General features: G+C 46.0%; 5 protein-coding genes across 5 annotated transcripts; 2 read left to right on the forward strand and 3 right to left on the reverse strand.

Annotated features, from left to right (window-relative positions):
• The first annotated feature begins 20,664 nt into the window (after positions 1 to 20,664).
• ALAS1 (5'-aminolevulinate synthase 1) lies at positions 20,665 to 34,338 on the forward strand. The gene is made up of 11 exons (XM_081301353.1): positions 20,665 to 20,803; positions 21,766 to 21,985; positions 23,803 to 24,030; positions 25,238 to 25,387; positions 25,788 to 26,010; positions 27,326 to 27,510; positions 28,120 to 28,299; positions 28,838 to 29,002; positions 30,228 to 30,496; positions 31,677 to 31,839; positions 34,032 to 34,338. Exons 2-11 carry the CDS (start codon positions 21,787 to 21,789, stop codon positions 34,190 to 34,192), a joined length of 1,923 nt encoding a protein of 640 aa, XP_081157479.1. The 5' UTR covers positions 20,665 to 20,803; positions 21,766 to 21,786; the 3' UTR covers positions 34,193 to 34,338.
• Positions 34,339 to 41,979: 7,641 nt separating this feature from the next.
• TLR9 (toll like receptor 9) lies at positions 41,980 to 46,938 on the reverse strand. Its single transcript, XM_081302036.1, has 2 exons — positions 46,150 to 46,938; positions 41,980 to 45,298 (listed from the first exon to the last, which is right to left on the reverse strand). Exons 1-2 carry the CDS (start codon positions 46,150 to 46,152, stop codon positions 42,218 to 42,220), a joined length of 3,084 nt encoding a protein of 1,027 aa, XP_081158162.1. The 5' UTR covers positions 46,153 to 46,938; the 3' UTR covers positions 41,980 to 42,217.
• Positions 46,939 to 48,980: 2,042 nt separating this feature from the next.
• Positions 48,981 to 58,717, reverse strand: TWF2 (twinfilin actin binding protein 2). Its single transcript, XM_081301184.1, has 9 exons — positions 58,577 to 58,717; positions 54,736 to 54,813; positions 52,067 to 52,245; positions 51,571 to 51,666; positions 51,304 to 51,408; positions 51,070 to 51,195; positions 50,243 to 50,393; positions 49,986 to 50,107; positions 48,981 to 49,577 (listed from the first exon to the last, which is right to left on the reverse strand). Exons 1-9 carry the CDS (start codon positions 58,599 to 58,601, stop codon positions 49,410 to 49,412), a joined length of 1,050 nt encoding a protein of 349 aa, XP_081157310.1. The 5' UTR covers positions 58,602 to 58,717; the 3' UTR covers positions 48,981 to 49,409.
• A 6,207-nt stretch (positions 58,718 to 64,924) lies between these two features.
• PPM1M (protein phosphatase, Mg2+/Mn2+ dependent 1M) lies at positions 64,925 to 70,162 on the forward strand. Its single transcript, XM_081302684.1, has 10 exons — positions 64,925 to 65,495; positions 66,241 to 66,364; positions 66,504 to 66,758; positions 67,264 to 67,376; positions 67,735 to 67,819; positions 67,925 to 68,043; positions 68,207 to 68,270; positions 68,484 to 68,591; positions 68,703 to 68,851; positions 69,271 to 70,162. Exons 1-10 carry the CDS (start codon positions 65,272 to 65,274, stop codon positions 69,413 to 69,415), a joined length of 1,386 nt encoding a protein of 461 aa, XP_081158810.1. The 5' UTR covers positions 64,925 to 65,271; the 3' UTR covers positions 69,416 to 70,162.
• Positions 70,163 to 73,355: 3,193 nt separating this feature from the next.
• Positions 73,356 to 95,886, reverse strand: WDR82 (WD repeat domain 82). Its single transcript, XM_081300892.1, has 9 exons — positions 95,414 to 95,886; positions 87,740 to 87,837; positions 84,259 to 84,325; positions 79,617 to 79,716; positions 79,136 to 79,252; positions 78,650 to 78,805; positions 77,518 to 77,587; positions 76,705 to 76,847; positions 73,356 to 74,715 (listed from the first exon to the last, which is right to left on the reverse strand). Exons 1-9 carry the CDS (start codon positions 95,572 to 95,574, stop codon positions 74,686 to 74,688), a joined length of 942 nt encoding a protein of 313 aa, XP_081157018.1. The 5' UTR covers positions 95,575 to 95,886; the 3' UTR covers positions 73,356 to 74,685.
• Between the last annotated feature and the right edge of the window lie 46,547 nt (positions 95,887 to 142,433).

Here is a 142,433-nt window from a genome sequence, read left to right on the forward strand (position 1 = left end):
AGAAGTGGGAAAGACTAGGATCACTCCCTATCCTAAAACTTAGCCCAGCCAAGCCGGCATCTGGAAAGCCCCATGAGTGCTATCAGTCTGCCTAGTATCTGATGATAGACTAGGTTTGAAATTCTAAGGAGGGCAGCACAGTGCTTGAACCAAGGTTGGGCAGGTCTGGGGATGAGTTCAAGCCCTGCCACCTCCAGGCTTGGTGAGCTAGCAGGAGTGACAACACCTCTCCCAGCCTCTGTGTTCTCAATAACTACAATAATATATCCGCCATGGTGGGGGAGGGAGATCCTGTGAACTATTTTTCATGTCACAACTTGATGTTGAGTTGTAATTGAATATGAAGGGTATGATTTCATACTTCTCTGCTCCAAAGACCTGGCCAACCCCTCTCTGTCTCTACTCCTGCTGGTCTCCTCCAGCTCCCTCTGCTCCAGTGATATTGGTCTTCTTGCTATTCCTTGAACAAGAATTGTGTCAGCCATGCTCTGTTTTCATGACTTTGCCCTGCTGTTGGCCCAGTGTCTGCTCAGTTTGACCCATCACATCCAGCAGGACTTTGTTCAAATATCACCTTCTGGGTATAGCCTTTCCTGACCACTGTACTTCCTCCCCTTCCCTTTCTCTGCTTTATTTTCCTCCAATACCTTATCATCATCTGACGCTGAACTTGTTTGGTTATTGTCTTCTACCTATGAATGTCAGCTCCAGGGGACAGACGTGACTGTGTTGCAACACCCAGCACAAGACCCACACAAAGTGAGGGTGAATAAATAAATAAATATTTGCTGAATAAATAGACAAATCATTACAATATTTCTGATGAATTGTAATGGGGTCTGTGATGGGCAGGACTGGTTCTCAACTGGAGAAAAGGGCAGGGATTAGGTTTATCAGGTCCTGCTCTCAGGACTATGAGCTTGGGACCATGAGTGGGGCACAGATAGAAAAGGAAGAACACTTTGTGTGTAGGTTACACACTTCACAGAGGGCTTGTAATATACAGAACAGAAGTGTGAGGAATAGGGGCAAGCTGGTGCAGTCTGGAGTAAGGCTGTCTTATTAGGCCACCAATGAAGGGAATATCCCTGAGGATTGGTGTCAAGGAGCCATATTGTTCCATCCTAGGGTTGAAATGAGCCAAGAGATTCTGGGGGTATGACCCATGGTACAGCTGTTGTGAAAGTGACCTCTGCATGGTGCCCTCCCTGGGAGTCCACAGCAGTTCATTTGTACATTCTATGAAATTGGTGTGGTTGGCTTTCTCTAAAGGCAGACAACATCCCAGAGTGAGGAGAGGTCCAATGGGGCCATAAACCTTCAGTCTCACTCAGCTCTCCTCCATCCAATAGTAGTGGCCATTTTGATAAAATAAAAGTCCTTGCTGATAGGGACATTGGGGAGTCTCTCTGGATAGCATCTAGCTTAGGCCTGTCCTTCCACATGGTAAAGAGTGGGTGGCTTGACTGGAGCTGCCTGCAACTCCTGGACCAGTTTTTAGGAACTGTGTGAACACAGAGCTCGTCAGTAGCCACTCAAGTCAGATGGGGAAGCCTCAGGTTGCCTAGTCCTTCTACCACATCTTATGAGTCTGGCCCATGTTCTCCTTCCTGTACCTCTGAGGAGTCCAGCTAGAGATGCCAGGTCTCTTTCACAATGCCCTGGAGAGGGGAGGGAGTGAGGGCAGCCCATCTGGGATATGAGAACAAATTCCACAAAACTCAAGCCTCCTCCCTTACCTTGGCCCTGCGCACATGGGTTGAGAGCAGAGTGTAAAAATATATAAACTCAAAGCTAAGGACTTGCAGGAAATAAGCAGATGGAGCTTCAAAGCAGTAGTCTGCAGCCCTGGATGCTATTCAGAACCTTTGCAGGGGGAGACAGTACATTGCTGTTTTTAAAAACTTTTCCAGGCGAATCCAGTGGACAGCCAAAGCAGAGAACCATGACTCTAGACCAAAACAACCCTCTGGGATAATATAAATATTTATTTGCACTGTCCAATATGGTTGCCACTGGTCACATGTGATTATAGGACACTTGAAATGTGTCTAGTATAGCTGAGGAATTGAATTTTTCATTTTGTTTCATTTTAATTCATTTAAATGTAGGTATGGCTAATGGATACTGTATTGGCTAGTATAGTTCAGAATCCGGTCTGGCTCTGTGGTGTTTGGCAAGTCACTGAGCCTCTTAAATTTCAGTCTTTTGGTGAAGACACAAGGGGCTACAGCAACTTTTTATTCCTGTACCCACTGCCCCGCTGAGGGGAGTTTGGAGACACTAGCTTAGCCCCAGGGACCTCGGGCAAGACACAAGGATACCAGCCACAGCTCCTTGGGGCCATCAGGGCTTTGCTGGCTGTCCCCAGAACATTTGGGGTGGGACGATAAGGCCAGAAAAGTTCCTTCCTACATGGAACCTTGAATTGTAATGCAGAGAACAATCCTGAAGCCAGGCTGTGAGCAGTAAACTAACTGACAGCTTCCATTAACTGCAGTTAGTGTACACCAAGTGTGCATGAAGTCTTAATCACAACCCAGGAGTGGTGTAGCGTTATGCCCATTTTAAAGATGGAGAAACTGAGGCACAGAATTAGTAAGTGAGGAACCAGGATTAGAATCCATCTGTCTGCAAGCCTGAACCCCTTAATCCTAATGCATCCAGGGAGAAGGACTAAGAAGCCGGAAGCCATTCAGGCCCTCAAGACTTGACCCTGCAGCAGAGATGGAGGCCAAGACTGGACCAAAGTAGCTAATCCCACATTAGAAAATCCTTTGTTTTCTGTTGAGAGCCACAGTTTAGTTGGATTGACGCCTGGCATTTTGCTAGAGGGAATGGTTGACCGGTGACCCTGCTCCGGGACTAGGGCGGCTCTGGGATTAGGGAGGATCCTGCTGCCTTGGGAGCCCCCTACTATGGAGTTCCTGTTGAGTTCTCGCGCAGCGTTCTGGGAGAATTGGCATGCAGAGGCCAGTGGAGGGAGTGTGTTCCCGGGAAGTGTGTGTAGAGTGCTGGTGAGAGTTCGGGAATAAAGAGTTACTGTTTGAACCTACAAGACTTTGTGGTGGCTCGGTTATTTTGTGCCCAGCCAGACTGTGGCAGTTTTCTCACATTTTATCATGAACAATCAAAAAGTTTAGCATATATTCCACATTTTAGTATTCTCTTTAAATATCAAATTGATGTTTAAATGATGGGCCAGTTAACTCCAAGTTGAGCTGATACCTAGAACGTTGCCCCAATTTATGCTCTTGTGGTGTCGCGTCCTCCTTACCACCGTCTATCTGATAAGAAGCAGAGCCATAGAAGAGTCACTCAGCAGGTCACTAAATGGGATGAGTCTGCTGGTCCCAGGCCCACAGCAGGTCTAGGGTGCAGGGTTTCCCGAGTCCATAGAGGAGCTGATTTAAATCCCAATTTCAAGGCCTGAGTCTAATTCTGTGGTGGGGGTGACCAGGAACCTGCATTTGTAAGAAGCCCTCAGCATTATTATGATGTGGTCGGCCCAGTATTTTACTCAGAAAGGACAGCCCTGGGCCAGGCGTGGTGGCACATGCCTGTAATCCCAGCAGCTCAGGAGACTGAGGTAGGAGAATTAGGAGTTCAAAGCCAGCCTCAGCAATTTAGTGAGGCTCTGAGCAATTTAGCAAGACCCTGTCTCTATATAAAATATAAAACGGGCTGGGGATATAGCTCAGGGGTTAAGCACCCCTGGGTTCAATCCCTGTTACCTGAATAAATAAATGGACAACCCCAAGGAGCAAGGGTACTCTCACCAGACACACAGATTAGATGAGTCCCAGCTCTGTCCCTCCCTTGCTCTTAGATCCCATCTCAGGCCTCAGTTTTCTTATCTGTAAAATAAGGATACTAAGCTTTCTACAGTGACCCTGATGAGCTTACATAGTGTCCTGTGTCAGAAACCAGAGACTTTAAGTCAGGAAGGAATGGGAGTGAAGCAGGTCCTCCCCAACCTACCCTTTACTGGCCCTGAGCAGTAGAGGGCAGTAGAGTGACCCTAGTGGGCAGCTGAGAGGAAGGAGGTTTAGCTTGGTCCTGTCTGATTGCCAGATATGTAGGGGATTTTCTGTCTCCTTGGATGAGTGTAGTCAGGGGAAAAGCATATGCTAGCTTCCTTTGTCCACCTCTTCCACACACACTGGCCTTCTTACTGTCCCTCTGATAAGCCACATTTAGGCCTTCCTTAGGGCCTTCGTGCTGGCTGTTCCCCCGTTCTCTTTGCCAGATCTTTGCAATGATCTGGCCAGCTTACCCCCGATCATTGCTTTGCAGGTTTATGGTCTTTCAGGCCACGGCCTGAACACCACCTCCTCAGAGACACCTCCTCTGACCCTACTCCAGTGCATCTACAGGCCTGCATCCATCTCACTGCTTATATGTGCGGGGTTTTCCTCCATTTCTCCCTTTGACTATAAGCTCCCTAAGAGTAAGTACCATACCCTGCTGGTCACCAGTGGGTACTGGAGCACATCTCTGGCCTGGCGTGGAAGAAGTCCACTCAGACTTGTCCGAAAAATCAATCCCTGGAATCACGGGGCCTAAGGAGCATACAGAATTCCTTCCCACCATCTCCAATTATACTTGTACTCTGGGTGTGGCTTCCTATGGGGTCCAGAGTGGGCAGTTCAATTCCACAGATGTTTGTGGGATGCAGCCACGTCCCTAAACCTGTCCTGGAATCCATACACTTATAGAGCAGCAGGTGTGTGCCAGCCCCTGTGTCTGAGAAAGTCAGTGACTTAGACTTAACTCGATGTCTGCTCCAGGGAAGGCAGACAGGGAAAGGGCTGCCAAACAGGTTGAGTTCAGTAAGTGTCCTCACAGGGTTCAAGCTCAGCATGGTGGCAAGGAGGCCTCTGTTGCCAGGATGGGGGACCTGAGCAAGATGAGAAGCATTGAAGGGTGTTGAAGGGCAACAGGTATTCCATAGAAACATGGGCACCCCAGACCCATGTGTATGATCAGGAGCACATCTGTGTGCTCAGGAGTATGTACATGGGTGCATACATGTGTCTGTGAGTATGTCTGCACGTGCATGTGTGTCTGGAGACGTGGCCATGTCTGTGTTTCCGTGGCTGAGCTTCTGTGTTTGTGTATGTGTTTGGTTTTATCTGTGTGTACACCTGCAGCTCTGTGCGTCATGGTTGTGTCTGAGTGCTTGCGTGTATTTGCATGTGTCCATGTGGGTGCATGTGCCTATGTGAGACATTGCATTGGCCCAAGCCTATGTATCCTCCAGATTCTGATTTCCTCCAGAATCTGACCTGGAGAAGAATTCAAGGGTCAATTCATTTATTTGGGGGGTTATTTTAGGAAATACCAGGAGGAAGTAGGAAAGTGATATAGGGAAGAGAAAGAAGTAATACGTGTGTTACCAAGAAACCACTTGGTAACACATGTATTATTACCACTGTGGGTGATCAGGGGCATTCTACCCGAGGAGTGAAGGAATCAAGTTTATTCACCCATTCTCAGCAGTCATGGTTGGAGCCTGACATTTCCAACTTGCCCTACACCCCGAACTTAGGGCTCCTGGGGCAAAGAAAGGACTCAGGCACAGGGTATCCAGTAGTGACAGCTGGAATTCAGGCTTGTGTAAGCAAAAATAGCAAGTGGAAGGGAACCAGGAAAAGCAGGTACACTGTGCATCCATATTTATGTGTACTGGTGTCCTGTCATGCCTCGGGAACAAAAAGACTCCAGTGACTCTGGAGAGTCATAGGAACTCTGTGTAAACTTCTACTAATTCAAGGAAAGGTCAGCCCAACATTGGACAAACTCTGGCCTTGCCCTTTCTTCCTCCCTAACCAGGCTGGCTCAGGATCAGTCAAATTATGTCAGCCCTTAGTTACATTTCACCAAATTGATCTGTACCTGTTTTGGGCAGTGGCATCTCCTGCCCTGGGGCTAGAATGGATGCTAGGAGTCAAAGTCCCTTGAATTCGGGGAGATAAGGAAGGCCCTACTATGGAGAAGGCGCAAGGCTTAGAATCTGGGCCTCCTCTATCTCCACCTTGTGGCCCTCAGGAGCCTGAACAGTAGTCAAGGTGGCCCCCGATGCCATGCAGGAGAGTCTGACCTCTGCCTTATAGGCAGTAGGGGGTGTTGGGAGTTGAGTGTGCCAGTGAAGGGCACAGTCCCCACCCCCATCTAGAGGATGGCTCTATGAGCAGGGCTTGTTGCCAAGCTGTTGGGGCAAAGGGGGAAGGTACTGGCCAGAGCCCTCAGAGGTTATTAAGATGTGTAGAACTGAGTAGTTTGTGTAAAACCTCCAAGGTGGCAAGTGACTAGCCTAGGGCTAAGAGCAATGTGCTGGGGTAACACTGGCCAGGGGCTACCCCTCTTTGGGTAGGGTTGGCATCCAGTTACTATTTTCAGCAAGGTTCAGGAACTATGGAACTGGGCTGAGGACAAGGGACTAAGGGGAGAGAAGGGGAACTTCCAGATCTTGTTGTCAGGGTCTAATGGCCACCAAGTAAACAGGAGTGGAGGAAGCTATGGAGAAAGTATGAGAATAAATTGGGCACAAGGAGCAGATAAGGCAATGTTACAGGGCTGGGGTAATACAGGAGGAGTCCAAGTGCCTCGGGGAAGTATCCTGAAGTTCAGCAGGTGGGAGGGGAGAGGTGGGTGCGAGGCTTGGGCCAGGGAATGAGGAGTGGCAAAAGAAGAGGGCAAGCCACAGGGAGATTGTGACAGCACATAAATGTGGAAAGGGCAGTGCCAGGCCATAGAGAACCAGAATTCCCAAATGGATAATTGGGAGTGGCATCAAGTACTGAAGTCACTGTGAGGTCTTAATGGATGGTGGGGGTACTCCTGAATCCTGCTGGAGAAGACAAGGAGAGAGATGGAATTGGGGAAGCCAGGAACATGAGGATGTCTAGAGGAACTAACAAGGAAAGAATGGGGTGCCCTTTGGGGTAAGGGGGTAGGTCAAGGAATGGAACCAACAGAGAAGGTGACAGGCCATGGGTGTCTGTCTATAGGGGAAAGGCTGAGCCCACAGGCTTGGAGTTATGCCATGCTGGGCTCCAGTCCCATGTGTAATGTCAACCTACCTCTGTGGGCAAGGGTTTAAGCTCCTAAGCCTCATATAAGATAGAGAACCTAACAGAAGCCAGGCACATTAGTTCCTACAGCTACTATAATAAAGACTACAAATTATATGGCTTAAAACAATATAAATTCATTCTCTCACAGTTTTGGAGGCTAGAGGTCAAAGAGCAAGGTGTCAGCAGGGCCATTCTCAAATGACCCTGTGTTGTCCCTTCCTGCTTTGAGTAGCTCTAGGAGCTCTGGAGCTTGTGATGGTATCACTCCAACCTCATAAATAAGAAGAGCAAGTTGGGTATGGTGGTGCATGCCTGTAATCCCAGTGGCTCTGGAGGCTGAGGCAGGAGGATTATGAACTCAAAGCCAGCCTCAGCAAAAGCAAGGTGCTAAGCAACTCAGTGAAATTCTGTCTCTAAATAAAATATAAAATAGGACTGGGATGTGGCTCAGTGGTCGAGTGCCCCTGAGTTCAATCCCTAATACCAAAACCAAAACAAACAAAAACCAACAACAAAAATATGAGCAGATGAGAGAGCTCAGGGTGGCCAAATTTCCATGTATGTGCTTACATATTTACACGTACACACATATGAGTGCCCAGGCAGATACACGTGCATGGGAAGCAAAGAACCACTCATGAAGTTACACCCAAGAGGGCTGGGACAGGTGACTCAGGGACCTCAGCCTGCAGCCTCTTGCCTGGCACAACCAGGTTCAGAATATAATGTCAGCTTCCTGGGCAGAAGGGCCAGCAAAATCAAAGCTTTGCTCATTGGAAAATTCCTTGGGAATCTTAAGCAAGGCCAACACTGACATCATGTGCAAATTCAAAGACAGCCCTCCACACCCAAGGCTATTCAACTCCACACCCAAGGCTATTCAACTCCACATCTTTGGCACGATGGGGGAAGACTGTGGAGTGTAGCCAACACAGCCACTTGGGGGCCAGGGATCAGACACAGAATCATATAGTTCCTGGGACCCTAGTCATGGTTATGGGCAGCCATTCCCACAGACAGAGAAACACTGAATCTCTCACTTCTGTCTCAGTAACTCCTATACATCTGGCAATCAGAAAGACCTCCTTCTCAGCTTCCCACTGGGGTCACCCCCAGGCCAGGCCAGGCTAGCAAAGGGAAGGTTTGAGAGGACAGGCCTGGCCCCAGTTTCTCCCCTATTCAGAACTTTCTGGTTTTTGCCATAGGATACCCTGTGAACTCCTCAGTGTCACTGTGGGAAGCTGGGTGAAGTGAGTTTATCAGTACTGCCATGACCTCTGAGCATGCATTAGGAACATGAAGTGCTAGAACACAAGTCAATACTGATAAGATTCATGGAGTGGTGAGACAGAGCCCAGAGGGCCAATCTCCACTACCCCAAACTAGTCATCTTGCTCCCTCCTCATATGCTCCTAGGCCACAGGACCTGGTGTGAGACCAGGAAGCCCATAATTGCTTCCTTATGTGTGATGGCCCCACATGTTCAGGCCAGGTTGGACTGAGAGGACTGAGCTTCAGCCCTGCTGAACCCCTCTGAGCTGCTCCAGGCTCCACCCATCTAATAGAACCCCAGCAACTCCCCAAGTGAGGTGCCAAGCCCTGCATTCGGATGGTGCTGTCAACACCATGGCACAGCCCTGGGCTCCTGGAGTTGACAGAGATTAAGAGAGGTAATAGGATTCAGGTATGCAGAAAGAGATTGGGAGCAAGCTAGGGAGAAGGAGGGGGCAACTTGGAAGAAGTTTCCAAGAAGAGCCTCTTGGAAGAGCAAAGGGACAAGAATGGGGGACAGGGGATGGGAAGGGAAAGATTGCCCACCAAGATGTGGGGTGCAAACATTATAGACAGAAGGGACAGCAATAGCAAAGCCTGAAGTAGGGTTTTGCTGGGTGAATTTAATGGAAAGAAAAATGGATTTTGGAGCTGTCCATGAGAGATGTGGGCCTTGCAGACTCCTGTGAGGACTTGGCTTCTAGAAAGGAGCCACAGGAGTTCTTTGAGCAAAGGAGGAACTCCATGCAGTTTGAGGTCTTAGAAAGATCACTGTGGCTACTCTGAGATAAGATTAATGGTTTCTCAAGTGTGCTCTGGACAGCAGCATCTGAGAAGTTGTTCAAACATAGGTCCTCAGTTGCCTTCTGATTCAGGAATCATGGCAGGGGGTGGGTAGCACACAGAGATTGTATCATAAAGAGCCCTCCAGGGAGGGCAAGGGTGGCTCAAGCAGTTTGGCTCAAGTTCATCCATTTCTTAGTTTTTTTTTTTAAATTTTTTCCTTTTGTGGTATTGGGGATGGAAGCCAAGGTCTCTGAATGCTAGGCAAGTGCTCTGCCACTGAGTTACATCACTAGCCCTCAAGTGCTTCTGGAAAACTCTGAACCTACCAGAGGCTCTGAGGAGAACAGGTCATACGGTCAACTGTGTGTGGAAACAAGGCACACTTGGTTAGCTCGCCAACCCACAACTCTGAATGCTTCTGGCACACAGCCTGTTAAAGGCTCCTGCCAAAATCCACAAAAATGAAACCACTTAACCTATGTTCAGTCCAGGTAAATTATATAATACATTTTCTTAACTTTTTTTAATTTTTTTTTTTTTAATCACAGAACACCCTAGAACACTGTATAAACATCTGGCCACATTGAAAAATGCCGATTCAGTGTGTTTGGTTTATTGGTTTATTTTCTCAAGCTCCCATGCTGCATCTAGCGTAGAGTGACCACTCAACAACTGCCCTTTGAAAAATGCACAAATCTCTCCATGATGACCCTAATCAGACCAATTGACCTTTCCCCGAGATCTGGGAGGGTCTTGGCTACAGTTTTTCATGCATTGACTCTCTGGGCTGCCCTGGGAGCCTGGAGGCTTGGGAGAATCCAAGAACAAGAAGGGGAAGATGAAAGGCCACCAACTTGGCCTTTCCAAAACAATGACCATCTGTGGTGCTCAGATTGCCCTCTTGGCCTGAGCTCATGGCCAAGTCACAAGGCATCTTCTCAGAAGATTTTTTTGGCCAAGAACCATCCTCTGGGCCTAAATGATGTGTTATTTATAGAAGGATTCTGTGGATCCCAGGTCATCAGTTCAGGCCAGCCCCCCTGCCTTCAAGTTGGGCAGCCATTCTTCTGGCCCTTGCAGACAGCCAAGCATCAGACCTGCCTCAGGGCCCTTTGGGGCCTTAAGGATGGCCTGGCTTTCCTTTGCTCTCAAGGAAACCTCACCAGGGCCCATTCATTAACAAGAGGCTTCTAACCAAGAGGTTTGAGTAGAGACTGAGGTGCAAAATAGTCCAAGAAATGCCAGAGTCTCCATGGGCACTAGAGACCCCTGAAAAACCAAGTCCATGTTCCCATTGACAGGCAGAGAAATTAAGGCCCAGAAAGGAGAAGGAGTTGTTATGGTCACATAGCTTGACTGTAATGTCACTGAGTTCATACTTTGGTCAGTTTAGAAATTTTCAGGGGTGTACAGGGACGTCAAGATGGCACTGAGCAGGATGACCACAGAGGAGGCAAACAGAGAAAGGGACAGTCATTGAGAAGGACGCAGAGGGGTGTTGGGTTCTGAGATAAAGATTTGCTACCTGCTCTGTAGTCTATCCCACAACCTCTACCCCTGACTTCAACATGAGTGCAGGTACAGCTAGGGCATGGTGCCACGTCCTAGGGTGCTAGGCAACCCTTGACAGGTGACATAGTAGGGCTGAGGGGTTAACAGTATAATCCTGTGACCATGCATGTCTCGCTCACGTGTGTGTGATACCATATATGGTATCCCAATCATGGCACACTGTGACTGTCCTCGTGTGATGGTATCACAGCCCTGGGGGCACACTGTGGCTATACTTGTGTGTCACCTGTAGCAATGCGGCTTTGCAGCTACCTGTGGCTGTTGGTATCTGTGTTGCTGTCCTTATGACCAGAGAGTTGGGCATGTAGTTATGTGTGAGGTGGTGTTTGTGACTCTGCACACCTGTGGCCCTGGGACTATGTATGTATTTAAAAGGGACCAAAACAGCTCTTGGTATTTTTGTGTACCTACAAATCCAACAAGTAAGCTGCAGTGCAGAAACTTAGTCCTGAGAACTTTCAGATGCAAATTGTCACTTAAGTCTTCTTAAGATGCAGGCAAGCTTTAGAAAAGTGATCCCTTCTACCACATAACTATGGGCATCTTCTGATGTGCTGGCCAAAAGAAGGTGCAAGAGAAGGACGAAGAGGGGTGTTGGGTTCCAAGATAAAGATTTGCTACCTGCTCTGTAGTCTATCCCACAACCTCTACCCCAGCTCAGCTCCAAGGGGTTTCAGTTGACTCCTGGCCACTACACACAGTATCCTGACCAGGTTTGGGATAAGAAATGGACTTTCCCAGGGCAAGTGCAGAGAGAGATGTTGAGGATGATGGTGGGGATACCTCGGAGGGCCCAAGTCAGCTTATATGTATGTGTATGGGTGGTGATATGGTGGCAGGGTGGCAGGACCTGGCCACTCACACATCTTTCCCAGGGCAGACTCCCAAAGGTGCCCAAGCAATGGTGTGCCCAGTAAACAACCTTGCTCAGGTTCCCCTCTCCAGGCCCCTTGGTGAACTGTCATCAGCTTCTAGCTTCCCACACTTGCATCTGTGCTGACACAACCTACCCACAAACTGCCCCATCTCTGGGGCCCAAAAGACTCATCCATAGACACTCATTCACACACAGTCCACCACTAATCCTCATTTATCCTCCCACTCCACTCATTCATGCATTCACTCATTCAGTCAACAAATACCCATTGAGCACCTGTAATGGGCCAGCAACCTGTTGACCTCCTCCAGTTTTTCCAAGTTAGAGCAAAGAAGGCACAGTCCCAAGGGACCCTTAGTGCGGGCAGTTCAGCAAAGAGGAACCTGGGGCTGAGTGGGCTGGTGGCCGTTAGCTGAGGGGAAGCAAAGAGCTGGTGTCATAACCAGGCCAGTGCATTAAGCCAGACGGGTTCTGGAAATTGGGTAAACATGTGGCTCCCCACCCTCCCATGTATTCCAGGCTGGGTCTGGCACAGTCACCCTGTTTGGGGCCCAGGGTCTGCTTCATGTGAAGTTGAGTCCCAAGGCTTTAAAGCTGTCCTCTCATTCCAAATCCCCTACTACAAAGTTCATCTCTCAGTTGGCTCTCAGGTTTGCCTAGGTTGGGCCCAAATTGCCTTTTTATGAGAGGCACCTCATGTCCCCTTCCCACCACCCACCTATACCAGACTTCATGACTTCCAAGGGCAAGGGGGGCTATGGCCTTCCAGCTCCTCCTCACTCTGCCTCACAAGTGTCCCCCAGAGGATCTATGGGTCCCAGGGAAAATGCTGCCCTCACCTATATGGGCCCTGCAGACCTCTTCACTGCTGATCCTGGCTGCATCCAAAGGCTTACTTGCTAGGATGCAGGGTGGGAGTGGGTTGAGCAGGCTTCCCCTACCAGGTGGCCATCACTCCTCTGCTGATTTTGCTCATAACTCCAAAGCCTATATCAGGACCACAACAACTCTAGAGCTGGTGAATGTCAGCAGGTCACAATTTGGTTAGTCTTATGCAAGAATCTATTAACTCAGTACCTATGGAGGCCCGATAATGCCTGTAGTCTTACCGCTCCCAGAAGAGTCTGAGGTTTTGTTTATTATTTTTTTAATTATTTTTTAGTTGTTGATGGACACAATACCTTTATTTTATTTATTTTTATGTGGTGCTTCACATGTGCTTAGGCAAGCTCTCTACTACTGAGCTACAACCCAGCCCGAGTCTGAGGGTTTAATTAAACCCAAAAGGAACTTCTGTAAAGAGAGCCACCAGTGGCCCCTTGGATACCTTGCAAGGGTCTTGACAAGGAGGTAAGTGAGAAGGTAAGGACACTTTACGGTGTGGCCACAGGAAGGCAGGCCTGGCTTGAATCCCAATCCCAGCTCTGAAACTCTGGAAAAGTCACTCATTCCAAGGCTCAGTTCCCTCGTCTGTAGCCAGCAGATAACACTGCCTGCATGCCATTTCCAGGTGCTGGTGGCTCCAGAGAGGCTGCATCTCATTGAGGCAGCACTCTGAGGATGGGGCTACAGGGAGCCAGTTCATAGGGTGTTTGTGTGAAACACACACGGTGTCTGGATCTACTGTGCCTATGACAGAGACAACATTCAGTAGGACAAAGGCTCTTACCCTTTCTGTTAGCACTGAGAAGGATGACGCAGTGGCTGCTGGAACTGGGAATAGAGGTAAGGAAGAAAGGACCAGGTCTTCCTCCCTGCCTTTGGAGACAAGTTCTAGAGGATAGGAGAGAAAATCTTTCTCTTACCAGGGGCTCCCAAGGAGAAATAAGAGGAGGGCAGAGAGGTGGCCTCTGCTAGGCTGTAGGCCCTGGTACTGTTCAGGCTCGGAGCCACTGACCAGGCACAGGGGATAGAGGGTAGGCAGCATCCCCAAGCATGTGGGAGTCCTTCCCAAGGTTGTGGCTGGCTTCCCAGGCATTCCTAGAAGTCTCCTCAGAGTCAGGCTGGCTGGTAGCAGAACCAACGCCCTGGCCAGCCTCCTTAGCTAAGCACTCCCATCTGCCTGGACCTGTCACCTAGACCAGAGAAATCTCCACAGAGACCTAAGAACTCAAAGCAGCCTCAGCCTCATTATTCCTCACTTCCTCCACTACCCAGGGTGGAGGACCAAGCCAGAAGGCAGAGGTCAGCAGGTCAGCCATGCTCCCTCCTGGCTGGCTATGTGACTTTGGGCAAGTTACTTAACCATTCTGAGCTTCTGTCCCATTCTGGGCTTATCATTGCACTGGCTCATATAGTTGCTTCAAAGGAGACTTGAGTTGTACACAAGCACAGCCCCAGGCCAGACACTTATAAAGAGCTGCTGCTGCTGCTGCTGTACCTGTTAAAGCACTGTTGTCCACCTTGGCCTTCATATTGGCCCTAGTCACTCAGCACCATTTCTCTGAATTGCTCACTCACTCCTTCCTCCCCTGCTTCCCTTCCAGCTCCCCATAATATGAGCCAAAGGAGCAGGTTTTTAAATGTCTACAGGGCCAGAGTGGAATGAAAGCCCCTGTACTGGGTGATAATCACATTGATGGTGGAATGTGTTGGGACTCTGACCACCCACCTGCTCTGCTATTCAGCCCTCCTTCTCCCCTGGCTCTCTTGGCTCTGGCCTCCCTGGCCTCCTCCATGTAAGTCTCCTTCCCTAGCCTTCACTGGGGCCCTCTTGGCCAGGCTCTCTGTCCTAGGTGTCATCTCCTTGACATCAGGTCCGAGCTCCAGCATGGGTGCTCCTCTCTCCATTCTCTATACAAGTGCCCTCACCCATACCATCCCCAGACTTTAGTGACTCCTTTCCTGACATCTCCCCAGCAAGGAGGGAAGGTGTGGGAGGAAGGCTCCTTTACACTGTGCATTTAGCATCTGGCCAGAAGAAGGGGCTCAGCCTGCTCCTGTCACCTGCCTCTACTCCATCACCTCAAGGGGGGCCCTGTTCTGGCCTGATCCACATGTAGGGCTGAAGGAATGAGACCAGGAAGTGGGGACCCCACCTCTGAGCCAGTCCTTTCCAGAGAGCCCCTCTAAACTGTCGTAATCAACACTGGGTGTAGTGGCACACATGCCTATAATCCCAGGGGAATCCTCCTCAGGAGGCTGAGGCAGGAGGGTCACAAGTTCAAAGCCAGCCTCAGCAACTTAGCAAGGCCATAAGCAACTTAGCAAGACCCTGTCTCAAAAAATAAAATGGGCTGGGGATGTGGCTTGATGGTTAAGTGCCCCTAGTGCCCCTGGCATCCCTGGGTTCAATCCTCGGTAATGTCCCCCTCCAAAAAAACCCCCCAAAACCCAAACCATTCTAATCAGGGCTGGGGAGATAACCCAGAGGTAGAACACTTGCCTAGCATGTCCAAAGCCCTGAATTCAATCTCCAGTATTACAATTAAAAAAATATCTACTCCAAGTGTTGTGGTACATACCTAGAATTCTAGTAAATTGGGAGGGTAGCAAGTTCAAGGGCAACCTAAGCAATTTAGTGAGGCCCTAAGCAACTTAGCCAGAACCCTATTTCAAAATAAAAAGAGCTAGGGATGTGAAGCTCAGTGGTAAAGTATCCCTGAGTTTAATCCCCAGTACCAACAAAATAAATAAAATAAAACTACACTAATCTTTCCCCTAGCTCCCCAACCTAAGCACTCCTCCATTATAAACCCAGAGGTTGTGTGACTAGAAAGCAGGACACCTGGGTCCCACCACAGCCCAAACATCTTACTGTGTGAGCTTGAGTGAGCCCTCTCCCCTTGCAGGGACTTGGTCTTTTAGCTCTAAATGGCTTAGGACTCTGGATACATGCCCCGTATATAAGGCCAGGCAGGTATTGTTGCTTGGACACCACATGTCCTCAGGGTCCCTCAGATACCCTGAAGGAAGGACTGGTAAAAAACTGGAGAAAAATGTCCTGCCTGGGCCAGATGAGAAATCTCCTCATTGTTAACCGTGAATAACTAATTCACATGCTCCCACCCTTGGCCCTACTCCAGTGCTGCTGTCATCTCCCTTCAGTCATGATTGCCTACTAAGACCTCATCAGTCACAATGTTCTCTGACATTTACAAGATTGGGAATCACAGACGGGCTATGCTTGGATGTGGAGGGGAAGGAGGTCAGTAAGACTGAGGATAACACTGACAACTCGCTCATTGGTGGCAATGCCTCTATGAAAGGCCCCCAGGGGGAAGGTATGAAAGCTCAGTGATCACTGAGATTGATGCTTTCATGAACCATTACCTGCAGGAAAGCACCGTCACAAAAGAAGCTACAAAAAGGACATCTGGGCTGAGAGTATAGCTCAGAGCTAGAGTACATACAAAGCATAAAAAAAAAAAAGGACATTGAAGATACATAATAGATTCACAGATTGCATGAAGTTGCTGAGCACAGTAGTGCATGCCTGTAATCCCAGGGAATTAGGAGGCTGAGACAGGAGGAGTGCATATTCAAGGCCAGCCTTGGCAATTTATTAAGACCCTGTTCCAAAATAAAAATGTAACAAGAGCTGGGGATGTAGCTCCGTGGTTGAGTGGTTGAGCACCCCTAGGTTCAATCCCCAGTATCACACACATGCATATACACAAAGATCATATAAAATCAATAAAAGGCAACATTGAGAGGCAAACCAGAGAGAGTAAAACTGTTCAGGATAGGTACTGTAGAACAAACCAAACATATCCTTGCTAATTTCAAAAATTACTAGTTCTTTACTGGTGAAAACAAGAATCTAGATGACATGGTTGCTCTGATGGATTGCCATGAGGATGGTGTGACCCTCCATATATGATTTTTCTATCAGGATGATTTAAAAATGGGAAAATGTTCAAAAAGTTGGAAATTTCTTTGATCTGTCACCTGTCATTATTACTGTTATCCACATAACATCAGGATAAATGAGATTGATGCTCTTTATTTATTTTAACCATGATTTCTTAGGAGTGGAGCATTATTTTTTAAGAAAAAAGTAATTGGGCCAGACACAGTGGAGTACAACTGTGATCCCAGAAACTCTGAGGCTGAGGCAGGAGGATTACAAATTCAAGGTCAGCCTGGGCAACCTAGGAAGATCTGTCTCAAAAAAAAAAAAATAAAATAAAAAGAGGTTGGGGAGCTAGCTAAATAGTAGAGCACCCCTAGGTTAGGTCTCCAGTACCATCAAAAAGGAAAAAAAAAGAAGAAGAAGGAAACTGGTTGGTGGTATAGCTCAGTGGTACATTCCTTGCTTAACATGAGAGAGGCCATGTTTGATTCCTTAGCACCACAAAAAAATAAATAAGTAAAAGAAAAAGAAGGGAAGAAAATACCATGTAGGCACTTAAACCAAAACAAAATAAAAATAAAAAAATAAAACAAACAAGAACAATTTGAGTGAGCCAAATAGAACACATCTGGGCCACAGTTTTTGGGTGCTGGGCTAGAGGGCTAGGTTCAGGAGTCCTCTAGGGCTCTCTGGACATTTCCTGCTCTCTAGGCTGGGGTAATATTCTCTATGAACTTCACTCCAGACCTGCCTCCCCTTTAAGCAACCACCCACCCTTGCCCCAAAGCTGGCTTCACAAATGGAGGCCCAGGCCTGGGCTGCCCCTTCCAGGATGTCACAAAGCCTGAGGGGGTTCTAAAGTCAGGATCAGGCCAAGGCATGTTCTGGGGGCCTCAGAACCTTCTGTCCTGGCTTTTCCCAAAATTCTGTCTCACATGATGGCTCCTGGGTCCTGTTACTAGAAATCCTAGAGCTCATATCTCCAATCCTTCTGGGCAGAGCTGAGCTGTTTCTGAAACCTCTGGTCACTCTGTATAGGCTACCTCTATACAAAAAAGGCACCAACTTCCCAAACAGAACTACATCAGCAGCACAGGCTAGAGAGGCTTTGTTTAATTGGGGGTGGGGGGGCAGGATTAGTAGAGGGAAAGGGTATGCTGGGGATTGAACCCAGGGCCTCACACATGCTAGTTAAGAGCTATACTCTCAACCCCTGTTGGAGGTTTTGTCTGTCTTCAAAGTTGCCCCATGTCCACAGGGTCTCCTTGAGGAGAAGGCTGGGAGAATTTCTTGCCTGGCTGCCAGATGTGGAAACCAAGGCCCAGTCAAAAACAACAAGCTCCAGGATGAGCTATTTGATCCTCTCACAGGGGTGCTGCTAAAAATAACTCCTGGGACCCAGAGTAGGAAGGGGGAATTCTGGGGCAAGCATTGACATTTTCCTTCTTCCTTGACCGCTGGGTGGGTGTTATGTGCAGCAGCCCTTGACAGCATGACGCAGATTGGGTGAGAGGGAGGAAAGGCATCAGTGTCAGGCCTAGAATGAGGGCTGACCTTGCCTGAAATTTAGTGGTTTGGCTCTCCCTGCCCAGGGCCAAGGCAGGAGATAAGATAAGTTTGTAAAGCAGATGGATGAAGGAAGAAGGGAAAGGGAAGATGGGGGGAAGGAAAAGGACCAGAAAAAGGAGAGGGGAAGATGAAGGAAGGAGGCAGAGGGAAAGAAGCTGTCCAGGAAAGGGATTGCAACTGGCTCAGCATGGGTCAGACGCATCTCAAAGACAAGAGAGGCAATTCCCACTTCTGATATAAAACCTGAGGCTTGTTCAAGAACTCAGAGTCAGAATGTGGCAGATCTAGGATTAGAATGCATTAGCATCTTGACCTTCAAGGTCTCAAACCTTGACAGAGTAAGGCAGAGCATCCCAACATGAGGTTCCAAGACACTCTAACCCCACAGAACCAAAGGAAAATGGCCCAGGAACCTGCATTTTGTGCAGTACTCTGGTTGTGGTTCTTCGGGTCCTGACACTGCGAAGTTCTGTGGCTCATGTAGGGCCTCTCTGGTTTAACCTCCTATCCCATTTCCTGGTTTAACCCCTGTAACAACTATCAGGCTGACTCACATCCCCTATTCCCATAGGCCTGGGCTTTTCCTACTCCAGGCTTCACCCAGCAGTCTCTCAGTGCTCTGTGGATCCACCCTTCCAGCCAGCACCTACTTCTCTTCTGGATGACTTCCTGGTAGCTGGGATCCCCCTCCTTCTTGTTGAAGTAATAGCCTCCTCCATCTGGAATTGTTTACAACATTCTATTTCACTTTCCTTATGAGTCTGCCTGTTTCCCACCCTTTCTATTAAACAGGAAACTCCCAAAGGGCTGGAGTCTGTTGGTTTAAACAATAAGGCTGTGCAATCTATGACTTCACCTAGCCCTCCTGCCAACCACAAGTGGTAGGGCTGGGAGAGCGTTACAAATGAGGAAACCTAGCCTGAGTGAGGCTGTGTGGCCTGCCCACGGTCACAATCATGTAAGATTCAGAGCTGATTTTGGAAATCATGTGTTGCTCCAATGTTCAGTTCTTTCAGCTTCTGCTTTGCCACTGATTACCCAAACAGCCCTGAGGGGCAACCAGAACAGGAGACCTGTTGCCCAGATAAGGAAAATGAGGCTCAGAGAAGAGTAAAGAACCCAACACTAGCTACCCTGTGTTTGAGTCCAAGGGTTGATCTTTCTCTCTGGTTGATGGGTACTGCCTAGGACTCCCTTAGCAGAATGGAGCCCCGAGCAGGGTCTTGGACTCCCTGATCAGAGCCCTCATTATGGATTGGTCCCTGTGCCACTCTGGTGCTCCTCTGCTGACGGAAACTCATCTTGCCAGCCTTGTGGCTGGCTGGGGCTTAGAGGGAGGGAATTGGGAAGTACCTGGACACACCTTGGTCGTCATCACTCTGAACTTTGTCCTTGTTATTAATGCTTAGCTGGGGAAGGTGCAACCTGAATGGTCCTTTCCCCAAGTGGAGGAGGACAGCTCTGAGCTTGGCACAGGCCCAGCCTAGCCCAAGCTGGGAAGGGTGTGAAGCAATAAGGTTAAGCCGGTGTTCCTGAGAGGTTTGGTCTTGGGAAGCCTCCTTTTGAGGTATGGCCCAGCTCTGAACTCTGGGATGGAATCCTAAACCATCCAGCTGGTACCCAGGATGGCCAGCAAGGACTTTGGACAACAATCAATGGAAAATAAAAATAATAACAAATAATGTGTTAACCTCTAACCGCATGTCATACCCTGTGCAGCTCTCTCCATCACCTGGGTGCTCCAGACTATGAAGTGAGGGTTGAATCCAGCCATGTTCCTCTGTAACCTACTCGGCATCCTCTCATCATCTTTGACCAGAAAGTACCATTCTGATTCTGCTTCTTACTCTTCAATTTGCTGCAGCCCCTTGAACCCCCACCAAGACCACTCCATCCTTGGACGGTTCAGAAGCACTTCCTCTGGGAAGTCCTCTCTCGCTGTCACTAAAACAAGTCCCCAGCGGTGCGGGTTCAGCTTAAGATCCAGTCTCAGAAACCCTTCCATGTTTTTTTGTTTTGTTTTGTTTTTGTACTGATGATTGAACCTTGGGGACACTTTACCACTGATCTACATCCCCAGGTTGTTTCTTTCTTTCTTTTTTTTTTTAAGGGAGAGGGGGAGGGGGAGGGGGAGGGGAGGGGGAGGGGAGGGGAGGGGAGGGGGAGGGGGAGGGGAGGGGAAGGGGAGGGGGAAGGAGGGGGAGAGGGAGAGGGAGAGAGAATTTAATATTTATTTTTTAGTTTTCGGCGGACACAACATCTTTGTATGTGGTGCTGAGGATCGAACCGGGCCGCATGCATGCCAGGCAAAGCGCGCTACCGGTTGTGCCACATCCCCAGCCCCCCAGGTTTTTTGTTGTTGTTTGTTTGTTTGTTTTTGTTTAATTTTGAGACAGGATCTCTCTAAATTGCTCAGACTGGCCTCGAACTTGCAATCCTCCTGCCCTGACATCCGGAGTTGCTGGGATTACACGCATGAGCCATCACGCCCGGCTAAGAAATCCGTTTTTACTAAATAGGGCCCCCCAGTTGGACCTAGTGGCACTTCGCCTCCGCCTTTGCCTTTCTATGCCCCACAGTAGCAGCTTTGGGTTCTCAGGTACAGGGTAACCAGACGGAAGCTGGAACCCAGCGGCAGGGCCTGCCCATTCAGATCCACCGACTACCCGGGCGCGATGCAGCGCGCCTGCGCGGAGAAAGGCCGCGCCCGGGGCGCATGCGCAGCAGTCAGTCCCGCCGTATATTAGGGCGACAGCGGTCGCGGCCTCTGGTTGCTCGCGGACAAGGACAACGGTTCGTTTGGACTTCTCCGCTTGAGTGCCTGCCGCCGTCGCCGTCGAGGGTTCAGCGCAGGTGAGGGTCCGCGCTCGGATTCGGCGCCGGCCGCAGGGAGCTGCCGCGAGTCCTGCCAGCCCGGACCCCGCTCCCCCGGCCCCTAGACCCCCTCCCCCATCGTCCCAGTCACCCGCCGCTCTGGGTCAGCGTTCATCCCCCAGATCTTTTGCCTGTTCAGCCGCCTCAGCGTTCCCTTTCGGCTCCCCTCGCGACATTCCGCCTTTGGCCGCTTTCGAATTCCCTTCTAATACCCTTCCCGTTATTCTTGTCCCCGGGTAACCTTTGACCTCACTCCCCAGGACCACCTCCTCACACCAGACCCAAGTCCCACGATTTTATCGCCCCAGTTTCTGTCCAGTCAGCCCCAGCGCGCTTCCCTTCATTCTCCAGCCTTTCTCTATGCCCCCTTTCTCCTCAGTTCTCCCAGCTCAGGCGGCAGGATCTCCAGGAAATTATTGCTTCAGGGACCCAGGGCTCCGCTGAACTCCTTCCTCGGGTTAGGGGACATGGGAATCAGGAGAAAGTCAGGATCGCAGAGTCCTACCTGTCTCAGTGGATGACAGTGGCTTCTTTCTTAGCTTCACTTCACCTGGGTGTGAGCTAAGGTGTCTTATCTTCACTGTGCATCTCCTTCAAGGAGCTCTGGCCTCCCAAACCTGTTTCTAACTTGTCCCTTTATTTTTCCACCCCCTTGATTATTAATTGTCCTTTTTACTCTATTTGCTCAAGTTAATTTGCAGGTGCTTTTCTGTAGAGCTGGAAAATTAAGAAGTTGTTGAACTGGGTAGATGTGGTCACCACTTCTTTGTTGAGTCCTATGTCAGTGCTGTCCTTGGATATTTTTGAGTGAGATGTGTTAGTATCCCAGGGTACTCTTGGCAAACTACAGGTGACACCTGAACCCAGTATTGCCTCTTATTTTTTTTTATTGCCTGCTTATTAACAAGCGTTGATGTCACTCATCATCAATCTTTCTACAGGAGCCAGTATACTTGCCAGACATGGAAACTGTTGTTCGCCGATGCCCATTCTTATCTCGAGTCCCTCAGGCCTTTCTGCAAAAGGCAGGAAAATCTCTGTTGTTTTATGCTCAAAACTGCCCCAAGATGATGGAAGTTGGGTCCAAGCCAGTCCCTCGGGCTGTATCCACTTCAGCAGTACACTGCCAACAGATCAAAGAAACCCCTCCAGCCAGTGAGAGTAAGTATCATAGGCAATGAAGGAGCAGGTGGGCATGTTTGCTCTCATTGCTAGACTAGAAGCAGTCCTAGTCCTCAGTGAGGGCTCTCTCAATGTGAGGCTCAGCTCTGCGTATGGATTATCTCATATAATTGTTGCCCTAATCCCACAGGTAGGCACTTTTAATGTTCCTGGCTTTAAAGGTGAAATAGTGACCAGTGTTCCATGTGATAGGTTTCTGGATTACATGTCAGTGTCTGTGAGATTTTAGTGTTTCCCTAGTGCCTCATGTAAATATTCAGTTGGAATGTTCCACTTCAGCCTTTCTCTCAATAAATGTTTGGGGTTTGGCCTTTGGCTTTTAAAGTAGTGATTTTTTTTTTCCTCTTTTTATTTTCTTTTATTATGGCAAAATGCACTTTACGTAAAGTTTATCATTTTAACAACTTTAAGTGTACAGTCCAGTGGTGTTCAGTATATTCATATTGTTGTGCAACCACCACCACCATCCATCTTTAGAACTTTCTTCATCTTGCCAAACTAAAACTCTGTACCTGTTAAACATTAACTCCCATTCCTCTACCCCCAGACCCTGGCAACCATCATTCTACTTTCTGTCAATTTGATTGCTCTGGGTACCTCATATAAGTGGAAGCCTACAGTCTCTGTTAATGATTTTTTTTTAAAATATGTGGATCTGTTTTGTAAATGATTTGTTTTGTTATTAATAGAGGCCAGAGTTGAATTTGGTCTTGGTCTTGGTCTGGTTCTGCCAGGAGAGGAGGAAGCTTTTCAGATTGCACTTAATCCTAGAGAACATTTCACCTAACAGCTTTTCTTAGGTGTGTTCTCTAGGTGTGGACCAATAAGAAATGAATGTTCTTTTCTTTAAGAGGGAAGAATTTAATCCATTGTAGGATTTGTTTTCAGGAGTTGCTTGTTTGCATAATGTTTGCAGTAATGATGTTTTGAATCCTAAGGCTCTTTGTTTTCCTTTCCCTAGACTTTCTGTAATGAATATGTATTGATTTTATAATGAATAAAAATAACTGAATTTTCTTTTTAGAAAAAGTTAATGAGAACTGTAGTGAGACACCTTATCCAAGTTATAGGAAAGCTTAGCCAGTGACTCTCACATGAGTATTCCAAAATGATAAAGACAGACTTTTTTAGAAGGAAGGTGAATTAATATTTCAAGGGGGAAGGGAAGTCATTGTAACCAGAAGCATAATTATCAGTGAGCTGTGTTAAGTCAGCAGCATCCTTTGATGGATTTAAATGAAAAAGTAGGTGAGGTATGTGAGTGTGATTTGCCCATGTTTTTTTTTTTTTTCTTAGCATACTAATAGTTTGAACTCTGTTTGACAACAATCCTATTTCTTTTGTTTAGAAGAACATCAGTAATTATGTTAAGCAACCACAAGCTTCTTTATCAAGAATATATTTAGAAAATATTAGAGAAAAAAATTATATGAATACTTTCATTTACCTTAGAGTATGTTCCTGTCCTGAAATGCATTAAGTGGATATAGGATAGAAATTACTGGCAGTTATACAAATCAAGAACTCTGGAAAAATGGTACTTTTTGGATTTATAGGGAGAAATACTATAGTTCAAGAGATAACTGGAATATGCCAGTGAACCCTTCAAGAAGCATTATTTTCAGTGGGGAAGATGGGAAAATAGAGATATTAGCAGAACCTAATAAAAATAAGCTTGTGTCTGGCTTTTAAAGTAGAGTTAATTGTAAAGTTTATCTTTGAGGCAATAAAGAGAAAAAATCTTGTGTACTGTATAAGCAGATTCAATGCCTCACTTTTTCCATTTTCTCTCTCAGAAGACAAAACTGCCAAAGCCAAGGTCCAGCAGGCTCCTGACAGATCCCAGCAGACTCCAAATGGCACACAGCTTCCGTCTGGACACCACTCACCTGCCATGAGCCAGGGCACTGCAAGCAAATGCCCTTTCCTGGCAGCACAAATGAGCCAGACGGGCAGCAACGTCTTCTGCAAAGCCAGTCTGGAGCTTCAGGAGGATGTGCAGGAAATGCATGCCGTGAGGAAAGGTAACAGAGGAGATGCAAACCATGAGGAAGAGTGCAAAGGTCCTTTGACTCCTGAGACAGATTTGTGTGTGAGCTGTTATTAGCGTGACATTTGTGTAAACACCTTCCCCTTTTAGGACAAAGGAGGAAGGTCCTTAAGATAGAGGACTGTGTTGCAAAATGTGGGACTTTCTAGTGAGTAATGTGTAGGATGTGGCTATCTTTACAATAACTGCTTGATTTCTTAAAATAACCTGCAATCTTTAGCTACTATCAACTGTCCTTTGTCCCTTTAGTTTTTCCCTCTGTAGTCATTTGGTAGGATAAAAGATAGAAAACAAATAGGGGAATGCTTATCCTAGGACTCCTGATCTCTGTGTCCTACAGATGGTCATTGAGTGGCAACCTTAATTCCAGCTGAGTATCCACAGCCCCCTGAAAACCTCACTGACAGCAATTGTGCATATGGCCAAAATTCTTTTCTGTGAACTATATAGAGATTGGGGTGGGCAGTGGAATGGGTGGAGTGGAAAAGGCATGACCATCAGCAAGAAAGCTTTGGACTTTAATGTTTATTAAAGCAGGCTAGTAGCTTTGAAAACAAAATAGCACCAAAAGTCAGCTATTACAATACATAAACTAGAAGAAGAGATCTGCGTTATATACTCAGTTACAACTATTACAACTAACTTTGGTTGTGATCCGCTTTTTTGTGAACTAAGCAGTAGCCATCTTTTTTTTTTTTTTTTTTTTAAGGGGGGCACTGGAGATTGAACTCAGGGACTCTTTACCATTGAGGTACATCCCCAGTCCTTTTCTCATGTGGAAATTGGTCTCAAATTTGCAATCCACTATTCACCTGCCTCATTCCCTTGAGTCACTGGGATTACAGATGTGTGTGTGCCACCACACCCAGCAGTAAGCCCTTTTTTTTTTTTTTTAAAGTACTGAGGATTGAACCCAGGGGTGCATAACCACTGAGCCACATCCCCAGCCCTTTTTAAATTTTATTTAGAGACAGGGTCTCACTGAGTTGCTAAATGCCTTACCAAGTTGCTGAGGCTGGCTTTGAACTCATGATCCTCCTGCCTCAGCCTCCTTAGCCACTGGGTTTACAGGTGTGCACCACTGAGCCTTACAGTAAGCTATTTTTGATGGTGTGTCTGGAAAGTATTGTGAACTTGAAATCAAATGTTGATCCCATTTGCCTCTTGTTCTTGTGTTATAGAGGTTGCCCAAACCTCAGTGAACCCCAATGTGATCAATGTGAAGACTGATGGAGAGGATCCAAGTGAATTGCTTAAGAACTTCCAGGATATCATGCGAAAGCAAAGGCCGGAAAGAGTGTCTCACCTTCTTCAAGATAACTTGCCAAAATGTAAGTCTCATTGTCATTTGCCTGATGCAGGAAAGAATTTGCAACTTAAATGTACCTCAGATTAGAATAAAATTGAATGGCGAGTTAAGGATTAAAAGCCATGATCCTTGCTTGAGTGAGTAGATACTCAGTCTTGGTGATTATTGGTGACTACTAAGTGCTGTTGGTAGCTCACCTTCTCTCTTTTAATACTCATCACCTACCTACTGGGGACTGGGCCAAACACTTCATACACATAAGTCTTGTTTACCCCTCACAAGATGAGGACATGAAGTAACTTGCCCAGAACCTCCCTGCTATAAAATGGCTATTCTGGGATTTGAACTCAGGACTTACCTTCCCCCAAACACAGATATGCTTCTGAATCATCAGACTCTACTGTCTTTTGTTTGTTTTTTAGCTGTTTCTACTTTTCAATATGATCGTTTCTTTGAGAAGAAAATTGATGAGAAAAAAAGTGACCACACCTACCGAGTTTTTAAAACTGTTAACCGGAAAGCACACATCTTCCCCATGGCAGATGACTATTCGGATTCCCTCATTACCAAAAAGCAGGTGTCGGTCTGGTGCAGTAATGACTACCTAGGGATGAGTCGTCACCCACGGGTGTGTGGGGCAGTTGTGTAAGTAGCCCTCAGCTTTCAAATGCTGCTGTCATTATTTGGCAAGACATTGAAAAATTTTATAGGTTGGATCTTTTGTAGGGAGGATGTTCAGCAACTGGAAGTGTGCCATAGCAAAATATTATTCTTAGTCTTCAAAAATACCTACAGGTTACTTTTAGAGAAATAATTTGCAGGTAGTGGTAGAGCTTCATAGCATATGAGGGTTTAAACTTACTGGCTCATTAACTATGTACATTAGTTCACTTCCTACCATTCCACAAGCGAGTATGCTTTTAACACCAAACAGCATTGCTTTTACAGAAACATCCTTGATTGTGGCCACAGGTGGAGAAATATAAATGTAGCTGCACTAGAGGAAAAGCTACTTAAGAAGAATGATAGATTCCATCATTCATGTCCTTCAGGAGGATTGCCATGGCTAGAGATGCTTGAGAGAGTTGCTGGCCAAATTCTTCAAGAGGCTTTATAAAGGGCTGGGGATAGAGTTTTGTGGTAGAGTGCTTGGCTTGGCATGTGCCAGGCCCTGGGTTCAATCCCTAGTACAACCAAAAACACAAGCAAAAAAAAAAAAAAAGAGAAGGTTTGCTAAAGAGCATATCTCTCCCACCCAAGGTTCAGCAGTAAATGTATATCTTGATATAATATGACTGGTTTATAGTCCCTCTAGAGTTTGCTTTCTTTTTTTAAATATAGTATTATTAAATATAGTATTTCTTAGAGGAAGGAGACCTTAATATAAATTAACTTAGCTAATACTAAGTATTAAGTTACTGGTACATGAACACTGTACTTGATGATCCATAGAAATATCCATCATTCCAGTGAGATACCTTCCCTACTTATCTGAAGATGAAGTCACTTGAACCTTCCATCCCAAAGATTTCACAGTGAGGGGGAGTTTCTAGATCAACACAAGTTTCTGTCTTCTGAATCCTGGAAAGAGGACTATTTACATAGTATTTAGAACTATGAGCTTAGGAACTGGGGTTGTAGCTCCGTGGTAGAGCACTTGTCTAGCACTTGTGAGGCACTGGATTCAATCTTCAGCTCCACATAAAAATAAATTACAAGGGCTGGGGATGTGGCTCAAGCGGTAGCGTGCTCGCCTCGCATGCGTGCGGCCCGGGTTCGATCCTCAGCACCACATACCAACAAAGATGTTGTGTCCGCCGAGAACTAAAAATAAATATTAAAAATTCTCTCTCTCTCTCTCTCTCTCTCTCTCTCTCTCTCTCTCTCCTCTCTCTCTTAAAAAAAATAAATTACAAAAAAAGAACAATGAGCTTTATTATTATTATTTTCTTTTAAATAGGGAGACTTTGAAACAACATGGTGCTGGGGCAGGCGGTACTAGGAATATTTCTGGAACTAGTAAATTCCATGTGGATCTGGAACGGGAGCTGGCTGACCTCCATGGGAAAGATGCAGCACTCTTGTTTTCCTCATGTTTTGTGGCCAATGACTCAACCCTCTTCACTCTGGCTAAGATGATGCCAGGTAAGGAAGGGGGTACTCTTGAGTGAGAAACTTGATACCAATGAAGATTAATGAAAGGTCATGTCCTTAAGCTAACCATCTCAGATGTGCTTTGTATTCTAAGAAGTTCCTTTGGGAGAATCTCTTAATTTTTAGTTATCTGTTGATTGAGTTTGGAGTGAGGCACACAGATTTAAAAACATATTAATTACTCACAACAAGAGTATTCTATACCTCTGGACCTTCTCAAAGAAGCACTAGCCAAGCGTGGTAACACACTCTTGTAATCCCAGCTACCTAAGAGGAGCCATGTCAGGAGGATTGTAAGTTTGAGGCCAGCCTCAGCAATTTAGTGAGACCCTGTATCCAAATAAAAAATAAAAAGGACTGGAGATGTAGCTCAGTGGTAGAGCACCTCTGGGTTCGGTCCCCAACTGCCACCCCTTGCCCACATACATACACAAAGAAAGAAACAGTAGTATTATATCAGGAAAAAAAAAATGGCACTTTTTTTTTTCCTAATGAGCATTTAAAGTGATTTTCAGGAAAAGTCTGTGGTTCTCTGTCTAGGAAATAATTTGTCTTTGATGCAGATGGCAATAAACAGCATTTTTTTTGTTTTCATGGTAGGTTGTGAGATATACTCTGATTCTGGGAACCATGCCTCCATGATCCAAGGGATTCGGAACAGCCGGGTGCCAAAGTATATCTTCCGCCACAATGACGTCAGCCATCTTAGAGAACTGCTGCAAAGATCTGACCCCTCAATCCCTAAGATTGTTGCATTTGAAACTGTTCATTCAATGGATGGTAAGTTTAAATTGAGGCTAATCTAAAACTTAAGATGAAAAACTGAGGCTGAATTCTTTAGAGCTAGTTTTTAGAGTGTGTGCTTAGTATGCACAGGGTCTTAGATGTGATCTCCAAAACCAAAAAAAAGGTACCTTTTGCATTGCATTTATTCTCCTTTCACTCTCTGTTGAGATTACAGAATTGGTGGACATTGTATAGATTTAGGTGAATGTATATTTTCTACTCTGGTTTTTATCAAGCTCTAAAACCCCAAGGTAAATTACAAATAGGAAGAAGTTCATTTTCTTCCCCAAATTAAAAATGGTATCTGAGGGTTGGGGTTATAGCTCAGTGGTAGAGTGCTTGCCTAGCACATGTGAGGCACTGAGTTTGATCCTTAGCACCACATAAAAATAAAATAAATAAAATGAAATATTGGGTTCATTTGCAACTTAAAAAAAAATCTGAGAATGTAAGTTACTCAGTTCTGACTCTAAACAAAACGGAAATTTCTGAAATGTCAAGCTCTTTAGAGTGGTCTCTGATCTTTCCTCAGGGGCAGTGTGCCCACTGGAAGAGCTATGTGATGTAGCCCATGAGTTTGGAGCAATCACCTTTGTGGATGAGGTCCATGCAGTGGGGCTGTATGGGGCTCGAGGTGGAGGGATTGGTGATCGGGATGGAGTCATGCCAAAAATGGACATCATTTCTGGAACACTTGGTATGTGTACTTTGTATGTTCTGTCATCTGCACTAAAATTACATTATCTTAACAGTGCCAAGGACTGGCTTGACTAACTGGGATCAGGCGAGAAGATGGTGTGAGAGCGTGCAAAGCTTGCCTTTGCTTGTAAGAAGCCTAAAGAGATAAAAATGTAGGTTGTATACATTTGAGGGTGTTTTTAAGCCTTCAGTAGTTGGCAAGGCAGTTGGAAACACATGTATCAGTCAGGCAAAGTGCCAAGTTAAAGCCTACACTTAGTAAAGGATGGGCAGGCAACAAAGAGTGTCCTTCAGCCCTGTCAAGAGGTCTGAGAGCTTCCTGCAGGCTCAGAGAACTTGGGGCTCTCAGGGGAGCCCTTCCAGGGGAAAGAGGCTTGCTCACCTGGCTCAATTCCGTCTATTCTTTCCTTTTAATGCATTCTTAGGACATAGTGTTTTTGAAGGTTTGATTATTGAGAGATGGCAAAACCTGGAGGGAGAAATTTTCCACTCTAGGAGTTTAAACCCTCCCAGCCCTCCCTCCTGTGGTTCAGCAAGAAATGTTAATTGCAGAACATCATGTTAAGATCTCTGAGAATTCTTCTGGAGTCCTAATCCTGAAACTTGAGATCCATGTTATGTAAAGGACTTGAGAATTGAAAAACAAGTCTGGCCCTCAATCAGACCTAACAGGTTCTGAGTTTTTGTATTCATCTGGCAAATTCTAATTGTTCAGAGTTTTGTTTGCTTAAGTGGGAAGCAACAGGGGTCACACCATAACAGCTAATGCCTTAGCTGGGTAATGATGTTGCAGGGTAATGCTTACAGGGTGCTGTGAGCACTGCAACTCAAATCCCATTCCAGAGAGCATGGAGTGCAGAAGAGGAGAAATGGAGCTTTGCTGGCTTGCAGAGTAGGAAGCCTGAGTGGGAGAAGCAGGTGAGAATAAAAGGGTGGGAGGAGAGGCAGCTTCCTGATCCCTGGGCACACTGGGACCAGTCACAAGGCTCCCAGCCTGCTCTGGAGACCGGCTTTCTGAGCTTTGCCATGTGACTTTGGACAGGATTCTTACATAATCTTTTTCAGTTGTTCTCTCATAAACATGAGTGGACATCCCTTTACTTCTGTCAGTCTAGATTCAAAGAAAGAAGATAAGGAGAAAAGTAAATGTGTTGAGGCTCTGCAACACTTTGCTGTGTACATTTTGAAGCTGTTGCTGATATAATGAGACTCTCTCTTCCTAGGCAAAGCCTTTGGCTGCGTTGGTGGGTATATTGCAAGCACCAGTTCTCTGATAGACACCGTACGGTCCTATGCGGCTGGCTTCATCTTCACTACTTCCCTGCCACCCATGCTGCTAGCTGGAGCCCTGGAGTCTGTGCGAATCCTGAAAAGTGCAGAGGGTCGGGCCCTTCGCCGCCAGCACCAGCGCAATGTTAAACTCATGAGGCAGATGCTAATGGATGCTGGCCTTCCGGTCGTCCACTGCCCCAGTCACATCATCCCTGTGCGGGTAATGGCCTGACTGTGATTGGAAACCTTGGGGGCTGCACCTCCATACATGATATGCGGATGTTCTGGTTTCCTCTTCCTGAAATTGGTCTTAGGCAGGGTGACTTCTGAGGCTAAGGGTTGCAGCTAGTGGCCCACTGTAATATATCTGCCTTTGGCTGCCTTACACTGAGAATGAAGCCAGCCTTTCGACCCAGCAGGCTGAAGCAGAGCTTCCCTCTCCAGATCACTGAACTTAATAGGGTAAACACAGCTCATATCTGGAAAGCTGCAGAAGCCTATAGAGAACATAGTTGTGTAAAATAAGCAGGTTTATACATCCTGGGAATGAAGACTAGCTGGTTTGAAAAACACTGGCTTGGGCTGGGATTGTGGCTCAGTGGTAGAGCGCTTGCCTAGCATGTGTGAGGCCCTGGATTGGATCCCTGGCACCACATATAAATAAACAAATAAAATAAAAGGTATTGTGTCCATCTACAACGAAAGAAAAAATATTAAAGAAAAAGAAAAGTGCTGGCTTCCCCATGTGAGGCCTGGGAGGGGAGCCTTGTGAGGTTTACTGCTTATGTGCTTAGGTTCTCTAGTTGTCCCTGAATCAGCTTCTTTAAATTGTAGGTGTTGGACCAAGCAGGGTGGCCCACCTGTAATCCCAGTACTTCAGGAGGCTGAGGCAAGAGGATTAAAAGCTTGAGGCCAGCCAGGCGGGGTTGCACACACCTGTAATCCCAGCAGCTTGGGAGGCTGAGGCAGGAGGATTGTGAGTTCAAAGCTAGCCTCAGCAATGGCGAGGCACTAAGCAACTCAGTGAGAGGCTGTCTCTAAATAAAATACAAAATAGGGCTGGGGATGTGGCTCAGTGGCGAGTGCTCCTGAGTTCAATCCTCTGTACCCACCCGCCCCCCCAAAAAAAGAAAGCTGGGGGCCAGCCTGGGCAATTTAGCAAGACCCTGTCTCATAAAGGGCTAGAAATGTGACTCAGTGACCCTGGTTCAATCCCCAGTACTGAAAATAAATAAATAGATAGATAGATAGGTGTTTGGGCAGTTGTCCCTCTCCACCAAGCTTGTACATACTACCACAGTATGACCTTAAGCCTGAACCTCACAGGCACTCTGTGGTTGTCTTCTCTAAGAGATAGCCAGTCCTATTCTGACCCTACTTTATGCTTTCTTGGAACTTAGGTTGCTGATGCTGCTAAAAACACAGAAGTCTGTGATGAAATGATGAGCCGACATAACATCTATGTCCAAGCCATCAATTACCCCACAGTGCCACGCGGGGAGGAGCTCCTACGGATTGCTCCCACTCCTCACCACACGCCACAGATGATGAACTACTTCCTTGGTGAGTATCTGCAGAATTAGTGGAGCCTCCCTGAAACCTTGTGTCTGTCTGTGCAGTGTTTATCACTGAAGCCTTTCAGAGGCAGGCAGATTTGTTTCTTCATGTTTCATGTAATTAAGAATGCACTCAGATTGGGGAGTGAAGGGAGGGGAGGGGACATGGGGTAGGAATGATAGTAGAATGAATCAGACATTATTACCCTGTGTGTATATATGATTACATGACCCATGTAACTCTACATCATGTACAACCAGACAAATGAGAAATTGTACTCTATTTATGTATGATGTGTCAAATTGCGTTCTATTGTTATGTATAACTAATTAGAACAAATTTTTAAAAAAGAATGCTCTCAGATGGTATAAGACTCTAAAAGTCATTTAATTGTTTGACTCAACTTTAAGAGCATGCAGTGTCCTTCTGGAAATTCTGAGGGAGCCTGTAAGTCCACTCTGTATATTCTTAGGACTGCCTGCTTAAGGGTACATCAATGGCTGTCACTGGGGAGGAGAGGTCTCTAAAGGCATGGATCTGCCCTTGGACCCCAGAGTCTAGCTTACATGCTCTCCACATGTGGTCTTGAACCAACCCTACACCTTACCCCTTCTGGTAAAAAAAAAAAAAAATTTTCTCAACATTTTATACAGCTCAATACTGCTGCTCCCTAGCCCCTGTGTCCAACCCAAAGGCAGAGACTGCCACAGATTGCCATTGCCTCAAAAGGGTATTACTCCTGGGCCTTCCCAAGATGGGAGACTTTAGACAGACTCTGTTCTGTTAGAAGTGCTGTTTTCACAGGTCTATAATTGCAGCTACTTGGATGGGTGAGGCAGGAGGAGCACAAGTATAGGACAGCCTGGGCAACTTTAGTGAGATCCTGTCTCAAAAGAAAAATTTAAAAGGACTGGGAATTTAGCTTAGTGTTAGAGTACTTACCTAACAAGTATGAAGCCCTGGGCTCAATCCCTAGTACTGGAGGAAAAATAAAAAGCTCAGCTTTTTTACTTTGTTTTGTTTTTGGTTGTAGGTGTCAGGGATTGTACCTAGTGCCTTGTGCATGCTAAGCACACACTTTACTACTGAACCATGCCCCCAACTCCCAAAATGCTCAAGTATGGTGATAGAGCAACTTCTGACCTGAAGGCTTGGGAAATAAGGCCCAACTCTTTTTAAAAATTGTTACAGTAGCTTTTTTGAGATATAATTCACATGCCATAAAATTCACCTATACAGTTCTGGGCTGGGGTTGTAGCTCAGTGGTAGACCACTTCCTAGCACATGTGAGGCACTGGGTTTGATCGCCAGCACCACATAAAAATAAATAAACAGAATAAAGGTATTGTGTCCATTAAACAAACAAATAAACTATACAGCTCAGTGGGTTTTAGTCTCATTTGCATTGTTGTGCATCCATCACCTCTGACTCAAGAACATTTTCACCACTCCAGAGAGAAAAACCCCATATCCATTAGCAATCACTTCCCTTTGCCAGGTCCTGTCCACCACTGATCTACTTTCTGTCTGGATTTGCCTATTCTAGACATTTCATGTAAGTAGAACCATATGGTATGTGGTGCTTGATGCCAGAACTCTTCACAGCACAATGTTTTCAAGGTTCATCGATGTTATAGCATTGATCAGCACTACATTTCTTTCTTTTCTTTTTCTTTCTCCCCAGTACTAGAAATTCAACCCAAGGCCTCACATATGTTAGACAAGTGCTCTACCACTGAGCTACATCCCCAACCCTTTATTTTTAATTTTTATTTTATATTAAGACAGGGTCTTGATAAGTTGTCCACGCTGACTTAGAACTTCTAATCCTCCTGCCTCAGCCTCCAAAGTTGTTGACATTACATGTGTGCACCACCATGCCTGGCTCCACTTTCACATTTTGTTTTTCCATCAGTTGACTTTTAAAATATATATATATATATATATATAATTTTAGTTGTAGTTGGACACAATATCATTATTTTATTTATTTATTTTTATATGGTGCTGTGGATCCAACCCAGGGCCTCACACGTGCTAAATGAGCGCTCTACCCCTGAGCCACAACCCCAGCCCCAGTTGACCGTTTTTGAATAATGCTGCTGTGAATGTTCATGTACAAGTTTTTGTGTGGGTATGTCTTCATTTCTCTTGGACAGATACTCTCTATAATATTTAAAAATTATTTCTCCTCACAGAGAATCTGCTTGCCACATGGAAGCGAGTGGGGTTGGAACTGAAGCCACATTCTTCAGCAGAGTGCAACTTCTGCAGGAGGCCACTGCATTTTGAAGTGATGAGTGAAAGAGAAAAATCTTATTTCTCAGGCATGAGCAAATTGTTGTCTGCTCAGGCCTGAGTGTGACCTCAGTTACTCCATATAACTCAGCCATTATCATATCCAGATAGTCTTCAGAATTGTCTTTATATGTGCATTAAATTATATTAAATCTTAATCTATAGTTAAAATATAGTCCTGAAAATAAATTCTTGTTTAAGTGATAAGTGTTTCTGCTCTTGGCTACTGAAGCAAAAAATAATTTGAATTCAGTTTGTATTATAGAGATATATAAACCATAATGGCTGCAGACCCTTCTGGAGTGTCAGAAACTCCTCCTCTGCTTGAACCTTATCACCTCTTTAACACCCTCTGCACCCATGGAGGACCCAGCAGCACCCAACAACCAAAGAGTTCTGAAAGCAGTGACACCACTGTGCAGCTGATTTCTCTTTTTATTTTTGCTCTCACAATCTGGACTAGGCAGTCCATGCATATCAGCAGTCTTGCTGCAGCTCTTTCCCCGCAATTTCCCTCTCCACCTCTGCCTTGACCTCATACTTGCCACTAAAAGTTGAACTATCAGGAGGGACAGGCTTGCCCTTGCCCGCCATATCCCCCAGGCTGATGGCTTCCTGACGTGTAGTCAGGTCTTCCTTGGCAAAACTCGAGGGGTTTGTGTGCCTCACCCTGAACCTCTGGGCTTGTATTTTGGGTCTTCCTGCTTCTTGCACATTCCTACAGCTATCCCTTGTTTTTACTGTCGTGAATTTCTCCCCTTCCACTGGCCCATTCCCATGGGCATGCAGTAGGCTTCTTCACCCATCTTAGCAATAAGCAAGCTCTCCTTCAGGATAGACCCCCTTGTAGCTGTTGCCTCTCTATTCTGCACTTTCTGCATCACCTTCCCCATCAGTCTTGTCATCCCTGTTCCTATAGAGGCTGTTCTTTTCTCACCACATCTTCTGTGTCTTGCAAAATCCAGTGACCTATCCTATCTTCTTTTCATTGGATCCCTCAGTGGTATTGGAGGTGGCTGACCTGGGCCTTTAAAAAAAAAAAAAAAACAGATTCCTCACCTAAGCTTCTATTCCACTAACCTCTTGATTGTCTTCCTCCTTCATGAGCTGGTTCTCCTTGGTCTGTTTGGATCCTCTTGTGAATGTTGATGACCCCAATGGGCTCATTTCTGATGCATGCAACACTTCCCACCCCATGTGATCTGTCGTGGGCTATCAGTTCCATCTGCATGCAACCACCTACCACCCCTGGGTATCAAGCAAGAACCATCTAGGCCCACACTGGTTTAGGCAGCACCCCGAGTCTGCCCACCCCTGCTGCTCATGTGGTCTTAAAGACATCTACCCAGGTGCTCAGGCCTCTCATTTGGAAGTCAGCTCTGTCCTTCCATCACATGTACACTGTTAGCAAGTCCTCTGAGTTCTTACTCTAAACACATCTCAGGCCAGGCCACTCTTACCTCCTCCACTGCTGCCAAATACACCTGCCTCTACTCCAACAGTGGCCTGAGAGGTCTTATTAAAAAAAAAAAAAAAGTCAAATCATGTTCCTCCTCTGAAGAAAACATTCCTGAGTCTTCCAGTTGGAGTGAGATTAAATTCACAGGCTGGCCATGTTGGGGTTGGGCTCCCATCCAGCTTCCAGCCTCATCTTTCATCCATCCTTATTTACCCACTCTCTGTTTATATTAATGTTGGGGCTCACTTCTGGGTCCCAAATACTAAAGTTCTTTCAGCCATTCTTTGTCTGGATTTTCTTGCCCTGGATCATGGTGTTTTAGTCAGCTTTTTTGTTGCTATGACTAAAAATCCTGACAAGAACAATTAGAGAATGTAAAGTTTCTTTGGGTGCTCATGATTTCTGAAGTCTCAGTCCATTGACAGCCAGTTCCATTCCTAGGGGCTTGAGATGAGGCAGAACATCATGGAGGAAGAGTGTGGCAGAGGAAAGCAGCTGGGAACATGGTGCCAGGAAGCAGAGAGAGCTAAACTCAGCTCACAAGATACATACCCCAGGGGCTAGAGTGATAGCTCAGTGGTAGAGCACTTACTCACATAAGTGAGGCACCACATAAAAGTAAATAAATAAAATACAAATATTGTATCCATCTACAACTAAAAAAAAAAAATACCCCAAAGGCAGGCCCTCCAATTACCCACCTCCTCCAACTGCACCTTGCCTTCCTTCAGTAACCACTCAGTTAATCCTTATCAAGGGATTAAGTCACTACTTGGGTTGAAATAACCCAGTTATTTCATGTCTAAGCCTCCTTGCATTGTTTCACACATGAGCTTTAGCAGAACACCTAATATCTAAATCATAACACATGGTGTGACCACCTCTCTTCACTCAGGATAAGGGTGAGACCTCCCCAGACACATGAGCTAACTGTCTTTATTTATTTAGGTATTTGGAATTGAGCCCAGGGGTGCTCTACCACTGAGCTACATTTCTAATACATTGTATTTTTTATTTTGAGACAAAGTCTCACAAAGTTTCTTAGGGCCTCACCAAATTGCTGTGGCTAGTTTTGAACTTGTGATTCTCCTGCCCCAGCCCTTTGAGTTGCTGAGATTATAGGTGCATGCTCCTGCACCCAGCTCACTCACTGATCCTTGCATTTTTTTTTTTTTTTAACTGGGGATTGAACCCAGGGGCTCTTTACCACTGAGCTATATCCTCAGCCCTTTTTATTTTTTATTTTGAGACAATCTTGCTAGTTGCTTATGAAAGAAAAGTGGTGCAGGACTGATCACTCTCTCTCTCTCACACACACACACACACACACACCTGGGATAAGAGGCGGGTTTACTGTCAGGAGCCTGACAAGGCTGCTCTGCAAAAAGAGAGGGACAGCAGCAGCAACTCCCCTTGAATGTTACCTTTTATAAGCTAGAATCATGGCTGCAGGTGAGGGGCGGGTTTAGTCTTGACTGAAATAGTAAGCATCTCCTGATCTTATGGAAGCCAAGTTTGTTTCTTGGGAACAGAGACAGGCAGTTTTACTATCTCTCAAAGGGGGAACAGGGAAACCGGCATGTCCCTGTATCTTCTCAAGGAGAGAACAGGCAAACCAGTACGTCCCCATCTCAGGGCGGGTAAGTTGTCTCCTATCTCTCAATGAGAGAACAGGGAGAGACCAGCATGTCTCCAGGCCAGTAGGTTTTATCTTGGGCTACTTTCTATTTCTTGGGAATAAGAACAGTATTCATAAAGTGGGGGTGGGGAAAAGGAAGATGGCTGCAATTATGCTAACAGCTTAGGGCCTCACCAAATAGCTGAGGCTGGCCTTGAACTTCTGATCTTTGAGCTTCAGTCTCCTGAGTTGCTGGAATAACAGACACGTGCCACTGTGCCCAGTTGGGCGCACCCCTTTTTGAATTCCTCCCATTGCTGGGCCTTTAGCCTTGCTGCTCTTAAACAGTCGCCACACAGTGACCCCCCCCCCCTTTGTAATGTTATCCCTATGAAGAAAGGTGCCCTTTCTTCTCACTTCTGTACCCTCTGAATCCAGCATAGAATCTGATACACGGCTGATGATGAGCAAAAATGTTGAATGAATGAAAGGGCACCCCAGTGACAACATCTTAGTCTACTAAAAAGAACAAGTGTGCTGAAGAAGAACCAACCTGCTGGAGGTGAGGAGCATCTTTGGGCTTGACTCCCCCTCTTAGCTCTAGAAAGGCAGCTGTGCTTTCTCCCCTGGGGAAGAGTTGTGCTGGTAGTTGGCCTGGGCTTGTTGAGGCACATGGGAGGGCTCCACTGAGTTATGGTCCCATCAGATAAAACTGTCTCGGCAGGCCTCTGAGTGTGATGGAAGTCACGTCCGTCACTTCGGAATCATAATATGGTTTCTTCCTGCTTTGGTAACAACTCACTTTCCCAGCTCTGCTCCTTCAAATAGGCTTTCAGGACTCTCCATTGTCTCTCACATTCCCACGCCTGGACAGCGCTCCACCTCCTTTCCTTCAAGTAGAATTGCTTGCCTCTAATGGGGGCCTGAACACTTAGGACCCACTCTTCCTCCATAAGAACAAGGAGAGTCAAAAAGGCTCGGAGTGGGGCTGTATAGCTCAGTGGCAAAGCACTTGCCTCACATGTGTGAGCCATTGTATTCAATCCTCAGCACCACATAAAAAATAAAGATACTGTGTCCATATACAACTAAAAAAAATATTTTTAAAAAAAGAAGAAGAAGGGCTGGGGATGTGGCTCAAGCGGTAGCGCGCTCACCTGGCATGTGTGCGGCCCAGGTTCGATCCTCAGCACCACATACAAACAAAGATGTTGTGTCCACCAAAAACTGAAAAATAAACATCAAAAGTTCCCTCCCTCCCTCCCTCCCTCCCTCCCTCCCTCCCTCCCTCTCTCTCTCTCTCTCTCTCTCTCTCTCTCTCTCTCTCTCCTCTCTTTAAAAAAATAAAAATAAAACAATAAAACCAAAGTTTGTATTAAAAAAAAGAAGAAGAAGAAGAAGAAGGCTCGGAGGTACACTTCCCTCTCCCTCCTTTTTGGGGTTATGAGAAAAAGACGGAAGGATCTACAGGAAGTAGAACGATTTAAAAATGAGATGTTTGGCTTTTATGAGCAAGTCTAGTATAAAACTACAATAGAGTGGGAAGTTTGCCAAGAGTATTTAGAAGTCTGGACACCAAATAAAGTGCCAAGGGAGGGCAGGGTGAGTTGTGTATTAAAATCTTAGTAGCCTTTCCCCATCATGACATTTTCTGGTGCTCCTTACTCCCCAACAAGGAAACCACCCAAGGTCTGCAGACTCTACCAAGGAGAGCTTTGGTCCCCAGCATCATATGCTACTGATTCAGTCACATCTGCCTCTGAACATGGTGCTCTGGGAGCCATCCCTGCCCCAGGAGGATCATTGTCAGGGTAGAGAGAGAAACTTTGATGCCATATCATCTCATGGTCCTGAGTAAAAGTCTCAATACTTAATAATGACAACTGAGGCCCTGCTAGGTTTTTCAAACCTTTATATTCATTGTTAGGTTAGTTTGAGGTGGCTAAGGCAACCTGCGCGCGCAAAATTACAACACATCAGGCACTGACAGACAAGCATTGATAACCACCTGTCAATCATCAGGGTCTCCTGACCAACCCCAGGAGGACAAGGGACTCTAAAAACCTCCCTTTCCTGTCCCAAGCCCTCCCTTCCTGCCCTAAGCCCAATAAAATTCCAATCCGTCTGAGCCTGAGTGGATTCTCTCTGGACCCGCTCTGTTCCACTGGAGGGTCTTGCCCAGGAGCGAATCTCAATAAAGCCTTGTTCAGCAGCATTTAGTCTGCCTCCTTTTGGTCACCGTGCCTGACCTTACACACATTACCATTCATTCTTACAATAGCTTTCAGAATAGCCCTGGACAACCCCCTTGATAAATGAACAAGCTGAGACTCCAAAGGGAAGTTTGCCTGCCCAAGATTACCTAAATGCCAGAGCTGGGATTTAGCCCCTTGAAATCTGAACTGAATTTTCTCTTTCCTGGTCTGGCAGAATCAATGTCAATGTCAGTGGGTGAGGATGGCCAGAAGAGAGGACCTGGAGCCATCCCTGAGTACCCTTCCCGACAGTGCAGTGGGAGCCACCTTCTACACAGCCCACAGTGGCCCAGCTCAGACTGCCTCCTGCGGGATCTGAAACAGTGGAACTCTGCCCTTTCTGATCCCATAGATAGCACAGAGCCAAGTACCTCAGACCCCAAAACTTATTTGAGTCAAGCCAAGATCCTATCACAACACCCATGCTTCATCTCTAAAATGGTCCTAGCCTCCAGAACACCAAGTCTGTGTGAGAGCACAAGCAGGGGTAAGGGGAGATTAAGGTCTACCTGGAATTGCCAGAGAGCTCTGCTGTCCAAGTTGTGCTTCCTATAAGTAAAATATGGGACTCCTCTGAATGGAGCCTTCGCAGCCATGGAAGAGATTGAATTAGAGGTCGCTGTCCTGGAAGAGATGGAAAGAGAGATCGCTGCCTGGGATGAGGTAGAAGCAGACATTGCTGCCGCGTATGAGTTGGAAATATGGATTGATGCCTGGGATGAGATGAAAACAAGAAATGGAGGCCATGGATGAGATCGAAAGAATTCACCATATGCTGGGCCCAGAGGACTTGAGTGGGACTGTTTTGATCCTCACAAAGCAGCAGATGGAGGAGCTGAAGAAGCACTACTGGATGGACCCCTTTCCATCTCACAGTACCCTGGTGGCCCTGGCCTCCCGCCTCGGCCTAGAGGAGCAACAAGTACAGGATTGGTTTCTGATTAAGCAGTGGTTTAGAAGCCATCCCCCTGAGGTCTCAAGGTGCTGCTCTGTACACTCAACCTTGGAAGACAGCGATCCCCCCACCTGGTCTGGCTTGTTCGGTGCATGCCCATCTGCCAAAGGTGACCAGCAGAGTGTCCCGAAAGAAGCCCTTCCCAAGCTCCCCTGGACCCTGGTGGTACATGGCAAGTCAAGAAGCCACCTTGAAGAGCCTTGCACATGACCTTCCAGACGTCCTTGAAGAGGAAGACAAATGAGATCCAAGAGATTTCTGAGTGGGTGGGGGTTCTGCACCTGCCCCATCCCACAGGTCCTCCCTCTGGCCACTCTCCATCTCTTGTTACCCTCTTGAGTCACCGGGAGTGTGTCTGGGTCTCTAGGAGTGGAATGGGTGTTCCTGGGTGTACCTCCTTCCTTTCATGCTTCCCTGCACCCTGCAGGAGGTGAGGCTGTGACCACCTGCTGGCTTGTGTCCCTCTTGAAGAAAGTCCCATAATAAAGGTTTTCCCCATTTAAAAAAAATAAGTAAAATATGGTATCCTAAACAAGGCCTTGCTTCCTCTCCTGCTCCTGCTTCTGCCTGTGCCCAGAAGAATCTCGGAACTACTCAGTAGGGGACTTCCCCAAGACTCCACCCTGGCTGGGGGAAATGACTGCTTTTATTTTCTCCCTGTCCCAGGAAGGCTCAGGAAGTAGGACACGTCAGAGCCCACACAAGGCTCCCAACCCATAAATAAAATATCCTCCTCTGTGTTTGATTTGAGTGAATAGCAGGGAACACCAAGGCCTGAGCACCTGTACCCAAGTCACAAAAATTTTGCTGTTATGTCTTTGAAGCCAGCATAGGCATGGCCACTAGATGGCGCAATCACCAGCTGAACTGACCATAAATCCATTATTTACTAAAAACTTTGGAATGAACATCTCCTGAGCTGGCCTCTCAGCAGGACTTTGCTGAGAGACAGAAATATACCAGACTTGCAGGTTCTTTGCCCTCAAACCATTTTCAGTCTAGTAGGGGAGAGAGGCAAATACCCGAGATTAATACCCAAGACGGGTGCTGACCCAAGCCTAGCAAAAGGTTCCTGGCTCTGCCTGGAATGGGTCAGGCAGGGCATTGAGGGAAGGGTTGAAAAGGGCAGAAATCCTTCCCTTGCTCTCCGTGAAGGTCCAAGACCACATTCGCCGAATATCTTCAGACTCCCCTAAAAAGATGCCCATGAACAAAATTGCCCTTAGCAGCCAACCTTAGTCCTATGGGTCCCTGTTTTTCTCTTTTCTCCAAAGTGCCTCTTTTCCCTATTCACTTTATAGAGTCCTACAGAATTTTCCTTTCTTTTCTCCCACCCACACCTCTGGGAAGCTCAGGGTTAGCTGTTTAGTAATATGCATGCATGCATTTTATTTTTAAATTTATTTGTTGCATTTATTTATTTATACTATTTATTATTAATTGGTTGCTTTTTGCAGTACTGGTGATTGAACCCGGGAGTGCTCTACCGGGGATGAACTACACCCCACCCCCGTTTCTTTTTAAAATTATATTTATTTGCTTTTTTTTTTTTTTTTTTGAGACAAGGTCTCACTATGCTGCTCAGGTTGGCCTCAACTTGCAATCCTCCTGCCTCAACCCTCCGCGGAGCTGGGATTACAGGTACGGGCTAGATCACTCTGCTTGGTAGCATATTGATTGCCTGCCCTGGGTCTCACGTGCGGGTGGGGAGCAAAGCAGTGGAGGTGCCCAGAGAGGCAGCTTGGGCTTCCCGGGCAGCGAGGTCTAGAGGTGAGGCCCCACCCCACTGAAGCTCCACGCTATTCGGCAGTGGGTCCCTGGCAGAAATTCCGGTTATAGAAATGGCGGTTGTCCCTGGTCAGGGCCGTGCTCAACTGGGCCCAGAAGCTGCCCTGACCACTGGGCTGGTGGGGCCAAAAGAGGACGCTCTGGCGGCAGAGGCGCTGGCGCAGCCGCACGTAGCGGGAGCGGCGGGCGTCCGGGCGCAGGATCACCAACACCACGATATCCTTGCGGTCCTCCAGGAGGCGCTGCTGGGCTAGCAGGAAGCTGGTGCGCAAGAGGCCACTGACCCGATCCGTGTGGTCCAGCACAAAGAGAGTCTTTCGGCTGCCATAGACGGAGGCCCACAGGTTCTCGAAGAGTGATTTGCCCGGCAGCCAATCCCGCTCCTCCAGGCAAAGACGGAGCGCGCGGCGTCCGCGACGCTCCTCTAGCCTCACCCGCAGCTCATTGTACACCCAGTCAGCCACCGCGTTCTGCGCCTTGTCGAAGACCACGAAGGCATCGTAGGGCAGGGCGCGGGTGCCGCGCCGCAGGGGAAGCCAGGCCAGGCCCAGGTGGAAGCAGTACCAGAGGTCCCAGCCACAGAGGTGCTGTAGCACAGGCACAGTCAGACCCAGAGCCACAGCCAGCAGCGAGAAGCCGAAGCAAGTCCAGGAGAGCCTGTCATCCAAACAGAGGCGCAGGTCCTGCGCGAAGATGCTCTTTCCCTGCAGCTGTCCCGGGCTGCCACACTTCACAAGGTTGGGCAGACCTGGCACAGCGTTCTGTACCTCCAGCAGGAAGTCCACGAAGGCCGCCCCACAGGCGCAGTGCAAAGGGTTGGCACTCACATCTAATGTTTTCAGGGAATAGGTCAGTGGCCCAAACCAGGAAGACTCAATCGTCTTGAGGGCATTGTGGCTGAGGTTGACCTCTTTCAGCTCCACTGCCAGGGCAAAGAAGCCTGGGTCCACAGAGCTTATCCTGTTGCTGCTGAGGTCTAGCCTCTGGAGCTGTGTTCCATTGGGCAGGCTGCCATTGCTCAGGGCCTTCAGCTGGTTTCCTGCCAGGTCCAGGGCTTTCAGATTGGGCAGGAGGGCCAGGCAGCTCCAGTTGAAGAAGGCCAGATAATTGTGACTGAGACGCAGCAGCTGCAGACTCTTGGGGAGGTTGTCCAGGTAGCGGGGCAAGAGGGTATGCAGGAGATTCTGGGACAGGTCCAGCCGAAGCAAGCCTCTCAGACCTTGGAAGAAGTGGAGATAGAGGTCTCCCTCACCCCACATATGGCTCACAGCGTTGCCACTGAAGTCCAGGGCCTGCAGTGAGGTGCTGCTGAGCTTCTGTGACACCCGACTGTGGATGTTATTGTGTGCCAGGCTGAGGAATTGCAGGGTGTGCAGCTGGGCCACAAAGCTAAGGTTGTGGCCTACACCCTGCATGCTGAAGGCCTGGCTGTTGTAGCTGAGATCCAGAGCCTTCAGGTTCGGCAGCTCTGTGAACGAGCGCCCATGGTACAGGTCCAGTTTGTTATGGGAAAGATCCAGCACCTGAAGACTAGTCAGCAGCCGGAACTCTGAGCCATTGACTGCCTGGTCAATGTTATTGTGGCTCAGGATGAGGCACTGGAGGTGTGAGAGGTTGGAAAACATCTCTGGCTGGATTGTCACCAGGTTGTTCCTAGACAGGTCCAAAATGAATTTGAGGGACCTGCAACTAGGCATGAAATCTTCAGAGCTGGAGCTGTCCAGTGGGGCTGGAGCGAGATCCCTAGACCACATTTGGACTTGCTTCCAATCATTTGCCTCCCCAGTGGTGATTGTCAGCTTTGAAGCTCCACTAATGCGGTTGTTTGAAAGATCGACAAAGTGCAGGCCAGGGAAGGCCCCGAAGATGCTGAGCTGGGCCTGGTTGATGAAGTTCATTTGTAGATGCAGAGTGTGGAGAAGGGGCAGATGGGTCAGCGGCTTAAGTGTGTTCTCATTGAGTGATCGGAAGAAGATGCCGTTCATGTTCAGCTCCTGCAGTGAGATCAGGTTCTCAAAGGAGTCTTCCAGATGCAGGTGGGCAAAGGACACCCTCTTGCAGTAATTGAAGGACAGGTTGAGCTTGCTCAACTGTGTCAGGTTCCGGAAGGCCGAGGTATTGGTGATGCATTCGTAGAGAAAGTTTTCACTCAGGTCTAACACAGTGAGGTTTCTGAGACCTTGGAACAATGAACTATCAAGTGTGTGGAGAGAACTGTCCTTCAACACCAGGCCTTCAAGGTGACTTAGTTTGCTGAAGGTGTCAGGATCCAGTTGGAGAGAGTCGTTAGGGCACTCCACACAGGGGTTGCGGGCATGGTCACAGCGGCGGCAGTTCCCGCCTACATCAAGCACTTGAAGGGCAGTCAGATTGGCCAGGTCCCCACTTGTCAGTTTGACAATGTGGTTGTAGGATAGCAGCAGGTACTCCAGACTGGGAGGCAGGTTGCGGGGGACTGCTGTGAGATTGTTATACTTAAGCGACAGGTGGGTGAGTTTGCGCAGGCTAAGAAATGCATCTGGAGCCACCTCCACTGCTCCGCTGCATGGGTTACTGTAGTAGCAGTTGCCATCCATGTATAGAAAGCGCAGGGCATGCAGGCCAGCAAAGCTAGTATGGTCTAGTGTCAGAATGTTGGTGTGGCTGAGGGTCAGGTTTACTAGGGATTTGGGCAGGGCGGGCACAGTGGTGATGCTGTTGTAGCTCAGGTTCAGGTCTTCCAGTTTGGTCGCATGCAGGAAGGTTTGGGACTCGATGGTCATGTGGCAGGGAAAGTGCATGGGGCTGAAGCTGATCGGGGGGCAATTCCACTTGAGGTTGAGACGCCGCAGGTTAGGCAGGTGGGCAAGGTCAAAGTTATGGAGGTGGTGAATGCGGTTGGAGATCAAGGAAAGGCTGGTGACATTACCACGGGGTGCTGCTGCAGAGAAGCGGGGCACGGACTTCAGGAACAGCCAGTTGCAGTTCACCAGACTACCCTGCTGGAACTCACAGGGCAGGAAGGCAGGCAGAGCACCCAGGGCCAAGGCCACAGCCAGCATTGCAGCCTGCACCAAGAGAGACAGGGGGTGCAGGACCCTGGGGCAGGGACCCTGTGGGGGACCAGGGACTACATAAGTGTCCAGCCCTAGCTCCACCTCCACCCATTCCACTTCATAAGGTCTTGGAGCAGAACTTCCAATTCCCCTCTCTCCAAGCCTTCCCAGTGAGGCTCCTCCCTGGCTGTTGAACCCCCTTCTCACCCTCTAAGGCTCATAGGGAACCTTAATTTGATTTCAAACTCAGCCTTTGACTCAGAATGTGGACTTAGAACCAGGACTGAGCCTGAAATCTAGATTCCTAAGATTTGGAACTTTCCTACATGACTGAGCCCAGCCAGACATGAGGGTCAGGAGAGGTGGTCAAAAGACCCATTTGTCCTTCCTCCCTTTGGGAACCATTGCTCTTTCCTCCTGAACAAAGTGGCAGCCACTTTCTTCCCTCCAGCCACCCTGAAATCCCCTCTCCATCAGCCTTCTCCCAAGCTCTCCCTCAACACCCTGTCTGGCTCAGTCTGTCTTCCACACAGGCCCCTGGCAAGGTGAGCAGCCCAGCTCCCCCACCCTCTGCCTGCCTCCCACACTGGCCTGGGAGCCCTCAACCATTAGGGGTTATGGGCCAGAACAAATCAGAGGGAGCTATAGGAAGCAAAGCATCAGCTAGAGCCCTTCCTTGGGTGTCACACAGCCCCAATCCCACCACGGACTGAGGTTCCAAACATCAGCTTCTTCATCCACCCCATAGAGAAGACCTTTTGCTTGGATGTTTTCAGGGTGCAGTGAGTGTCCCCAGGGCCATGAGCTAACAGTCCCTTTTACTATTGCCTGCAACTGACAAGCACACCTCCCTCCTCACCCCTTCTCCGCCCATCTACCTCCCCCAGACCTAAGAACTGTTGTCCTACCATGTTGGAGAGTGAGAGCTTCTCCAGAGGGTCTGGCCGGCTGACTGGGAAGTAACTGCAGATGAGGGTGCTTCTCACACTTAGGGTACGGAAAGGAGAGGAAGTGAGAATTTCACTACAGCCTAGTAGCTCCCCTCCTTACCCCCAGCTTGGGGAGGGCAGATGGTGTGTAATGAGTCAGAGTCCATTTGCATAGTCAGGTGGCAGACAGAATCTCACCCCTTCCTCTTTCCACTCCCCTCTCAGATTGCCTATATCCCACACTGGCCTCACATCTGTCCTGTGGTTGATCCTGGGAGGAATGAAGCTCAAAGCCCAGCCTAAGGTCAGTGAGAGATCAGAATTTAAGGTAGCTCCATGCCAGGTCCTCTCATCCTCATGCCTTAAGACCCTGACCCCGTTGATACTCAGGACCCCACCTGCCCCCACCTAGAGAGCTCTGAGGGGCCTCTCATGCCCAGAGGAAGCCCTTACCACAGCCTTGGGACATCCTGCATTTCCTACTCCCTTGATGCCCCATCAGAACAGAGACCACAGCAGTCCTCCCGGGGGTCCTGAGGCTGGCTGCATTGCTGGCCCAGCTGGGACCCTAGGTGATCCTCTGCTCTCTCACTCCTTCCCATGCCGCCTCTGACCCAGGTCAGAACTCAGACTTGTCCGGCTCAAGTCCTCATAGGACCCTGGGAGCCCTTCTCAAGTCCTACTGGCTCACCTTCAGAATCTGCCCGCTACCCACCACCTCACACCCACCTGCCTATCTGCATCCCTAGCGTCTCTCCATCTGGCTGCCCTGCCCCTGCTCTCAAGCCCCCATGTCCCCTGGAGCGGCCTGTTCAGACCTGTTGTGTTGGGTCCCTCCTTTGCTCAGGTTCCCTCCATAGCTGTCTCTGGAATCAAAGTAGTACATGTCACAGTCCATATAGTAGCCAAAGTTCTGAGACCTGCCCTTCCACTCCTTCCCTGATCTCTCTCCACCCCTACTGGCCTTCTTGTTGCTTCAGACACACTTGTGCACTCTCCTGACTCAGGCCTTTGACTGTGCTATTCCACCTGCCTGGAATCTCTTTTCCCAGATTCTCATATGCCCACCCCCCCTTCACCTCCTTTAAATCTCTGTGAGAATTCCCCTCTCCTTTTTTTTTTTTTTTTTTTTGGTACTGGTGATTGAAACTGGGGCAAGCACTCTACCCTCTGAACCACATCCCCAGCCCTTTTTATTTATTTATTTTGAAACAGGGTCTCTCTCCATTGTCCAGGCTGGCTGAACTTGTGATCCTCCTGCCTCAGCCTCCCATTCTCTGACCTAAATTTTCCGGTCCTGATCTGACTCTCCTGAGCTCCTCTGCCTGATTTTCCTCTTTGCTTAATGTGTTTTCAACTGTTGAGACACCCTACTGTTAACTTTCAACCATTTAGTGGATATTGGCTAATTCCCCTGCTGGAATGTCCACTTCTTGAGTGAAAGATCTTTTGTATCCCCAGCACAGTTGAATGCCTGGTAGACAGTAAACGCTCAATGTCTGCTGAAGCGATAGATCCCCTGCACTCAGCTTTGGGCAGGCACAGACAAGATATCTCTGAATGAATGAATAAACAAATGGGGTTTACTTCTGGGGAAGGCAAGGCTACACATCTGCTTTCCCACTCCTCCCAGAACCACCTTTGGGGAGGTGTCATGGCGTGTGGGGCCCAAGGTCCAGTCATCCAGCTGACTCAGCAGCTTAAGGGTGTTAGCACTGTCTTTCTCTTCACCAGTGTTTGGGACGGGCCTGAACAAACCTCTTCTAGATCCTTGCTATGGTCCCAGCTAGATATGGTCCCCTAGATAATCCTAGGGGCTTTAGCAGGGGCTGGGAAGAGGCCCCAGGGATGGGAAACAGCCCTGAGTCAGGAAAAGGTGAATCACAGTCATCAATGCCACTTCTCTAGCCCTGCCCCACTTGTGACAGGAGTCTCCATCCATGTCTCAGAGACACAGGCTAAAGGCCTGGCTCCTGCTGAACTCCAAGTCCAGGAGAGACTTTACAATCCCTGGGTTATGGCTTGGACATGAGGTATCTTCCAAAAGCTCCTGTGTTAATGCAGGAATATTCCGAGGTGGAGTGAGTAGATCATGAGCACTGTAACCTAATGAGCCCGTCCTGGTTTGAATGAGGCTGACTGGGTGGTAACTAAAGGTAGATGGGGCATGGCTAGAGGAGGCAGTCACTAGGTTGCACCTGGAAGAGTGCATCTTCCTTGCGGCCACTTCCATTTTCTTCTCTCTGCTTCCCAACCCAACTGAGCTGTGAGCTGAACAACTGTCCTCTGTAAGGTCCTTCCCCCATGATGTTCTGCTTCATCGCTGACCCGGAGCAACGAAGTCAGTCATCTGTGAACCAAGACCTCTGAAACTGTGAGTCAAAATAAACACTTCCTCTGTGAAGTTGTTCTTATTGGGTATTTTGTCACAGCAACACAAAAGCTGATGAAAACATCTGGTTAGGACCAGGGAGCCAGCCTCCCATCTCTGGTAGCCATCCTACCTCCCTTAGGGGCAGAAAACCCACCAAGTATGTGGTGATTTGTTATAGCAACTACGGGAGACAAAGACACCTAGATCCCCCTGTCGTGGTGGAGAGGTGCCTGCCTCTCAGGTGGGGATCCCATCAACCTCAGGACTTGTGCCCTCACACACACAGCCTCTCCCACACCCTGGTGGCCAGGAACACTGAGGCTCCATGTAGCAGACCAACCGTTCTCTCCTGACCTGTGAGAGGGCAGTTGGCTATTTGCACAGGGCTACCCAATTCCAAGGGCTAGTAGCATTCCCTTAGAACCAGACATAGATATTGATTTAAAAATATTTTATTCTTTAGAAAATACAGCATTCAACCATCCCATCCTGCAGTGACCCCTGCTCCAGCCCCAACCAACCCTACCCACTGTGGTCAAAGGCTTCTGGGCTGTGCTGGGACCCCAGTCTCAGATCCCCTGGAGGCCAGGTTCATGACAGATCCTTCGCCCAGCCCCCTTGAGCCAGCCAGGCAGGGCCCCCAGATGCCCTGGGCACACAGATGAGAGACAGGGTCAGCAATGGGGAAGGGTCACAAAATGCCAACCCAGTGACCCTCAGAAGCTTGTAAGTGTGTTCAGCCACCAGCCTGCCTGACCCACAGGAAGCACTTCCCTGGAGCCAGAGTGAGAAAGAGGGAGGTGCAGGGAGTGGTGAGGTAGGCAGCCCCACAGCTCACTCGCTGGCCTGGCTCTGGTCCAGCCACCTAGCTGTCGTCCCCATTCTCGCCAGGGCCCCTGATGAGTCGCTTGTGGCCCCGCTTGCCCCCAGGGCCCTTGGGCTTGGCGAATGCCTGCTTGAAGGCATGTTGCTTGGGGTGCACCTCGTCATAGAGGAACTCAGCTGTCAGCTCTGCCCCGTCGCCAATCTCAATCTGTGTAGGACAAGGCCACAGTCAGTCCAATGACTCTGACACACATCACCCTTGGTGACTTCCACTCCTGGGCATCCTTTTGATCTCTTGCCTCAGGCCTGGGGTCTCCTTGTAGATCCCCACTGGGAATGCCACCCACTGGAACTCAGACCCTGGAGCCTGCTACTCTGCTTACCTGGGTCACCCCCTTTCTCTCTCCCCCCAGAACCAGGGAAAGTTGTCCTGGTGGCCAGGGCTTGGGTTTGTCTGTGCCATCTGTCATCTGGGCAGCCTTGGGCAGTGCAGCCTGCCCTGAGCCTCAGGTTCCCATCCATCCACGGTAGTGACAAGTCCTGCCATGCTCCTGACTCAAGACTCTAATGCCCATGTGGAAAGCGGGGTGACAGGTCTATGGGGATAGCCACGCACCTTCTTGGCGATCTCCAGCTGGAAGTCCTGCTCGACAGAGTCAAGGAGGCGGCTTTTGCAGCTGGAGTACAGCATGCGCTCTTTGATGCTGCACTTATACCCCGGCATGGAGTAGATGAACACTGGAGAAGGACAGGGAGGTGATTCCATGCAGGCTGAGCAACCTGCAGACCTCCGCCCCTACAGCAGGTCCACCCAGCAGCAGTTCGGTGCTACCCTACCCAGCACACAGCAGGGCCTTTGCAGTAACCACTCACCCACAGACTCAAGGTGGTCACCCTCATGGGTATGCTTATAGAGGAAGAAGTGGTAGCGGGCAGCATCTCGGGGCACTCGTGAGGGTAGCTGGGCCACATCTGTGGGCTCTGTGTGTACCAGCTCGATGGTCTCCCGTTCCAGGTCCAGCTTCTGTGGAGGGCCAGGGGACACATGAGGGCACCATCTACCCAAGAGGAACCCTGCTGGCAGGCAGGCGCCTGCTCATGATCTCTTCCTCATAGCTGTACCTCTGTGGGGGTCATCCCAAAGAGGCACTCCTGGGCCCAAACCCAATGGTGCCCTTTGAAAGTTGCTAAAGGTGGCACTCCCCAAAACAGCAGTGAATGGGGTGGTGTGGATGGGCTCACCAACATCAGATCAGCCTGTCCTCAGAGGCAGAGCCTCTTGAGGGAAGCATTTTGGAAGGGGCACCTTAATCAATGGGTCAGAATGACCCTGTCTGGGAAAAACAAGTGGTCAAGAGGGCTGCAGAAGGAGCCTGGGACAGGAAGGGGCTTAGGGGTCAGTGTGAACCCAGGGGTGGGCATATGCGGAGGATGAAAGGGAGCAGTGAGCTCACAGCAGCACCCATGTGGGAAGGCAGAGGACAGAAGAAAAAGAGTGTAACTCTGTGTACCTGGTGGCTACTTCTAATGCAGGAAACAGGGAGGGACAAGGAGGACAGTGTGTTCCCACAAGCATGTGGAACAGCTCAGGCACTCCTGGGCTGGTGGGGGCAGGGGTTCTATGCCCATATGTGTACGAGCAGGAGTAGGGGTAGGCCACACTGCCCCAAGCATGTACCAGGGCAGGACCATGCACCCACCAGCTGGATGTAGTTGATCATCTTCTGCTTGAGATGCTGAAGTGCCCGCTGGGCCTCAGGCTGCAGGGGGAAGGCGAGGCCCTGCAGAGTCTGGTGCTTGCTTTCCACACTGATCTCTGTCTTCACCTGGGGGGAAGGGCAATAGTGAAGGAGACCCCCACCTGCCCAGCCTGGGGAACAGCCCAGCCCACCAAACAGCACAGGCTCCAGGCACATGTGACCCAGCACACTCACCTCGTTGATACGGATCTGCTGGAGCTCTCTCTCAGCTGAGGTCAGTGGAGCAGGTGCAGCACAGGATGATAGGTGTTTCTGGTACCCAGCAAAGGAGAGGTCATCCTAGGAGGCATAAGTGGGCACCTCAGGCAGGCTGGAGGAAGCCCTGCTGAGCATCTCGGCTTACAGCTCCTGGACTCCCAGCCTTCCCATTTCATCCCGGCACTGGGCTTCTCTGCAGCCCTTCACAGGCCCAGCCCCCATCATTCTGGCCTGGGTGGCTACCTTCACTGTTCCAAAGAGTTCATCCTTGATGTGGCCACCCCCAAACTCCTTCTTCACTGTGGCCCGTGTTGCTGCGTAGAGCATCTTCAGCCGCACCTGAAGGGTGGAGGCCAAACTGTGAGATCCCTGTGGGCAGGTCTGCCTCTCCAGGAGCAGGCAGGAGGCTCTAGAAGGGGACCTTTTCAACTCATCCAGTGAGCACATCCAGCAGGGGGCAGCACGAAGGTGGGGGTGCAATGGTGGCTCCTGCCAGCAGAGGGAGCTCTGGCCTAGCTCAACCTCAGCCTCCAGGGGTCAAGCTGATGCCACTCACAGGCCTCTGAGTCCCCAGGGTTCAAGCACAGGGCCCTGTCCTGTCAATCTCTGGGACAGGACCTGACATGCATTCTCTAGGATCCCTGGGACAGGGCTTCATTATCCTGCTCAGTCTCAGCTGCCCTCCCCATTCCCCCATTGGCCCTGAGCCTGGGGCTAAACAGGGGTCCCTGGGACTCACCGGAGAATTATCAGGTGACCAGGCAAGAAAGAGCCATTCGAATCCCTGAGCATTCTGTGAGTCGAGGCGGAAGAGCAGGTAGCAGGGCTGCTGGGAATCCAGCAGTGGAAGCACAGCCCTGTCGTAGTCCTGGTCCCAGCGACCCACTGGCTCTTGAGAGGCACCCAACACGAGCTGCTCTGGGGGCAGAGGCCGGGTGAGCCGGAGTAGCTAGCCATCTCCCACCTCACCTCTGCCTGTGGAATGTCCTCTGGATGTGGCTTTCTGAGCTAGCTCAGACCTGCTGGCTACTCCACCCCACTTTTCTTAGAGCCCCCAAATCTTCAAAGTATGAAATTATGTTACCTGATCAGTGAGTGAACGAACAAGGACAAAAGCTACTACCCAGAGGCTGCTCTCTCTACCCTCCAATCCCCTACAAATCACCCAACACAAACCACATGAAAACACAGCCATGTGTCCACAACTAGCAATCACATGGCTCCTTCGCAACACCCACACGTGTGGGTAATCACTCTGATCCCACACTACAGGCAAGGCACGCTGCTCAGTGTAGGAACCCCTCCATGCACCTCCTGCTCCCTCCTCCCTAAGCCCAGGGTTACAACAGAAACTTGGCACACCCCTCCTGGGACAAATGTGCTGGAAGAGGTGATGTCACAGTTCCAGACCATAAAGATCTGCAGGGACAAAAACATCTGGAGAGGGGCTGGGGTTGTGGCTCAGCGGTAGAGCACTCACCTAGCTTGTGTGAGTTGCTGGGTTTGATCCCCACCACCACATAAAAACAAACAAACAAAATAAATGAAGGAAGGAAGGAAGGAAGGAAGGAAGGAAGGAAGGAAGGAAGGAAGGAATTGTATCCAACTACAACTAAAACCAAAATATTAAAAAAAAAAAAAATTCTGGAGAGGAAGAAGGCACGACTCATGCCAGACTCTGTAAACAGGTATTCTGCCACCACCCCAGCTGTAGCTCCCTCTCCTCCAAGTCACAAACCCAACAGCAGTCAAGTTCTTCATGCCTGGGCTCATCAGGCCTGTCACCCCCTGGCTGAAGGGGGCATCAGTCTACCCTGTGGGCTGGTATCTCACAAATACCTTCCCGGCACACACAGCTGTAGGTTGGAGGAAGAACTAGGACAAAGGGGCAATCTAAGCTTGACCAGGGGATCTGGCACCCCACCACAATGTCCACCTAGTGGGATAAGGGATCCATCTGCCTGGAAACTCCAACATGCCAGCTTCCTCACCTGCCCACACAGAAGTCGTATGGGATCAGGGTTGACAGCTAGCAGTCACAGGCTGAATGGGTTGCAGAAGCATTGTCAACATTGCTGTTCATGTTTTCCAACCAAGAATCTCACATAAAAAGTAAAAGTCAGACCTTCTCTAGAAAAATCAGGAGCTCCAGCCACCTCAGTTGGAGTGTGGACACTTCTGGGCACTCTCAGGTACTCCTAAAACTGTAATACAAAACTGGAATAAGCTGGGCATGGTGGCGCATGCCTATAATCCCAGCGGCTCAGGAGGCTGAGGCAGGAGGATCAAGAGTTCAAAGCCAACTTCAGCAATTTAGCGAGGCCCTAAGTAACTCAGTGAGACCCTATCGCTAAATAAAATACAAAAAAGGGCTAGGGATGTGGCTCAGTGGTTAAGCGCCCTTGGATTCACTCCCCAGTACCAAAACCCAAACAAACAAACAAACAAACAAAAAACCTGGAGAGCCCACCTAGAGATTCTTCCTGCTTAAGATCTTAAGTTGTGTCTGAGGACTGCGGCCAATGAGTACAGCTACCTCTTTAAGGGTGGGAGGCTGTGGCCTACTGCCCAGTCCTTCACTCATGAGCTACCTCATGACTCCTATCCAGTCTCTGAGGAAATATGGGGACTCTGAACAAAGCCCAGCACAGTCATGGTCATGGCCCTAAAGCCTGGGGTCAACTCTGGGTCTGGACAGTGCCTACTAAAGTGAGCTGAGCAACAAACCTGTTTGGGAAGCCCCTAAAAGGCAGTAGAACAGGTTACTGAGAAGGTCTGCAAGGACCCCTAGAGATCCAGCCCATACCCAGTCTGTTCCCCTTACAGACTGGGACAGTCCCTTGGCACAGAGAGAAGAAGAGAGGAGTCTCTTACTTCCAACACCCCAATTTAGTTCCGGGTCCATGTTGAGGCCTTGCCAAGCATGGAATATCCCCCCTCCTGCCCTCAGAATGGGCTGTACCCACGTCCCTTCTCCCCATTTTGAGGGTTCTTCCCAAAGGAAGAGCCTCGGCGTCTCTTAGGTCTCTCCTCGGCAACAGCCAAGCCAGAACAGGCCTGCCGACCACGAACAGATGAAAGTGGGTAGCACTAGCCATATGCAGCAGTCCTTGGACTCTCTCATCCCCTGACCCCTGCCTGCTCAGCCCAGCACTTGGACTAGGCCCATCTCAATACCCACACAGCCTCTGGGGAGACCACAGAGGACTCCAGGATAGGGGCTAGCATAATAGGGGTGATAACCATGTCTACCTTGTGCTCCTCTCTGAGGCTTCTTTTTGTGAGTGGCCTTATCCCCACTTCCAGACAGGGAAACTGAGATCCTGAGGGGCCCAGAGGCCAATACGCCCTCCAGAAGCAATTAGGTCCAGCCTCCAACATATGCCCTAGCTCATGGGGGGCACTCACCGTCCTCAATGACAACTTTGATGAGCCGAATGGAGCCAGCCCGCGCCTTGGCAAAGAATTCCTTTAATTCCTCAGTGGCTACAAGAACAAGAAACATAGTGGGGGATGAGTAGGCAGAGTGGACAGGGACAAGTTTGGGGCCTGCTCTGTCCTGCGGGATCTGGTGGCTGAGTTGGGAACCAGGTTAAATACGGCCTCGCCATGTGACTGGGAACCTGAGATGGCCACTGAACACAAGCTCCCAAATTTAGCCAGCAGAAGTGGCAGGCGGGTGGCCTGCTGGCTGGGATTGCTCTGGTGATGGGGAGGGGCAAGCAGGGGCGGGACAGCCCACCCGAAGATGGGGCAGATTCTAGTCCAGCCAGAATTAATGACCCCACCTGTCTTCTGCTCCCATGACGGCCCAGCAGTGGGATGGCCTGAAACACACTCAGCACTGTGGAATCCACAAAGAATACACAAATGCCACCATTATGTCCATTCACACACACACACACACAAACATCACATGTGCCAACTCACTAAATCGAGCATATGTGAATATAAAAGATACATATAATGCAGAGAGGGACATAAATGCAAATACCATTGTATGTGAACACATGCTCAACTGGTCAAACGTAAATGGATATACATATTTAGACATGAGAACATGCACTCAGATATAATTCCTAGCTTTCTAACACACACGTAGGCAGGCACCTTCAGAGTTTGGCTAAGACAGTGTGCAGGCAAGAGGATTACAAAGCACACACAGAAACACAGAGACATCTTTTCACAGATGCATGCACATGCAGCTCCAGCCCCCCAGCCAGGCTGCCTCATGCTGAGGAGGCCCTGAGAACTCATTCCCTGCCTGGCACAGCTCCACCAGGGACACCAAGCTCTCCTCTGAGACAGTAGGGAAGGCTTCCTGGAGGAGGAGTGGCTCCCAGGAAAGTAATTCCATTTTGGATCTTAGGCTGCAGAGCTGGAAGGTGACAGCCAGTGACCAAGGAAGGAACCAAGTGCAGAGGTATGGATCATGGTCAGAGCTAGGGAACCATGGGTAATCTCAGAACCACTAGTAGTAGCGAATGGGAACACTATGGTCCAAGTGGGGAAGGGCTCTGCTTGGATATCTGAGTGAGCAGGGCTAAGCCAGCACGACCTTGAGGCTGCCCAGGGGTCAGAAGAATTCCCACAGGAACACAGCTGGAGGGTTGAGGTAAGAGAATATTTATAGGGCCTGGATTGGGCAGCTCAGGGGCAGCAGGAGGCGGGGGCTTTAAGAAAACAAACTGGTCATGGCCTCAGGTGCCCCCATCTTCCCCAGTGACCTTGTGTCACGGGGTAAGCAGAAGCTCAACTGAGCCCAGCAGGCTCTGGGGCTCACAGCCTCGTGGCGTTGAACTGCATGCAAGAGGGTACAGCCTCTTTGGGTCAGGACAGGACTTCGCAACAGCAGCAAACAGTAGTTTCCTGAAACTTCAAGCCTAGTGTTAGGGCTCCATTCTTCCTTAGCTGTGTGACCTCTGACTTCTCTGAAACTCAACCTCATCTGTAAAACGGAGATAATACCCCCAAGCTCCAGAGACTATAATGAGGAGTAAACGGGACGAAGTGCTCAGGAATGGGGCCTCTTTTAATAACAACTTTTACCCAGTGGCTCCAGAGGCTGGGGCAGGAGGATTGCAAGTTCAATGCCAGTCTCAACAACTCAGCAAGGCCCTAAGCAATTTAAAAGGATTTTGTCTCAAAATATTAATCAATCAATCAATCAATCAATTAATAAAAGCTGGGGATATGGGTCAGTGGTTAAGTGCCCCTGGTGCTTAAAAAACAAACAAACCCCCCCCCAAAAAAAAATTTTATTACTATAAGATAGCTGCTCCTTCTACCTGCTCAGACCTTGGGAGGGTGACCAAGAAGCTCCTCTTCAGAGAGGTTGACAAGCCCCTTCTAGTGTTACTAGGGCAAACTGACACCCTAGCACGGGAAGACATCCTTTCCTACCCCACCCCAATCCCTCCCCAGCTGCCATCAATAATCCAGAAGCCAGGCCTGGGATATCTGAACCTTTCTCATCAAAGATTCATGACCCCCCGCCCCTTGCCCACCCTCCCAACTCCAATGAGCCTCAGGTTACAGTCCCTCTACTTGCCAGGATCTGAGGTCAGCATACCTACATCTATGGCCCATGACCGGGCAGGTACTCCAGGGTATTCTCTCCTGCTACCTCTCCATGCCTAAAATAGGAAGGAGGGCTATTCACAGGTAGAAGGAGGGCTGGGGGCAGCGTAGTCCCCAATATCCCCTAAGCAACCCTGTGTCACTGTACAGGAAGTGAAGGAATGAGGCAGATCCCTGGCCACAGGAGCTGTCAACAGGGGACGTGAGGTGGCTGCAGCTATGACCAGGCAAAGGGGAAGGAAGGGGCAGGCCAGGAGGTAGATCCCTCTGTGGGGCTGACTCATGATGCCACCCCTCCAGCGCCTCCTGGAGATAGGCTGGCCCACCTGTCAGGAGGCTGGCCCTGACTCAGGCCCTTGTATTCTTGGGTCCTACGGGGCGGGGGGGGGGGGGGTGCAGTGGGGAGAAAATGGGAGTAGGGCCAGGGAAACCCTTTCTGGGCAGTTCAGCCACCAAGTGGCCACAACCACAAGCCACAAGCCAGGACTCAGGCAGTTTCAAGGTGGTAGCCCTGGGCAGGGGATCATGGTGTGGTGGCAGGAGTGGCAGGTGGCCAAAACCACCAAGCTGTCTAGGCAAGCAGCCTGAGCCCTCACTACAGGCCAGGCAGCCCTCCCAGGCCAGTGGCAGATGGGACACTGAGGCCTGGAGGGTCAGGGTATTTGGCTTCCAGCCATTACTTCTCTCCCAGCCTGTCCAAGGAGGAAACTGGGCCCCTGTAGGAGGGGTTTTATGTGTGATACTCTAGGCCATAGATGCTTCCTGGCCATGAAGATGGGGATGGGAGCTGGCCTGGTTTCTCTAGGGCCAGGACCTCCCCTACAAATCTACCCATCTGGACCTTCTTCTCTCCCTCCAGCTTGGAGCTGGGACTTTCCAACCCTGGCTGGGGCAGACTAAAGAGATCACCAGGAAAATGGGAGGGAGGTCAGAGGTCAAGGTCAGACTGACAACTCTCCCCAGGCCACTTAGAGGGCCCTGTCAAAGGTTTTCCCCAGCTTAGCCTGCAGGAGTGTGAGGATCCTGAGAGGAGTAAAGGTCAAGACCCCTTCCTCACACACATTCACAAACCCATACAAGTCATGAGACACATCCCCTGCATGCAACCATGGTAACAAATGCACACCGAGATGCGTACCAATTGTGCACACACACACAGACACCCACACACATGTGCACACTGTCAAGAAACAGTGATGTCTAAGATGGTCCCATGCTACCTACAGTGTCCAAACAGCTACTAGGGCATGTACATGAATGATCTTAGATGTGTACAAGCAAGTCACATCCAGATGGGTACGCATGGAACTGTATACAGAGGACATGTGCACATGCGTGTATACTCCGCCAGATGTGCACATCCGGGTACACCCACCCCAAGAAAGGAACAAAAATACACAGACCCGCACACACAGGAACATCTACCCCCAAGGGGTTCGTAGGTATTTCCATCCCAGCTGTGTGGGTGCATGTGTACCCACTCTCAGCTATGCACAGCAAGTCTGTACTCCCCCAGATGTGCCCATCCCAAGCGACCGGCGGCTACAAAGCAGAACAGGAAGCTTCCCCCTGCTGATGCTAGGGGGAGGAAGGGACCGACAGCCGGAAAGGGGGCGCAGCCCAGAGCAGAGCCTCTGGGAACCTCTGCCCGTCCGCCAACCGCCCTCACCGTGGATGCCCGTCTGGTGCGTCATGGCTCGGCGTTCCGCTCGCCCGCGCCGTCGGAGCCCTTCGCTTGGCCCTGACCAGGCTCCTCTTGCCTGGACCCAAAGGAGGAGGATGTGGTGGCAGCCGCCGAACCTCGCGCAGCTTCCCGGGCGGTGCCGCAGGACCCGCCCCCAGCGGCGCCCCGCCCCCGACGGGCGAGGCCGGGAGGGCGGGGACTCAGGGCCGCGCGTGCGCGCAGCGTGGCCCTTGGTCCACAGGGTTGTCAAGCTGTCTGACCGGTTTTGTGCGCGGGTCTGTGGCCGGGAAAGGGGCCTGCGTCTGCCCGGGGGGTGCGAGGGCGTCGGTGCGCCTGAATCCGGTAATCCGTGGGTGGGGCGAATCCGTGTGTGCAAGTGGGAAAGACTGTCCGCCCGTGTCTGTGTAGGTTTGTAAATAGGGACAGTTCCGCACTTACCCAGTTTGTGACCGGAAAAGGGGTCAGAAGGTAAGTAAGCGCGTGCGTGATTGTGCGGGGATCCTATAGCCCGGGGACGTTTCCTGAGCGCGTTTCGCGGAGCATTAAGCACATTAGGGCACAGGCCTGGGCCTTACGGTGGGAGCCCAGACCCACCTTCTACCAGGCAACCAGCAGATGAACAGGATCTGTGGATCTGTGGTGGCGAGAGCCCTACCCAGAGAATGTGAGATGCCGTTGGAAGGAAGCAAAAATTTGGTAGAATCCTGAAGGAGAGAATGTGGTGACCCAGCAGAGCAGAGCGAAAAGTTTTCTTTGAAGAGGGAGCTGCACGTGCAAAGGCCCAGAGATGAAAGGAACCTAGTGAGTCTGAGGAACTTCCAACCTAGCAGCCTTTCCTTCCGGGCATCAGAACTGACTGCTGCTACCAGCCAACCAGCATTTTGTATTTTCCAGACTCCTGTTATTGAGTCAGGGGTGACCGTATGACCCCAGCCTATCCAGTCAGACTCTCTTCAGGGATTTCTTGAAAGGGAAGATTGGAAAAGAAGCCTCCTTTTTTGGGTGGGGGTCGCTGAGACATGATGATGGATGTGTGGCCTGCCTGGAATCTGATAGTCTTTGTATCACACATTTATTTAATCCTGTTGACAGCCCCTGAGATAAATGTTATTGTCTCCATCATACAGATGAAGACTTTCAGGTTGGAGAAATGTCTTTGTTTGGTCATAAGGCAGTGAGTGTGCTCAAGAACCTTAGATTCCTTTACTGGAGAAGTTGAACAAAGGGGGGGAAATCCTGTTAAGCAGTGACCTTTGTTCCCTCCATCCATCTCTCACACTTCAGTGATCATGTATGAAAGGAATCTTCTGGGATATTGGGGGTTTGAGCCCTTCCTGCTCAGCTTAAGATCTGGGATGTGGGCAAGGACCCCCAAGGCCAGCAGAGTACCAAAGCAGATTCCACCTCCTGCTGAGATCTGGTTTCAGGCAAAAAGATGAGAAAGCTGCCTACATATGTATTCAAATGAGTCAGGGGCAGACTGGTTGCCCCTATCCTTCTGATGTTTCTCACAGACATTTAGCTATTGAAATTATTATAACAGTTTTTTTTTTAGGTGGATCAAAGAGTTAAGTTTTTTTTTTTTTTTTTTTTAAGTAATAAGTAGGGCTGGGGATGTGGCTCAAGCGGTAACGCGCTCACCTGGCATGCGCGGGGCCCTGGGTTCGATCCTCAGCACCACATAAAACTAAAATAAAGATGTTGTGTCCACCGAAAACTAAAAAATAAATATTAAAAAATTCTCTCTCTCTTTTTTTAAAGTAATAAGTTGCATGCAATGATGTTTACCTATAATCCTAGCCTCAGCAATATAATGAGGACCTAAGCAACTTAGTGAAATCCTGTTATAAAAGGGCTGGGGGGCTGGGGATGTGGCTCAAGCGGTAGCGTGCTAGCCTAGTATGCGTGCGGCCCGGGTTCGATCCTCAGCACCACATACAAAGATGTTGTGTCCGCCGAAAACTAAAATAAATAAATATATATATATTTTTAAAGGGGCTGGGGAGGTTTGGGGTTGTAGCTCAGTGATAGAGTGCTTGTCTAGCACATATGAGGTACTGAGTTCGATTCTCAGCACCACATTTTTTAAAAAGTACTTTAAAAATTCTAAAAAAAAGGGGGGTTGGGGATGTAGCTCAGTGGTGAAGCACCTCTGGGTTCAGTCCCCAGTCAAAAAATAAGTAATAAAAAAACTGCAGATGGAGGACATTATGCTAAGTGAAATAAGCCAGAACCAAGGGTCAAATGTTTTATGTGGAAACTAGAGCAAAATAAGGGAAAGAAGGTGGTGGGGGTTCATACATCATAGAGGAATAGGGAAGATCAATGGAGTAGAAGAAGAAGAACAAGAAGGAGGGAGGAAGAATGGAAAAGGAGAGGAAACATAGAATTAATTTAACAAAATCATTTTATATGCACATATAAATATACCAAGGGAATTTCTTTATACGTAGAAAGTATCAATCAAAAATAAATAAATGAAAGCTGGGCGTAGTGGTGCACACCTGTAATCCCAGTAGCTCAGAGGCTGAGGCAGGAGGATCATGAGCTCTAAGCCAGTCGCTAAGCAACTCAGAGAGACCCTGTCTCTAACTAAAATACAAAATAGGACTGGGGATGTGGCTCAGTGATTGAGTGCCCCTGAGTTAATCCCTGGTACCAAAAATAAGTAAGCGAAAGGAAAATCAGAGTAGAGGAAGGAAGGAAGGAGGGAAAGGAAAGGGGCATTGGGATTGGAAAAATTCCTTGCATGTATGAGTTTGTCAAAATGTACCCATTTGTGTGAGGGGAGGAGAGATTTTATACATACACACTTTTCACTTAAATTTGCACAGAATTCTTTGACATCTCTGGAAGGATCCCCCAATAAATTTAGTCATAATAGAGGTCTCTGGGAAGAGGAATGAGTTGTGGGGACGACTTGCTGCTAAATAAATATTTTTATACTTTGTGAAAATAATAAAATATAGTCATATAAAAATATTAAGTTAAAAAAATTAAATCTGGGGCTGGGATTGTGGCTCAGCCCTAGAGCGCTCGCCTAGCAAGGGTGGGACCTGGGTTCGATCCTCAGCACCACATAAAAATAAAGGCATTGTGTTGTGTCCATCTACATCTAAAAAATAATAAAATATTTTAAAAAATTAAATCTAAAATAAATCTTATTAAAGAACAGATATGGAACTAAATAAAAGCTACTTTTATGTTAGCTGGGGAGAAGCCTCTGGCCAGAAGGGGGCGGACTTGGGTTCATTGGAGCAATTGGGAGAAATGTGTCGGTGAGAGTGAGGAGTTTATATTGCCCTGGGAGAGCCTAGATCAGGAATGAAGATAAATTCATCCTAAAGGATCTCATCCATTTTAGATACCGAATAGAAAAAAAAAAAAAGCTTCCTGGAAGCTTCTGGAAAGAGAAAGGGGCAAACACAGGCTGTTGGAGACCAACCTTGCACGTGACTGAGTCACACTCCCCAGCTGGGTGCTGAGACACTCAGTCACAGAAATGTGGCAGAGCTTTCCCCACCCTTCTTGGGTTCATGGGTGTGTCTTGCTAGGGCCCCATTGTAATATAACCCCTTGCCCTGTTTAGGATAGACTCTGCCATGGAAGTGCCTTGTGTGTGTCCCCTCCTCTTACTGTGCCCTTGGGTTTGGCCTACCCAGGTGTCAGTCAACCTGCTGACATTGGACATCATGAAGATACACTCAGCCCCCTGAAACTGACCCCTTGCCTCATTTGAATAGCTTCTCAATAAAAGGGGTCAGCACGTGCTCTCGCTCTCTCTCTTTCTGCGGACCCTTAAGGTCAGAGGAGCCATCATAGCGACCCCAAAGAAAAAGGTATTTGTGTCTCTTGTTTTGTGCAGCCCAATTAGCCCAGTTTAACTGGAGTGATCCCTGAGCCTTTTAGTCTCGAGAACAGAAACCCGGCAACAAGCCAATCTAAAGAATGAGAAAGATACTGGATTTCAGCATCAGCAGTGGCAACCAAAAGACAATTAATAGAAGTAGGATTCCAAACAGTACAGTAGTCAAAAGCAGAGGTAGGGTGGCGTGTGCTGGTGCATGCCTATAATGTCAGTGACTCTGGAGGCTAAGATTGAAGAGGCCAGCCTCTTCAAATTCAGGGAGACCCCTTCTCCCATTCCAGCAATTTAGCAAGACCCTGTCTCAAAAAATAAAAAGGGCTGGGGATTTAGCTCCGTGGTAAAGAACCTCTGGGTTTGATTCCCAGCACCAAAACAAAATAAAATGGGCTGTGGGTGTAGCTTAGAAGTAGAGTGCACTTAGGTTCCATCCCCAGTATCTGGGGTAGGGTGGGGACAGGGAAAGAAAAAACAAGGACAGAATTACAACCCTTTGAGACCAGCAAGAACCCAAGAAATTACCTCCAGGTCATTCTTTCTTGGAAATTTATTGAAGGATATGCTTCAGCAAAATGAGGAAACAAACCAAAAAAGGCAGGCTTGGATTCCAGGTAAAAACAGGTGCCTAGCCTAGGGAGACAGAAGAGCCTAGATGGCATAAGGGAACACTCACACTACTTTTGAAGAGAGAGGATGGGATTACTACAGGGCTCCACACAGCTCTGAAAACAAGTGAATAAACTGGGCATTAGACTACTCGTGAAATATTTGGCTGCCCAAAGCTGTGAGAATGACTTAGGACAGGACTTTGACCCACTGTAGGCAAGTCCAAGCTAATGGATTGGGGAATAGAGTGAATTTGCTTTTTATCTTCAAATTTTATACTTTAAAAGCCTCTGAATCACCAGGCAGGGAGGCACATGCCTCTAATTCCAGTGACTCGGGGAAGCTGAATCAACAGGAGGATCTCAAGTTTGAGGCTAGTCTCATTAACTTAGATCCTTAGCAATTGAGTGAGATCTGTCTCAAATTTTTTTTTTAAATAAAAGGACTAGAGATGTAGCTTAGTGGTTAAGTGCCCCTGGGTTCGATCCACACATAAAATCTCATTACAGAAAAACCTCAAATCAGGCTGAGGTTCTGACTCAGTGGTAGAATGCTTGCCTAGCATGTGTGAGGCCCTGGTTTGGATCCTCAGCACCACATAAAAATAAAGGTATTTTAAAAAAGCCTCGAGACATCTACTGGTAGGGGTGAGGAGGTGACTTCACAGTCTGTCTCACTTTGGGTCCCTGGTTCATTTCTGTCACAATGACAGAAATGACAAGTGTCCTTAAGGGTAATTTTCTATGGCTTTGTCCCCACTCACTTGATAGCTGGATCAAGCACCATCTATCATTAACTTCCACTATCATCACAATGGGGGTTCAGCGGGACAATGCCTGGCTCTTCTCCATTAACTCTGTGCCCAGTGTGGGCGTGGCACACATAGGGTAATGAGTTAGCCACCATGCTGCTCTGGATCTGACTCATCTGAGGGAATGGGTGTTGGGCACTGTTCTCTGTTCTAAGAATCTTTCTCCTCGGGCTAGAGAAACTCTATAGATGGGACAGGGCTGGCTGCATGGAGGAAGTGGGACTAACATGATCCTGGGCTTGGGAGTGGAGGTGAAGGTAGGGACTCTTAATATAGCCATCCCTGGGGGCTCTGGGCTGTGGGGGCTTATGGACTTTGAGTTTGCTTTCTGGAAAAGGAAAGAGGAAGAGAAATCCCTTGCGGGTGGGAGGTTGTTTAAGTCAGCTGCACTGTCAAAAAGGAAACAGCACAGCTTAGAGCATCAGAGACTTCCCCTCAGTGGGCCTCAGAGTCCTCCATTACAAAATGGAAATAGCAGTCATTCACAGGGTGTTGAACTTAAAGTGTCAGAAGAGTGACAAGGTGCTTTTAAAATGTAGATATGAAAGGGGAAACTGTTGCTGACCACATGGTGATAGCTAGCCAGGCATTAAGAGGAGACTGAACCATCTTTATTTTCAGCGTGGATGAAAGTCTTTCACCCAGTTCTGAACTCTAACCAGCTAGAGCCTTTGGGGGCACCATGGATTCGCCTTTCAATTCCCATATGTTCACTCACCCTCTAGTGAATATCCTGCTGTCTGCCCAGAGAGGACATCTTAATTGGAGGAGCAGCCATTTGGGAGACTAGCCTCTGTGGCAGGAGCAGCCTTTCAGGGTGGGGAAGGCCCAGATGACCATTAACTTCCATCTGGGGGTGGAGATGCCCGGCTGCGTGGGTGAGGAACAGAGACGTCCTGAGTGAACACCAAGTTTCTTACACACGCTTACTCAATGTGTCTATCTGACCCCTCCAAGGACATCCTGTCCCCATCTTCCTCTTGCGCAAGGTACCCGCCCAGCAGAAAGAGGCTTGAGGCTTTGCGGTGGACAGGGGCCCAGTGCCTGCTCTGGATGACTGTCCACAGCATCTTGGGTAGCAGGAGGGACTTTCCCCTCCCAAAGGCTAGTGCTCTACAAGTGTGGATGAACATGCGATCCTGCTGTGTTGCTGTTACGCACACAGGCGACTTCATTCTCTAGGCCTGTTTTCCAGTCTGCAGAGTTTGCTTCTTAAAGGTGTGGGCAGGATCCACAAGTCTGAGAGCTCAGGCCCGGCACAAACATCAGGCCGTAGGTGGGGTTAGGCGCGTCTCCGCCCAGACCTGCTCCCGCCCCCAGCCCGCTTCCTCCTCCCAGGGGCGGTCCCGCCCAGCCCTCCGGGCCCGCGCACCGCGGGCAGCCCCCTGCAGCCACACCATGTCCACCGGCTGGTTCCGGCGCCGCTTCCTGACTGGGGGTCCACTCCCCGCGCCGCGGCCGCCCGGGCCACGCGCCAGCCCTGTGCCCTACCGGCGGCCCCGCTTCCTGCGTGGCTCTGGCTCCAGCCCAGGAACCGCCGACGCCTCGCGCCGCTCGGACTCCCGGCCAGTGCGTAGCCCAGCGCGGGGCCGCACGCTACCCTGGAACGCAGGCTACGCCGAGTGAGTGCCTCCAACCCGGGATACCCTTGATCCAGGAACCCCCATCAGGGCTCCCGCCTTATCCAGTCGAGGGTTCTCTGCTGATCTAGAAAACAGGATAACCTGAGTGACACCCCCATCCCACTTGTAGATAACCCTTCTTGTCCTCAACTAGTGACTCCTTATCCTACCTCTGTGTTTTCTTTGGGTCTCCAACCTCCTTAAAAGAAGAGTGTTGGTGGGGAACGACTTGCACTCCAAGACTTCCAAGATGAGGCCGGGAGACTGTAGAATTACAGCATTGTGGGATTTGGGAATCCCAAATCCCACAATGTTCCCTACGGTGTTCACTCTCTCTCTCTCCTGCTAGCCCTGAGTAATCCTTGCTGCCCTGCTGGGCGGTTAGAGGAGGGAACCAGAGAGGGGAGCCCTCTCGGACCTAGCAATAGAAATAAGGTAACTGGGTCTGTGTGTTTTATTTCGATCTCTTCTAACTAACTTTATGCCTAGAACCTCATTAATGAAACCATTGTGCAGGCCGCTTGGTAGACTTGATCTCTGTAGAAAATTCACTCCTACTTCAGCCCTGGGTCAACAGATAAGACTCTAGAGGGTCTGGGCCTTGACTTTTCTCTTAGTCACAAAGCCACTTAACAGGAAACTTAAAACTGCCCAGAAGTTTGTCAGGAACTGCTGCCTCTTTCTGGGGTCTCTGTACCCAAGGGGACACAGGTATGTCACTGACCTGACCTTTTTCTGGCCTCAGGATCATCAATGCAGAGAAATCTGAGTTCAATGAGGATCAAGCTGCCTGTGGGAAACTGTGCATCCGGAGATATGAGTTCGGACCTGAAGAGGATAGGGAATGGTTGACTCTGTGCCCAGAAGAAGTAAGTGCAGCCAGTTCTGAACTTTTCTTACAGGCTGGGACCAGGGTATACAGGCTCTTGCCTTGCTGCCCATATCCTAGTGCAAGGTGGACCAGGGGGGAAACTGGCAGAGCCTGACATGGAGGCCCTTCCTGTGCAGTTCCTGACGGGTCATTACTGGGCACTATTTGATGGGCACGGTGGTCCTGCAGCAGCCATCCTGGCTGCCAATACTCTGCACTCTTGCCTGCGTCGGCAGCTGGAAGCCGTGGTAGAAGGCATGGTGGCTGCTCAACCCCCCATGCACCTCAGTGGCCGCTGTGTCTGCCCCAGTGACCCCCAGTTTGTGGAAGAAAAGGGCATCAGGGCAGAAGATTTGGTGATTGGGGCCCTGGAGAGCGCCTTCCAGGAATGTGTGAGTATACCCTTTGGGGAGTAAGGGAAGTTTTTGATCCCAGGGACCTGAGTGGGGCATCCCTGCATAACATAACATATAAGGCCATATAACCTTGGACTGGGAAGACATGATTTGAGTTTGTTTCTTATTGTCACTGTCATCTTAATCTCTCCTGTTTGCTCCTTCTACTACATGCTTTTTTTTTTTTTTTTTTTGGTAGGTGGGATTGAATAGGGCCTCCTGCATGCTAGGCAAGTGTTCTACCACTGAGCTACATCCACAGCTCAGTGCACTAAGTGCACATGCTGCTAGTCCTTGGGGCAAGGGCTGGTTTCTCTTCCTCTGTTTTGAGTAGCACTTCCCATATCTGCATCTTCTAACCACAGGGATTGAGGACTCATGGCTGGACTTTGGGCTGGGACTGCCAGGCCTGCTTTTGGGGAGTGAACCTTAGGGTGGGATTGGGAAATAGTGGTATGATGGAAGTACAGGTGGCAGCTAAGATGGCCTCGGTTTGCTCCAGGATGAGGTGATCGGGCGGGAGCTGGAGGCCTCAGGCCAGGTGGGCGGCTGCACAGCTCTGGTGGCTGTGTCCCTGCAGGGAAAGCTGTATGTGGCCAATGCTGGGGATAGCAGGTGAGTTCTTGGAGTGTGGGCAGGGGTGGGGTGGGCAGGAGAAAACCAGAAATGGGACAATGAAAGATGACTGGAAGTGGAGGTTTAGAAACAGGGAGGATTGAATGGCCAAGTTGTTTGTACCTGGCATGTGTCAAGTGTGAGGGATGCCAGGAAGAGCATCATAGGGCCCTTAAGTGCTAATGTGAAAAACTGAGCCTTACCCTGAAGACAGTCTAAAGGGCTTTGAACCAGGGATTGGTATGGCCAAAGCTGGCTCCTGATGGTGAAGAGGGGCTGGCAGGAGGGTATCCATGGATGAGATCTATGAAGATCACTTCATAGATCCCTCCTCCTCCTCCTCCTCAACCCCATACAGGGCCATCTTGGTTCGGAGAGATGAGATTCGGCCGCTGAGCTCTGAGTTCACTCCAGAGACTGAGCGGCAGCGAATCCAGCATCTGGTAGGTACCTTCACCAGTGGGAGGCTATGGATCCCCAAGTCCTGGATCCAGAGCCACGAGGGGCCATAGAAGGGAGACTGACCTGAGCATGGCCTCCCCACCCAGGCCTTTGTCTACCCTGAGCTTCTGGCTGATGAGTTCACCCGACTGGAATTCCCTCGGCGGCTGAAGGGGGATGACTTGGGGCAGAAGGTTTTGTTCAGGGATCATCACATGAGCGGCTGGTGAGGGGGGAGGGGGCATATGGTGGGGAGAGACCTGAGGTCCAGGCTCAGCTGTGCCAGTCCCTCTTCCTGGGCAGGGTGGGCCCTATGAGGGTAAAATAGCTGGGCCCTGGGTTGAGAGACAAGTGAGGGCTTGGGCTGATGCAGGCTCTGCTTCTGGTAGGAGCTACAAATGTGTGGAGAAATCAGATCTGAAGTACCCACTGATCCACGGACATGGCAGGCAGGTCAGTACCTGGTCCCCCTTCAAGAATCTCCATCCACTTGCTCCGTGAAGGTGGGAGTTCCTTTGTTCCTTAGTGGGGACTGTGGCTAGTGTCTTGGGGTCTGTTCCCTTGTTTCTTCTTCAACACACAGCTCCTGGGGTCTACAGTCCACCCTTTCCTGTGTGCTCAGGAGTGCCAGGGTCTTATCACCTCACATCTCTCCTCTTTCCTCAGGCTCGGTTACTGGGAACGCTGGCTGTCTCCCGAGGACTGGGAGACCATCAGCTCAGAGTCCTGGACACAAACATCCAGCTCAAGCCCTTCTTGCTCTCTGTCCCACAGGTGAGAGGACAATGTATTCCACTCCTGCCTCCATCTGCCTGTAAAGACAGGGAGTGAGCCTGGTGGGAGCCAGGAAGGGAGCATTTAAGGATCCTCAGGCTTAACTTTCAGGTAACTGTGCTGGATATGGACCACTTAGAGTTGCAGGAAGAGGATGTAGTTGTCATGGCAACTGATGGACTCTGGGATGTCCTGTCCAATGAGCAGGTGGCATGGCTGGTACGGAGCTTCCTCCCTGGGAACAGAGAGGATCCACACAGGTATGTAGATGCCAGGGACCTAAGTAGTTAAGCTGAAACAGCACTGCCAGCCAGCCCAATTAGGGCTGTCTCAAACTTCTCAGAAGTAGGGGGAGTGATTGTGGGTCAGAAAAAAATCTTAAGGCTAGGGAATAGAATATACCTCAGTTGGTAGAGTGCTTGCCTTGCATGCACAAAGTCCTGGGTTCCATCCCCAGCTCACACACACACACACACACACACACACACACACACACACACACACACACAATCTTTGGGTTGATTCCTGTGGTCCTACCAGACTTGTTTGCTCGGCTCATAGTTGGACTACATTTTTTTGGGTCCTCCAAATATCCAACCTTTGCAGGGAGTTCTCCTGGAAGGCTGGCCTTGTCCCTTTGCTCTGCCTCCAAAGTACATCTGCATGATGGTCTTCACAGGTTCTCGGAGTTGGCCCAAATGCTGATACACAGCACACAGGGGAAGGACGACAGTCCCACAGGGGAAAGGCATGTGTCCTATGATGACGTCTCTGTGTTCGTGATTCCCTTGAACAGCCAGAGCCAAGGAGGCAGTGGCTACTGAGGATTCTGACACTGCATCCAAGAATCACTCCAATCATTGCAGTATGGGCATGCCTCCATTAAGGCCAAGAGCAGGCCCTGTTTGTCCCATCCCCAGCCACAGCCCAATGTTCCTGCTTCTCACCCAGGTTCATCTGTTTCAAGGGGATTTTTTATACCAGGCAGCAAGAGCTGGAAGGGTACAAAGAGCCCAGCCCACCAGGTCCTGCCTTTTGCAATAATCACATCACTCTGGTAGAGGGATCTGATTTCCTACAACTTAGGAAACCCTTGTGAGGCTTCTCAGACAGGATCCTCAAGAGCCCAAGAATTATTCTTAGAAAGAGATACCCACATTAAGAGTATTAGTCAAAGATGCCACAAGGGGTAGCATCCTGTATTTGGATACAGGTTTTCCAATCCATGAATGTCAGGGCATCCATTTAACAGTCCCCCAAGAAAATCTTGGGCAGTCTCACATCTGCTAGAACACCTGTCTTGAAGAAAGCTCTGGAGACACCAGCTTAGGTTTTGCCCTGTTCTCTGCTGTTGGAGGGCATGGCCCCTACAGCTAAAGTTGGGGGAAGAGCAAAAAGGGGCAAGAGGAGCTTCCAGAGTTGGCTGGACAGGGAATGCTTATCACTACCTCTGGCCTGGCCTTCTAACTGACTGCTTCCCCCTGGCCCCAGGCCTGCCCTCGTCTCACCACCAATGCCTTTGCTTTTGTTTCTTATCACATTCCTATTATTAAATGTTCATTTGCAGAAGAGTCCTTGTGAATTGTGAACTGCTTGTACAGCTTGGATTAAGGGCACCTTCCAGAGGATTAGTTTTAGCTCTACCATACAAACTTGCATAGAGCTGGAACTATTTTCTCTGAAGGCCCCCTAGTTCTTATCTTGAGTGAGGTTCCCCCCCCAACCCCCATTGTTGCCCAAGAAACAGAAAGGATGCCTTTACTACCACTGTGAACTCAGCTTTAGGTACCATAAGGATTACTTTTTCACTTGATTTTGAATGCAAACTTCTTTTAAGCTGGATTTAGCAGGAAACATACATCTGTTAAGATCCTTGGGCTTGCTGCTTGACAAACAGCTTCAATTTCTTCACAAGACTGTTGGCATCTAAAACTTACTAAGGCTCAGGTAGTATTTGAACAACAAGGCAAACCACCTTCATGACTTCAGCTTCCTCTGAGTTCCTGAATTCACTCCTAGAATTGAAGTAACTTTTGCCAGGCAACTCAAGTTTTAGACTACAGCCAGAATATCCAGTAAAACATGGTAAAACTTGTGCAGTTGTGAGATTCATTTCTCAGATATTTTTCAACAGAAAAAAGTATTACCATATATATTCCATTTTCCATATAATTGTATTCCTCAGCCCAGGATTTCCAGGCCTGAATCTGGGCCCAGTTGGGGCCATAACAAAATGTTAGTCCTTGAAGTTCTGCATAGCATCTCTTATCAGTCAGCTGGCAAATGCCAGAATGCTGTCCTAGCAGCCTACAGGAGACTGACTTCCTCCTTCCTCAGCACAGCCTTCCCCCTTCTCCCTGAGCAAAGTGTGGGCAACATTCTGTCCCTGCCTCTTCCCTACATCAACTGCTAAACCAGCTCACCCCCATAGCCTGCTGGCCTCAATTCCGAACAAAGCTAAAGGCTACTCCCTGCTCCTGCTCTTGTTCTTTGCACAAGGCCAAGACCCAGGGAGTAGGTGCAACAGGTCTTTCAATTGCAGGGAGACCACAGTGAGAGTGGCTGTGGCAAGGGCAGCCATTCTGACTGATTTGTTCATATTTCCCAGCAGAGCTAAACTGCAGCAGCCCTCCCACCACTCCACATGATGGTCTCTTACTCCTTGAGTACTCTTGAGTCAGGAGAACCTATCCAAGGCCAACTACACCCAAGCCAGAAGGATCCTTCTATCAGAGTCCCTAGCCAACCTCCCAAGTGGTATAGAAGTAGTCAGAGTGGCAGGATTTTCATCTGCTCTAGTTCAAAAAGTCAGAAGCAGGTCCTACAGCTCTGATGATGCTGAGCTAGAGCAGCAGGCCCCAGGAATTACCATCTCACCAGGCTAGGCAATAAGTTACCAAAGCAAGTGGCTAGGCTTTCTGCTGGACCTGGTGTAGAAGCCACCAAAAGCCAGGGTCTAGTAGGGGATGCATATTCCATGAAGTTGTCATTCTGGTCAAAGGTTGAAATAGTGGTGTGGGGTGTGTGTGTGTGTGCAAGACAGACTGACATATATGCCAGATAAGTTCCAAAGATTAAGGTTGGCTTAGGCTTTCCTTTAAATGTCACTCATTTCTGGCCCAGTGGCTGCCTATTAGAGCCTAGGGGTTCTTACTCACCCATAGGCCTTATCTAGCAGGGGTTACAGCAGTCCATTCACACAGCATTACAGGGAGCCTCATGCAAGCTAAGAGAATGAAGGTAGACAACCCATCCCCTCCCTCTCTCCCTCCCTCTGGGTACCAGGCAGACAATACTTCAGAAACTCAATGGAAGAGGCTGCACCCATAAAATTCTGTTTAAGACTGTTAACATGGAAAAAAAAGTTTATATGTTAAGTACAAAAGGGACATAAAATTGTATATACAGTAGAATAACAACTATGTAAACACACCAAAAACCTATGCACAGAAATGTGTAGAGGAACATTTAACACCAAAAGATCAACAGTGGTACCATTTGGGTGGCCAATTGATTCTTTAAAATTCCCCCAATTATCCTTAATTTAGAGTACTAATTAAGATTGAAATAGGGAGTAATTTTTAAAAAATATCCCCACTGGCTGGTGGTTGAGCAGTGCAGTGTTGCTGTCACATACAAAGCAGTGGCTTTGGCCCTAACTCCAGCCCCCAGCAATACATTTACTGCAGGGCCAGCTCTCAGTCTTTCTCTCCCTTTTATCCTAGCCACACTTCCAGCTTAATCTTTTCTATTCCTCCCCAACTCTGCTCCACAGGGCATAAAGTAGAGGCTGTGAAGTGATATGTTTTTCAAAGGACATGATGCCTCAGCTTTGGACATCTGAGAACTCAAATACACATCATATTCCTACTATTGGAGAGTTCCTTCTCTGTTAGTTACATGTATATAAATTATACAGCCTTTCTTGTTAACTCAGTTTCAAGCACCATCTCTGACCATTCCTAATGTGAACTTTCTACCCTGAAAAGCCAGGGGAGGGCAGTAACAGCTCAAATTATTTGGTTTCTCAGAATCCCTCCACTCTGGGAAGGAAGAGCTACACAGTGGGTGGCATGGTAGCAGTTGCAGATTCCAGTCTACTCTTGGGAAAGGTGTATGCCTATTTGCCCTTTCACTTTGATTAAAAAGTCAAAAGAGTAATTGCTTAAACAACAAACAAACAACAACAAAAAAAGAGAAAGTGCTAGTGATTCACAGCCTATATCTGCTGCTAAACAGAAGCAGTGATGGCTTGATTTACCCTAGCAGCTATGTACCTTTGGGCAAGTCATAACTTTATTGGGCCTCAGTTTCTGGATCTGCATGGAGTGTTGTCTGCAATAAAATGTTTCACTGGGTACTTAATGAAGTAAAATGCCACTTGGTCTGCTCTTAAGAAGGCCATGCAGGGGAAGAAAAGGCCATGGGCTGGATACAGAGCATCCTAACCTGGGCCTAGCTAAAACCTCCTCCTCTCAAGAAAAAGCAAGAAAAAGAGCAAGAAAGTAGCCATACTAAGTGGGAGTAACCTGTAATTGGTAAGAAGCCTTAGACAAACAAAGTGCTCTGGTTTCAGCATCCTGTCCCTAAATGCTGCAAGCCAGGCACAGAAGCCATGCAAATGACTGTGACATATATACAGATGCAGACAGAGCACCACTAGGCAAAAAAAGAGACTAATACTGCAGAGAGGACCCCAAAGTGCGGCTTGAGGAACATAGGAAGTCATCCCAAGACCCTCACTTAGCTGCCATGGAAACAGCAAACACAAGAAGCTTTGCTTTTATTTAGTTTCCCAAAGGAAAAAAGGTTAACAGGGAAGACTAACACTTGTGGCAAACACTATTAGCAAGGATGCAGTCTTTCTCCTGGGTTGCAGGACTCCACCTTCTTCGGCTGAACTGAGAAGCTACAGGTGATTTTATATATATATATATATGTATATGTATATATATATACACACACATACATACATACATATATATGCGTACATACATATATATGCATATATGAATGCACAAATATATTTAAATGAAGATGCACATACTGTGCTAAAATACAAACCGAAATCAAAGGTCATATATAAAAGGCTAAATATAACATATAACACAGGCCTAGAACCAACTCTTCAGTGGGAGCTGGGTAAAAGGGGGGTGTCACCTGGAGACTATGTACACAATTGTGGTGGACAGGGAAGGAAGGCATCAGTGTAAACAACTCAGACTCATTCCACAATACTGGCCCACAGGAAAAGAGCAATGCATCTCAGGTACAAAAATAGACTCCTACCTTGCTTTTGTACAAACCAAGCTTGGTAGGCACCCAGGACTGTAGGTTTGTCTTGATGATGGGACTGCACCAGGCTGCTGCTAAACCTTCTAGCCCGAGGAACACAATGCTACCCCTTCCCTCCCTTTTAGGTTCTTGAGCCTTTTCCTACCCAACACCAGAGCCTGGGGCCTATCCAGACCACCCACCCTTACAGGATAACTGCACAGCTTCCTGACAAGCAAGGTTCTTCTGTATTTGTCCCTATCTTTGACCCCAAGGTATATGAAGACTTATTTCTGTAAATGTTTGGCACCTAACAAACATGATGGCTGTGGAATAATGCCACAATTACACAGGGAGACCCAGTAACAAGACATGCAGGGTGAGGGCAAGGGGCACTGAGCTGCCCAAGCATTTCAAAACCAGAACTGTGGCTTCCCATGCATTTATGGAGATGGGAGAAGGGATGTGCAGAATTGAAGACTTCATTGGCTCCTCAGCAGCAAATACATTCAAAACTGAAGGTGCTTTTGAGAGCCCCACTATAACCTAATCACAAGTCTGGTCACTCTGGAGGAACCTGGTGCATTGATGGCTGGAAAGGCTAAGTCCCAACTGAGTCGGTGGCACCAAGAGTTCTTATGAAGAAGCTCAACAAAGTAATTTTTTCTTTTGAGCAGATGTACAGCACATCCATGGGAAGGCCATGTGAAAGGATGTTGTCCAGCCCAGTCAAATGATCCAATCCCACTTATCTCAGTCCACTCTGAGTTTTTCCTGCTGGCCACCCCCATTATACAGAAATAGCTGAGTAGCATCAAGGTCAGTCATCAATGGTTGGCAACCAGAAGGCCTGGAAAGAGAACACAAGTCATATAAGCCAGCTTTAAAAAGCCAAGCCCCCTCTCCCCACCTCAAGATTGAACCCAGAGCCTGGGGCAATGCTAGGCAAACACTCTACTACTGAGCTGTATCCATAGCCCTTTTTATTTTGAGACCAGGTCTCATTAAATTGTCTAGGTTAGTGTTAAACTTGCAATCCTCTTGCCTCAACCTCCCAAATAGATGATATTACAGGCATGTGTCAGCAACCAGGCTTGTGAAGTGCTCTTTATACCCCCGATCCCCAATGGTGGAGAGTTATGGCCTGGTGTCATTCCCTCCCAAATGACCAACCCTGGCAGTCTGAAAACAAACACTCCACCTAGGCACTGTGGTACATACCTGTATCCCAGGGGCTAGGGAGGCTGAGGCAGGAGGCTCTTGAGTGCAAAGCCAGCCTCAGCCAAAAATGAGGTGCTAAGCAACTCAATGAGACCCTATCTCTAAATAAAATACAAAAGAGGACTGGGGATGGGGCTCAGTAGTCAAGTGCCCCCCAGTTTAATCCCTGGTATCTCCCCACAAAAAAGAAAAGAAACACTCCTCACTCTATGAAAGTTAAGCTGGTTCTGTTTCCGTCCAATACTCACTGTCCACCTTCCACCACAGTGGTCCAGTATGTGAAGAAAAAGAGGAATGCTATTTGGGGAACCTGGCCTCAATGGTAATCTGCCAGGTGACCTCAAACTGACCCCTCTCCTTCCTGAGCCACAAAAATGAGAGGGATTGAATTGGATGCTTTTTTCCACATTTCTTCCGAGACTACTTGCTTGGTTTTTTAAAAAAGGAAGGAGACTGGTGTAGTGGCAATACCTGTAATCCGGCTATATCTACTTTTAATTTTTATTTTGAGATAGGGTCTTACTAAGTTGCTGAAGGTCTTACTAAGTTGCCGAGGCTAGTCTTGAACTTGTGACCCAGCTGAATAGCTGGGATTTCAGGGAAGGAAGGAGAATGAAAAGAAAATAAAAGAAAAAAGAGAGGAAGCAATGTACTCTAGGTAATACGCAAATACCCAGGCAAGTTTAAGAGATCCAAGAATAAAACTAGGAGCTGAGACTCACTGATCCTTTGTTTTCAAAGTCTTGTCTAGGAAGAGAAGACCTAGAGTTAATTCTAAGTGGTGAGTTATCATCAACTGTTAAGAATTTTTGAGGAAATCAGTGTAAACCAAGAGAAATGAAAGTGAAAGGATGCAGTCACAAAAAATGGGTTCAGCTGGGCATGATGGTATATGCCTACATCCCAGCAACTGAGGAGACTGAAGCATGAGGATCCCAAGTTCAAGGCCAACCTGAAAACTTAAGTGAGACCCCCCCCCCCAAAAAAAAGGGCTGGGAATATAGTTCAGTGGTAAAATACTTCTGGGTTCAATCCCCAGTGCCAAAACATACAAAAAATGTTTCAGAATACCAAGAACAAACTGGGTGCAGTGGTGCACGCCTATAATCCGAGTGGCTTGGGAGGCTGAGGCAGGAGGATTGTGAGTTCAAAGCCAGCCTCAGCAATATTGAGGCACTAAGCAACTCAGTGAGACCCTGTCTCTAAATAAAATACAAAAAATAGAGCTGGGAATATGGCTCAGTAGTTGGGTACCCCCAAGATCAATCCCCAGTACCAAAAAGAAAAAAAAAAAAAAAAGACTACCAGCAGCAAAAAAGGTGTCTAGCATAGTCTGGGTAATCTCCAACTCCTACCCCTATACTGAAAACTAGTCTAGGTAATTTAAGTATAAAAGCAGAGGTCATAGCAAAAACTGGCCTTCAATCTCTTAGGAACTCAAGAGGTGACCCCAGTTCGTGGGAAGAATAAAAAAATACCCCAGCCAGACATTACACGATGGGAGGTGCACAGGGAAGCCAGATGACAAACAGGTACTCATACCTACAGCATGCTATGCTCACTGCCACCCCAAAGGAGAGGGCCCCTATGTAGAAGACACTTAGCATTGTTCACATACCATGTTGGAACACGCACTGGCAAAAGTCATGAACTTGGGGTTAAACTGCAAACAGGTAATGGGGCCTGTGTGTTTACCATCCAGTACAGCTACTTTTATACCGCTCTCTCCATTCCAAACATGGATCTTGCCATCCTCTGAACCTAAAGAGAATCATCAAGGAAAATTTAATAGCTCAATACAAAAACAACTGAGATAAGAAAGACATGATTGACAGATATGATTGAGGTCTGGAGAAAAGACAAGCTTCAGGATCCAGCCCTCAGTACAAAGTGGGAGGAAGGAGAAACAGTGAAGGAAGCACACTCAATTTGGGAATTAGTCTTTTTTGCGTGAAGGAGGTACTGCCAATTGAACCCAGGTCCTTGAGCATGCTAGGCATGCATGCTACCCTTGAGCTATATAGTTCCAGCCTTGGGATTTGAACTTGACCTTGTTTATTTATTTCAGGCAAGTCACTTCCCCTCTAACTTTACTTTTCCCATCCAAAAAAGAGGCTGAATACCATTAGCTTAACAATATCTAGCCACTGAGGCAACTGAACATAGGGTTATTCCAGGAAGTTAATAATACTAATAAAGTAATTTTAGAGCTTAATTCTAATGCTGGTCAAGGGAAGATCAATAGTAATGTTGGTTGCAGCAAAGAACACCCAAAGTCAGACAGTTTAAAGACACTATATCCTTGATATATGTGCTGTACAGAAACCTGAAAACATCTATTAAATAGGTTATGATATCATAATCAGTTTAATAGCTTGAACAAATACACAGTACCACAGAAATAACTCCAAGAGAAATGAAGGAAGCTTACCAATCATAATAAACTGAGAGTCTGGAGTAAATGAAGCCTCTAGTGTGACAGCTTTGCTGTTGGCATAACCCTAAAACAAAACAAAACAAAGCAGTTCTCTTGTTGTTACAGGGTCACTAGTTTAAAAATGCCTAGAACATCAACCCAGTAAACACATCATCTTCCAGGAAACCCTCTCATTATATTCAATACCACCAAGGTTCCAAATACAGTTGCCACCCTTAAAATATTCACTTCCTAACCGAATACTATATGGGGGGGGGTAGGGGCAAGAAAACTTTTATTGAACCTAGGGGTGCTCTACCACTGAGCTACCTCCCCAGCCCCTTTTATTTTTTTTAATTTTGAGACAAGGTCTTGCCAAGTTGCCAAAGCTGGCCTTTAACCTGCAATACTCTTTTACCTCCTAAGTAGCTGGCATTACAGGTATGCACCACACTGAGCAATTAAGAATCATTTTATATCTAAACACCTCACTTTGGTCACTTGGTGAGAAGCAAATGTCTCTGAATCCAAAGGAAGTAAGTTCACAGACAGAAAGATGGTGCAAGCTCATGCCTTAATCAGTGAAAAGATAAGTGCTATTATCCATCACTAATACAATTTTCAGCCCAGGAGGGAGAAGCATGCAAGCAGTCATGCTCAAAGGATATCAATTAAGCCAGGCACAATGGTGCAGACCTCTAATCCCAGCTGCCTTAGGAGGCTAAGGCAGGAGGATTGCAAGTTCCAGGCCAGTCTGGAATCATCAAGATAAATAGGAGTTGAAGGGCTGGGGATGTGGCTCAAAGTGGTAGTGCGCCCACCTGGCATGCACGAGGCACAGGGTTCAATCCTCAACACCACATAATAATAAAATAAAGATATTGTGTCCACCTAAAACTAAAAAAATAAATATTTTTAAAAAATAAATATTTTCAAAAAATAGGAGTTGAAGCAAAATATGAGCAAAAATTGGATGTGAACTTTATAGCCACTCTGCCTAGCTATATATACCTGTTTCCCAAATCTGTTCTAGGAAACTAAATGAGACCCTGTCTCAAAGTTTAAAAAGGGTTGGGGATATAGCTTAGTGGTAAAGCGCTTCTGGGGTCAATTCCCAGTAACAGGGGAAAAAAAAAAGTCAGCTCACCCCAAATGTGTGCATCACCACTCCCTTGAATGCATCAATGAGACGTATGAAGCTGCCGTTGGTGGAGATGAGTATAAGCTTGCCATCATTGCTGAACTTGAGTCCTGTCCACTCACAAGTCCGATCATACTGCATCTTAAATGTTGCAAATGGTCCCTGCAAAAGGTAAAAGCAGCCCCAGGCCAAAGAATATTTATAATTCCTTCTGTCAGAGCTAACTCCCTTTCTATATCAGTTTAGATTTCTTTTTTCTTCCACCCACCCCCACCCCCCTCAGCCCCCAGGGCCGAGGACAGAACTGAGGGCCTTGTGGGTGCTAGGCAAGCACTCTGCTACTGAAATTCCTTTTTGAGTGGGGAAAGCACAAGATAAACTATGGCTCTCTAATATCTACCACATACTCCCTCTACCATAAAAAAAAGGGCTTAATATATCCATCTTTTCTCTAAAACTTCCATACCATCAAGATAATTCAAAGATTCAAACCTTATCAAAAGAACGAAGGTCATAAAGTTTGACCATTTCAGAGTTGACACCTGCAGCAAAAATTAACCCTTCTGGATCAAAAGAACAAACTGGCTTGCCCTGAAGATGCATGAGGCCCTAAGGAAAGAAGAAAGAAGACAAAAAGTTAGTAAGAATCCCACCACCATATAATTGACCTTTCCTAATGAAAACTAAGCCTACCTACAGTACAGAAAAAGCAAATAAAAATCAAACTAAATTGAAGCTTTTAGAAAACAATTTTTTAAAACAATAAGCCACAGAGTATAAAGCCAACTACACTAGATTAGGGTTATCTGCTTACCAAGCAGCAATCTACCAGGAAAACAAGTTTCCTCTGAAGTTTAGGAAGACTCTGGGATCCCAGAATGGAACCAGTGCTTGCTTTCCATCTTGAAAGAGAGATTGATTATAATGCCTACCACAGGAAATGCTAAAAAATGTAACTGTGAGGTATCATTACCTGGCAGTTAGGAGACCGGAGATCCCAGAGTCGAATAGTCTTATCAAGAGACCCAGAAATGAAAGTGTCATCCACAGGTGACATGGACAAGGCCACCACCCTGTAATGCATCAAGATAAATAGGAGTTGAAGCAAAATATGAGCAAAAATTGGATGTGAACTCTAGCCACTCTGCCACTATATATACCTGTTTCCCAAAACTGCTATTCTAGGAAATATATGCAAGCATATCTGAAATAATCAAAGCCAACTAGTATGATGGAAAAAAGCAACTTAAAGCCTTACTATAAAAATATATAATTTTAAAACCACAATGAGATACTACTTTAAACACACAAACATAGCTATAATAATTAACAGATGTTGATGAGGATGGTAGAGCAATTGGAAAACTTATACACTGCTGATAGAAATGTGAAAAAAGAGGAAATAATCCAAATGTCCATTAACTAATGAATGGATAAACAAAATGTGGTTCATCCATAAAATGCAATGGAATATCGTTTGGTAATAAAAAGTGATGAATTACTGACTCATATTGACAACCTGGATAGACCTTAGAAACATCACCCTAAGTGAAAGAAACTAAGGACACAAATTATCTTTTTCCATTTATACAAAATGTCTAGAATATGCAAATCTACAGAGAAAGAAAGTAGATTAGTGGTTGTGAGGGACACTGGGGAAGTGAATGTGAATGGGTATGGGATTTCTCTTTGGGGTGATGAAAATGTTTTGGAATTATATAGCAAGGATTGTGGCCCAACTCTTGTGAATATAAACCCCACTCTCCCCCGCCAAAAATCACTAAACTGGACACTTTAATTTAAGACCGGCCTGAGCAACTTAGCAAGGTCCTAAGCAACTGAGCAAGACTCTTATCTCAAAATAAAAAATAAAACAGACTGGGGATATAGCTCAGTGATAAAGTACCCCTGGATTCAATCCCTAGTACCAAAAAATAAAATGAATAACTCATAGCTTGATAACTATATATCAATTTTTTAAAGAAGCATGGTTTCTTAATAGGATGGTAGTAGCTAGGTGTGGTGGTACACATCTATAATCCTAGCTTGGGCAACTTGGCAAGTCTCAAAATACAATTAAAAGAAAAACAAAACAACAGGACAGTACAAGAGTACACTAATGTTTCCAAACTAGAGTGGCATCAGCATCACTGGAAGAGGTGTTTTAAAATGTAGATTGCAGGGCTAGGGTTGTGGCTCAGTGGTAGAGTGCACGCCTAGCACGACTAGCTTGAACATTCCTAATCTGAAAATTCAGGGCTAGGGATGGTAGGGTACCTGCCAAGCATGAATCTTTTTAAGCAATGACATGACACTGAAAGTGGAAAATTCCACACTTGATCATACATATGGGGCTGTAGTCAAAATGGGATGAACCAGAAATACTGAATGAAATTAACTTCAGGCTATGAGTAAGGTATATATGAAAGTAAGGTATATATTTGAAACATAAATAAATTTCATGTTTACAATAAGTCCCACTCCTAAGATCTCATTATACATATGCAAATATTCTAAAATCTGAAAACTTTGAGGGATAAGGAGTACTCCACCTGTACCATCCTGAGTTAATCACCAAAAAACTCTTCTTCCAATCATAACTCAACATTTGCACTAGCTCCTTAACAAAAGATACTGTTAAAAGCCAAAATCTCATGAGAAAGTTGAGGTAGTTAGAAACCTAAGTGTCCAAGTCCATATGACTCTAACAGACTAGAGCAAGTGTTTTTAAACACTGAAAAGTATGAGGTGTTGGAGATGAAAATGTAAATATTCTTCTATCATGTTTGATAGTGAAAAGTGGGTGAAAGGATCAATAAACAGACTTAAGATGAGGAATTCCAAGTAAGTTTGTAGATGCAATAAGGAAAAGGTCAATTATAGAGACAGAAGCCAAGTGGAAAGTGGGAGATTAATTTCATCAAGGAAGGAAGGCTACTTCTTTTTCAACGAAGGAGATCCAAAGAGAAGAATTTCAGGAAAAGGGATATAAGTTCAAAAGTACTCATTTGGATAACCTTGATTTTCTTAACAGAGGAACACAGTCATCTACTAAGAAACAGGGTCGAGGAATGGAGAGCCAGGCACAGTAGTGCAAGCCTGTAATCTTAGTGATTTGAGAGTCTGAGGCAGAAGGATCAAAAGTTTGAGGCCAGCATCAGCAGCAATTTAAATTGAGGTCCTAAGCAACTTAGTGAGATGTTGTCTCAAAACAAAAAATTAAAAGGACTGGTGATGTAGATCAATTGTAAAGTACTTCTGGGTAAAGAAGATACAATAGGGAAGAACGGAAAAAAAATCTCAGCAGGCACATTAACCCTTAATTATAAGCAGTAAATCTGTGAATACTGATTTGAATACGAACAAGCAAAATCATCTACTTGTCATGAGTTATCCTCTATCTGATAGTACACAATAACCAACAGCTACAATCTCCAGTCTTCCGCAACACAAGAATGCTAATCACTCAAAAGTACAACTGTTTTTTTAATATTTATTTTTTAGTTGTAGATGGACACAATACCTTTATTTTATTTATTTTTATGTGGTGTTGAGGATCGAACCCAGGGTCTTGGATGTGCTAGACGAGCACTGTACCCCTGAGCCTCAGAAGTACAACTATTAACAGGTAGCTCTCAGTCCATTTTTTGTCAGGACTTCATAACACTCCAAGCCATCCTGGGTTACTGTACATTTTTATAAATGAGAATAGGAGAAAATAACCCCGAGACTGAAATATTATCCAAGAAGATAAATATTTGTTACAGCATTCAACCAAATTGGAAACATTGGAAGAAAAAAATTAGGGGAAGTAGGGTGAGGGTAAAAAGAAACAGCCTGCATACATTATATAATATAGAACAAGGAGTTCTTGACTTTAACAAAAAAAGCCAGGCAGTGTGGTGGTACATGCCCATAATTCCAGCAACTCAGGAAGCTGAGTAGGAAGATCATGAATTCAAAGGTAGCTTTAGTAAGGTGCTAGAAACTCAGTGAGATTCCGTCTCTAAATAAAAATACAAAATAGGGCTGGGAATGTGGCTCACTGGTTGAGTGCCCCTGAGTTCAATTCCAGTAGCAAAAAAAGAACTAGGGATGTAGTTTGGTGGTTAAATTACCCTGAGTTCAATCCCTGATTCCCACCCCCCTAAAAAAAGCAAAAATGTGTTTGTTTCCATTTTGCATCTTCATTAAGATCTTTGAGGGCTGGGGATGTGGCTCAAGTGGTAACGCGCTTGCCTGGCATGTGTGCGGCCCGGGTTCAATCCTCAGCACCACATACAAACAAAGATGCTGTGTCCACCGAGAACTAAAAAATAAATATTAAAAAATTCTCTCTCTCTCTCAAAAAAAAAAAAAAAAAAAAAAAAGATCTATGAATGTGGGGGCTGAGGGTGTAGCTAGCTCAGTGGTAGAGCATTTGCCTAGCACGAGTGAAGTTTGATTACCACAAACCCTCCTCCCCACCCCCCAACACACAAAGCTTCACATGTAACTTTTTTTTTGTAGGGACCTGCTGAAATGGGGGCCACCTGTACTGGAAAGCCTCATAAACGCAAATGGCTCTTTCATTAAGGGATACCTAAGATTGGCATTTTTAAATGCCAACTGTAATTTTTACTACATAGGTTTATTACTAAGTGTCTTTAATCCAAGGGATTAAAGGGATTGAACTCAGCATCTCCTGCATGCTAAACACATACTCTGCCAATGAGATACACCTCTAGCCCCTGCTATCTATCTATCCATCCATCTATCCATCCATCTACACACATACTCGTATTTTTTTTTTTTGGGGGGGGGGGGGAGGCATGTACTGGGAATTGAATCAGGGGCACTTTACCACTGAGTTGGATCTCCAACCCTTTTTATTTTGGGATAGGGTCTTGCTAATTCACCCAGACTTGCTTTGAACTTGTAATCCTCCTGCTTTAGCCTCCTAAATCAATGGGATTACTGGTATGCACCACTGTGCTTGGTCCCTTACATACACGTGTGTGTATACACACATACATACATACACACACACACATTTTTTTTTAACTTTATTCTATTTATTTAAATTTACGTGGTGCTGAGGATAGAACTCAGTGCCTCCCACATGCTAGGCAAGCACTCTACCACCAAGCCATAACCCCAGACCTCCTTACTTATATTTTAACTGAGATTTTCTTTATCTTTGTAGCTCTACCCCTGTTTTCACAACCTTGGGAAATTGAGAATTAACTATTTAAGAAGGGCTAATAAAAAGCCATAACTTAGAGAGATCTTGTCTTAAAATTAAAAGAGTTGGGGATGTGGCTCCATGCTTTAGCACCACTGGGTTCAATCTCCAGCATATGGGGGGCAGGCTAATGAAACAAAGATAGTCAGGTTTACTTGGTGGTAGAATACCCAACTTCAATCCCAACCTACCCCAATAGGCTACTTGTTCCTGATGGTTATCAGACTCATTCCCAACATCACCATGACTATATCTTCCTAAAGATTTATAAAAAGAATACCAAAGAGCAGTGAGGAAATAGCTTTGGTTCACTAATAAAATCCACTCTTCTGTTTTCTGGGTTAGCTCAGGGATAAAATAACTACCCAATAATGCAAAACCTGGGTCTTACCTTTTGCTATGTCCAGGAAAGTATCTGATGTATTTGTTGTCATGTAAGGATAGGTAACGGATAGTATCTGCAAGAAGACAAATAAGGTATGGTGATACTGTATTATTTAAAAGCAATTTACTTTGCAGTTTCATCTTGAAGAAAAGACAGGATCAAAAACCCACTGTATTCCATCACCCAAGTAAAGTGTTTAATAAATAATGGTGAATAATTCTTCTTAGCAGCTTAAGAGTAGGTATATAGATTTCTCACAACTCAAAAGCAGTTCTAAGTTAACAGCATACAAACAGAGCCGTTTGGGGGCTCTGGGTATAACTCAGTGGTAGAGTGCTTGCCTAACATGTACGAGGCCTTGGGTTCAATCCCAATCAATACCAAAAATAAAAGTAAAATAAATCACTGTTGGACTATCAATATTTGGCTTCTTCAAAATTACACTGCAACTTGCCCTGCAAATATACCCTGGTAAAAAACTATTAGTCTTAGTGCTCACAGAATGTAAAAACCTTATAGAAACACATTTGGCTGCTGAGGAAACAGGCTCAAAGCTATGAGCAGCCACAATAAGCTACAGATCAGGATGGACCCTGGCAGCAATTTTTTCCAGGGTTCTTCAAGACTGTCCCATCCCAACATTCCATAGGATACACAATGTACACTGCAACTAACACAGAAACTAATGTTTAGATTTGGGTTGAGGACATTAAAAAATATATATATATCAAACTCACGAAATATATCAAGCAACAGAAATGAGATTTTGCAGTTTTAAAGAAAGGAATAATCAGCAAGATTTGTGCTTAGGAAAAAGAAGACACACACCCTTAAAATCCAGGTCAGGGGCTGGGAATGTGGTTCAGTGGTAAAGTGCTTGCTGGCATGAGGCCCTGGGTTTGATTCCCAGCACCCCCAAAAGAACCCCCCCCCAAAAAAATCCACTAATCAGCTGGGCGTAGTGGTGCTTGTCTGTGATCCTAGCAACTTGGGAAGCTGAGACAGGGGACTGCAAGTTTGAGGCCAGCCTCAGTAAATCAGCAAAGCTCTCAGCAACTTACTGGGGATGTTGCTTAGTGATAAAGCACCCCTGCGTTAAATGTCCAATACCAAAAATTAAAAAGGAAAGAAAAAAGAAAAAAAACAAATCATTCTATTTTAAAAAGTAAATAATAAAAAAGATGGTGGTGGCAGGGGAATTAAGTGCCATAAAGAACAGAATTGGAAAAGTAGGAAAGTACTATGCTTCTAAAAAAGATGAGGAAAAAGAAGAAATTGCTGAAAAATAGTAATAGAAAATGATACCAGGGGCTGGGGATGTGGCTCAAGCGGTAGCGCGCTCGCCTCGCATGCGTGCGGCCCGGGTTCGATCCTCAGCACCACATACCAACAAAGATGTTGTGTCCGCCGAGAACTAAAAATAAATATTAAAAATTCTCTCTCTCTCTCTCTCTCTCTCTCTCTCTCCTCTCTCACTCTCTCTTTAAAAAAAAAAAAAAAAAAAAAAAAAAAGAAAATGATACCAAAATGCAGGGAAACAAAAGCACAGAAAGAACATTCTAAAGTCAAACAGAAATCCAGAACATAGAGGTTGAAAGCAGCAAGTGATTCACCCAGTGGTGGTTCATAATTGTACTTCCTAATAAGAGGGTATTTAACCCGGGAAATTTCAGAAAAGAATACCCTTTTATGTTCTGTAACTACACAGTTTCTTTGAAAACATCTTCAAACTTCTCAAATGACAACTATAAAGTATTCCTGATCTAGTGTTAGAAACTACTCACCTGCCCTAAGAAGAAAAGACTTCCTCCCCATTACCTGGATTCCCAGAGACGAGCAGGGCTTCACCATCCTTTCCGCCCCACATGGTAGCTGGCGCGCTGTTCCTGGCAAGGCAGTGGCCTGTACAGTTATCTCCTTGTACCGGGTGGTATCATAGACCCTCAAACTGTACAAACTACTACCTCAGCCTGGAATCAGGCAAAAAGGAAACGGAGCGCTGGAAGAACTCTTCAGGATGCACTTGAGACAGGAAAGGCAAGATTCCCACAGCAGAGGCCTGGCAGCAAAGCTGCAAGTGCCACACATTTGCCTGATCTTGTACCACATTTGGAGAATCCCCATTTAATCACTCAGAAAAGCAGCCCAACAGAAGAAATGTACCAGTCATTCAGATGATCATATACAAATATTTTCCTCAGGATCCTAATGTTTTATATTCTTATCCAAAAGCATCAACTGCACTGTTTATTAAAAACCACTTCTGAAATAGAGACATGAAAAGTAGAAATAATATACTTACTAAAAAATCAACTACAGGTAGAAGATCTTGTTAAAGGAAAAAAGAACAAACAAACAAAAAATATGAAGACTTCTGCCCATCTGCTCTGAGACAGACACAGCCAAAATTGCAGTCTAAGCAATCCTTGTTGAATGACATTAGAAAAAGGTTACTATAAAAAGTAAAACAATAAACCAATGAGGCAACATTAAAAAAAAAAAAAGAGTCCTAATATGAAATTAAGTGTTATAGCTCAATTATCAAGACAATCTTTTAACTTGGAAGAAGTCATCCCAGGGTAAATGCAGGTAAAAACAAAGACCGTTTATTACAGAAAGGAATTCACAGGTTTTAATTTCTAAAAATAATTTATTCTTCAAAGATGATCAGCTTTATTTAAAAGTAAAAAGGGAGGGGCTGAGGATATAGCTTAGTTTACTTGGCATACGCAAGGCCCTGGGTTCAATCCCCAGCACCGCAAAAAAAGAAAGAAAAAAAAAAAAAGCAGGGGTGGGGGTGGAGGGGTGAATAAAATTCAGATTAAAAAAGTATCCCTAAAATCAAAGATGACTAAGGTTAGTATACTGTCCTTTATGACACAGACCATTAAATGATGGACTACATCAAAAACTCTTCTTTATTTAAACTTCTACTCAGGCAGAAGGATCATCTGAGCCTAAGAGTTTGCTAGAGCCCAGGGATTTGAAGCGTGAACTAAAGTTTTCTCACATTTTTATGAAAACTCTTCTCAAATCTACATATTGTTTTAGCGGCGCTAGGGATCCAACTCAGAGCCTTTTGTTAAGTTCTACCACTGAGATACACCCCCAGACCTCAAATCTACATATTAAGAATGGGAACTATTTTTCTTCAATAGTTTACTACTTGCTGTGTGTCAAGTATTCTTTCCTTTTATTTGTTCTAAAAGTATTTTTTCAAGTTTCAAGGAGTATTAACTTAGAAGTAAATGTAATTAGTTGCTTCCTTTTCTACTCAATATTAACTGTAGATTTTTCATTCTTAGTTCCAAATCTTTCAAAGTGCTAGTACTGCTTCCAGCATTCCTTTAGTTACAATTTAATTACCACTGCTAACATCATAGGAAAATAAACTAAACTATAAACAAAGCAGAAGTAGTCACAAAGATTTCATGAACTATTTAACAAAGGAAACCATAACTTTAACTTCCTAAAAAGGTTTGCTTACCGTCTATTTTGTTAGAGCTGTAAACGACTGTGTTTGCTGCATGCGTGTATCTGATGAGGTCCACACCATATTTCTTACTGTATAAGGTTCTCTTTGGTCTGATGAGGAAATGGACAGAGAAAAAAAAAAGTCATCAAAATTCTTCAACTCCAAAATATGACATCTCCATATAAAGAGTAGCACTTGAAATTATGTGGTGAGGATGAGGAGTCTCAGTAAGTTAGTAAGTTCTAACACTGAAAAGAAAACAGAATTGCATCCAAAAGGAGGAAATAGCTAGGCACGGTGGTGCATTCCTATAATCCCACTGACTCACAAGGCTGAGGCAAGATCACCAGGTTTGAGGCCAGCCTAGACAACTTAGCAAGACCTTATCTCATAATCAAAAACAAAATGGAGGGGTTAGAGCTGTGGCTCAGTGGTAGAGCGCTTGCTAGCATGTATAAGAATTCGATCCACAGCACCACATAAAGAAATAATAAAGATCCATCTACAACTAAAAAATGTATTAAAAAAAAAGGACTAATGATATAGCTCAATGGTAGAATACGCCTGGATCCAATCCCCAGTACCACTCTCCACACACCCAAGGAGGAAAAATCAATTAAGGGATGAGGTGGTATACCTGTAGTCCCAACTACTTAGGAGGCTGAGGCTGGGGATTCCTTGAACCCCAGAGAGCTCTGAGTTTGAGATGCTGTTAGGTAGTAGTAGAAATGAATAGTAAAATGCATAGCAAGATCCCTACAGGTTTATTTTAAGGTTTATTTAAAATCACAGGTCTATTATAAGGTACTGCCAAGACAGATGAGTAAATAACTTATAGTAGATAACCTGTAGAAAAACATTAGTACATAAACCTTGAAGATAAACAAACAATGTTAAAAGAGCCAGTTGGGGGAATACATTAATAAAGGATTTATGGGTCTAACTCTCTATAGGGCCCATAAAGGTCAAGATAAACTAGAAGTTATGGCCCCAAATGTCTCCTTCTGTCTCAGAAAGGGTAAAATCTTGAGGACCATGATAAGTTAACCTCTCTGGTTGCTGACCCCAGCCACATTAACATAGGCTTGACTTACAGATGAAGCCCTTCTGAACAGGATGGCTACCACAATAGAAAAGACCAATTAGGGTAAAAAACTCCACTGCCTGATGTGAAGGAGTTGAATACCTGATTGGTAAAGAATGCTGCAGAAAGTGGTCCCCAGTTTTCAAGGCAAACACAAAAAACAACAATGAATGTGGAAGTAGTTTTGTTTCCTTTGTTATCACTCTTTCCCTTGAGAGTGTTCTCTGCTTGTGCCTTCTTTACTTTCACCTTACTCTCACTTCATTCCACTTTATCTTCATTGATTATAAAATTCTCTTGCATGACTCTTGGTGTCTGACTTTAAATTTTCTTTTGTTGCAACACCAGAATTGAGGTTTGGAGTTTCAGCTTCCTGCTCTGTGACAATGTAAACTGAAGTTCTCTGAAGAAACTGCATCTATATATATGTTGAAGATTCTGCAGAACGCTTAACCTTAGCTGACTAGAACACAGTGATGGGTACAGAGAAAGAATGTTTTCGATAGTCAAAAATCATCTCAGGACATTTTAGGCCCTTCAACAACCACTTACCTTAACTTTCATACTGACATAATATCCTGTCTGTCTGTCTGTCTCTCTCTCACTTTGTACCAGCGATTGAACCCAGGGGTGCTTATCAGTTATAAGTGTTTGTTTTATGAGTTTCTTCTGTTTGGTGACTTCATATAACCTTTTCCACAGTAAAACATGTCATTCAGGGTAATTTAATCTGTTTTTAGGGCATGGTCACTCATATTTGCCTCAGGGAAAAAAAAATTAAAATGATCTTATTTCCTTTAAGACAAAGTTGTTATTTTACATCAAAGGAGACCAGCCTGCACAATATGACGTTCTGTGCGCTTAAATTTTTTTAAATCAAGCTCAATGGCCACAGAAAGAATTATGAAGCATAAGTAAATGTGAGAGCTCACGAGTTCGATCTTTTAAAAAAATTTTTTGGTACCAAGGATTGAACGCAAGGGTGCTAAACCACTAAACAACATCCCCAGCCCTTTATATGTTTTATTTTGAGACAGTGTCTCACTAGGTTGCTTACAGCCTTGCTAAGTTGCTGAGGCTGGCTTTTAACCTGAGATTCTCCTGCCTCAGTCTCCTAAGCCGCTGGGTGTGCATATGTGTGCCACAGTGCCCAGCTCGATTCAATCTTTGGTTTTGGGTACTGGTGATCGAACCCAGGGATACTTTACTACTGAGCTACATTCCCAGCTCCCAACTATCCCACCACCTTAAAAAAAAAAAATCTGAGACATGGTCTTTCCAAATTGCTTAGAGCCTCACCAAGTTGCTGAGGCTAGCCTTGAACTTGTGATCCTCCTGCCTCAGCAGGGATGACAGGCATGTGCCACTATACCTAGCTCAATTCAATCTCTACTACAAAATCTAAAAGCTTTTGAGAAAAGTATACCTATTTAGAAAGAAAGATAAACAAAACAACACACAAGTCATGTCTTAACAACAAAGAGGGACATGAAAATAAGTCAACCCCAAGAGCTTTTTTTAAGCCTTTCACTTAGAAAGCTTTCCTCAAGAAGGTAATGATTTATGAAAACTGAAACCAGACGCAAAACAGTCTGCCTTTCTTAGTATACCCTGCTCTCGCAGAAGATATCCTATTTGCTGAAACTTTTAGGAGGCAAACCTAACTCTAAAGGCAAGCCTAAATCCCTAGCAAAAAAAATGGTTCTTTTTATTTTAACATAAAATTACACATTTCCAGTCCACGTTACCAACTCATTTGATGAAGTTCCTAAATGTCTTCTATAGAACCTTCAAGGTCAAGCTAAAACATTTCTCAGCAAAAAACAAACAACAAAAACCACCCAATTATCTCTGTAAAATTAGATCTGAATGCCAGAACAACTCATATGTACCAAGTAAGAAAAGTAAACACAGATAATCCCATCTACTCAGTAGGTTGAGGCAGGAAGATCACAAGTTCAAGCTCAGCCTGGGTAACTTTGACATTAATTCAAAATAAAATAAGAAAAGGTCTGGGGACATAATTTATTTAGTGGTAAACCACACTACCACTTTCCTAAAATGACTTAAAAATAAATTTCTACATTTTAAGTCTTAGAAGGATTTCAAAATCCTATACCAACATTTATCAAGAGTTCAAATTTATGAAAATATTCACCTTCTCTACGTGAAATCCTCTTGGAACCTGGATGCTAAACACTTAAATGACTCAGGAAGCCTTAAGAAGCCAAACATTTGGCTGGGCTTGGTGGTGTATGCCTGTAATTCCAGCAGCGCAGGAGGTTCACGAGCTCAAACCAGCCTCAGCCATTTAGCAAGGTACTAACAACTAACTCAGTGAGACCCTGTCTCTAAATAAAATACAAAAATAGGGCTGGGGATGTGGCTCAGTGTTTGAGTGCCCCCGAGTTCAATCCCTGGTACCCCCCCCAAATTAAAACACAGAAAAACAGTCGGGGATGTGCATTGGTGGTTAAGCCTCACCCCTGGGTTCAATCCCTGATACTAAAATAAAAAATAAAAAGAGCTGGGGATGTGACTCAGTGGTTAAGTGCTCCTGGGTTCAATATCTGGTACCAAAAAAAAAAAAAAAAATCATTTAGATCAGTAGCACACACCCTATAATTCCAGCTACTCAGGAGGCTGAGGCAGGAGGATTACAAATTTGAGACCAGACTGGCAACTGTAGCTCAGTAGTAGAGCACCCCTTGGTTCAATTCACTGTACTGCAAAAAAAGTCAATTATTTGCATTTTCAGTTGTTGTTAATGCCAATGAAGCCAAATAAGACTTCTCACAACAAATGCACTGGAATTTCCACATGCTTACCTTTACTGAAATAATTGTCACTCTAGAAAGATTAAAAAAAAAAAAAAAAAAAAAAACTACTTGGTCCACCGTCTAGGATTCTGCTATAGGGTTACTGCATGGCAACCGGTGAGGCAGTAAGTTAGTCCGACTCTATAAGTATGCACTTGCTCTCTAAAGACAGCTAACTTTATATGTATCAAACCAAGCCCTATTTCAGCCCATGGCAAAACAGAAAAGACCCTGAAATACCAATGCTAAAAGAATATAGTATAAAGAAGTTGGGGGGGGGGCTGGGGATGTGGCTCAAGCGGTAGCACACTCGCCTGGCATGCGTGCGGCCTGGGTTCGATCCTCAGCACCACATACAAACAAAGATGTTGTGCCCGCTGAAAACTAAAAAATAAATATTAAAAAATTCTCTCTCTCACTCTCTCTTAAAAAAAAAAAAAAAGAAGTTGGGGGGAGGAGTGTTAAACATTGAAATGGCCTTCTAAAATTTATCAAAAACATTAACCTGAGATTTGTTCCTAATAAGTCTATAATTTCATTTCCTGGTTTGAAAGATCCTAATATATTAGATTCATTTCAAGGGTCTTTACTCAAGGCCATACACAACACTTAGGATCAAAATTTAGCAAGGCCTCAAGCAACGTGGCAAAACCCTGAATCAAAATTAAAAGGGTGGGAATGGTGGGACATGCCTGTAATCCCAGTGGCTCAGGAGGCTGAGACAGGATGATCACAAGTTCAATGCCAGCCTCAAGAAAAGCGAGGCACTAAGTCACTCAGTGAGACAGCTTCTAAATAAAAAATACAAAACACGGCTGGGGATATGGCTCACTGGTCAAGTGCCCGAGTTCAGTCCCTAGTATCAAAAATAAAAAATAGCTGGGTGCAGTAGCAAATGCCTGTAATCCCGGCGGCTAGGGAGGCTGAGGCAGGAGGATCAAGAGTTCAAAGCCAGCCTCAGCAATGGCAAGGCGCTAAGCAACTCAGTGAGACTGTCTCTAAATTAAACACAAAACACGGCTGGGGATGTGGTTTAATGATCAAGTGCCCTTGATACACTACAATCCCTAGTACCCCAAAATAAAAAATAAAAAATAAATAAAAAGGGCTGGGATGATAGCTCAGGGATAAAGTGCCCTGGGTGCAAAAGCCAATATTTAAAAAAAAAAAAAAGGGGGGGGGGCTGGGGATGTGGCTCAAGCGGTAGCGCGATCGCCTGGCATGCGCGGGGCGCTGGGTTCCATCCTCAGCACCACATAAAATCAAATAAAGATGTTGTGTCCACTGAAAACTAAAAAATAAATATTAAAAAAAAGAAGAAGAAAAAGAAATCTATATTGAAATGTTTAGGGATAAAGGGGTTGATATCTCCAACTTACTCTGTAATGGGAAAAAAGGCATATGTTGGGGCTGGGGATGTGGCTCAAGTGGTAGCGCGCTCGCCTGGCATGCGTGCGGCCCGGGTTCGATCCTCAGCACCACATACCAACAAAGATGTTGTGTCCGCCGAGAACTAAGAAATAAATATTAAAAAAAAAATTCTCTCTCTCTCCTCTCTCTCTCTCTCTTTAAAAAAAAAAGGCATATGTTAAATATTTATTTATGGAATGATAAAGCAAATGGTGCAAAACTTAATAAGTTGTTGGATCATTTTTTCAAGTGTATTTCAAGTATGTTCTTTTTTCCCCAAGGGAAGTCTTTGAAACATTGTAACTTTCAAAAAGTCTATTATTGTAAAAAGCCAAAATTGGCATTTTACAATATAAGACTTCATAACAGGAAGAAATTCTCCACATCTGGTAACAAACTGAAGAAATGCCAGGACAACCATCATTTCCTTTGAATGTAGACATGTATTTCCACTGTTAGGTTCTGGAGGTAGGTTCTAATCTTGTGCACAAGCATTGAAAATTTCAAGCAAACCAGCTTCAATTTACTTCTAGTTCCAGGACTTCACAATGACAATCTCTACCCTAGCTTTAAACATTACTTCCTCTTCCAAACCCATTAAAAAGCTGGGCCATGTGCCTGAAATCCCAGCTACTCCAGAGGCTGAAGCAGGAGGATTATAAATTTGAAGCTAGCCTGGGCAACATAGCAAGTAATCCAATCACAAACACCAAACTGATTCAAGTAGCCAGACATGGACAGAATTCATCTACTAAATGAATAACACTGACTCAAATAACTAAGTATCTGTTCAGCTAACAATTCCTTTTCCCCAACAGGTGCAGTGGAGCTCACCTGTAATCTCAGCTACCTATCTGGAGGCTGAGGCAGGAGAATCCTAAATTCTAGGCCAGCCTTAATGACCTAGGGAGATCCATTATCAAATTTTTGAAAAAGGGTTGGGGATGTAGCTTCCTGGTAGAGCACCCCTGGGTTCAATAGCCAGTACTAGAGGAAAAAAAATTCCCTCTCCCCCAGGACCATCACTGTAGGCCACTCTTCCACATGACTGCAAGCAGATCCAAAGCCAGTTACATAATACTTTATCATAGCTCCAGTGGGGAAGAAATTTTGGGGAAACATAGTTTTGTCCAAAACAGCATTACTTTAGATAATCAAATTCACAAATGAAAAGACAAATTCCAAAAGAAAAACATCAGTTGTTTGGGGGTGGGGGAGATCAAAAAGGACAGCTTGAAGAAAGTAGAGAAAAAAATCCAAGGATTCAAAATATAAAATTTGTAACTAGGTAACAAAATCAAGTCTGAAAAAACTAGTAGCCACTGAATTAAAGGGAACATCCTCAAACTTGCTTGGGAAAGGAGGCTGAGGGGAAATAAAATTTAGTCTAAACTAGTTTCTGCTCCAAAGGAGCAATTCAGCAAGGACTTGGAGCAAGTCCACAGGGATGAGGCCAGACTGAGAAGGCCCACAGAGGAAAAGGTAAAGCGGTCTCTGTTCATAAGATATTGCAAAGACATGCCAAGTGTAGTGACCTGGTGCAACATAAAACTTTGATGACCAGATTCAGAATTTTGATAATTCCAAGTGGACCAGAAACTGTTACAATAATGTGTAAGGGGAAACACGAAATTGTCCTGGGATGCTTTACTTTAAGGAGTTCACATTCGGATCAGAATGGGACAGTCAAATTCGCTTGTGAATGGCAAAAAGGAAAAAAAAAAAAAGTTTCAGGATGTTAAAAAGTTTATAATAAACGTGGAGACCAGGTCTGAGGGAATAAGTGCAAGGCTTGGAAGAGGAAGAAAAGGCCAGGGGCTCAAGGAAGCACAACAAATAAATCCTGACAGCCAAGAAATGCAACCCACGGGGCCTGACGGCAGAAAGGCCACGACAAGCTGCGGGGCAGGGGACCGGCGGAGTGCCAGAGCTGAATTGAGGTCATCGCAGAAAGGGCAGAGAGAGCTGACGCTGTTGGATGAGTAGGAGAGCAGTCCCTCCAGTTCTGCGTCCAGCCCAGAGCCGACCTGCACCTCCTACGGTCGGAAGAGCGGGAAAAGCTACCTGCTGGGCCCGGGATGCACGGACAGGGCCCTTAAAGGTCAAGGTCAAGGCGGGTTTCGGAAAACGACACAGAAGCACTCTGAAGAGGCCGAAGACATTAAAAAAAAAATGTTATTATTATTACGATTATCGTTATTTTATAAAGAAAGAAAAGGTCTTTGGACGGCTGCGGGGTGCAGGCGTCCCAGGAAGAAGCAAAAGAGACCGGGGGCCGGAGTCTGGACGGAGGGCGGGCCGCGGGACCAGTGCTGGGCCACAGAAGGGAGGGAGGGACTCAAGAGCCGGGCCCAGAGCCACCGCCGCACTCACTTGCCCTCCTGGCAGTCATAGAGCACGATGGAGTCGTCGTCACTGCTCGAGATGACCGTCTCGCCATTGGGGCTGAAGTCAAAGCAGTTAATCTTGTCTGAGTTCTCGCGGAACACCTTGGCGACGCGGAAGCTCCTCAGCACGCTGTCGGTCAGCTTCATGGCGGCGGCTGCTGGAGGCGGCAGCGGCGCAGGGCCGGGGCGGGGCTGGATGGCGGGCGAGCGGGCGGGCTGCGGAGGGCCAACCCGGGCGGGGCGGGCGCCGCACTGGCGGCGAGCGGAAGGGCTGCGAGCAGTAAGTCCGCCTCCTTCCCCTCTCGCACTGGCGATACTCTTCTGCCTGGACCGTGGGGCCTAGGCGACCGTTTCTCCTCAGAGTCGCCTCAGGGCCAACCGGCGCGGCGCCGGCTCATTGTGTCCGCCATCTTGGGGCGACAGGCAGAAGCCCAGGGCGGGGAATTTTAGCCGCGGCGCACGCCGGGAAAGGGGGCGGGGCGGGAACGGAGGCGAGAGACTGGGAGGCAGGGTGGTGACGTCAGCGCGGCGGCAGCTGAGTGCAGGGACTGGGTAGCCAGAGGCGACAGTTCTCTTTCTGATGGCAGGGCCTGAGGGTTTGGAACGCTTTAGACCTCCCTCAGTGGGCGGAAAGGCCTCGAGTGTCAGGGGCTTTTCGGTTTTTTTGTGTGATTGCCTCCCCCTAGGGAGACTCAGGCCGCAGGTACTGCGGGGGACTGATGTGCGCCTGAGGCCTATTTTGGGGGTGAGTCATGTGAACCCGTTGCCGAAGTGCTTGATCACTCCTCCACCAGAGGTCCAGTTTATTTTACTGAGGCGTAATTTGTGGTGGACTGCACACATTTTAAGTGGATGATTTTTTTTCAGTTGGATGTGCTGTATACTGTTGATCAGTAGAATTTTTCTTTAAGCTTTTTTTTTTTCTTTTTTGTTCTTTTTAGATGTACACATCAGTGGAGTGTACTTTATACACTATTATACATACATTATATATATATACATACCATTCTTGAGGTTGAACATGATGTGGAATTACACTGGTCTTGTATTCATCATGTATGAACATGTATGAACATAGGAAAGTTATGTCAGATTCATTCTACTGTCTTTCCTATTCCCATGCCCTGCTAAGCTTTTTTTAAAGAATTTTTTGAGATATAACAAAATGCATGAAGCAAACCAACTTAAAGGGTACTACATGCATTTTTATAAATGTAACAAACACTCTTTTTTTTTTTATGGTATTGGGGATTGAACCCAAGGGTGTTTTACCACTGAGCTAGCCCTTTTTATTTATTTATTTATTTTTGAGACAGAATCTCGCAAAGATGTCCAAGCTTGCCACCAATGTGCCACTATGCTCTGCTTCAGATTCATTTCTAACTTTTTTACAGAGCAGGGGATATAGCTCAGTAGGGGAATACTTTGCTAGCCTTAAGGTCCTGAATTCAACCCCACCCACCCCCTAAGAAACAATTACAATCCCAAATTCGCAGCACCAATTACAAAGAAATTTTTAAAGACTATATTCTGATTCAACAGAACAGTTTAAATTCTCCTTATTTCTCCCCTGTTCTTATTTATATATGTGCATAGCTATATTCCTGCAGTTCTTTCTTGCCTTCTGATTTATAGTGTTTTACACATTTTTCCATGTTAGTAAACTGGGTTGTTGTTGGTATTATTTTTTGGGGGGAAGGGAAGTACTGGGGATTTAGTACAGGATAATTTGCCACTGAGCTACACCCCAGCCCTTTTTATTTTTTATTTTGAGATAGTTGTTGAGGCTGACCTGGAACTTGGGATCCTTGTGCCTCAGCCTCCAGAGCTGCTGGAATTGTAGGCATGGGTCACTCCCTGCAACTGTTATCCTTTTTGGGGGGGGCGAGGTAGGTACCAGAGATTTAACCCGGGTGCTTAAACACTGGGCCAAATCCCTAGCCTTTTTTTTTTTTTTTTTTTTTTTTTTTTTTACTTTTTTATTTTGAGACAGGGTCTCACTAAGTTGCTTAGGGCCTTGCTAAGTTGCTAAGGCTGGCTTTGAACTTATGAACTTTCTGCCTAAGCCTCCCAAGCTGCTTGGATTATAGGCATGCGCCACCCATGCCAGTCCCTGCTGGCATTCTTTTTTTTTTTTTTATTGGTTGTTCAAAACATTACAAAGCTCTTGACATATCATATTTCATACATTAGATTCAAGTGGGTTATGAACTCCCATTTTTACCCCAAATGCAGATTGCAGAATCACGTCGGTTACACATCCACATTTTTCCTGCTGGCATTCTTATTAGAGGAATAATTTGTGTACAACAAAAATCAGTCTTTTTAGTGGATAATATGTTTTGACATATATATAGTCATGCAACCACCACATTCAAGTTACAGAACAGTTGCATTGTCTTTATAAGCAATTTTTCGCTTTAAAAGGGAAGAAAGTTGATTCCTGGCAAAGCAATATCTAATCACAGAATAGGAATCATGTTTATTTGCTTTTATTATTTATTTATTTATTCATTTATTTTTTGGTTTGGTACTGGGAATTGACCCCAGGGATGCTAGGCCTCTACATACATGCCCAGACCTTTTTATTTATTTATTTTTTTTGTTTTGAGACAATGTCTTGCTAAATTAAGGTTGGCCTTGAATTCACCCTCTCAAATAGCTGAGATTATAGGTGTACACCACTGTGCCTGGCTTTACTTTGACTTTCTGTGCAAGGTGTTAATCTCAGTGCAACCTATGCAGATGTGTGTGATTCTACAAAAGGTTAATAGCCTTGGGTCCCTGACAAAGACAAAGGGCCTTTGTTTATTTCACTTTGTTTATTTAGTTAGTTAATTATAGATGGACACAGTACCTTTATTTTATTTATTTATTTTTATGTGGTGCTGAGGATCAAACCTAGTGCCTCATCACTTCTAGGGAAGCACCCTACCATGGAGCTACAACCCCAGTCCCTATTTTTGCTTTATTTAATGAAAGAAAACTAGAAAGAACTGTTGAAACAGACTGAAACCAAGGACTCCTCTGAACTTGAGGAAAACTTTGCAATGTTGAGAGTAAAAGGTGAAGGTCTCTCCTACCCCACCCTACTCCTGGGCCTGGGGGATATCAAGGTAACTGAGAATGGAGATTGCCTCTTGCCCCAGCTTGGTTAGCACAGGCTAACTAAATCGTGTTTAGAATATCATTTGGCTTTTGTTTCTATAAATTGTACTGCTTTTGTGGGGCCCACAGAGAAGCAATCTAGCTGCTTATTTGCTTACTTCTTATGCATATGAGTAATATAGGTGGGTGAATCCTGCCAGCAGTGATCTAGGCAGGGTCCCTGGGGTAGGCTGCTAGTAACACTGTGAGCCATTTTAGTCACTGATAGTGGGAAGGTGTAATATCCAGAGAACCATCTATAAAGAGAAATTGTTCTCTAAAGAAAGAGGGCAAGATCCTAGCTAAGTCTGGGTTGCAATTGCCCCCTGAAGAAGAGCAGAACTTCCAACTACAATTTGTTTTGGGGTCAAAAAAACTGGTTTGAATGAAATCTGAATAGAAAGTGACTTTCCAAACTGTGAAGTATGAGAAGAAAATTCTTCACACACCCCAGAGCACTTTCTTGCTTCCCTAGAGTTCCAGTGTCTTGATTTCAGAGATTAGAAAGGATGATATAGAATTTTCTTTAAATCTTTACGTGGCACCAAGGACAGATCTGGTGCTGTGTGCTGGAACCATTGAGAAGTGAATGCACCCAGGAAATGCTGTTTTGGGGATCCACGTTTGTAAGATCTTTGCTTAGCACCTGGATGGCCACCTTAAGTGACAGCTGCCATCTTAAGAAAAAGTTTCACTTTTCTGCCTGAAAGGGTAAAGTTTCTAAGCTGCAAAGCCTGAATTAAAATGTAAAAGACCGGGCATCGTAAAGTTCCTCTGCTACACCCAGAACCTGAAATTCCTGAGATAGTTAAGACAACGCCCTACTGGCCATTTAGCCTAGGGCCCTGTGCAGTTTGTCACGTAAACATACAGGGCCCGAACCAATCAGTTTGAATGTGTACCCCGCTTAGGAGTGACCAATCACCCCCGCCCGACCTGTTCCCGCCAATGAATGTGCTAATCATGTATGAGAGTTGTTGTTCAATTTTCCCGTGCCTCATGCTGATTTGTTCTGATGTATTCAAAGCCCCCGCCCTCCCCAAAAAGTGTACTTAAGCACTGCTTAGCCTCTGCTCTGGGCTCTGGGCTGCTCTCACTAGAGCCTCAGCGTGCTGAATTGGATCCTCAATAAATCCCCTTCTGCATTTGCATAAGTCAGTCTCTTGCCCTTACATGCCCAAGGGCCTTTCTGAGAAAGGCTCACCATTCCCTTATACCAACCCAACCCTTTACCACCTGTGTTCAGACCTACTCTGCTCTAATCCCTGAACCTGCCCCATAAAAGTCACAGAACCCAAGCCTGTATGTCCTCTCTCCATCTATGGAGAGATGTTCCTTTATTTGTCAGCTCTGACAAATGAACTCTTGTGTGTATCTCTCCCTGGTCTCCATCTTTCATTTCTCACTCACCTATCTCCCGGTGAAAGGGTAAAGTTTCTAAGCTGGAAAGCTTGAATTAAAATGTAAAAGATTAGGTATTATTAAATTCCTCTGTTACACCCAGATTCCTGAGATAGTTAAGACAACGCCCTACTGGCCATTCAGCCTAGGGCCCAGTGCAGTTTGTCACAGGGCCCGAACCAATCAGTTTGAATGTGTACCCAGTTTAGAAGTGACCAATCACCCCTGCCCAGCCTGTTCCCGCCAATGAATGGACTAATCATGTATCAGAGTTGTTGTTCAATTTTCCCGCGCCTCATGATGATTTGTTCTGAGCCCCCCACCCTCCCCAAAAAGTGTACTTAAGCTCTGCTTGACCTCTGCTCTGGGCTCTGGGCTGCTCTCCCTTCTTGAGTGAGCACAGAGTCCCAGCGCGCTGGAACGGATCCAATAAATCCCCCTTGCAATTGCATGAAGCTAGTCTCGTGGTCTCTTTCTCCGACGTTTCACCGGACCCTTACACCGGTTCCTCGCTTTTTTCCCACTGGTGTCGAAACCCTGGATTGGGTTCCCCATGTGCTTGTTCCCCTCTTCAAGGGTCACTGAGTGTCCCCGAGCCCCAATCCGAATTCCATCATGGAATCAGGTCCTCCATTCTGCTGAATGCCCTCTCTGCACCCACTACCAGACATTTCAGGTAAGATCCCTGTCTCCAGTTTACCTAAATGATCTACTACATTCCCAGGATTGATGGTCAATCCACCAGCACTCCCAGGATTACCGTGTGGTCAGGGGCACCCCCAGCCACAGCTTTAACATCTATGGCTGGTCCCTACTGCTGACCAGGTCTATAGGTGGTCTTTAATTTGGATCCTGGGTTTTGAGAAAAACCACCAAAGGTGATTGGGAGTTATTCCTGGTGAGATCTCTCAGCCTTGGGTTCTGCCTACGGCTTCTGCCCTGTCAGGCGCCCAAGTGCTTCTATGGGCCCTGCCCCCAACACTTACCCAGTAGTGGTGAAGACCCCCTGAACGTAATCAACCTCTTGACTGGGTGATACTTGAGACTGGGGGACGCCCCACCTCTAAACTTGCCTCCTAAGTCTCACCATGGGCTACTCCTCATTCATTCCCTTCCATAGTCCTCTAGGTTGCCTCTTAGCTAACCTAGGGTTTCTCACACCCTGGACCTAAACCCCCTAAAACTTACCCATTTGTGCAATCAGATCTGGCCTCAATACTCTAAATGGACACTTAATGGCACTTTAGATCCCAATATTATCAGGTATCTTTACAACTCTTGTGAACTTTTGGGAAAATGGAAAGAGATATCATATGTTCAGGTTTTCTCCGCTCTACATTCCAAGCCCTCTCTCTCTGCAACTCTTACTTTCCTACACAAGTCCTCTTAGCTCTCACCTCCCCTAAGCCTGCTTCCAAAGGTACAGAAGATCCTACCCAGGACTCCTTCTCCTTCCACCCAGTGGATGAGCCCCCCCCATACCACAATTTTCTTTCTGATAAAGCCACCGCAGCAACATGCTCACAGGCTGCTGCTGCCGAACCCACATCTCTGTGTCCTCTATGTGAGGTGGCTCAGGTAGATGATGTAATCCAGGTTCATGTGCCTTTCTCTTTGTCAGATCTTTCACAGATAGAAAAGCAGCTTCTTGGGTCCTATACTTCAAGTCCACCACATATATCAAAGAGTTTCAATATCTGACCCACTCTTATGATTTGACCTTCCATGATGTCCACATGATCTTGTCTAACACAGTCCTGCCCAAGGAGCACAGGCAAGTTTGGGAACAAGCTAGAAATTATGCTGATGAGGTACATCAGATTTCCTCTGCCCCTCTAATTGGCACTGAAGTGGTCCCTGATCAGAACCCCAACTGGGATTATAATTCACCTGGAGGAGAAACTGGTAGGAACCAATTCATCACTTACATCATAGCAGGACTTAAAAAGGCAGCCCATAAGGCTAGCAATTACAAAAAGCTCCAGGAAATAATCCAAGATAAGAATGAAAACCTTCAGCATTTTTAGACTGCCTGACCAAGGCTGAAGTACAATATACTAATCTGGACCCTGAAACTCCAGATGGGAAACAACTACTAATGACCTACTTTTTATCCCAGAATTTCCCTGATATTAAGGCCAAACTAAGGGGCTGATGATGTGGCTCAAGCGGTAGCGCGCTTGCCTGGCATGCGTGCGGCCCGGGTTCGATCATCAGCACCACATACAAACAAAGATGTTGTGTCCGCCGAGAACTAAAAAATAAATATTAAAAATTTTCTCTCTCTCTCCCCCCCTCATTCTCTCTCTCTCTAAAAAAAAAAAAAAAAAAAAAGGCCAAACTAAGGTGTCCCAAGAAGGGACCCATAACTCCCCACGCTGAGGTTCTGGGAGTGCCCTTTAAGGTGTATAATGGGAGAGAAGAGAAGGCTGAGAAGAGAAATATCAGTGCTTGCTCAAGCCATCCATCTGGCCTCAGCATCTGTCCCTGGTTCCACTGGCCCATGGAAGAGTCTTTTGGGGCCACTCAGGCCCTGTTTTAAATGTGGTCAGACAGGTCACTGGACTTGTACATATCCCAAGCCTCGCAAGCCTCCAGGACCTTTTCCTAAATGACATCAGAAGGAATACTGGGCTGTTGACTATCCCCAAGCCCAAAGTGGCCCCTGGCCATCCAGCCCTTCTGGTTCCCCTTTTCTTTCTTTTTTTTCTTTTTTTTTTAAGAGAGAGTGATAGAGAGAGAGAGAGAGAGAGAATTTTTTTAATATTTATTTTTTAGTTATTGGCGGACACAACATCTTTGTTGGTATGTGGTGCTGAGGATCAAACCCTGGCCGCACGCACGCCAGATGAGCGCGCTACTGCTTGAGCCACAGCCCCAGCCCCTGGTTCCCCTTTTCAATTCTTAGGACTGGCTGCAGAAGACTGATGAGGCCCAGATCTCCATCACCCAACCACTACCATCACTCCGACGGGAACCCAGAGTAATTGCGTATTTCAGGTAGGCCTGTCTCCTTCCTCCAAGACACCAGGGCTTCATATTCGGTCCTCAAGGAGTTCTGGGGGCCTACTCCTCGTTCTGTGGCCTCTATTTTCAGAGTAGAGGGAAAACCTTGCCAGCCCTTGGAAATATCTAGCCTTGTTTGTACCTCTGGCTTTCTAGTTTTTACCCACTCCTTTTTGGTCATTCCACAGTACCCTGTTCTGTTTATGGGAAAGGACATCCTCACAATATTGGGGGCTATGCTTTCCTTCTCCCCTTATATATGCTTCCATCCAGCCTCACCTGTCACTTCCCTGATCCTCACCCTTACCATCCCCTATTCCATCTGCTAGTGCCTTCCCGTTACCCCCTTCTGAGGTGGACCCTACTGTCTGGGATGTTTCAAGTCCTTCTATTGCCTCACACCATGAGCTCCTTCACATCTGTTTAGAAAACCCCCTCCATTTTTCTGGCACAATCACGATACTTGTTCTCCCTCCTTGCTGCTGTTGTCCCTCTCTTTTTTTAAAGTAGTCTTGTCAGGCTCCTGACAATAAACCTGCTTCTTATCCCAGGTGTGTGTTTGATTAGTCCCTACATCACTTTTCTTTCATTGATGAGAGTGACTTGATCATGTTCTTCCATCAGCCTTGCTCTCCATTCTGGGGATTGAAGCTGCTTTGGGATCCTGGCCTAAGGGCCCAGGACAATGACCATACACCTTCTTCCATTCACCTAGCGCTCTTCTTCACCCACACACTGGCCTCATTTGGGTAAGTGACTTCGCCCTTCCACTCCCCTCCTCCAAGTCTCTCGCCCATCACTTGCCCATGAACTCACCAAGGGGAACTCCCAATGCCTTTGGGTCTTGGTTCTCAGCTCCTCAGCAGAGCTCATGAAAGCATTGGCTAGGCAACCAAGACTCTCTACGGACAAAGCCCCAAATTAGGGAAGTTGCAGGTCACTCTCTTCTCTCATTCCACTCCAACTGGCCAAGGGGAGCTCCCAAATCCTATCTGATTCACTTCTCAGCTGCCTCCTCACCCACTTAGCCCTACTCCATTGGCTCTTGCTCCTCTTGCTTCCCCGCCCAACTTCTACTTGCCACTAAAGCTCTGGATTCCTCCAGAGACCCTACTTCTAGACAAACAAGGGACCCAGATCCCTCCTACATTGTAAAGCCCTAGGCAGCAATTTCCCTTGCCAAGGCCACACTGAAGCTAACATTGAAATACAGACAGAAGGCTTGATAGGAGGCATAAGGGGGGAAAAGTGTCAATTTAACTTTTCCCTTGCCTAAAAATGTTGGGCATAGCCTCTCATTAACAAGTCAAAAAAACTCACCTTTGGGGCCCCTCTCACCATCCTGGCTCCCCACCACCCAAAGGAACTCCTCACCTACAAGGGCTTACATTCCTTACCCTGCTGTTGCCCTTTATCTCTACAGGTTTTCCTGGTGGAAGATCCCAGTCTTACTTTCCACACCTGCTCAACTTTAAATCCTGCTACTCTCCTTCCCACTCCTCAGGACTCTTCCACCTCTTCTCCTCTTACCCATTCATGCATTGCAACTCCAGAGGAGTTTCTTCCACATCCATCCCACATACAGGAAGGCCCCTTGCTCCAGGCAACATACACATGGTTCACTGATGGTTCCTCCTTCCTTCAGGAAGGAGTTCATTGGGCAGGGTATGCTATAGTCTAACTCAGTTGTGGAAGTGGCCCCCTCCCCAATAATACATCAAATCAGCAGGCTGACCTTGTTGCCCTCATTAGATCCTTCACTTTGGCAAAAGGAGCCTCCATCAATGTCTACAGTGATTCTAAATATGCTTTCCACATACTTCTCTTCCATTCTGCTGTTAAGAAGGAGTGCAGATTCCTTACCACCAAGGGAACTTCAATTACTAATGCCCCCTTTATCTCCCATCTCCTTCAGGCCTCAAAGCTTCCCACTGCCACTGGAATTGAAGGATGGCAGCTAAGTAACCCCCTTCTCCAGTGGGGGTTACTGACCTCTCTCCTTGTCATAGGCCTTTTGCTAATGCTTGCCCCTGCATCATCAGATTTATTCAAGACCAGATTCAAAGGATCTCTAACCAAACTATGAACCAGCTTCTGTTGCAGGACTTCCAACCCCCCACCAAATTTGGGCCATCCGCAGTCAGTATCACCTGGCACCTCCTGACCATCACAATTGCCTCAATGACACCCCGTGCCCCTGAAAAGGTCCAGATGCTGCCCCTTCCCAGCAGGAAGAAGCTACAGGAGATTGATTTATGCCCCTGTCCCTTAAGGGGCACAATAACAAACAAAAAAAGGGGGGAATGTAAGGTCTTTGCTTAGCATCTGGATGGTCATCTTAAGTGACAGCTACCATCTTAAGAAAAAGTTTCACTTTCCTGCCCAAGGGCCTTTCTGAGAAAGGCTCACCATTCCCTCATACCAACCCAAACCTTTACCACCTACGTTCTAACCCCTTCTGCTCTGATCCCTGAGCCTGCCCCATAAAAGTCACAAAAACCAAGCCTGTATTTTCTCTCTCCATCTATGGAGAGATGTGCCTTTATTTGTCAGCTCTGACAAATAAACTTTCATGTGTATCTCTGCCTGGTCTCCATCTTTCTTTTCTTGCTTGCCCATCTGCAGGTTCCTCGCTTTCTTTCTTTCTTTTTTTTTTTTTTTTAAGAGAGAGAGAGAGAGAGAGAATTTTTAATATTTATTTTTTAGTTCTCGGCAGACACAACATCTTTGTTGGTATGTGGTGATGAGGATCGAACCCGGGCCGCACGCATGCCAGGCGAGCGCGCTACCGCTTGAGCCACATCCCCAGCCCCCCTCGCTTTCCTTTCAATGTTAACCTATAAAATACCTACAGAAACAGCCATAATATATTAAACATTGTCAGCCAAAAGAAATCCTGCCAGGTGCAGTGGTGCATGCCTTTAATCCCAGTGGTTTGGGAGACTGAGGCAGGAGAATAGAGAGTTCAAAGCCAGCCTCAGCAAAAGCAAGACTCTAAGCAACTCAGTGAGACCCTGTCTCTAAATAAAATTCAAAATAGGGCTGGGATGTGGCTCATTGGTTGAGTGCCCTGAGTTCAAGCCTCGAACCAAAAAAAGAAAAGAAAAAGAAAGAAATTCTTGCAGAATATCTTTCAAAATTGTACTCCCCTGTCTTTTCCAGATTTCACTGTTTAGACCAAAGCTTCTTCCCAACATTTGACTTCTTGCATTGTTTTTGGAATGTAAAAAGTCTTTTTTGCATATTTTAAGGGGCCAGGGTTGTGGCTTAGTGGTAGAGTGCTTGCCTAGCTTGCATGAAGCCCTGGATTCACTCCCAGGCACCACATAAAAATAAAAACAAATAAAGGTATTGTGACCATCTACAACTAAAAAACACATTTTAAAAAAAGAATGCCTGAAACAGGGCTGGGGATGTGGCTCAAGTGGTAGTGCGCTCGCCTGGCATGCGTGTGGCCCGGGTTCGATCCTCAGCACCACATACCAACAAAGATGTTGTGTCCGCCGAGAACTAAAAAATAAATATTAAAAATTCTCTCTCTCTCTCTCTCTCTCTCTCTCTCTCTCTCTCTCTCCTCTCTCACTCTCTCTTTTAAAAAAATAAATAAATATTAAAATTATCTCTCTCTTAAAAAAAAAAAAGAAGAAGAAGAATGCCTGAAACAGTCATCCTATTTCATATTTTCACTGTTTCACTTCCTAGCCCGGCTCCCTGCCTTATTGTGGGGGCTCTCCTGGCTTTCAGTCCAACCACATCTCTCTACCTTAATGGTGCCCTTTGAAAGTGACAAGAGAGTAGTGTAGTGGCTGATGCCTCAAGTCCTAATAATCAGGAGCCTAGGGCAAGAGGAACCCTTGAGTTCAGGAGTTTGAGATCAGCCTGGGTAATATAACAAATCCTATCTAAAGAAAAGAAAAAGAGACCTAGACTGCCTATCACCAGTGGGGAATAGATGAAGGGAAAGTTGAAGTTGGGAATGAGCCACATGACCTTAAAAAGTGCATCAGAATTAATTTAAATTTTTGTTTTCTTTTGTTTTGGGGACCAGGAATTGAACTCAGGGAACTTGACCATTGAAATACATCCCCAGCCCTTTATTTTTTAGTTTTTATTTTAAGACAGGGTCTTGCCAAGTTGCTTAGAGCCTCACTAAGTTGCTGAGGATGTCTTTGAATTTACAATCTTCCTGACTCAGCCTTCTGAGCCTCTGGGATTATAGACCTGTGCCATGATACCCCACTTATTTGTGTTTTTTTTTTAATTTTTTTTTTTTTTTTTTGCAGTATTGGGGATCAATTGCCAGGTTTCATGCCTGCCAGGCCTTATGCTTGCCAGGCAAGTACTTTATCTCTGAGCCACATCCCCTTCCCCAAAATTTACCCTTTTTTTTTTTTTTGGTAACCAGGGGCACTCGACCACTGAGCCACATCCCTAGCTCTATTTTTTTATTTTATTTAGAGACAGGGTCTCACTGAGTTGCTTAGTGCCTCATTAAGTTCCTGAGACTGACTTAGAACTCACAATCCTCCTGTCTCAGCCTCCTGAGCTGCTGGGATTACAGGCATTTGCCACCACATCCAGCGAATTTACCATTTTGATGTAGAATTTTTCAGATTTTTTTTCTTGAAATATATATATACATATATATATGTATATATATGTGTGTGTATATATATATATATATATATATATATATATATATATATATATATATATAATCTACCCTTTTCATATAACACAAAGAGACTCTTTCAAGTCAATAATTCTACTTCTATACAATCATTTTGAATAGCTACATAATATTGCATCATGTGGTTTGTTTGTTTTTGTTTTTGTTTTTGTTTTTGGTGGTGCTGGGGATCAACCCAGGGCCTTATGCTTTGCCAATGACCTTTATCTCCAGGCTTTTTGAAGTAATTTTGTTTCCTATTTTATCCAGAGCTCAATATATAATAATTGAATATATGAATTTGGTCAAAGATTCAAGATATTTGATTAGGATGTGTTCGACCCTAGGGCTGTGGAGGCCCAGCATACTGTTTTCCAACCCCAAAGAAAGAACTGGTAGGACTCAACAGAGAGAACTTGTACATGTTATTACTCATGTTCTCCTCAGAGGCAGTGGACGGAGATAAAATGAAGGACTGCACCACAACCAGAAGCAGGGAAATTATATACAAGATGGATTGCATGCTCAAATGGTTTTTTTTTCAGTTGCTTTATGAGTACATGTCTTTATAACCTGATGAGGGCCACAGACAAGTCAAGATGGTGCCAAGAGGAGTGGTTTGAGAAGTAACGCCAGCGAGCCATTAAGATGATGGCTGTGTCTAGATTATGTCAATTAAGTTAAGCTGTGTGTAATCATTAAGATGATGAGGATTCCTTATTGGTTGACTGCTGTATCTAGTTTATGTTAATTAAGTTAAGCTGTGTGTAATTAGTTGGATATATATACTTCTCTGTCCCATAATAAAGCGGCTCCCCCCCCATGTATCAACCTTCACAAGTTGCTTGTCACACACCCCCACACACCCCCCCACCCGCCCACCCCACCCCCGGTTATTTTGCCCAGCCAGACTGTGGCAATAACCAAGATCTTTCTGCTTGCTTTCACCCCCCCACACACACACCTAAAGATTGGAGGTAAGGGAAGTAGCCAGTTTCCCAACTCCTTTTTCCTCCTAACACACTCTTGTGAGTTCTCCCTTCACTTTTAGAAACATCAAACCAGGTAGCTACAATGGTGCATGGCTTTAATCCCAGCAATTTGGGAGGCTGAGGCAGGAGGATTGCTAAAATGAGGCCAGTGTGGGCAACTTAGCAAGACCTTGTCTCAAAGGGACTGGAGATGTAGCTCAGTGGCAAAACATTCCTGCATTCAATCCTTAGTACTCATCCCACCTCCCCTGCCCCCCCCAAACAAAAGGAAAAGAAGCATCAAGGAATTGATCCCTTAAAAAAACAAAAACAGGGGGCTGGGGATGTGGCTCAAGCAGTAGCATGCGGCCTGGGTTCGATCCTCAGCATCACATACAAACAAAGATGTTGTGTCCCCCGATAACTAAAAAAAATAAATATTAAAAAATTCTCTCAAAAAAAAAAAAAAAAACCCAACCAAACAACAACAACAACAAAAAACTGAAGTAGTACTAGGGATTGAACCCAGGAGCACTTTCCACAGAACTAAACCTCTGGCCCTTTTTATTTTTTATTTTGAGATAGGGCCTTGCTAAGTTGCTAAGGCTGGTCTTGAATTTGCAATCCTCCTGACTCAGCCTCCCAGGTCACTGGGATTGCACATGTGCTGCATCATGCCCAAGCAGCTTGATTAAGTTTTTACCAGAACTTTGCAATAACTGAAATCAGATGACTATCTTTTTTGGGAAGGATGTGTATATATGTGTGTGTGCATGAAAGAAAAATATTGCTGAAGAGGAAAAACAGTACATGGGAACACAATTGCAATCAGAACCCATGGTAATTTTGTATAACATGTTTTAGTTGTCATGTTACAGGGCTGGGGTCTTCCAGGAAATCAACTCAGTGCAAAGACTCCTGCTTCAAACCCCAATTTTTGTGATCAAATCAGAAAGACTTCAGACATGTCAGAGTAACAAGAATGAGTTTATTAGAAAGGATGGGAAAGGGAGAAAGGAGACATAGGGATGAGGGGGTCCTCTTAGAGAAGAGAGGGACAGTGTGTCTCTCCTATACTCCAATCTTATTAGTCATACAGAGAGTCCTATCCAGGTCCACCTCTTGACTTGTACCTGACAGCAGGATGATATCAGACTTTCAAATCCTCACTGGCATGACAATTTTAGGTCTTTTTTTTGTCCATGCTGACTGATTCTCTAATTGAATTCTTAACTATAAATCCTTATCTCCCTGACTTTTAGGATCTGGTCTATGAAAAGGGTCCCAAAAGTCCCCATTTAGGGTTATTTGGGTTCCTCTTATGGATATTATTTTGGGCCTGCATTTCTCCTGCAGATAACTGGTAGTTTGTTGAGGAATGTGACCCATCCTGTCCAGGTAGGCCAGGAAGGTAAATTGGGCTGAAGGTAAATTTCTTCTTGGAAAAGAAATCATGTGGGGGTCAGACAGTGGGCCCATTTTACAGAATTATTCCTAAGGATATGGAAAATGACAACACCCCTGCCGCAGTCTTGGCTGGGCACAGAATCACGAGCCAATCAAGCAGGAACAAAACTTTATTTTGAAAAAGCCGCTAACACTCTCAGCGCCAGCAAGTCAAAAACCGGTCCTCCCACGAGGGTGTCCGACCGGAACCGCGCGCCGACCGGAACCCCCCCGTCTCCTCCCACCTCCTCCGGAATTCCCTCCTACTATCCTTCCCCAACCAATGGGAACTCTCCAGCAGTCCCGTAAAGTCCCGTAACTTGAGTCCGGTAGCAGGCCAAGGTGAACAGCGGGAGTCCAGTTTGCATATGAATGTAAATTTTAACATAATCATCTCAGTGGCTAGCTGGCGTCACTTTACAACCAAAGGTGCCATACATCGTATATATGCTTGTGGCTCCTAGCATCTGCCCCCTTCTGTTTAATTAAGCAACAAGCAATGTGGCTAGGGACCGTGCCTGGTAGGTTGTCCAATTTAACATATGGTTCTTACCCGTCATGGGAGAACTGACCTTTAGGCGTCAGCTTCCTGTCTTAGGTTGAATCCACTGTAATCAGAGCAACCCGTCGCTGACTACCGGTCCAGCATTCAGCCATGCTTGTGGATAGGCCTATGCACCAGTGGGGGGGTGAGGTTCTTGCCTCACCTCTGTTGGCCCCCAAATTTAGCCTTGGTGCCAGTGGGGGGGTGAGGTTCTTTGCCTCACCTCTGTTGGCCCCCAAATTTAGACCATCACTAGTAGAAGGGAGGAGGATACAGAAATGCCACGACACCAAGCCAATTGACGGCTCCTTTGGAAAAATTGCGTCACTGGTGACACCATCAGCAAAGATATGCCAGTATTACCACAATAAACATGGGGTGAGCTGGCAAGGAAATTGCATCACTGGTGACACCATCAGCAAAAATATGCCAGCAGTACCACAATTCGGTGCACCAGATGATATTTCACAATGTATGCAACTGATATATAGTCCAGGCAAGTTCTGCAAGCAGTTCAAATTGGAGGAGTCTATCAATATGTCCATATCCTCCCAAAGTAAATCAAGTCCTTGATAGCATTACTTGTTGAGTTATATTCATTGATGCATCAGTTTATACAGTTTACTGTGATAGCTATCATAGAAGCTGTAGTTTGGTTTTATCTCAGTCTTCACTGGAATTGGGATGGAGATGGAAATTCTGGCAATGATGGTAAAGAGACATTATCCTGAACAGAATTATTAAATATAATAAAAAGAAAAGGTGAAAGTAAACAAACAGATCTGTTAAACTCCTTTAAAAACAATCCTTAACAGCCGTTTACCAAATTTAAATTAGTAAACAAACAGATCTGTTAACCATCTTTAACAACAATCATAAACAGCTGTTCACCTAATTTAAATTAAACCATATAAATCACGTGAATAAAGAAAAAATTCGGATCCATTTTTTCATGAGCGCTCCTCATATAAGAAATATGGACATACACACATACAGACATACAACACAAAACAGAAGTGTGCACACAACATACAACACATAAGACAATAGTAAATAAAGGCCTTGTAACTATACTTAGGTGAAATCTCCATTGCAATGTTTAAAAACTCCACAGTCAAAAAAAAAAAAAAAATAAATAAATAAATAAATAAATAAATAAATAAATAAAAAATAAAACACAGTCAAAAAATAAAACTGATCAGAAAAACATTAACCTAGGTTTGTATGAGCTCAAAAATAAAATAGAACTTTATGATGTGGAAAAATGCAATAATAAAATAGATACTGAAAAAAAAACCTTGGTTAATCACTGTCGCAGATGTAAGAATAGCCAAGCTGGAGCTCTGGATGTCAGCTGTTATGGATTTGAGTCAAATCATCTTCTTTTTCTGTAGAAATTGTTTTAGTTAATCTCTCTGGAATCCAAATCGGTTGCTGTTCATCCTGTGGGAAAACACAGACAGCGCCCCGATTCCAGACTATCACTGGATCCGGGCCTTTCCATTGTCCTGTTAGAATATCTTTCCAAAGTACCTTAGGCTTATGTACATTTTTGGGGTACAAATGTCTTTCCGCAGCACTAAGTCCCGATGAATCTAAATTTAAAAAGTTTAGAGTAAAAAGGGTTATTTTAAGTTTATCTTTGGGGGATATATACCCCTTTCCAATTCCCTCCTTTTGTTTTAATAAGTACATTTTAATAGTTTGATGAGCTCTTTCAACTATGCCTTGTCCTTGTGGATTGTATGGAATTCCTGTTATGTGAGTAATACCAAATGATGAGCAAAATTGTTTAAAAGAGGAGGAAGTATAACCAGGACCGTTGTCCGTTTTTAACTGTTTTGGAACGCCCACAGTGGCAAAATTTTGTAAGCAATGAGCTATAACATCTTTAGTTTTTTCTCCGGCATGAAGGGAGCCCATCAAAAATCCGGAAGAGGTATCAACTGTAACATGTAAATATTTTAATTTTCCAAATTCTGGCAAGTGTGTGACGTCCATCTGCCAAATATGGTTAGGTATTAGTCCTCTAGGATTGACTCCAAGATTAACTTGTGGTAAAAATGTCACACAATTTTGACATTGTTTTATTATATGTCTGGCCTGTTCTTTAGTTATTTTAAAACGCTTTTGTAAAGTATTAGCATTGACATGGAACCTTTTATGAAAATTTATAGCTTCTTCTATTGTGGAGAAAATATGTATGTCATGTGTAGATTTATCTGCTAGTTCATTGCCCATACTAAGGGCTCCAGGCAATCCTGTATGTGCCCTGATATGACCTATGAAGAATGGATCTTTTCGGTCCCAGATTAGACTTTGTATAGCGGAAAACAAAGAGAAAACAGTAGAGGAAGGGGAAATCCTACCAGCATCTTCAAGGGAATTAATAGCATTAACTACATACTGACTATCAGAAAATAAATTAAATACAGAATCTTTAAACATCATAAAAGCTTGTAATACTGCATTAAGCTCTACCTTTTGAGCTGAATGTTTGGGTACTAAAAATGTAAAAGTTTGATCAGGAGTAACTACTGCTGCTGTACCATTGTTTGACCCATCAGTGAATATATTTGGAGCATTTATGATAGGGGTTTTTCTTGTCATTTTTGGAAAAACTACAGGATGCTTAGACCAAAAAGACAACAAAGGATTAGATGGTAAGTGATTATCAAATGAAACACTAGTTTTACACAGGATTATTGCCCAAGTATTTAACTCATTAGCTAACTCATCAATTTGATCCATAGTATATGGAGTAATAATTTTATTGGGAGAAATCCCAAACACTCCCTTAGCTGCTTTTATTCCTTTGAGTATTAATTGTCCTACAGCCTCAGGATATCTAGTAAGAATAGTGTTAGGGGAATAAGATAAATGTATCCACAATAATGGACCTTCTTGCCAAAATACTCCTGTAGGAATATTTTTTGTTGGTAGTACAATAAATAATAAAGGCAAACTTATATCAATTCTATCCAAATGCATATTTTCCATATATGTTTCAATGATTTTTAATACTTTTCTTGCTTCAGGCGTTAACATGCGGGGTGAATTTGGATCTGATGGACCTTTTAGAATATCAAATAAAGGTCCTAACTCTCCTGTTGGTATGCCTAGATAAGGCCTTATCCAATTTATGTCTCCCAATAACTTTTGAAAGTCATTAAGTGATTTGAGTTGATCTACTCGTATTTGAATTTTTGGTGGACGGACCATGGTTGAGGATAATAGAACTCCTAAATAATTAATTGGAAGATTTAATTGTACTTTATCTATTGCTATCTCTAGATTATAATTTTTCAATAAATTTGTAAGTGTGGCATAACATTCTAGTAATGTGTTTTTATCTTTATGTGCCAGTAACACATCATCCATATAGTGAAATATTTGTAGTTCAGGATTTTGGTTTCTAAGTGGCTGGATTGCTTTATTAACATAAATTTGACACATAGTTGGGCTGTTAGCCATCCCTTGAGGGAGTACTTTCCATTCATATCTCTGATCAGGACCTTCATGATTCAGTGCAGGGATAGTAAATGCAAAATGTGGACTATCCTCGGGATGAATTGGAATTGAAAAGAAACAATCTTTAATATCTATAACTAAAACATGCCAGGTTTTTGGTAAAGCAGACAATTGAGGAATCCCTGATTGAGCAGGTCCCATAATAACCATCTCATTATTAATGGCTCTTAAATCTTGTAATAATCTCCATTTACCAGATTTCTTTTTAATGACAAAAATGGGAGTATTATAGGGGGATACGGAAGGTTGTATATGTCCTTCCGCTAACTGTTGTCTGACCAAGTCATGGGCTACTTGTATCTTTTCTTTAGTCAAGGGCCACTGAGGAACCCACACTGGTCTTTCTGATTTCCAAGTAATTTTGATTGTCTCAGTGGCCCTTTCTGAAAACCCAATTTATGTCTATTTATTTCTTGATCTATTTGAATAGGTGCTGTCATACCTTGTTCTTGTTCTCTTAATCTTTTTTCTTTCCTAAAGCCTTGTTTAGTCCTAGTAGTGGGCGCGTTAGGATTGATGTTATTTGTTAATGTCAATCCTAATTGATCTAGGACATCTCGTCCCCATAAATTTACAGGAAGATGATCCAATACATAGGGCTGTATAGTTCCTTCACATCCTTCAGGATCCCTCCAATCTAATACCATAGCACTTCTATGGGGATTTGTTGCCACTCCTAGGCCTCGAAGCGTTTGAGTGGCTTGTTGTAATGGCCAATGTTTTGGCCATTCTTGACGAGATATGATGCTGAGGTCAGCTCCTGTGTCCAGCAGCCCATTAAAGTCATGTCCTTGAATTTTTAATTTTAGCATTGGGCGAGAATCTAAATTTAAAGACAGCATAGCCCAATCTACACCTGTGGAGCCTAATCCCTTGGAACCTCTTTCTACATTACAACTGGAAAATTTATCATGCAGGCTGGGTATTATTAATAACTGTGCTATTCTATCTCCTGGTGAAATTACTGATATACCTCTTGGAGAACTAGCTATAATTTTTATTTCACCTTCATAATCGGGATCAATTACCCCAGGACTTATCATAAGTCCTTTTAGTGTAGAAGAACTGCGTCCCAATAATAAGCCTACTGTTCCCTGGGGAAGAGGTCCTTTTACTCCTGTGGGAATGATTTGAATTCCCATCTCTGGGGTTAGTACTGCTCTGGCAGAGGCGCAGATGTCCAGCCCTGCGCTCCCTCTAGTTTGTCTGATGAGGGATTTAATGGATAATGCGTCCTGGGCACTACCTTGATGGGGCTGTTGGGTTCCTCCATTGCCCCATATATTTGTGGTTTGGGGCCCCGGGGCATTGGGCCCTCTAGTCCGTTTTTTGGCAATGGAGCTTGATACCTTTCTCCACGATATCGTGGGTAAACACTTGGTCCTTGTCCGTTTTTTGATAACGGAATACCCTCTATGGTGGTTTGAGAACGGCATTCATTAGCCCAATGTCTCCCTCTACGGCATCGTGGGCAAATACCTGGTATTCTATTCCTTTGATATCCAGCTTTGTTAAACCCTCCTCTTATGGGGCAACTCCTTTTAAAATGTCCTGTTTGATTACAATTATAGCATGTTCTTGGCCTGGCATCTAAAGCCTGTTGTACTGCTGCTAAGACTTGCCCCTGTTCATTAATGTCTCTACATAATTTAATATATGTGTTTAAATCCTCATGTTTCCATGGTCTAATGACCTCTCTGCAGCAACGATTTGCTTGGTCATAAGCCAGTTGTTTTATAAATGGCATTACCTGTTCTGTATTTCCAAATATCCTAGAGGCTGACTGAATAAGTCTATCTACAAATTCAGCATAAGGTTCATTAGTTCCTTGTATTACCTTAGATAATTGACCTTGTAAGTCTCCATGCCCCTGTAAAGTTTTCCATGCCCTAACTGCATCTACAGCAATTTGTGCGTACACACCAGGGTCATATTCAATTTGTTGTCTTTGACCCTCATAAGGTCCCTTCCCCAAAAGCATGTCCATATTTCTTTGAGGGTACCCAGCTTCTGCATTTCGCCTAGCTGTCTCCATGCAAAATTCCTCATTGGCAACCTTCCATAACAAATATTGTCCTCCGTTTAGCACAGATCGACACATGTTAGCCCAATCTGCTGGTGTCATGTCCAAGTTGGTAACAGATTCAACCATGCTTATTGTGAAGGGAGCTTGCGGCCCATAGGTCGTTACAGCCTCCTTTAATTGCTTTATTGTTTTGAAATCTAAAGCACGGTGAATTCGTTGCCCTCCTGCCTGCTCAAGTACAGGGCATGCTAATCTTTGGGGTCCTGCCTCAGAATTCCGTCCATCAACTACGGTAGTTGAGGGCCGCTCAGCGGTAGATGGAGCTGTTGGCTGAGTTACGCCCTCTGGTGATAGAACGGAGTTGGTAGCAACCTCCTGTTGTAATTCTCCACCTGATGGCTGCTTGTCCTCTAAGCTTGCTTTCTTTAAATTCTCCTCTGTCTGACTAGCTTGAGAGACCTTCTCTTTTGCTTGACCTAGCGTTTTTTCTACCATAGTCTGGACCTCTAACAATTTACTTAACAGTTTTTCGGTTTGTTTTTTATTGGATTCTAATCTACTATAACCTAACCCAATAAGGTAGGATAAAACAAAGCCGAAGCAGAATGAAACAAAGACGGAGCAGACAATGGTTGTATCAATTTTCTCTTTCTCAGGGCTGAATAACTTCAAACCTTGAGCCAACCATTTTTTCCAGTTCGCCTGAGAAAATTCTAGGGCTAGGGAGCTCGAAATGAAAACAAAATAAATCAAAACAAGAACACATTGTTTTCTGAGAAGGTCATCCATCCTGTCGCCTTCCCTCAGGGGCGAGCAATTTACTCACCTCTAAGCTTCAGGCGTTCCCCGCACGGGCCGCCAAATGCCGCAGTCTTGGCTGGGCACAGAATCACGAGCCAATCAAGCAGGAACAAAACTTTATTTTGAAAAAGCCGCTAACACTCTCAGCGCCAGCAAGTCAAAAACCGGTCCTCCCACGAGGGTGTCCGACCGGAACCGCGCGCCGACCGGAACCCCCCCGTCTCCTCCCACCTCCTCCGGAATTCCCTCCTACTATCCTTCCCCAACCAATGGGAACTCTCCAGCAGTCCCGTAAAGTCCCGTAACTTGAGTCCGGTAGCAGGCCAAGGTGAACAGCGGGAGTCCAGTTTGCATATGAATGTAAATTTTAACATAATCATCTCAGTGGCTAGCTGGCGTCACTTTACAACCAAAGGTGCCATACATCGTATATATGCTTGTGGCTCCTAGCACACCCCCTCCCCCAAGACACTGTGACATGGAGAAGGGAGGAAAGAAAAAGGCACAACATTGATCCTTCCCCAATAAATCCTTTCCAAGTGGCAGTCCCTAGGAAGAGGAAAATATTGATCCTTTCCTAGTAAATTCTTTTCCAGTGACAATAAAGCCTGGAAGAAGAAGCCAAAGATTATTTTTTTCTCAGTGACAGTTCAATAACCCGCTGGAGGAAAAGATAAACACTGGACCCTCCATCCTTGCCCAGTCAAAACAAGTTTCAAAACCTCACAAACTGTTTCCTGAATGCCCAAACTGACACATTCTGTTGAAGAGATTAAGTCATCTCTCTATGTAATTCATAAAAACCTAGATCCCTCTGTAACTGGGGGCCATTTTCTACCCAGAAAGTAAGCCCCTCAGATGCCTGACTCCCTTGCTGAATAAAAGACGTAGCTGATCCATGAAGTCTGCTCCAGTCCCAGGTATTTCATTATGGTGCCTAAATCATTTTGGTTATTTTTGCTTACAATTCCCTTAACCTCATATTCCCATCAGTTGCATATGTCTGTCCCCTATCAATCACATACTGTTTCATATAATAATTTTGTTTCTAATCAGTTGCTTGATTTGCTAAATGAATATTTCATTTCACTCACCACTAAGAGGAAATAAATGTTCTACGATGACATGAACAGAGGTGACATTTTACATCAGCCTGAAATGGCAATCTCTTCTATGGAGCTAAAGGCAACCTCAGAAATGGTTTTATTCATTTAAATGTACTTCTATTTGTTTCTTTCTCCCACCACATGATCAGATTAGTATGTAAGGGTCCGGCGAAGCGTCGGAGAAAGAGACCACACGAGACTAGCTTCATGCAATGGCAAGGGGGATTTATTAGGGATCCGTTCCAGCGCGCTGGGGCTCTGTGCTCACTCAAGAAGGGAGAGCAGCCCAGAGCCCAGAGCAGAGGTCAAGCGGAGCTTAAGTACACTTTTTGGGGAGGGCAGGGGGCTTTGCATACACCAGAACAAATCATCATGAGGCGCGGGAAAATTGAACAACAACTCTGAGACGTGATTAGCACATTCATTGGCGGGAACAGTTTGGGCAGGGGTGATTGGTCACTTCTAAACGGGGTACACATTTAAACTGATTGGTTCTGGGGCCTATATGCTTACGTGCCATGCTACCTGGAGCCCTTAGCTATTAAACAACCAGAGAATCAATGGAGATATTTACTGGGCAGTTCCCGCATTGTCCTAACAACTTTACAGAGATTACAGGTTCCGGGGATAACAGAGGAATTGTAACAATAGACTTTTACCTTTTAGCCCAGGCCTTGTAATCTAGAAGCTTTACAATGCCCTAGTCTTTTACACTTTAACTCAGACTTTTGCAGCTTAGAATCAGCTTAGAAATTTTACCTTTACAAGTATATGCTTAAAAATACTTTGAAAGAGTAGAACATTTGTGAATTTTTGTATTTGTTGTTTGACAAGAAACAAGTAGCTGAGTTCATAAGAATTCCTGTAGTTCAACCCACTCCTAAATTATATGCTGTGCTGTTTCCCTCCCAGGAGTCAACTGTGGAAGGGTATGAAAAATTCAAAGGGTCCAGGAGAGCTAAGCCCAGGGTTTCTAAGCATCTGAAACTCTGCTTAAAAAGAGCTCTTCTAGATCAGGCAGCAAGGACATGTCTATCATGTTAAGGATCTCAGACTTCTACATTACAGCCTCACTATTGCCCGGGAACCACAAGCCACTCCATCTCCCCCAGTGCCACCTCCATTTTCCCCAGTATGTAGCACTAACACTGTTAACCTATGTTGTTTACTGGAATCCCTCAGAGAGGTCATTTGACTTCAAAACCAGGGGGGCCTGGGTAAAAAGATAGTATGTTCCCCTTGATATTAGAACCAATTATACAATTTGCAGGGCCCGATACAGTGCAAAATTTTTGAAAAACATGGGCCCTTTGTTAAAAAATTAAGAATCTCAAGATGGTAACCATAGAATATTAAACCAAGAATAGAATCCTTGACTGTGGTTCCCTGTGTGACAGCACAAGTCACAACCATGACACGGGCCCAGCTCAAGAATAGTACAGGGGGGCTGGGGATGTGGTTCAAGCAGTAGTGTGATCCCCTGGCATGTGTGCGGCCCGGGTTCGATCCTCAGCACCACATACCAACAAAGATGTTGTGTCCCCCGAGAACTAAAAAATAAATATTAAAAAAATTCTCTCTCTTAAAAAAAAGAAAAAAGAATAGTACAGGCACAACTCTGAGCCTTTCTGCAAGCACCTGAAACATCTCATTTATTATTTAATACTTAATCCCATTTTAATGATGAAGACTCAGAGATTTTGAGTGGTTGAGTAACTTATTCAAGGTCACATAGTTATGAGTTTGGGCATGTAACTCAGGTAAAGCACTTGCTTCCTTGTGTGAAGCCCTGGATTCAATCCCCAACAGTGTGTGTGTGCACGCGCGCGCGCGCGCGCACACACACACACACACACACACACACACACACTGAATTCATGCTCTGCTTCTGAAAACCTCCCATCCTGTTTGCCCTGTTTCCAGGACAAAGGGCAAATAACCATTTACATTTAACAAAGGCCATTGTTGGCAAACAATACCTCCTTGTTATGGAAGGAAGCAGGGTGGAATCTTCTCACAAAAGCCTGTCTGCTCAGAGACCAGGGAAACTTCACAGGCCCCAGGCTCTATCTACAGAATTGTTTCCCAAGGCTTAAAAACCTTTTAGACTATTTGATCTGTAGTCTGGCCCACAGGTTCTAAATCTGCAATATTGAAAATGTAATTCAAGTCAGAGGCTCAGCAATTTAGTGAGATCCTGTCTCAAAATAAAAATAAGAAGGATGGGTTGAGGAATATAACTCAGTAGGTAGAGTGCTTGCCTCACAAGCACAAGGCCTTGGGTTCAATCTCCAGCATCACATAAAAAAAAAAAAAAAAAAGAAGAAGGACCAGGGTGAGGTTGTGGCTCAGTGGTAATGAAAGGGTAAAGTTTCTAAGCTGGAAAGCTTGAATTAAAATGTAAAAGATTAGGTATTATTAAGTTCCTCTGTTACACCCAGATTCCTGAGATAGTTAAGACAACGCCCTACTGGCCATTCAGCCTAGGGCCCTGTGCAGTTTGTCACAGGGCCCGAACCAATCAGTTTGAATGTGTACCCAGTTTAGAAGTGACCAATCACCCCTGCCCAGCCTGTTCCCGCCAATGAATGGACCAATCATGTATCAGAGTTGTTGTTCAATTTTCCCGCGCCTCACGATGATTTGTTCTGATGTATGCAAAGCCCCCCACCCTCTCCAAAAAGTGTACTTAAGCTCTGCTTGACCTCTGCTCTGGGCTCTGGGCTGCTCTCCCTTCTTGAGTGAGCACAGAGCCCCAGCGCACTGGAACGGATCCCTAATAAATCCCCCTTGCCATTGCATGGAGCTAGTCTCGTGTGGTCTCTCCTCCGACGTTTCGCCGGACCCTTACAGTAAAGTGCTTGCCTGGCATGTGTGAGACACTGGGTTTGGTCCTCAGCACCACATAGAAATAAATAAAAGAAAAATGTAAGTCAGTGTCCTATGATAGTTGCGTCTATCCTGAACATGGACATACTTTTTTTTTTCCTCATCATTATTCCCTATTGTACTAGGAATCATAAGTAATCTAGAAATGATTTTAAGTTTACAGGAGGATGTGTGTAGGTTATATGAAAATAACTATTTTGATCACTTGCCAATTTTGTTATCTATGGTGGTCCTGGAACCAATCCTCAGCAGATACCAAGGGAGGACCATACTCTGCTCTGGGGGCCCTTTGTTACCGATGTTGACCGGTGATGAGTCCTTGCTTCCCCAATGTTGAAGAATAACACCAGAGAAGCACGCGGGGGTAAGGTCAGAGTAGAAATTAGAAGTTTATTAAAGGACAGCAGAAAAGACTTCTCCTGGAGGAAGAAGGGGACCCAAGAGGTGGAATCCGTGGAAGTGCGGTTGTCTCTCCATTTTATAGTTTTCGGTGATGGAATGTAGGTGGGAAGGCCGGAGGGGTGGGACACAGGTGGGCCAAAGAAGTAATGGGGCAGGAAGCACTTCTGAGGCAGCATCTTCAAGTTTGCTGTTCATTAACATTTATTTGGGATGGGCTATCTTCAAATCTGCTGGGGGCTGTTTCCTAGACTTCATTAACATTCTAGTAGAGTTGCTCAACTTCATTCTCATGGCCTCCATTTTAGATCTCACTCGATATTAGACCCGATTTACCTAACTACACTGACTACCTAATTTTAAATCTGGCTTCACTTCATCAATTACTTGCCTACTATCAGCTGAGCTGCTTTCTAGTGAGCTTCTTCTACTCTCCACTCCTCCAACCTCCAGCATTGCCAACACCCAAGGCTCCCTTGCCTAAGCAGCCCTGCCATTCTCCCACTAAAGCTATCCTCAAGAAGTAATCTGCACTTCACACCTAGAGGCGAGGGGGAAGGGAGAAGGAAGAAATGGAAATGGGAGCTTGCTGAAAGCTTGAAACTATACTTTGAGTTAAAAGCTTTCTTTCATTTTTTCCTTCTCCCTGTTTTCTTTTCAATTGACCAGCATAAACTGACTCTGCACAATGGATGGCTCATTTGACTTCTAGCCAAACCTCCAGTGGCCATTCAATTTGCCAGCATAACCAGCATAACTCCCAAACCCTGATCCATATCTTAATGACTAAGTGTAAAATTAGTTAAAATGCCCTGTCTTTTCCCCCTGCAATGCTTATTCCCAGGTTGTGGGAGATGTCACAATTAAGAGGTAGGTGCCAGGAAAATATAAAGCAGAGACTGGTAATGACAGAAAGTATATGCATAGACCTTCAAACAACAAGCTTCTTATCAGTCTTGTTTTCTTAGATTCATTGGTCTGGGATGCTTGGTGACCTCCAGAAACTGACAAACCACATTCCAGAAGTGCCCATTTTTCAAGATTAGTTTCTGCCAGAAACTGAGATAACATTCTCACAAAAGATGCTGTGTACTGCTGGGGATGTAGGTCAGAGGTAGAGCACTTGTCTAGCATGCATGAGGCCCTGGATTCAATCCACAGAACTGCAAAAACAAAACAGAAAAACACCAAAAGAGTCTACAAAAAAAAGGTTGTATAAACCTCTTAGCTGGTCGTGATGGCTCATGCCTATAATGCCTGTTACACAGAGGTTGAGGCAGAAAGATCCCAAGAGCGAAACCAACCTCAGAAATTTAACTAGATTCTTACTAAAAATAAAAAATAAAATCAAAAGGGATGGGGCCGTAGGTCAGTGGTAGAGCATCCCTGAATTCCACCTTCAGTACTGAAAAGCAATACAAGAATAAAAACCCTCGTGGTACAGGCAAGATAGAACATTAGCCTCCCATCTTCCAACATGCTGGCTTGTTGCTAATAAAACATTTTCTTCTCCAACCACTCTGTCTCCTGAATTATTGGTTCTTCTGGGTGGCAGCAGAATTAAATCTTTTGCAGTTACCAGCTCACTGCAAAACTGTCCGTCTTCCACCCCTCCTCACACTCTTTGGCATTTGTGGCAGATGCAGGACAAGTTGGTACAAATTCTGTGAGGCATTAGGGGCTGAATGGTAAAGAAGAGCAAACACAGGACTCTGGGCCCTGAGGTCTAAGATGTCAAGGACAAGTGCAAGGTGGTTGTTCTCCCAGAATAGAAGCTCTTCTCTGAGAGGCAGCTACTTCCAGCTTGGAGTTGATGACTGACACCCTCTGAATTATCTCAAATATTGCATAAATTAAAAATAAAAATGTTGCTGAGTGTGGGAGGCCGCCACACCATGTGACCAGCATTTTCCTTTCCTGATTGGTGAGGCTCTGTTGGTCACTTCCAGTGATCTGGCCACATTAAAGTGGCCGTAGACAGTGGCCTTGATCTTGGAAGTCACAGAATGTGTGACTGTGTCTTCATGCATAGGTGTGCCTTCCTGTAGCCTCATGGGTCGAGCTACGCTCACCTGTTCCTTTGTGATATTACCCCTTTGCCTTGTTTGGGATAGAATATTCCATGGAAACGCCCTTTGTGTGTCCCCTTCTCTTACTCTGCTTTTGGGTGTGGCCTTCCTAGATGTCAGTCAACTTGCTGACAGCAGACATCAGGAAGCTAGACTCAGCCCCTTGAAACCTGACCCCTTGCCTCATTTGAATGGCTTCTCCTCAATAAAAGAGGTCAGCATATGCAAGCTCTCTCTTTTCTGACCCTTAAGGTCAGAGGAGCCATCACAGGACCCCCCAAGGAAAAGGTATCTCTGTCTCTTGTGTGGTTATTTCGTGCATCCCAGTTCCCCTGGAGTGCCCCTAAGTGTTTTAGTCACAAGAATGTGCCAGCTGGGCATGGTGGCACACACCTGTAATCCCAGCAATTTGGGAGCTGAAGCAGAAGGATCAAAAATTCAAAACCAGCCTCAGCAACTCAGCAAGGCCCTAAGCAACTTGGCGATGTCACAGGAAAGCAGGGAGCTGAAACTCCAAACCTTGGTTTTTGTGATGCGACAAAAGAAAATTTAGGGCTGGGGATGTGGCTGAAGCGGTAATGCTTATTATAGGTGAAAGTAAAGTAAAAGCAAAGTGAGGGTTAGGGCAGAGAGCACTCTCAAGAGAGAGAGTGGGCTGTCTCCAAGCAGAGAACTACAAAGGAGATCATGCTGCTACCGCTGTTTACCTGTGACGAGTCCTTCCCCAATGCTGAAGTATAACACCAGAGAAAGCTTTATTAAAGGACAGCAGAAAAGACTTCTCCCTGGAGGAAGAAGGGGACCCCAAAGGCCAGGAGTAATCTGAGCAGGAAGGGCCTGATTAGCACTTCCCTGTTTGCTGGGAGCTGTTTCATTAACAGTTCCTTAGGATGGGTTCCAGGCCTTGGGGACATTAACATTTCAATTTCCCCAAGTGCTGCTCTGGTTTCCTGGACTCCATTCTCAATAATGGCCTCCATTTTCTTTATTTTACTCTATATTAGGCCTGATTTACCTAACTATACTAACTATGTATCTGTAAATCTGGCTTCAATGTTATCCCCAGATTTATAATTGTTTTATGGTTAACTTGAAAATTTGGGTCCTCTTTCAGCAACTTTGCCAAACAGGTGTTCAACTCCCCCTTCAAATCAGAAGGTGGAGTTTTTGACTTTAGTTGGTCCTCTCTGGAACTGTCATGGTGGCCAGTCTATTTAGGGGAGCTTCATCTACAAGTCAGTCCCATGTTAATATGGGGACTGGGCTCAATAGCTGGTCAGATGTTACCTTAGTGTGCCTGCACTAATAAAGGAATCTTCCTTCCCAGACAATTGGAGACACTTATAGCCATAATGCCTAGCTTCACATCAACCTCAGTGGATCCTGTCAAGCATCCCATTAATCCTTTTCTCTTGATGTGTTTTAAAAATAGCTCTCTTGCTTTTTTTTTCTACAGATTAACTTTCACCATTTGATTTCTTAAGATAGTTTAAAGAAGGACCCTAAAGTAGTTTAAAAAACACTTTATGACCTTATCATAAAGAAGAACCATAAAGTAACTCATGAGCATTTTATGACATTACCTTATGCTGCTTATTGCTAGCTATACTTAACAGTGAGACCCTGTCCCAAATAAAAATAAAAAGGGCTGGGGATGTTAGTCTGGTTAAGCACCCCTGGGTTCAATCCTTGTACTAAAAAATAAAAAAGTCACTTCTGTTTTCATTGTAGATTTTGAGATGGATTTTTTCCCCAGGTTTGCTATGAGTGCTGCTATGGTTTGAATTTTGGTATCCCTCCAAAAGTCATGTTAAACTTAATCTGCACAGCAATGGTATTAAGAGGTAGGACCTGTAGGAGGTGAATAGGTTATGAGAACAAGGTTAAGACCTTTTATAGCCATGGCATGGTGGTGCATGCCTACAATCCCAGCAGCTCAGGAAGCTAAGGATTGAAAGTTCAAAGCCAGCTTCAGCAACTCAGTGAGACCCTGACTCTAAACAAAATACAAAAAAGGGCTAGGATGTAGCTCAATGGTTTAGTGCCTCTGGGTGCAATACCTGGTACCGAAAACAAAAACAAAAAAGACATGTTAGGGCTGCGATTGTGGCTCAGTGGTGGAGCACTTGCCTCACATGCGTGGGGCCCTGGGTTCGATCCTCAGCACCACATAAAAAAATAAATAAACAAATAAAAGATATTGTGTCCACATTCAACTGAAAAAAAAAGACACTTTATTTAAAAAAATGATTCAAACAGTGTTTGGTACCTTTTACCCTTCTACTTTTTTTTTTCTTTTTTTCTTGGTACTGGGGATTGAATCCAAAGGTGCTTAACTGTCACAAAGCTGAGGGCCTCTGGGGAAACTGAGGCAATATGAAGACTCCTTCTTCAAACCCTGATTCTTGGGATCAAGTCAGAAAGATGTAAAAGATATCTCTCAGAATAACAGGAATGAGTTTATTGTAGGGATAGGAAAAAGGAAAGAGGACATTCTCAGGGAAAGAGTGGGACTTTTCAGAGAGAAGAGGGACAATATGCCTCTCCTGCACTCCAGTTACATTGGGGATTCCAGGGAAGTTTCCAGAGAGTATGCTGTGATCCAGGTCTTGACTTTAAAAAAAAAAAAAAAAAACAACAACATTGTTTTTAGTTGTAGATGGACACAATACCTTTTTTTTATTTATTTATTTTTATGTGGTGCTAAGGATTGAACCCAATACTTCATGTGTGCTAGGCTAGTGCTCTACCACTGAGCCACAATGCCAGCCCAACCTCTTGACTTTTGACTGACAGCAAGATGACATCAGGTTTCAAGTCCCCACTGCCATAACAACTCTATGTCACCTTGGTTTATGCTGAGCAGTTCCAAGTGGATTCTTGATCATTTTTATAGGTTTTATGGTTAGGAGGAATTATCCTTATCTTCTGGGATCCGGTGTGTGAAAAGGGTCACAAAAGTCTCTCCTTTCAAAGTAACTCTGGTTCCTCTTATCAATGTTATTTCCTGCCTGAATTTCCTTGCAGATAACAGGTAGTTTGCTGAGGAATGTGACATATTCTTTTAGGCCGGCAGTTGCAGATAAATTGCTTCTTGGAAAAGAAAGCACGTAGGGGTTAGCATAGTGGGTACATTTTATAGAATTATTCTCTTAACCTTGTGTTCCCACCATTCTCATCTAGTCCCCTAACATAACTACCAAGCCACACCCCAGCTCTTCTAATTTTTTATTTTGAGACAGGATCTAAGTTTCAGCTTTGCTAAGTTGCTGAGGTTGGCCTCAAACTTGCAATCTTCCTGCCTCAGCTTCCTGACTCACTGGTATAGTGGCACCCCTTTCTCCACAGAAAATCTTAACTAAGCTTCTCCAGAAACCTTCACCATAATTAATTTTAGGACTCTCAGCAAAAGAGTCTCTACAAAAAAGTTCCAATGTAGGTAAACTTCCTATTATCCTGTTGCTCTATTTTACTCAGCCACTGGCCTTGAAGAAATTAGCACTCCAGGTGCTGAATGCCCCTTTATTAGATTTTCACAAACATTTATCCAGTATAATAGTTTGTGGAAGTGTGTTTGCAAATGCAAAATGTGATTTTAAAAAAAGACAGATCCTTTAACAAGGTCTCTGAGAGGTCTACATTTCTAAGATAAGAGAAGTTAACAATTGAGCTCCATGGTAACGGCTGGCAGGGGGAGAAAAGAAAGGGGAGAAGAAGCTCTCCCCTTCTCAGGTGTTGTCCCTAAAGGTTAACTTGCCCAGAACAGTGAATGAAAAAGCTCCTTTAAAGTGAACTTCTGCAGACTGTGAACTTCTGAGCCCCTCCCCTTACATGCTAGGTATAAATTTCTGAAACTACCTGAACTCAGGGTTCAGGGGATAAATTGATTACAGTGAAAGCTGTACCCTCTGAACCTGGCTGAAGCCAAATAAAACTGTTTCCTGCTATTTTGGTGCCTTGCCTCATCTGTCCCTACAACACTGGGATTATAGGTGTAAGGGTCCGGAGAAGTGTCGGAGGAAGAGACCACCAAGAGACTGACTCCTGCAATTGCAGAAGGGGATTTATTGAGAATTCAATTCAGTGCGCTGAGGCTCCAGGCTCACTCAAGATGGGAGAGCAGCCCAGAGCCCCAGGAAGGGGTCCAGCAGTGTTTAAGTACACTTTTTGGGGAGGGCAGAGGCTTTGTAACATCAGGACAAATCATCATGAGGCGCGGGAAAATCAAACAACAATTCTTAAACTTGATTAGTACATTCATTGGCGGGAACAGGTCCAGCGGGGGTGATTGGTCACTCCTAAGCGGGGTACACATTCAAACTGATTGGTTTGGGCCCTGTATGCTTACGGCAACAAGCTGCACAGGGCCTAGGCTATTAATCAACTAAATGGCCAGTAGGGCGTTGTCTTAACTGCCTCAGGAATTTCAGGTTCTGGGTGTAGCAGAGGAACTTAACAATACCTGGTCCTTCACTTTTTAACTCAGGCCTTGCAGCTTAGAAACTTTACCCTTTCATAGGTATGCACCACCATGCCCAGTTTTGTCCTTCCACCTTCTACCATGTGAGATCACAGTTTGTCCTCTCTGGAAGATGAGACAAGTTGCCACCTTGGAAGCCAAGAGAAGGCTATCACAAGACTTCCATCCTGCTGGTGCATTAATCCTGGATTTCCCAGCCTCCAGAACTTTGAAATATAAACTTATTTTTTTTTTACCACTACTAATTGCTGTTTATTTTAATACACAAATAGGAAACATAATATCAATAACAGCTCTCAGATGGCCTACATAAATCTATAATGGGTACTAGATAGTGCTTCCCCTGCCATTTTGTCCTAGACTGGCTCCAGTTTGGTTGTGTTTCTCAACTAAGGGTGGGCTGCCCAAAGGCCAACTCCAGCCTAATGCCTTTTTTTTTCTTTTAAACATTTATTTTTTATTTTATTTTTTTTAAAGAGAGAGAGAGAGAGAGAGAGAGAGAGAGAGAGAGAGGGAAATTTTTTAAAATATTTATTTATTTATTTTTTAATATGCGGCAGACACAACATCTTTGTTGGTATGTGGTGCTGAGGATCGAACCTGGGCCGCACGCATGCCAGGCGAGCGCACTACCGCTTGAGCCACATCCCCAGCCCTAAACATTTATTTTTTAGTTGTAGGTTGACACAATACCTTTATTTTGTTTTTATATGGTGCTGAGGATTAAACCCAGGGCCTCACACATGCTAGGTGAGTGCTCTTCCTCTGAGCCACAGTCCCAGCCCCAGTGCCTTTTTTTTTTTTTTTTTTTTTGTCTCACAAGTTAAAAATTTTTAAATAGTCAAAAAACTTTAAATAATATTTCGTGACATGAAAATTATAGTAAAATAATGTTGTAAAGTAACTGTTGGATATGGCAAAATGAAAAACCCAAAATATTGGGGCCTGGAAAAAAGGGAGTGAAAAAGAAAGTCATACATTGAAAGCATGGATCCTTTCCCAATACATTCTTTCCTGGTGACAAAGCAAGTCCTGGGGAGAAGGACATCAAAACTAGAATGCAAAGAGACTTAAGCATTGATTGCTCCCAGAATAAATCCTTTCTAGATGCTGGTCACAGACCCCTGACCCTCCACCTTGCCCAGTAAAAATAAAAAACTCCCAATTCCTGAGTGCTCTAACTGACACACTCAATAATTAGTAAAACAGACCCCAAATTCCTGAGTGATCAAACTGACACACTCACTAATTAAGTCACCTCTCAGTATAACCAATATAAACCTAGACTCCTCCTTTGGCCAGTGGCTCATTTTCCACCACGAAAGTGGGTCCATAAGAGGCAGATCCTTTTGTGCTAACAGTAACCATACTCTTATCATTTTCTGGGGCTGCTTTTGCAGAGCTAAGAAGTGCAAAAAAGACCCTATGTCTTCATATATGACTAAAACAAAACAAAACAGGGCAAGCTGTAAAACAGTTCATGTAAATGTGTGTTTTAAGTTTTTTTTTTTTTTTTTAAAGACCCTATAGCTGCCAAAACCTAAAAATCACTGAATGGCCCTTTAAGAATAGGAAGGTAGATGGGGCTGGGGTTGTGGCTCAGCAGTAGAGAGCTTGTCTGGCATGTGCAAGGCCCTGGGGTTGATCCTTAGCTCCACATGTTGGGTGCAGAGCAGGCTGAACTGTGTTGTCTGCAGGGCAGGCTGAACAGATGTTGGCTGCAAGATAGCCCACACACTCAAACCCCCCTCTATCTGGTCCTTTATCACCTGTTTGTGTCAAGTCTGAACATTCAACCCTGCTCAAGGCTGAGCACTCAACCCCCCTTGGGCCAACAAGGCAGCTTGCAGACCCAGAGGCCCCATTAGATTTGGGCTATAAAAACTCCCTCCTGCCAGGCCCCTCTCTCTCTTGCTCTTTCTCTCTTGCTCTCTCTCTCTCTCTCTCTCTCTCTCTCTCTCTCTCTCTTGCTCTCTTTATCTTTCTTGTGCGCGCTCTCTGTCTCTCTCTTGCTCTTGCTCTCTCCCTGTTCATCTCTTCTCTTCTCTCTCTCTCTCTCTCTCTCTCTCTCTCTCTCTCTCTCTCTCTCTCTCTCTCCTTACTTCTTTTCTCTTTGTTGCACTGCTGCAATAAAGATCTTTTGGTCACTCCGAGTGTTGTGGTCACTTTCCTTTCACCACATATAAATAAAATAAAGGCATTGTGTTTAACTACAACTAAAAAATAAATATTTAACCCTGATAAGAGTTAGAAGGGTAATATCAGGGCAGAAACCACCAGACTATATGTCCTGACTCTAAGATGTAAGATGTCACTAAGAAACCTGGTAACAGCTGATAGGGACCAAAAAGGTGTGCAGAAGCCCCCAAATTTAGTATAAATAATGAAGCAAATGAATAGACATTTGAGCCAGCTGATACTGATGCACACATGCCAGAGAGCCTGATGAGGACCTGGACTGGCACCCCAGTCTTCTCATCATCTGCCTAATCCTCTGCATCATCCTCACCACTCTCAAACTCTACAGCAGCCTTTTGACTCTGGTGAGAATGGTGATGTCCCCTTATGACAGTCTCCTCAACCAGCCTTCATTTTCACACCAGGAGAAGACTCTGTGGGTTCCAGACTTGATCGCTGTGGTCTGAGTGTCATCTGCTGGACTTATGACTTTAGATCTTGAAAGAATTCCCCACGCAAAGACACTTCGCCGGGAGAATTCCAATTTTATTGCAAAAAGCTGTGTGCTTATATAGAACTAAAGGGGAGATGGTAGGGCTTAGATAAATGGCAGGCCACCCGTTTATTGGCAAGTTCTTCCAGATATGAGTTCCCGCGCCCAGGCATTAGTTCTCATTGGGGCTAAGGTTCCCCGCCAGCGAGATTTGAAATTGGCGCCGGTGGGAGAGTTCACAAGGGCGGGAACTTTTCGCGCCACTGCAGAGAAGAAGAAGGTAGGAAGGAGAAGTCCTTAGGCGCCATGTTGGGGTTTTTTCTCTGGGGTACGGCTGCCGTTTATACTTTTCCCAACATTCCTCCCTTTTTGTTTTCTTAGGAATTGGGGCGTCGTTAGTCAGATCCGGCTGCTTCCTGCTGGGTGGGGGCGCCGTAGGGCCTAGAAAGGGAAGTGGAGGACTGTTCAGGGGGCAGGTCTGGGGATATCATGGCAGCCAGAAATAAAACCCAGTGGCTATAGACAGCTACTTCCGTAGGGGTGAAGTCTATGAAAGTTCCCTGAAGCCACAAGTCGTCGATGGCATCGAACCAGTCCTGGATGGAGGAGATTGTTGGTATCAGCCATTGGTCCTGTAACAGAGACTCTAGGAAATACTGGAAGCGTTGCCTGGACACGGCGTCACCAGCACCTGAAGAAGATCAGAGCGAATAAAAACAGAATGAAGATAAAAATTAAAGCAAAGGTCAATTTTTGGCAGAAGTTCCATGTTGGGGGACTGACAGAGAAGAGGCCAAGGGCCATGAGGAGACTTAAAAGGACATAAAGACTTATGGATCCAGGATGGCAGATTAAGAGGTTCTTTGGGCTCGTTGTCTCCCGCTGTCTGATGTCCGTTGCATTCCATCGTGCCTGGTAGGGAGCCTCAGCACTGAGTGAACTGTTCTCTTGGAGATGTTGGGGGTTCATCGGTCATCAGAGGCTGGCAGTGCCTAAGCAGAAGCTGGTTGAAAGTTTGATTAGAAATTTTCTGCAATTGAGTTTGAAGGAACTTTATTATGCAGGGCAAGAGAGCACAGAAAAGGAGCATCCCAATAAGGGGCCCCAAGATAGGTAGTAAGTACGTGGCAAGAGAGGATTGGAAGAACCCCGTTATGGGATTAGGGGAGGTGGGTTTGAGCAATTGGGTCGATAATTCCTGCAATTTAACAACATTTTTCTCTATTAGCCCAGACTCATTAACATAGTAGCAACATTCCTCTCTGAGGAACAAGCATGTACCCCCTTTTTCTGCAGTGAGAAGATCAATCGCTCTTCGGTTCTGTAAAGCCACTTGTGCCAATGAAGTAACCTGGCGCTGCAAGGAGCCCAGAGACTCAGCAGTGGTATCAAGTGCCTCCTGCAGTTTTTGTTGCAGGTCATTGGATGCCCATAGAGCATGACCTAGAGCTCCACCAGAGAGTCCAAGACTTGCCACTGAGGTTGTTAAAGTGAGGCCTACCAGAACCGGCAGAAAGACTGCCCTACGGGTGCGGGAAGGCAGGGCCAGCTGTCAGAATTCGGTGGGAGTATACAAAGACAGCTGAGGAACTACAGTAACCAAGAAACAGGTGCCAGAGACATTGATTGTTGAGGTACTTAAAGACCCGTTACACCAGAGGAAATGTCCAGGTTGCATAAACATAGGGCTCGATGGGGTGCTATAGCTCCAGGAACAAATGGGTAAAGGATTCATTGTTGGCGGGTGGAAACAGATGAAAGGAAATGAAGTATTGGTGGAATAACTTTCCCATAGTGGGATACGTGTCTCGTGTAGGGGTTGTCCTTTCTTAGAGAAATTGTAGGTTTCTGCTGAAATATTTCCTGCTGCTAATGGGACCGCTGCTAGAAGTGGACGACTAAGTGAAGCACAGAGAAAGCACTGAGAAGTAGGCACAGAAAGAGGGGTGGAGTTTAATAATCGAAGAGTTTTGTGTAGCAAATTGAGCCATGTGGGAGGGAGGCCTGAGGGGGCTGAAGGCTCTGAATCCTCTTTGGATGGGCTATGGATAAGATCTCGAAGTTTTGATTCTGACTCCTTGATGTGCTCGACTACCTGGATGGTTGCCTTAGGTGGCGTAATTAGGGTGCGGCCGACAGTCATCCACCCTGTGGGTTTGGCTGAGGTTGTCCTAGCATAGACAGCAAACTCAACATAGTCCCAACGTTTGGCCTTGGGGTCAGGTATATCTAAAGTATACCATCCATGGTTATCTGATGAAGAGCCTTTATGCCATTTTAGGTAACTAGAAGTCCATCCTACAGGGTAACCAAGTGAGTGGTAAGAATAGCTACCACGTTCATCATGGAACCTGCATGACCAATAGGGGCACCCATTATATATCTCAGGCCACCAATGGCAATAGCCTTTGGTTTGATCAAAAAGGAAGCAAATGAAAGGCCAGTTCCAGTTACCAGGGACGAAGGTCCTGGAAGGTGACAATTTTAGGGAAATAGAGGTGCAGTTGTGGATGAAGCAAGTAGTTGCATCCACTTCGCGGACCTTCAGCATGCCATGTTCTGAGTATCGTTCCCGGAGAGTGAATAGATACATGGTAGGAGAGGAGGGTAAAGACCGGTCCCGACAGAACACAGAAAAGAAGCAGAGCACAAAAAACAAGCAGAGAGAGAAGACTGGGGTGTTGGGGAAGCTCATTGTGCCTTTTTTCTAAGAGGAATGGGGCTGCGGGGAACACCGTGTGAGCCGCAACTTAAAGGGGTGAGATGGGTGTGGAGAGCAGGAGTAAAGGGGAGGTTCAGGAGGTGATTCTTGGAGTTCCTCTGGGGTGGTCCTGTCGTCAGCAGGTGGGGCCTCCTGATGATATGGCTTCAACCTAGAAATGTGAATCCAGGGAGTGAGACGGTTGTCTGGTAAGGAGAGTTTGGCAGCGGTGGGGGTACAGAGAATGACAGGATAGGGGCCTTCCCATTTTGGGGTAAGAGGCCCTTTCTCCTCTGGGGTATTATAGTAGACTAAACTTCCAGGTGTTAAGGGAGGAGTGTTTGGAGAGGAGACTGGGTCCGGAAGAAGACAGTCCTGATATTTCCAGAGTTCCGAGCGGAGATGAAACAAGAGAGGCAAAGACAAATCTCGGGTGAGAGGTCCTTGTGAAATGACCAACCCAGGGGGTATGAGAGGTCTTCCATACATTATCTCAAAGGGAGACAGTAAAGATGGTTTCTTAGGGAGAGCTCTGATTCGAAGCAAAGCCAAGGGAAGGAGTTTGACCCAGTCTAAGTTTAATTCCATTGTCAATTTGGTAAGGACTTCCTTTAGAGTCCGATTTACCCTTTCCACTTTTCCTGAAGCCTGGGGGCGATATGGACAGTGGAAATGCCACTTGAAGGAGAGGGTTTGAGAGACCTTTTGTGTGATCTTAGAAATAAACTCAGGACCATTGTTGGATTGTAGGGAAGTGGGCATACCAAACCTAGGGATGATGTCTGTCAGTAAGATTGAAGCTACAGTGGAAGCCTTTTTATTGGAAGTGGGAAATGCCTCAACCCAACCAGAGAAGGTGTCCACAAAGACAAGGAGGTGTTTAGTGCGCCGTACTGTGGGCATGTTGGTGAAGTCTACCTGCCAGTCAGCAGCAGGAGTGTGTCCCCGAGCTTGGTGGGAGGGAAAAGGTTTAGGCCTTAAAGGAGTATGAGGGTTGGTCCGCTGACAGATCTGACAATTAGAGGCTATATTCTGTAGTATGGCTTTGTCAGAGGGGGTGAGGGAAAAGAAGCTCTGTAAAAAGAGGGTCAAAGACTGAGAGTTGGAATGGAATAGAGTATGAAGGAACTCGAAAAGATCCTTGTTCTTACTGGAAGAAGTAGGGGCTTCAGATGAGCTGTCTAAGGTGGCCATTATATGTCCCCCAGGGGGGCCATAATTGGAGGTGGTAGCAGCCATGCGTGCCGCCTGGTCAGCCCTGGCGTTGCCCTCAGTGATAAGAGAGCCGTCCTTCTGATGGGACCTACAATGGACAACTCCCAACTGGGTGGGTAAGTGGGAGGCCTCTATCAGATTGGTTATAAGAGCCGAATTAGTGATCGCATTACCTTTGGTGGTAAGTAGGCCTCGCTCCTTCCATATTGCAGCATGGGATAATAGAATATGGAAGACATATTTTGAGTCAGTATAAAGGGTGAGGGATTTGCCTTGAGCTAGAAGGCAGGCACGAGTGGCTGCTATGAGTTCAGCCTGCTGGTTGGTAGTTCCTGAAGGCAGAGCTTTGGCCTCTATAATCTCAGTGGCTGAAACTACAGCGTATCCAGAGTAATGAGTGCCGTTCTGTCTAAAGGAACTGCCGTCAGTGAACCAGATAAGGTCAGGCTTGGTGAGTGGTCCCTCAGAAATGGAAGGATGACAGGGGAGGAAATCATCTAAGGTTTCCAAGCAATTATGAGTTGGTGTGTCAGACGTGGGAGTCGTTGGGAGCAGTGAGGCAGGGTTCAGTGCAGAGCAGGGGAGGAACGTAATATTAGGGTTTTCCAGAAAAGAAGTGAGGAGTGACAGAACTCTGGATGGAGGAAGGGTTTGAAGGCCCTTATAAGCTAAAAGATCCTTCAAGTGATGTGGGGAGTGGATAGTTAAAGGGGCTCCAAAAGTCAGCTTAGAGGCTTCTTTGTGTAAAATTTGTCCAGCAGCCAGAGCTCTTAAGCAAGGGGCCCACCCACGGATGGTAGGGTCTAGTTGTTTGGACAAATATGCCACAGGTGCAAATGTAGGCCCATAGTTTTGACCTAAGACCCCAAGTGCTTGTCCCCTTTTTTCATGGACATATAGATGAAATGGTCTTGAAAGATCAGGAAGGTGAAGGGCAGGTGCCTTTAAGAGGAGTTGCTGAAGCCTGCGGAAGTGGTAGTTGGGGGAGGAGGCAAGAGATTCATTAGGGGGTCCCTTTGCTAGGTCATACAGGGGTTTGGCTAGAAGGGAATAATTTGGGATCCAGGCCCTAAAATAACCTGCTAGTCCTAGGAATGATAGTATTTCGGCTTTCGTATGGGGCACTGGAAGATTAGAGAGGAGTTGCCTCCTGTCCAGTGTTATTTCCTTTTTCCCGGGTGTAAGGCGAAAACCAAGATAGGTGACAGAAGATTGGGAAATCTGGGCCTTGTGGGGAGACACCCTATATCCCTTGTCTGCTAGGAAATTAAGAAGCTGGGCGGTGTGGGATTGAGAGTGTTCCCAAGAGGGACTACATAGAAGAAGGTCATCGACATATTGAAGGAGAGTAGAGTCAGGACAGGTGGGGTGAAAGGATGTGAGGTCCTGGGCAAGAACTTGGCCAAAGAGATGGGGGCTATCCCTGAATCCCTGTGGGAGGACAGTCCAGGTAAGCTGACGAGAATGGTGGGTGTGAGGGTCAGTCCACGTAAAAGCAAAGATATCCTGAGATTCTGAGGACAAGGGAATAGAAAAGAATGCATCTTTCAAATCTAGGACCGAGAAGTGGGTAGTAGTGGCAGGGATCTGAGAGAGGAGGGTGTAAGGGTTGGGCACTAGCGGGTGGATAGGGACCACAGAGGAGTTGACAAGGCGAAGGTCTTGAACCAGCCTGTAGGACCCGTTAGGTTTCTTAACTGCCAGAATGGGGGTGTTGAAAGGAGAGTGTGTAGGCCTAAGATATCCCTTTCGTAATAAATCTTGGATGATGGGTTCTAATCCGAGGAGGGCTGTGGTTGTGAGTGGATATTGTGGCTGACTAATATATCTTGAAGGGTCCCGTAAGACAATATGAATAGGACTGCATTTAGCTATAGAGGGTGTAGTTGTGTCCCAAACCTCAGGGTTAACTGGTTTAGATAGTTGTGGAAGAGTGTGTGAAGGAGGTGTATCTGTCCCTAGGAACATCATGAGGAAATGAGAGGTGGGAGAAGTGTGGGGTGATATGTGAATGGTGACTTTCAATAGTGAGAGTATGTCCCTTCCCAGAAGGGGAGTGGGGCAATGGCTCATAACGAGAAAGGAGTGTGTGAAGGACAAAAGGGATCCCTGTATATAACATGATAAGGGAGGGGTTTTTCGAGGGAAAATCTGTTTACCTCCTACCCCGACAATAGGAGTTTTTGAGGGTGTGGTAGGACCCCAATACTCCCTCAAGACCGAAAAAGTGGCACCAGTATCTAAGAGGAAGGTAATGAAGCGTCCATCCACCAGGAAGGTGACCCTAGGCTCTTGCTTCTTGATGGTAATAGTCGGGAGGGAAGGCCCAGGGCTCCGTCAATCCTCCTCTGCCAAGCCCAGGAGAGGCTGGGGTTGCCGGGTGGCTGACCAACCTCCCTTCCGGGTTGTTGGGCAGTCCACCCCTCAGTGTCCCCTTTGGTGGCACTTTGGGCAGGGGGTGGAGGGTGTCCTTGACGAAGGACAATCCTTGGCCCAATGTCCCTCCTTACCACATTTGAAGCAAGCTCCAGGGGGTGTCTTATTAGGACGGCATGGTGATGACCTTCTCTGAATGACCTGGGCCAACATTTGGAACTTGGCATTTTCAGCCCTCTGCCTACGGCGTTCGCTTTCATCCTCTCTACCATGAAAAACCTTGAAAGCGACAGCGAGGATTTCGGTCTGAGGAGTAGCAGGGCCCTGTTCAAGCTTTTTAAGCTTGGCTTTAATGTCAGGGTAGCTTTGGGCCAGAAAATATGTCATTAAGACATGACGGCCATCAGGGGTTTCTGGGTCGAGGTTTGTGTACTGTTGAAGGGCCTTGGTTAGTCTATCCAAGAATTCTGAAGGTGTTTCTTCCTTTTTTTGAATGATCTCCTGCACCTTTTGAAAGTTAACAGCCTTGCGGGTGGCCTTTTTCAGGCCCGCCAAGAGGCAGGATGTAAAAAGGTCATGAGACTGCAAGCCTTCAGGGGTGTTATAATCCCATAGGGGATCCTGCTCTGGGACAGCATGAGGGCCCGTGGGGTGGTTGGGATTGGTCCTATGATTTTCATCAGCATGGGCTTGGGCTAGCTCCCAGACCCGTCGCCTTTCCTCAGGGAGAAGTGTATTGGCCAAGAGCATGTATATGTCATGATGAGTGAGGCTATATGCCTGCAGGACCCATTGAAACTCCCGAATGTAAGTGGTGGGGTCAGTGGTGAATGAGCCTAGCTTTCTCTCTAGCTGAGTAATGTCTGACATGGAGAAGGGCACGTGGATTCTGATAACACCCTCGGGACCAGCTACCTCACGAAGGGGTGCGATTATCTTGGGGGTGGGAAGGAGTCCCTTAGACCTGGTAACAGGAGGACTGAAAGAGGCAGGCGGCGGACAGGAAGGAGAGGGAGGGGAAGGGGGTGTCTCTGCGGAGGAGGAGGTGGAGCAGGCAGAAGAGGGCGGAGGGGAGGGGGATGAAACGGAAGGTTGAGGATCCGTGGAACCAGGCGGAGGAAGAGGAGGGTATAGCAGGAGAGAAGGAGCAGATGGGGCTGGAGGATAAGGTGGAGGTTCATCTGCTGGGTCGAATGAGGAAGAATCTGCGAAGTCAGGAGTAGAAGTAGGGGAAGGGAGGGGTTTGCAAGCAAGGAGGACTTGAGAGGGGGAGCAGGAGGAGCAGAGAGCAGGGTGTTGTGCGAGAAGGCTAAAACCTTCAACGCAGGGAATCTCCCTCCACTTTTTCAGACGCTGGCAGTAGTTAAAAAGGTCTCGAAGTAGGTTTGAATCTAAGGAGCCTTCTGGAGGCCAGTGATTGCCATTATCCAGTGGATATGTAGGCCAATCTTGGGTACAGAATTTGATTAAAAGTTTGGGCTTGATGTCTGGTGTAAGGGAGAGTGTGGCCAGATTTTTTATTAAGCATTTGAGAGGTGAGGCTTCAGGTATAGACGAAGAGGTGCCCATAGTCACAGGGAGAGATGGAAGAGAGAAAGAGAGAAAGAGAGAATAAGCGTAAGCGAGAGAGGCAAAGGGAAAACCCGGGCTGGAACGGCTTCCAGGAAGCCCAGGGCGAGCGGGGGTCAGGTGGGTGTCCCCAAAATGACCAGCCGTCGCCAGGAACTGCAGATGGCACTACCTGGTCGTCACCAGTGAAGTGCGATCTGAGACCCAATGGGGTCGGAGCCACGGGCAACCTGACGTCAGGAAAGTTTTCGACCGCAGCGGAAAAAGTCAGTAATGAAAACAGAACTCCGGTTCCGGCAGAACGCAGTTCCAGGCCGGGAGTTCAGTTTTCCCCGAGTAGAAAGGCCAGATACAGTAACCTGGAGGGAGACAGTAGCAGCAGTGGTGGCAGGAGATAGTAGCAGCAGCTGCAGCAGGAGATAGTAGCAGCAGCTGCAGCAGGAGATAGTAGCAGCAGCTGCAGCAGGAGATAGTAGCAGCAGCTGCAGCAGGAGATAGTAGCAGCAGCTGCAGCAGGAGATAGTAGCAGCAGCTGCAGCAGGAGATAGTAGCAGCAGCTGCAGCAGGAGATAGTAGCAGCAGCTGCAGCAGGAGATAGTAGCAGCAGCTGCAGCAGGAGATAGTAGCAGCAGCTGCAGCAGGAGATAGTAGCAGCAGCTGCAGCAGGAGATAGTAGCAGCAGCTGCAGCAGGAGATAGTAGCAGCAGCTGCAGCAGGAGATAGTAGCAGCAGCTGCAGCAGGAGATAGTAGCAGCAGCAGCAGAGGCAGCAGGAGGAGGAAAAAAAAAAAACCCCACAGAACCTTTCGTGTAAACTCAGAAGCCTCACGCCCCAAAGGGAAATGGATCACCAGAGGGTCCACTGCGGCCAGTGAAGACCTTAGTGGTGGGAATTCCCTCCCCCCAATGGGCGTCTGGGGTGTGCCGGACACTCAACGGTCACAGTACCAGCTGTAGCCCGAAGGGAGTTGGCGAGCCAGGGTCAGGGGGAGCCTTACCTACGGCCGAATCAGCGGTGAGTGCAGAGGAGCCGCGTCTGAAACAGCAGACTTTGGGCGGAGAGTCTTCGGTGGGGCAGGGGACGGGGCTCTCGTTGGAAAGAGCTCACCTGGTTCTTCACACGGGGCACCAGAATGAAAGAATTCCCCACGCAAAGACACTTCGCCGGGAGAATTCCAATTTTATTGCAAAAAGCTATGTGCTTATATAGAACTAAAGGGGAGATGGTAGGGCTTAGATAAATGGCAGGCCACCCCGTTTATTGGCAAGTTCTTCCAGATATGAGTTCCCGCGCCCAGGCATTAGTTCTCATTGGGGCTAAGGTTCCCCGCCAGCGAGGTTTGAAATTGGCGCCGGCGGGAGAGTTCACAAGGGTGGGAACTTTTCGCGCCACTGCAGAGAAGAAGAAGGTAGGAAGGAGAAGTCCTTAGGCGCCATGTTGGGGTTTTTTCTCTGGAGTACGGCTGCCGTTTATACTTTTCCCAACAGATCTAGGGCTGGGGTTGAAGCTTAGTGGTAGAGCGCTAGCCTAGCATACGTGAGGCACTGAGTTCAATTCTCAGCACCATATATAAGTAAATAAAACAAAGGTTCATCAACAGCTAAAAAAATATTAAAAAAAAGACTTTAGATCTAGCACTTAAACTTAGCATGCAGAAGGGGATGTCTATAATAGGTCTGTCATGATTAAGTATGTTTGCAGTGCTTATGAAAAACCAGCCTCTACCTCAGAGCAAAGCCTGTCCAAGGAAGGGACATGACCTTTATCCTTGGAAAGACCCACAGAGCACTCCTAGGCACATTCCCACACTGCTAAGTTGTTTATCTACAAATAAAAGGAGAGATCTGCTGCACCAGGTGTCCCTGACTCAGTCAGGCTAGGTGGGGATCCATAGCAACCCTCTAGCAGCCACCAATCAGCATGAGACAGGGAAATACCTGGGGTGCCAGATGACCCTCCCAGTAGTTTATGGTAGTTGATAACATGTTGGGAAACCATGTCGTTCAGCACGTACACCCCTCTTGGCTTAAACCAATCAGTTCAAATGAATACCCCTTTTGTACTGACCAATCACCCCTACCCAACTTGTTCCCGCCAGTGAATGTGCTAATTCTGTTTTAGAGTTGTTATTTGATTTTCCCGCGGTGTGTGATGATTTGCTAAGAGATGCTATGATTATGTGGGGGTCCCTGCCTTCTCTAAAGAATGTATAAAACTGCTGCAAACCCTGGGCTCGGGGCCTCTCATCGTCATCAGTTGCTGTGTGTGCACGCAGAGGACTGAGCTAGCTCGCAATAAACACCTCTTTGCTGTTTACATAGATCTTGGTCTCTGGTGGTCTTTTGGGGGTCCCGAATTCGAGCATAACACTTAGAGTTAACTTAGAATTGTTTGCTTTGAATTAATTGTGCCTATTGCAGTGTTTGTAGTGCCCAGCATTAAGATTTGTCATTTTCTTGATTAAGAACCTATAGAGTGAAATTATATTGAGTGATCTGAGTGAACAAAACATTGAAGAGGGCAGAAGAGTGTGGACATTCTTTATTTCTCCCCCTCAACTACATAAATCACATCTTTGTCCATCATGAGAGGGGACTGCAAGTTTGAGACCAGTCTTGTCAATTTAGTGAGACTCTGTATCTAAATAAATAAATAAACAAACAAACAAACAAATAAATAAATAAGGTCTGGTGGGGGGAACTTGGTGGTAGAGTATCCCATGGTTCAATCCTCAGTATATAAAAAAAAAAGAATAGGAAGGTGGGGTTGGGGGTGTAGCTCAGTGGCTTAGTGGTGGAGTGCCTTCAGGAAACCCCGAGTTCCTTAGCCAGTACTGCAAAAAGAAAAAAGAAAAAGAAAACAATGTGTTGGGTAATCTCCAGAGCAGAATCCAAAGCAGTGGTTCTCAAATTTGAAGTGCTTTAGAATCACCTGGGGAGCTTTTTAATTTCCGTGCCAAAATTTCTTATTCATTAGGTCTAGGGTAGGGCCTCACATTTTGCATATCCATCAAGTTTCCACGTGATGCTAATGCTGCTGGCTTGGGACCACACTTAATCTAAAGAGGAAGAAAACATATGGGGCTTATTTATTTATTACTTTTGCAGTACTGGGGATAGAACCCAGAGGCATTCTACCACCGAGCTACATACATTCCAAGCCCTTTTTATTTTTTTATGCTTTTTTTTTTTTGATGGGTACTGAGGATGGAATTCAGGCACCCTCAACCACAGAGCCCCATGCCCAGCCTTATTTTGTATTTTACTTGGAGATCTCACTGAGTTGCTTAGCACCTAGCTTTTGCTGAGGCTGGCTTTGACTCAGCCTCCTGAGCCACAGAGATTTTTGAGCCGCCACACAAAGAAAAGACCACGGACTCCAATTTTAAGCCAAATTAAAGCAAGCTTATATTGTGTACACAAGAGAGAACTGGCCAGCGGCTGCCTCACCCAAAATGCATGGCCTGAGGCCAACCCCCCAGCTCTCCAGGAAAAAGGTTTCATAGCACAAAATGTTATGAGAAACCAGCCTCTACCTTAGAGCAAGGCCTGACCAGGGAAGGGGGTGTGACCCTTGTTCTTGGAAAGACCCACAGAGCACTCCTAGGCACATACCCACCCTGCTGAGTTGTTTATCTACAAATAACTGGAGAGATCTGCGGAGCCAGGTGTCCCTGACTCAGTCAGGGTGAGGACCCGTAGCAACCCCCTAGCGACCACCAATCAGCACGAGACAGAGAAAATACCTATATGCCAGATGACCCTCCCAGTAGTTTATGGTGGTTGATAACATGTTGTAAAACCATGTAGTTCAGCACGTACACCTCTCGTGGCTTAAACCAATCAGTTCAAATGAATCCCCCTCTTGTACTAACCAATCACCCCTACCCAACTTGTTCCTGCCAGTGAATGTGCTAATCATGTTTTAGAGTTGTTTTATGATTTTCCTGCTGAGGGTGATGATTTGCTAAGAGATGTTATGATGTACGT

This window comes from Spermophilus citellus, assembly GCF_964194105.1.
Source record: "Spermophilus citellus genome assembly, chromosome: 7".
NCBI classification, from domain to species: domain Eukaryota; kingdom Metazoa; phylum Chordata; class Mammalia; order Rodentia; family Sciuridae; genus Spermophilus; species Spermophilus citellus.

Coding starts and splice junctions, on each gene's coding strand:
- ALAS1 (XM_081301353.1), top strand. CDS start 21,787: ATGGAAACTGTTGTTCGCCGATGCCCATTCTTATCTCGAGTCCCTCAG. Junction 26,011..27,325: donor CGGGTGTGTGGGGCAGTTGT/GTAAGTAGCCCT, acceptor TCTTTTAAATAG/GGAGACTTTGAAACAACATG. Junction 28,300..28,837: donor AACTGTTCATTCAATGGATG/GTAAGTTTAAAT, acceptor ATCTTTCCTCAG/GGGCAGTGTGCCCACTGGAA.
- TWF2 (XM_081301184.1), bottom strand. CDS start 58,601: ATGACGCACCAGACGGGCATCCACG. Junction 51,409..51,570: donor AACTCTTTGGAACAGTGAAG/GTAGCCACCCAG, acceptor TATGCCTCCTAG/GATGACCTCTCCTTTGCTGG. Junction 51,196..51,303: donor AGCAGATCCGTATCAACGAG/GTGAGTGTGCTG, acceptor CCTTCCCCCCAG/GTGAAGACAGAGATCAGTGT.
- PPM1M (XM_081302684.1), top strand. CDS start 65,272: ATGTCCACCGGCTGGTTCCGGCGCCGCTTCCTGACTGGGGGTCCACTC. Junction 67,820..67,924: donor GGCAGCGAATCCAGCATCTG/GTAGGTACCTTC, acceptor CTCCCCACCCAG/GCCTTTGTCTACCCTGAGCT. Junction 68,852..69,270: donor AACAGAGAGGATCCACACAG/GTATGTAGATGC, acceptor TGGTCTTCACAG/GTTCTCGGAGTTGGCCCAAA.
- WDR82 (XM_081300892.1), bottom strand. CDS start 95,574: ATGAAGCTGACCGACAGCGTGCTGAGGAGCTTCCGCGTCGCCAAGGTG. Junction 87,838..95,413: donor TATGACTGCCAGGAGGGCAA/GTGAGTGCGGCG, acceptor TTTCCTCATCAG/ACCAAAGAGAACCTTATACA. Junction 76,848..77,517: donor CTCTCAGTTTATTATGATTG/GTAAGCTTCCTT, acceptor GATTCTCTTTAG/GTTCAGAGGATGGCAAGATC.